At 48.9% G+C, this 139,860-nt stretch overlaps 7 protein-coding genes, 4 long non-coding RNA genes and 1 pseudogene across 16 annotated transcripts in view; 6 read left to right on the top strand and 6 right to left on the bottom strand.

Annotated features, from left to right (window-relative positions):
* DMKN (dermokine) overlaps positions 1–4,884 on the top strand; it is a 14,715-nt gene extending 9,831 nt beyond the window's left edge. The window contains exons 15-21 of the mRNA XM_030297325.1: positions 1–26; positions 1,899–1,946; positions 2,063–2,104; positions 2,432–2,500; positions 3,923–3,946; positions 4,059–4,106; positions 4,408–4,884. The exon at positions 1–26 is cut by the window's left edge and continues 22 nt beyond it. Of these exons, the coding sequence (XP_030153185.1) occupies positions 1–26; positions 1,899–1,946; positions 2,063–2,104; positions 2,432–2,500; positions 3,923–3,946; positions 4,059–4,106 (257 nt within the window). The 3' untranslated portion in view covers positions 4,408–4,884. The remainder of the gene's footprint in view (positions 27–1,898; positions 1,947–2,062; positions 2,105–2,431; positions 2,501–3,922; positions 3,947–4,058; positions 4,107–4,407) is intronic.
* Positions 4,885–14,962: 10,078 nt separating this feature from the next.
* On the top strand, positions 14,963–18,005 carry LOC115503020 (keratinocyte differentiation associated protein). The gene is made up of 7 exons (XM_032591281.1): positions 14,963–15,049; positions 16,208–16,300; positions 16,440–16,478; positions 16,579–16,620; positions 16,786–16,830; positions 17,513–17,560; positions 17,841–18,005. Exons 1-7 carry the CDS (start codon positions 14,963–14,965, stop codon positions 17,877–17,879), a joined length of 393 nt encoding a protein of 130 aa, XP_032447172.1. The 3' UTR covers positions 17,880–18,005.
* A 29,347-nt stretch (positions 18,006–47,352) lies between these two features.
* On the bottom strand, positions 47,353–50,220 carry LOC115503566 (free fatty acid receptor 2). Of its 2 annotated transcripts, none has more exons than XM_030299878.1 (2): positions 50,086–50,220; positions 47,353–49,092 (listed from the first exon to the last, which is right to left on the bottom strand). In XM_030299878.1, the coding sequence occupies exon 2, from the start codon at positions 49,083–49,085 to the stop codon at positions 48,096–48,098; it is 990 nt and encodes a 329-aa protein (XP_030155738.1). In that variant the 5' UTR covers positions 49,086–49,092; positions 50,086–50,220; the 3' UTR covers positions 47,353–48,095. The 2 variants fall into 2 exon arrangements, with proteins under 2 accessions (XP_030155738.1, XP_030155737.1); XM_030299877.1 differs by lacking the exon at positions 50,086–50,220 and adding an exon at positions 49,602–49,677.
* Positions 49,092–57,847, top strand: LOC118517780. Its single transcript, XR_004908364.1, has 3 exons — positions 49,092–49,573; positions 50,586–50,720; positions 56,607–57,847. It is a non-coding gene; the product is annotated as an uncharacterized LOC118517780 (long non-coding RNA).
* A 2-nt stretch (positions 57,848–57,849) lies between these two features.
* LOC115503568 lies at positions 57,850–58,836 on the top strand (annotated as a pseudogene).
* Positions 58,837–61,317: 2,481 nt separating this feature from the next.
* Positions 61,318–62,893, bottom strand: LOC115503570. Its single transcript, XR_003965415.2, has 2 exons — positions 62,426–62,893; positions 61,318–61,675 (listed from the first exon to the last, which is right to left on the bottom strand). It is a non-coding gene; the product is annotated as an uncharacterized LOC115503570 (long non-coding RNA).
* Positions 62,894–82,377: 19,484 nt separating this feature from the next.
* LOC115503567 (free fatty acid receptor 2-like) lies at positions 82,378–83,386 on the bottom strand. Its single transcript, XM_030299879.1, has one exon. It carries the CDS (start codon positions 83,362–83,364, stop codon positions 82,378–82,380), a length of 987 nt encoding a protein of 328 aa, XP_030155739.1. The 5' UTR covers positions 83,365–83,386.
* A 2,106-nt stretch (positions 83,387–85,492) lies between these two features.
* LOC115503569 lies at positions 85,493–97,415 on the top strand. The gene is made up of 3 exons (XR_004343005.1): positions 85,493–86,171; positions 95,788–95,841; positions 96,777–97,415. It is a non-coding gene; the product is annotated as an uncharacterized LOC115503569 (long non-coding RNA).
* A 9,394-nt stretch (positions 97,416–106,809) lies between these two features.
* On the bottom strand, positions 106,810–109,507 carry FFAR3 (free fatty acid receptor 3). Its single transcript, XM_032591469.1, is given in 3 exon segments — positions 106,810–107,347; positions 107,350–108,290; positions 108,533–109,507. Coding segments are annotated over 2 exon segments (1,032 nt in total). The 5' UTR covers positions 108,280–108,290; positions 108,533–109,507; the 3' UTR covers positions 106,810–107,245.
* A 963-nt stretch (positions 109,508–110,470) lies between these two features.
* FFAR1 (free fatty acid receptor 1) lies at positions 110,471–113,485 on the bottom strand. Its single transcript, XM_032591470.1, has one exon. The coding sequence runs from the start codon at positions 113,140–113,142 to the stop codon at positions 112,180–112,182; it is 963 nt and encodes a 320-aa protein (XP_032447361.1). The 5' UTR covers positions 113,143–113,485; the 3' UTR covers positions 110,471–112,179.
* A 3,086-nt stretch (positions 113,486–116,571) lies between these two features.
* LOC115502577 lies at positions 116,572–117,254 on the top strand. The gene is made up of 2 exons (XR_003965132.1): positions 116,572–116,671; positions 116,892–117,254. It is a non-coding gene; the product is annotated as an uncharacterized LOC115502577 (long non-coding RNA).
* Positions 116,950–128,256, bottom strand: CD22 (CD22 molecule). Of its 5 annotated transcripts, none has more exons than XM_030298078.1 (14): positions 128,196–128,256; positions 125,858–125,988; positions 125,336–125,713; positions 124,103–124,396; positions 122,738–123,004; positions 122,346–122,609; positions 121,235–121,492; positions 120,760–121,023; positions 120,419–120,682; positions 118,834–118,930; positions 118,614–118,689; positions 118,319–118,443; positions 118,053–118,140; positions 116,950–117,745 (listed from the first exon to the last, which is right to left on the bottom strand). In XM_030298078.1, the coding sequence occupies exons 2-14, from the start codon at positions 125,964–125,966 to the stop codon at positions 117,614–117,616; spliced, it is 2,616 nt and encodes an 871-aa protein (XP_030153938.1). In that variant the 5' UTR covers positions 125,967–125,988; positions 128,196–128,256; the 3' UTR covers positions 116,950–117,613. The 5 variants fall into 5 exon arrangements, with proteins under 5 accessions (XP_030153938.1, XP_030153939.1, XP_030153941.1 ...); XM_030298079.1 differs by having other exon boundaries at positions 125,933–125,988; XM_030298081.1 differs by lacking the exon at positions 122,738–123,004.
* Between the last annotated feature and the right edge of the window lie 11,604 nt (positions 128,257–139,860).

Genomic DNA, 139,860 nt, shown 5'->3' with positions numbered 1-139,860 from the left:
TCCTGAACTGGAAGGCAATTATCGAGGTAAGGGTGGCAGAACCTTTGGGGTCGGGTGCTCAGCTCTGGGGACGCGGGATCTAGGCCCTGGGCAGTGACGTGTAGACTCGGTCCCTGTTGTTCACCTTCCCTGCTGACGGAGGGTGCCTCCCTCCCTTCCCACTCTCCTCCCTTTCTGCAACGCTGAGTGGGGGTGGATTGGGAGGGAGAAGCTGTGAGTCACTGGAGAAGGAGTAGGGTGGGCGGTCCTCCCGCCGATAAAAGCTGAGGCCCAGGGCTGGGGCCTCCACAGGCCCAGGAACATGAAGCCAGCCACTGTCTCTGCTCTGCTGCTTTTCCTGCTGGGTGTGGCCTGGCTCAGGGGGAGCCACAGCTGGGTGGGTACTGCAGGGTGAGCAGGTGGCGGGGACACGAGGTGGGGAAGAGGCAGGGGCCTGGAGCTGGGGTCAACTCTCTTCACTGGAAAGGGGGCTTTAGGGAGGAAAGCTGAAAGAAAACAGGCGGCACAGGGGGAGAAGGTCAGGTCATGGTCAAGTGCAAGCAGGTGCAGTGGGTCTGAATATCTGGGTTCTGGGAAGGATGGGCAGGACCTCTGGGTCCTGCAGGAGGCCATACCTTGATTCTGTATGGCCGAGAGCCTTTGGGCACTGAGGCAAAGGTGCACTCACTCATGCATGTGGGCCAGGCAAGTGAGGCTGGGCAGACGGGGCCATGTGAGGGGGGAGGTCAAAGCCCTTCTGCTGTGTACAGCCATGCGCTCAGGGATGGCCAGTGTGCCATGCCATTTGATGGAAATCTGAATTTTATTTTAATTTATTTCTATTTTTTTTTTTTTTTTTTTATTTTAGAGAGAGAGAGAGTGAGAGCAGGGCAGAGGAAGAGAAGAGCATGAGCAGGGCAGAGGGGCAGAGAGAGAGAGAGAGAGATCCTTAGGCTCCATGCTCAACACAGAGCCCAACGAGGGGCTCAATCCCACGACCCTGGGATCATGACCTGAGCCACAATCAGGGGTCTGACACTCAACTGACTGAGCCACCCAGGCGTCCCGGAAATCTGATTGCTAGTTGTTCGCAATTAATTTAATTTAAAAATGCAGACCAAGCAAAAACTTACTGGAGGCCTGTGGTCAAGCAGTTTGTGACCTCAATGTTGGGGCTAAGAGTGGGGCTAAAAATCAAGGGGAGTCAGGTGAGAGGAGGAACATCCTAACCCTGTGTGGGGGCAGGTGAGAGTGGGGGCTCCAGGTGGAGAAGGGATGGTCACAGAAACCGATCTCCTCTCCTCCCGCTGAGAATTCTCCTCTCGCCTTGACTGTGGAGGGGAGACGGCCGCGCACCTGTGCCTCACCAGGCTTCACGGGCTTCCTTGTGTTTCTCCCCTTTCTCTCTGGCCCAGAGCTAATCTAATCACCCGCTTTGCCTCCATGTGCTGAGGGTAAGAGCCCGATCTTCCAGGAGCCCTGTGGGAACAGCATTTGTGAACAGGGATTGCGGGGCCCAAGGAAGGAGCAGGGCTTGGTTTTGGCAGAACGTGGGCTGGGCTGAGGTGCGCGCCTGCCCCAAGGAAGCCTGTGTGGGCACCGCTCGTTTGCCATCAGTCCCGCTCAGTCCCGGGCCAGTCTGCCTCAGCCCCAGCTGCGCGGTGGGGGTGGTGCTGCCTCGCTCCCCCACACTCAGTGTGGAAACCTGTCCTGTATCTATCGGGGCCATCAGTTTCCTCCGGGCTCCCTGCCTTCTCTGTAGGTAGCGCTGATCACGGACCATGGACAGGGGTGCGGTGGGGTGGGCGGGGGTGGGTGCTCCGGCACGAGGGCCGAGCCTGGGCAGCAGGCTCGACTCTGGCAGGGCCGGAAGGACCGTGGACGAGGACACCCTAACTGTGGCTCCCTCTCCCTTCCAGGGCGCAGATGCGTCATCGCTCCAGAAGAGGTCGGGCGGCGCCGGTCAGGTGAGTCCGCCCTTTTACCTGCCTTCGACGGCCCTTGGTCCCTCTCGGTCTTGTTCTCAGCGCTGGCCAATCTGAAACCCTCTCTCCTTCACACCCCCATTCTGTCGTTTTTTCAGTCTGGCACAGGATGGCAAGAGGTGGCGGCCGTAACTTCTAAGGTAAGACATCCGTCACTGGACCGCCGGGTTCAGGCCTTGGTGTCCTGCCCTCATCTCCTAAGCGACACTTGAGGAGCTGGGAGAGGTACCGGGAAGGAGGAGGCAGGGCCATTCAGGAGACCACCGCAAAGTGAGGTGAGGCTGCGGGCTCTGGCTGGCCCGAGGAGATTCTATAGGAAAGAACGCATGACACAAGGAGGCAGGGGCTCGGGGACAGCTCTGGCCCAGGCAGGGAGGTGGGGTGTTTATTCCACAGCAAAATGCCCTCCCCCCTCTCTTGCCCCCCGCCCCCGCCCTCCTCCCCACTCTCTGGTTTTCTTTCCGCAGCACAACTATAACCAGCAGGCACACCCTACTCCTTCTGGTGGGCAGTACTCAGCCAAGATCCCCTCTAAGGTAAGGCTCCCAAGTGCCCCGTTTCCTCACTGGGGTGGCTGCCAGGTTTAGCTGAGGCCGAATCCTGTTTGTTTTGAAAGTCTTGTCTGCGAGGAGACTCGGGCTCCCTGAGAGCACTTTGGAGGCCATGGGTGCGAAGAACGCGGAATCTTCCACGGAACATTCGGTGTTCTTCACACACACCCCCTTGGAAAAGGTTACAAGGTAGCAGTGGCTGCATTGCAGGCGGAGGAGAAAACTGGGAATGAATAGCCTCTCAAAGAGGGATATAAAAGTCACATGACACACAGGAAAAGGAGCAGCCTTTGCTTTTTTTTTTTTTAACGTTTGTTTATTTTTGAGACAGAGAGATAGAGTGTGAGTGGGGGAGGGGCAGAGAGGGAGGGAGACACAGAATCCAAAGCAGGCTCCAGGCTCCGAGCTGTCAGCACAGAGCCCGATGCGGGGCTCGAACCCACAGACCGTGAGATCATGACCTGAGCCGAAGTCGGAGGCTTAATTGACTGAGCCTCCCAGGCGCCCCAGCAGCCTTTGCTTTTAGTGTCTGTTTCCTCCACCTCTTTAACTGCTGATTTCGTGGAGGGTGGGGGGAGAGGAAGGCACACCAGCACTTGGGCGGGTTGGGGGCAGGGGGCTTGCCCAGAAACCTTTGGCTGGTGGGAAAATTAATGCTTCATTCCACAAAACAAGTAATAGGAAACAAACACACAAATAAACCCTGAGAAGGGGCCCCTGGGTGGCTCAGTCTGTTAAGCGCCTGACTTGGTTTCAGCTCAGGTCATGATCTCAGTTTGTGAGTTCAAGCCCCACCTCGGGCTCTGTGCTGACAGTGCGGAGCCTACTTGGGATTCTCTCGCGCACTCTCTCTCTCAAAATAGATAAATAAACTTAAAAAAATAACAAAAAAACAACCCTGAGAATTTTGTTTCATTCAGTTACAAGGAAAGCCATCTTACAGACTCGGTAAATGAATGTGCTAAGTACTAATTAGGCTGGTGAAAAAAAACAGGCCCTATTCCCCTCCATCTCTCAGAACGAGGAAGCCCCTGCCCTCAGGGCCGGGACTTCTACTGAGAGATCAGAAGTCACCTACTGACTGGAAGCAGGTGACAGAGCAGCCGGCCCTGCCCGTGGGTGCCCACTCGCCAATTTCTACCCGCCCAGCGGCAGGGGGCACCCACCTTTCAGTCTGCCTGGCCGGCGTGTGCTCATCTTGGGTCAGATGTGCGCAGGCTGATGAGTCCGCTTTGAAAAAAAAGTCCGTGGGCTGAACGTCCACAGTCAGACCCAAGGACCTTTTTGCCAAGATCTTGGTCTGAGCCCTCCCCTGCCCTGGGGTCCCTCCTGAGCCCTGAGGCCGAGGCCGAGGCCACGGAGGGCCCTGTGGCGCCCCCATCATCTCCTCTGATCTTCTCTTTACAGGGGGTAGCCACGCCTTCTTCCTCGGTGAGTACCAGGGGGGGGGGGGGAAACGTGGCTCTTGAGACAAAGGGTCTGAGGCCAGAGGGTGTGCAGGAGACAGGGTGACGTCCACTCAGACGTTCTCCTTGTCCCGCAGGCTTCCCGGGTGCAGCCTGGCCTGCTGCGGTGGGTGAAGTTCTGGTAGGTGAGTATCCGAGCGAGCCGCACAAGCCACGGTCACCCCGGGGGTGCACTGAGGTCCCGGCATCTGCTTTGTTTTGCGTGGAAGCTCCACGGGCACTGAGGAGGAGCCCCTCGTGTGGCCTGTGGAGGAAGACTCATAAGGAAACGACAGAGGACACTCGGGAGCACCCTCTGAGTGCCGAGTGCGGGCCTGACAGGAGGAGAGGTTGAGGAAGGGTCTGGGGTGACGGGTGCGGAGGAAGTGAGTCGCCAGGGCGGAGGTGGTACGAGATGATCTGGGCAGAACCACAAATCTGTTTCAGGGAGGAGCAAGAGCAAGGGGACCCGCAGGCGAGACAGGTGGGACGCCGTGAGATTTCGGGAGCACCGAGACTGGATGAAGGGACACCTGGTTTCAGCAGATTCCAGAGTAGCCACGGGCTACCGTTTGCTCTTTTCTTTTTTAGAAGATTATTTCCAGTCATGACCGAGGCCCCGAAAAACGTCAGTCTTCGAGGAGCCCGACCGGGCCGCGTCCCTAGCTCTCCCCTCCCTGTGTCAGGCTTGGTCTAGGTGCTGACACCTGTTTTTTCCAGGTTGGGGACCAAATCTGTCTGTCCCTTGTATCTTGCAACCGCACTGTGGGGTCTCCGTGACCAGCAACTTCATCAGATAAACCCGCCACTTTTCTTCACCTACTCCGTTTTGTGACCTTAAGTCGGTGTGACAGTTCTTCAGAAGAAGCTTCTTCTCCTCCTGAGTTTCTTTATGGAAATAAAACCCGAATCTTGTTTCCCTAAGATTTCTCACACTGTGTTCTTTAATGTTGTGCTGGTGGCCGGGACCAGGGAGGATGGAAGTGATTTAGGGGTAGATAACGTGGCTTCCCGCCGACAGTGGCATACCAAATGGAGGGGTGGGGTGGGGCAACTGACAAGCAGTAGCTAGCTGATACCACCGTGCCTCAGTTTCTCCATCTGTAAAAAATCATCTTTGCCCAGTCTGCGTCTGAATGCTGTGCCCCTGAAGGTGAGGAACTCACAGGTGTTTTGCTAGCCTGAAAAGGCAACACGGAAGCGATTCACATCAGGAGGTCGGGGTAAAGAGCCTTTCAAGAGAGGAGGCCAGTCCCAGAGGGTCAGGAACGGGGCAAGAATAGGGCCCAGGGGCGTAGCAGAGCATATGCCTCGTAAACACAAGGCCTTGTCTGCCTTGTAAACACACTGAGGTGTGGATGAGGTCGTGTGCTTAGGAAGTTGTGGGCAGGAGGCTCATACCCAGTGCTTTAGCTCTGTGTCTCTGGGAGGCAGAGGGGGTGGTGGAAACTTCTACTGCGTTAATGTACCAAGGAAACAGGCAGAGGTCCTTGGTGCAGGCGGAGGCCAGGCTTATCACAAGCCTACGAGCTCTGCAGACACGGCCGGAGAGTCTGTACTCAGAGTCTCTGAGCCAAAGTCTCATCCAGGCTGTAGAATGTGCCCCAATTAGGGAGTCCCCACCAATCATCTCCCACATTCCTGCAGGGACCCAGGAAGTAAAAGAAGGACAGGAAGCTCCCTGCCAGCCTCGGGGACACCCCCCCCCCCCCCCCCCCCCCCCCCGCCACCTCCAAGATCCCAAGTTCCCTGAGTGCATGGTCCGACTGCCTCGGTCATTGTTTCGCCCCCGCACTGACCACAGGGCCTGGCACAGGCGAGGCCTCAAATAGTTGATGAATAAATAAAAGAAACCTGGCCCCAAATGGACCTGGGGAACCTGTCTTGATCAAAGGCATCTGGCTGAGAGAAAGACGAGGACTATTCCTATTTTCACGTTTGTCCTGATTTGGGGGCTACTGCTTTATACAGACATACCTCATCTGATCGCGCTTGGTGGCTATTACATTTTTTACAACTTGAAGGTTCGTGGCAACCCCACCTCAAGCGAGTCTATTGGCGCCACTTTTTCCGATAGCATTTGCTCACTTTGTGTCTCTGCATTACATTTTGGTAATGCTCGAAATATTTCAAACTTCTTCATTATTCTTATTATATTTGTTTCGGCGGTCTGTGATCGCTATGTTTGACGTTACTGCTGTAATATTGTGGGGCAGGTACCATTGGCGTCACCCCTATAAGACGGCAAACTTAAGCCGTAAATGTCGTGCGTGTACCCCACTGACGGCCGTCCCCCTGTCTCTCTCCCCTCCTTGGGCCTCTCTCTTCCCTGAGACACAGTATTGAAATTAGGCCAGTTAATAACCCCACACGGGCCCCTGAGTGTCCGAGTGAAAGGAAGAGTCTCTCTCACTTGAAATCGAAAGCTGGAAATGATTCAGCCTAGCGAGGAAGGTAAAAGCCAAGACAGGCTCTTACGCCAGTTGGCCATTTGTGAACGCGAAACAAACGTTCTTGAAGGAAACGAAAAGTGCTACTTTAGTGAGGATGTGAACAAGAAAGCAGACAGCCTTGTTGCTGATGTGGAGAAAGCCGGAGTGGTCTGGGCAGAAGATCAAACCAGCCACGGCATTCCCTTAAGCCAAAGCCTCATTCAGAGCATTCTCTTCAATTCTCTTCAATTCTGTGAAGGCTGAGAGAGGTGGGGAAGATGCGGAATAGTTTGAAGCTGGCAGGGGTTGGCGCATGAGCTTTAAGGAAAGAAACCTTGACACACAAGGGCAAGGTGAAGCAGCACGTGCTGATGTAGAAGCTGCAGCACATTCTCCAGAAGGTCTAGCTAAGATCATTCATGAACGTGGGTACACTTAACACATTTTCAGGGTAGGTGAAACAGCCTTCTCTTGGAAGGAGATGCCGTCTAGGGCTTCCTGGGCTGGAGAGAGGTCAATGCCTGGCTTGAAAGCTTCAAAGGACAGGCTGACTCTCTTACTGGGGGCGAACGCAGCTGGCGACTTTAAGTCGAAGCCACTGCTCATTGACCATTCTGAAAATCCTGGGGCCCGTGAGAATTCTCCTCCATCTACTCTGCCTGTGCTCCGTAGAGGGAACGACAAGGCAGGATGGCAGCATGTCTGTTCACGACACGGTTTACTGAATACTTTAGGCCCAGTGCTGAGACCTACCGCTCAGAAAAAAAAAAAAGATTCCTTTCAAAGTATTACTGCTCACTGACAATTCACCTGATCACCCAGGAGCTCTGATGGGATGTGTAATGAGATTCATGAGGTTTTCATGTCTGCCAACACAATATCCCTTCTGCAGCCCATGGATCAAGGAGTAATTCTGACTTTCGAGTAATATTATTTAAGAAATACATTTTGTAAGACTATAGTTGCCATAGATCGTGGATCCTCTGATGGATCTGGGCAAAATACATTGAAAACCTTTTGGAAGAGATTCATCATTCCAGATGCCATTAAGAACATTCGTGATTTGGGGTGCCTGGGTGGCTCAGTCGGTTAAGTGTCCGACTTCAACTCAGGTCATGATCTCACAGTCTGTGGGTTTGAGCCCCGTGTCGGACTCTGTGCTGACAGCTCAGAGACTGGAGCCTGCTTCTGATTCTGTGTCTCCCTCCCTCTCTCTCTCTGCCCCTCCCCCACTCGCATGTGCGCTCTCTCTCTCTCTCTCTCAAAAATAAATAAACATTAAAAAAAAGACTTTTTTAAAATGCTAGTTCCTCGAGGGGTGCTTGGGTGGCTCCATCGGTTGAGCGTCTGACTTCAGCTCAGGCCATGATCTCACAGTCTGTGAGTTCGAGCCCCATGTCAGGCTCTGTGCTGACAGCTCAGAGACTGGAGCCTGCTTCAGTTTCTGTGTCTCCCTCTCTCTCTGACCCTCCCCTGTTCATGCTCTGTCTCTCTCTGTCTCAAAAATAAACATTAAAAAAAATTTTTTAAGAACATTCGTGATTCAAGGGGAGAGGTCAAAATAGCAACATGAACAGGGTTTTCGAATTCCAACCATCGTGGATGACTTTGAGGGGCTCAAGATTCCAGTGGAGGAAGTAATAATGGATGTGGTGGAAACAGCAAGGAGTGGAGGCTGGAGACAGGACCCCGTTGCTGCAATGTCATGACCACACCGAAGGGATGAGGAGGTGTTTCTTAGGAATAAGCAAAGACAGCAGATTCTTGGGGCACCTGGGTGGCTCGGTCAGTTAAGCATCCGACTCTTGATCTCGAGGTTTGTGGGATTGAGCCCCTGGTCGGGCTCTGTTCTTATAGTTCAGAGCCTGCTTGGGATTCTCTCTCCCCCTCTGCACGCTCTCTCTCAAAATAAATAAATAAACTCATAAAAAAAAAAAAGAAAGAAAGAAAGAAAGCAGTTTCTTGAGATGAAGTCTACTCTTGGTGAAGATGCTGTGAAGATGGTTGAAATGACAACAAAGGATTTAGAATATTCCATACTTAGCTGATAAAGCAGTGGCAGGGTTTGAGAAGACGGCCTCCAATTCTGAAAGAAGTCCTACTGTGGGTAAAATGCTAGCAAACAGCATCACGTGCTACAGAGAAATCGTTCATGAAAGGAAGGATCAATGAATGCAGAAAACTTGAGTGTTGTCTTAAGAAATTGCCACAAAAGGGGCACCTGGGTGGCTCAGTCAGTTAGGTATCCGACTTTGGCTCAGGTCACGATCTCGCGGTCCGTGAGTTCGAGCCCCGCATCGGGCTCTGTGCTGACAGCTCAGAGCCTGGAGCCTGTTTCGGATTCTGTGTCTCCCTCTCTCTCTGCCCCTCCCCCATTCATGCGGTCTCTCCCTGTCTCAAAAATAAATAAACGTTAAAAAAAAAAAAAGAAATTGCCACAATCATCCCAACCTTCAGCAACCACCCCCGTGGACATGGAGGCGACACCCTCCACCAGCAAAAAGATTATACCCTATCGAAAGCTCAGATGATGGTTAGCATTTTTAAACAATAAAGTATTTTTAAAAAGTTTTTAAAAACATTTTTAATTTATTTTTGAGAGAGAGATAGAGAGCGAGTGGGGGAGGGGGAGAGAGAGAGACGAAGAGAGAATCTGAAGCAGATTTAGGCTCTGAGCTGTTTTTAGCCCAGAGCCCGAGGCGGGGCTTGAACTCACAAACTGTGAGATCATAACCTGAGCCGAGGTCAGATGCTTAACTGACTGGGCCACCCAGGAGCCCCAGCATAAAGTTTTTTTTTTTTTTTAATTAAGACATGTACATTGTTTTTTAAAGGCATAATGCTATTGCACACCTAATAGACTATAGTATAGAGTAAACATAATGTTTACGTGCACCGGGAAACCAAACAATTCCTCGCACTCACTTTATCGCACTGTTTGCTTTAGTGCCTGATCTGGAACCCAACCTGCAATGTCTCCAAGGTGTGGATTTCAGCTCAGTAGGGAGGGACTTGCAGTACCTCGTGGAAGCCACAGGGAGGCGAACCCAGCTCTCCCAGCGCAGTCGCTCAATTCGGCTGACCGACAGGTGGCTTCCTGGAGTGAGGGTGATGGATGGAAAGAGCTGGAACTCCGGTCTCCTGGAGCCAGCCCCTGAGGGATTGAGGGAGAAGCCGAGGTGGTCAACATGGTTCTAGACTCTCGGGGTGTTCCTGGTCCAAGGCCTGCTGAGAACAGCCCTTTAAAGTGTCAGGGCGCCTGGGTGGCTCAGTTAAGCGTCCAACTCTTGATTTTAGCTCAGGTCATGATCTCACAGTTCGTGGGATTGAGCCAAACGTCGGGCTCTGTGTGGACAGTGTGGAACCTGCTTGGGATTCTCTGTGTCCCTCTTTCTCTCCCCTCCCCTGAGCTCTCTCTCAAAATAAATAAACTTTAAAAAAAAAGCATTTAAAGTGCCACTGGAAGGAGGCAAAGGCCCTCTAACGTAAAGGACTCTCTAAGGGGTGCGTGGGTGGCTCAGTCAGTTAAACGTATCTAATAAAAGGAGAGACCTTTCTCCTTCCTGGGTCTTTGCAGTAGCTCCGTTTTAAAATTAAAAAAAAATGTTTATTAAAAATTTTTTTTTAATGTTTTATTTATTTTTGAGAAAGATACACACAGTGAGAGCAGGGGAGGGGCAGAGAGAGAGGGAGACACAGAATCCGAAGCAGGCTCCAGGCTCTGTGCTGTCAGCATAGAGCTGGACGCGGGGCTTAAACTCACGAACCGAACCGGGAGATCATGACCTGAGCCAAAGTCAGACGCTTAACCGACTGAGCCACCCAGGCGCCCCAAATGTTTATTTATTTTTGAGAGAGAGAGAGAGAGAGAGACAGAGACAGAGACAGAGACAGAGCACATGCGGGGGAGGAACGGAGAGAGAGGAGACACAGAATCTGAAGCAGGCTCCAGGGCATCAGCACAGAGCCTGACGAGGGGCTCGAACTCACGAACCGTGACATCATGGCCTGAGCCAAAGTCAGACGCTTAACCGACTGAGCCACCCAGGCGCCCCTGAAAGTAACTTCTTGACATAGCCCTTGACTTTCATTTTTTTCCCCTAAAACCCATTCTCCCATGACAACCAGGAAGGATCCAGGCTCAGAATCTTCCACAAGTTTTTTTCAGTAGCCCTAGAATGAAATCCCAACTCCTCACCATGGCTCGGGGTGATCTGGCTCTGGCCTCCCTCTCACCTGTCAACCTGGACCGGCTGCGAGAAGCTGGCGGGGAATACCTGTCCCCGGAGCTCAAGATCTTCGGAAGACTGGAGCCTTAACTGCTTTCGGTCTACATTCAAACGCCCTCCCGTAGCCAGCTGAACCAAGGACACCTACCCCAAGCGCTATCACATCACCCCTGTTGTATTTTCCTCCCGGAACTTGTCACTCTCTGAAGTTATCTTATTTCCTAATTTTTTTTTTATTAGATTATGATCCATCCACAGATCATGATATGTTCCACAGGACAGGTATCTATCTATCTTATCCATCTTGAATTCCCAGCGCTGAGGCCCAAAGTGGCTGCTCAGTAAGTATTCACCAACTACAGAATGGAAGGAGGGATCAGAATTAAGTGGGATCAATCCAGGAAGTCTTCCTGGGAGAAGCTTAATAAGCAAAGGGTACATAGGGACAAAAGGTGGGCGGCAAAGGAAGAAACCAGACCTGCTGGGCAACGTGGCTGCTTCGTTGGGTGTGATAGTAACATTGGTAGAGGCACAGGAGAGGAAGGGACGGGATGTCCTGAATTCTGCCTCCCATTACCCCACACCCCGACCCCCTTTCTCTTCAAAGATTCTAGGCTTTTCACCTGGGTGTTCGCCAAGGTCCCAAGGGCCCAGTGTGCATCCCTTCAAATCCGGTATTCCCTCTCGGAACCCAGGAGGCTGGCTCCCAGCCCCTAGGTGTGTCTGTAATGTAGCAATCAGGGCTGGGCCTCGCCTCCTACCCACACTCAAGTTCTGGCAGATTCGGGGTGGGGTGGGGGAAGGCCTGTGGGAAAACAGGGGTTTACTGGTATTCTCAGAGAAGGAGCTAGAAGCTCAGCTGGACTTGGAGATGGGTTGACACACAGCCCATGTGACTGACTCTGCCTGACGCCATTAACCCTACGTGATGCATCCAAAGCGACGCTGAAATCCGGCGACTCTCCTGCCGCCCGTTACCCAAACCGCCAGGACGGTGAGGATCCCCTGTCCCTCCCTTCCCCCACTTGCCCAACCGTCGGACACTGGGCACTCGCGGGGAACACAGACCCACTGAGGCAGTATAGGGACACTAGATTCTAAAGCTAGCGCTTACAGCATAAATCACGTTAAGGTCAAAATTGTCCTTGAAGATCCAGCAGGAAGGTACCAGATGGAAGCAAAGCAGCCCAGCCAGCCAGGATTGTTCTGGCTGTGCACACTGTGCTCCGAGGCATGACACAAAAGCACCTGACTGTAAACACGGAACTGTAAAGCCACAACTGGAACTAACAGGTGGTCTGTAAATACACGCTCGGGGTCGCCTGGGGGGCTCAGTCGGTTGAACGTCTGACTTTGGCTCGGGTCATGATCTCGTGGTTCGTGAGTGTGAGCCCCACCTCAGGCTCTGTGCTGACGGCCTGCCAGTGCACAGCCCACTTAGGATCCTCTGTCCCCCTCTCTCCACCCCTCCCCCCCCTTGTATTCTCCCCAGTATTAGTCAATATTAGAAAAAAAAAAGGCACACTTGGTAAGGCAAAGTCTCCTACTACAAGAGGCACCTGGAGTCTTGAGAGAGAGAGAGAGAGCATTAACAGGGGAGGGGCAGAGAGAGGGAGACGAAGAATCCGAAGCAGGCTCCAGGCTCTGAGCTGTCAGCACAGAGCCCGAGCAGGGTTTGAACTCACGGACCACGAGATCATGACCTGAGCCGAAGTCAGACGCTTAACCGACTGAGCCACCGAGGCTCCCCAAGGGCCACTCATCTCTTAATTTTCTGTCTCCATTTTGTCAACGGTGTTGACAGGTTAACTCACTGAAATTAACGCACGTATGCTTGGAGCTGCTCTCTATGGCTGTGCCGGCTGCATGCCGCGAAAGGACACCTGGGGCACTGACGGGGGTTATGTGCAACCTGCCCCCCAACTTTCTAAACGGGTCTAATTCATGCCAGGTGCCACGTGGGCTGGCCGGGGCCCCCTGTAGGACACTACTCCACGGTCCAGCAAAGGGGCAGTACGGGGCAGGCCCTGGAATCCCGGGGTTCTCATGCTGGCCTCGCCAGGCACCGGCCGTGTGACCGGGGCTAAGTTACTTATCCTCTACGTGCTGCGGTGCCCCTGCCTGTAGAATGTGGATAATTATAGTACCTGCCTCACAGAATCACCGTGCTGTTTCAACGAGCTCATTCATTTGGAGCACTTAGCACCACCCGGCCTGCCGTCCCACAAGACATCCGCACGTTGGCTAACATTATTAGCAGCATTAGCATGAGGTGGGGAGGAGAACATCGGCAAGCCAACTTGTTACAAAAGAAGTCTAGAGCCAAACGGGTGATGTGTTTGGATCCTCTGCTGCTTTGGATCTGCGAGGCAGAAGCGTTCCTCCATTAGCTGGGCCTAACCGGGGGTGGGTTACACGGTATCAGTTCCCCTTTGTGCGCCCTTCATTCCCTCCGCCCCTGGAGTTCGTTCACCCTATGCTGACCCGTTGGTGGCTAATAAGCTCCTTCAGTCACTGTTAATTAATTAGTAGAATTCATTACACATAAAAACCTGTGTCCTCCAGAAAACCTTTTGGGAGGTGCTCCACCCACCCCAGTCACTTTCTCACTTGTCCCCTCCAGCAGCCACTGCCACCTGGTCACCCATGCTCAGTGAGCGTTCCTCAAGCTCTGTCTCTTCAGGCGGCTCTGCAAAGGGGGATGTGCTATTATAAAAACAGAGGAGGGGCATGTGGGTGGCTCAGCTCGTTGGGCATCCAACTTTGGCTCAGGTTACGATCTCACGGTCTGTGAGTTCGAGCCCCACGTCGGGCTCCGTGCTGATAGCTGGGAGCCTGGAGCCTGCTTCGGATTCTGTGTCTCCCTCTCTCGCTGCCCCCTCCCCCTCTCACACTCTGTCTCCCTCTCCCTCTCAAAAATAATCAAACATTAAAAGAAACAACAAACAGAGGAGGCTTCCTGAGGCTACAGAGGGGCCGAGATTGGGGTGTGGGGGCGCAGCATGGGAACTGAACCGAAGCGCCAGCTTCTGGGGTTCCTAAAGATCGTTTGTGAGTGCCATCTAGCCCCTCTACCCCAGGCCTGCCATCCATGCGCCCCGCACCAGGTTAGGGTGAAGAGGCTTGCTCTTAAATAAGGTCTTGCTACGGTCAGGCTATGTCCCGACACCTCCCCATTACACCAGGAACTGGCTGGGCCACCTGAACCTCACAGTAGAGAAGATGGCTTGATTAGGATATTTTGTCACTTAGAGGCGATGCAGCTGCCGAGCTGGGGAGCGGGGCAGGGGGGGTGGGGTGAGCCCACTGAAATGGAGAAGGCACTCAAAGTTCAGGATCTAGCTCTTATCTCCGAGTGGGTATCTTTAAGAACTGCTTTGTGTTTTTGTGTTGTTTTCTTTCCCCCTGTGTTCTCTATTCTTTGTTTTCTTAGCTCAAGACAGTCATGTCTCTGAAGACCCAAGAATTCGAGATGGGCAGCTGGATGACGGGTAAAGGAGGAAAGCGTACTTGGTGGAAGGATGCCTGATCCCTAACATATCCAATCTAACAGGTGCTGGCTCCGCCCGCACTCTGTGGAAGGCACGGCGGAGGGCCGTCTAAGGGTGATTGAGATAGAGTTCTCGGAACTCACGACCTGAGAGAGAAAGAGATGAATTGCCGTGGCAATCCCAAGAAGGGAAGGGCATGGGGAGGGTTGGGGAGGGCAGTGAGGGATGATGGGAAAAATCAGGGAAGCTTCACCCAAGATGGAGGTCAGGTTCTGAGAAGTAGAGACGACAGAAGGGCATTTTAGGATAAGCAAGAGCTTGGCAAGATGGTTGGAGGACAAAGAAGGGCAGATGTGGCAGGGAGTCCAGTCTGGCCAGAACGTGGGGTCATATGCAAAGTTGGAGAGGCAGGTTGAGGCCAGAGCGCGAAAGGACTTTGGTGCCATCTGAGGGGTTTATACAGAATTGGGTAGGGTGGGAAAAAGCCTGAATTATAAGAGCAGAATGAAGGATGTAAGGGAAAGAGACAAAGGCAAAAGGAGAGGCTGCTTGGGTGACACTGCCAATCCCTTGGAGGGACAGGTTCAACCTGTCTCCATCCCAGCTCCCTTTGCATGAAGCACCCATTGCCATCTCACCTTCCTAGTGCCTGGGGCAGAGTGTCAATTGAGAAATCCAAGATAAGTGGGGAACAGTCTACACCTCCCGCTCCCAGAGCCCCGGGGGCGGGCGACGGGATCTGGGGGTGAGTCAGTGGGGTGGGGACCCCATTTCTGCTCATATCCACCTTCCCGGGAATATAAAGGGCAAGCGGTGAGGCCCCGCCTCAGAGCACCCCAAACCTGACACCATGAAGGTCCCAGTCCTTCCTGCTGTGGTTCTTCTCTCGCTTGTGGCGCTCCACTCTGCTCAGGGTGCCTCCCTGGGTACTTCCGAGGTGAGCGCGGCGCCTGGATTCTCTTGTTCTTACCTATTACCTCCCCCAGTCCTCGATTTCTTTACCTGTACTCTCTACTGGACGCGTGGCTCTTATGTTGGACATGATCTTTGCTTTGAATGCAAAGCAGGGGCTCTGAGGAAGGGAAGACAGGAGGAAGGGAGACAAAGTATCCCCAGGAAGACATGTAGATGGATGTGCTTCATTTCTGGAAGGGGTGGGGAGAGGATGGGCGGAGGCTGGACAACTGAATCCTGGGAGGAGACAGGGGCTGATGTTGGTCGTCTGGGCTCAGCCTCACCTGCGTTCTGTTGGTCTCCCAGGGAATGTCTTCCGGGAAACTGGAAGCTTCCTCCTGTCTCTGGAGCCCAGGCCATAGCAAGGATCCCTAGGCTGCAGTCTCCAGCCAGGAGGAACTGGAGGCCCCTCTCTCCCCATCTTCTCCCAAGGTTGGGGGAGAGTGTGCTGAATTTAAAAGTCTAAGATGGGGTCACGGGCACAACTGCTTGGGACCCAAGCAAGTGAAGTCGGTGAGCAGGCAGGCTGGCGGGGCCCCAGGGGAGGTGGAGGGAACCCACCCAGTGGGAAAAGGGACAGTCCATCTGGCAGTGGCTAAGCAGGAAACTGCACCTGGTGTGGCCAGAGCTTTAAAATTTCCAGGGGGAAACCGGGAAGTTGATTTGGGTATTCTTACTAATTAAACATGTTTTATCCAAATTAAAAAACAAAAACAAAACGGGCCAACCTCCTGTAAGAGCTAAACATTTGGGTCTAGCCTGTAGGGTACCCGTTTGTGGCCTCTGTCACGGGAAGGAAGAAGTAAGGGACAATGAAGCCGGACAACTAAAGCAGGGCAAGTGGCAAGATGGGATGCTCTGAGGTCTGGGGGAGTGTCTGCACGGGGAAAGGAAATGGTGACTCCGACTTTGGTGGCAATAAAGTCACCAAGCAAACCAACCTCCATCAGTTAGAGGCAGGCAGGGCACCTGGGCGGCCTGGCTCCTACCTGTGTGCTAACCTCCCCCACCTGGCTCTACGGGCCGAGCAGAGGTGTCTCAAGAGCAGCCCAAGTCAACTGCACGGCAACACTAGCTCAGTCTTCCTGGGAGGAGTCGTCTCTTCTCCACCCTTTGCACCTGCTGCCTGCCACGGGTGTAGGCCTGGGCTTTAGCTCCTCGCCCCCGCCACTCTCCAATCCCTTCTCGCCGCCTTGCTCATCTGTCCACCATCTGTCTTACTGGAACAGAACAGGTTATCCGAGCCCCACGGAGGAGAACGGGCTGTCGGCTCGGGGACCCGCCTGTGGAGGAGGGCAGGGCTGGCAGAGAGGGTTTGGGGACGAGGACTTGCCCTTACGTGATCAGTAGGCTTTTCCCCCTTCACTTTCCAGGAAGAAACCACCATCGGTGATTATGCGGCAGGCCCTGAGGTAAACATCCTGCTTCCCCCCTCCCCGCCCCCAGCGTGAGTCTGTGCCCTCCTCCTCACGCTCCTTAGCCACCCTCACAATGCCCCGTCTCTCTGCCTAGAACTTTAACGCTCAGTTCTTGAACATCGACAAGTTGCGTGCTGTAAGTACCATTCTCCAGTGCTGCCCCCCAATACCCACAGCATAAAGATCAATGCCTTGGTAGAGGGCCTGTAAAGCCACCGTGGACCCCTCACCTTTCTTAGGGGGCCAGGGGCTGAGCTCTGTCCTCCCCTGAAACTGATCCTCTTCTGGTCTGTCTCCACAGGCTTTTAAGCCCGATGAATTCCTGAACTGGCATGCCCTCTTTGAGGTAAGAGCGTGGGCACCCCTTCCTCTCCTTGACCGTTCACAGGCTTTCTAGGGTGGGGTCGACACGTTCTAGTAATAGCCCTTTTGGGTCTTTCCTGAGTTCCAGGAGGGAGTAATTGCCCTGCTTGAATGTTGCCCGTCGGGAGAAAGTTTCTTCGGGAGGCTGACATGGCCACGCTTCTTTTCCGCACGAGGCGGGGGTGAGCAGGGCCATAAAGACAGTTCCAGAGAAGGCAGAACTTAATCAGCCAAGAGTTTCTTTGAACCCACATACCATCTACGAGGAAACTGAGATCCTAAGTTGGGGGGCCTTGCCCACACTTAGAAGGCAAAGTCCGCAACAGGGTGGGCTTTAGAGGCTGTGTCGTGAGACTCTGCTCACACTTGCTTCGTGCCCCCCCCCCCCCCGATACCTGGTCTCTGAGCCTCAGCTTCCTCACCTGTGATGAGGGTGTGACAGTGCCTCCCTCAAAAGGTAGTTGTGCAGCCCAAATGAACGCATGCCTGCAGAGCAGTCAGTATAAGGCAGACGCGGAACAAGGGCTCAGGGAATAGCAGCTCTTCCTAGAATTATAGAACGAGAACACCATGGCCACTACAGACAGCTCGTTCACTGAGCGTTTACGGATCCACGTTCCCCTGACCTGTAACACATCAGTCTCGTTCTTTCTTTTCTCTCTTAGTCTATCAAAAGGAAACTTCCTTTCCTCAACTGGGATGCCTTTCCAAAGGTAAGAGGTGGTGGGCAGTAGGAGGATAGAAGTTGGTGGTGAGGGAAGCAGCAGATGATCTGGGAGGAAGGGCGGACAGGTAACGAGATAAACCTTTCTGTCACTAAAGCTGAGGGAAATCTCAACTACTGTCTTTAGAGAATAAGACCTGAGGTCAGGGTGGAGATTCCCTTCCATCGCTGCCCCCCCCCCCCCGCCCTGCCCCGTCCTGGGCTTCAGGGGGACTCCAGCTCCCCGCACCCGAGGGTCCCCAGTCTGACCATACCCTCTCCCCCTCCAGCTGAAGGGTTTGAGGAGTGCAACTCCCGACGCCCAGTGACTGTTCCCCTCAAGACCCAGCACTGCTGACACCCGCTGGAGGAGGGGCTAAGAGTGGGATCTGATCACCATCTTCTAATCACTCTCTCCGGGCTCAGCGACACCAATAAAATGTTTTCCAACCTGACAGCTCCTGTATGTGCATCTGTCCTTATCCCACTGGGCTCTAGGAGGGAATCAGGGTGAAGTAGACTCCAAGACTGGGAGGCAGAAGTCTTGAATTCTGAGAGGGTAGCAGGCAGTGATGAAGGAGGAGGTGGGAAGGGCTTATCAGGATGGCAAGAGACACCGTGTGTCCTAGCTCCTCAGGACTGGCTGACATACTTGAGGAGCATGAGGCTGCCAGTCGCTTGCTAAGATCCCCAGAATCTTAGCAAGGAATCAAACCTGCTTCCGGAACCACTGGTGCCCTCCCCCAACTGCCTCCTGAGAACCTGATCCCTTTGGTGGTGGCAACTTGGTATAACAGAGACATCTGGAAGCCAAGGCTCAGGACACAGCGGAAATCATACGAGCTCATCTAAGATCCTTTTTTTTTTTTTTTTTAAGAATTAGGTAACTAGGTTATAACCTATAAATAAAGAAAACTAGTGATGTGACCCTGTGCCTTTCTAAATCACCACTTCTTTATCTGTGGAACGAGTGTGGACATAAACAAGGATGATAATAACTACCCTGTGGCGTTGTTATGAAAGTCAAAAGAGATAAGGTGTGTAAAGCCCCTTGCACAGGGCTGGGCATACAGTAGGTACTCAACAGTGACGTGTTCCCTCCATTCCCGTAAAGAGCTGCCGCAATGACCCAGAATCATTATTTACTCACTCCCCAATCATCCATCCAACCACTGACTGCAAAGGTCTTGAAACACGGAATGGCTTCCATTTCAGTTCTGCATACGTATTCTGCATGGAATCTCTGTCTGCTCTGTGTCCTTAAAATGTTGAATTAGTTGGGATTAATTCTGGTTTCTCTTGAAAACAGAAAATCAGAGAACAATGGCCTTGTGATGGGCTTAAGTCAAGGTTTAACAGCCGCCCTCTTTACAGGACGTGGTCTCCAGGTCAGTAAAATTCCACTTTGCGAGTTTCACTGACTTACATTGCCTTTTGGCCTATACAAGCTACTGAGCTTGCAAACTGTGGCCTGTAGCCTACTTGTGGAAGTGGACTACAAAGGGAAATTAAATGTGGGGGGAAGCTAAAACTTCCTTTTTCCCTCCGCAATTCTCTGGCTGGCCTAAGAACTAAACTGACGGAAGACAGATTAACAGGAGAAAAGCATACAAAGCTATTTGATGTATTTTTACACATATACAGGAGGCTTCAGAAGGAAAATGAAGACTCAAAGGAGCCATCAGGCCCAAAAGCTCATGTACCGTTTTGCACGAAGAATGACAAGTTGTGGGGATGTGACCAAAGGGGCTTGGACTATGGGTACTGTGCTGTGGGATAGTGATTAGGAAATAAATGGGGGAAACGAATGGAAGGTAAGGGTTATTTTAGTAGCTTTGTTTATACAGACTGGAGTTGACTCCAGGTCTCTGCTGATAAGAACGTTCTTCTCTTCCTGGTACGGGCAGGGCACCTTTCTCAAGGACAATTTTATGACCTGCTTTGAGGTAGAAAGGGCAAGAGAGTCCTTCCTGCATCTGCTGTTTCTCAATCGCCTTCAGCTTAAACAGCAGTGTTATTTCAGGGGGTGGCACGTTCTGAACCCCATCACTTGGTTCCTGTTTACAAAGAGCTTCCAGACAAGACAAGTGAGACATGTGAATGTTGCTTCTATCTTTCCTGTTGGCTAATGAACAATAATAGACACACACATAAATGAGATGCAACTTATAAATGGGATCATCAACAGAAAAGAAAAAAAAATGGAGGCTGCTCAAATGCCACAATCCTTTGAAATATTTAGCAAAGTCTGAATGCTCAGAATTCGGGTGATAGGAATGAGTAGAGGAGGGAGGAGGGGAGGTCCTTAAGATGCTTGTACTGAGTGGCTGGGTTTTAGGGGAGGCCAAGAGTCATCACACACAAGTCGAGAGCGTTTTTGAGCTAAAGCAGTTCTCCAGGTGTAGACCTGGGATCGGCAGCATCAGCATTACCTGGGAACTTTTGAGAAACGCAAACCTTGGGCCCACCCCATATCTGCTAGATCAGAAACTGGGGGGAGGGCACAGCGATCTGTGTTTTATCAAGCCCTCTAGATGATTCTGATGCACTGTAGCTTCAGGACCACTGAGAAAAGGAAAGCCAGAGAATGATTAATGTCAAATCAGCACATCTCCTTAGAGGGAGAGACCATCCTGTGGTAGGGGAGGGGCACCTGGAGGGGGGTGTGACACTATTCGTGTTTTTATTTTTTCCTTAAATATACTGTAGGGGAGGAGAAATACCTTTTCATTCTACCCTTCTAGGTCTTGACTAGGTCTCTGTAACAAAAGACGGATTAACAAGAGAAAGGCGTACACATTTAATATAAATTTTACATGACGCAGGAGTCTTCATAAGGAAATGAAGGCCTGAAGAAGTAGTTAACGCTGTTTTTGTGCCGGGTTTGATGAAGAGTGGAGTCATGGAAAAAATGCGATAGGATGAAGGGGTATAAAGTCAGCATGGCAAACGAGGAAAACTTAGCAAGGCGTGTTCATTCAGATTCCTCTTGTGGGGGACTCCATCTTGGAGATAAAGATGATCCTTTCCTCAGGGTATAGGGAAGGTGCTTGTCACGTGAGGGGTCTGCTTCAGGGGAAGGTCAGAGAGTCCTTCCTGCATCTATTTTCTCAAATTATTTCAGCTTGAAATGTTCAATATGCCAAGGCACCATATTTTGGGGTAACATGGCCTGAGGTCTGCCAATATACATTTTATACGCACTTACGTATACGGTATTTCACAGTAAGATGCTACTAAAACAAGAGATTATCTTTGAGTAACTTGTGAGTGCTAAGGGAATACAGAGTAAAGTGATAATTTAATTCTAAGAGGACTGGAATCCTAAGGGAAAAAAAAGAAGTGTATACATGTTTGTGTAAATGATTGATGGATGTATTCTAGATCAAATGAAACTGACAAAAATATACCACCCCTGGCCAGGTGATTCAGAGGATTCAAAGAATGGAAGACAAGACCCCCTACTTTCTATGGAATGTGTAGGATGAGGAAGAAGCCAGGACATAGTCGCACTTCACTGTATACGTCATCCAAACAACAGCATCTTGGGTAGAAACTATGCCACCCACTAAACACGATGCAGAGACATATGTTGAGATATGGAACAATTTCTAAGATAGAGTAAAAGGAAAAAAGAAAGCAACAGAGAAGTGTGAATAGTATGTTCATAAAAGACAGTACAAATACATGTTCCAACATGCATAAAATATCTCTAGAATAAAACTCAAGAAGTAACAGCGATCACCTCTGGGGACTGATGTACTTTCACTCTGAGTCCTTCTGGATTTTATGAAAAAACAAAAAACCAAAACCAAAACCAAACCCATTTTTAACTCTGTGCACTCTTAAACATATTTAAAATAATATGTTAAAGGGGCGCCTGGGTGGCTCAGTTGGTTGAGTGTCCGACTTCGGCTCAGGTCATGATCTCACAATCCGTGAGTTCGAGCCCCGTGTCGGGCTCTGTGCTGACAGCTCAGAGCCTGGAGCCCGTTTCGGATTCTGTGTGTCTCTCTCTCTCTGCCCCTCCCCTGTTCGTGCTCTGTCTCTGTCTCAAAAATAAATAAACGTTAAAAAAAATTAAAAAAAAAAATATGTTAAAGAACTAAAACTCTCTAAGAACCCTTTGCGTTTTCAGGAAACAGGGCCTGGCGTGCCTGGGTGGCTCAGTAGGTTAAGCGCCCGACTTCAGCTCAGGTTATGATTTCACGGTTCATGGGATTGAGCCTGCTGTGATAGCAATGACAACGCGGAGCCTGCTTAGGATTCTGTCTCCTTCTCTCTCTGCACCTCCCCCAGGCTCTCTCTCTCTCTCTCTCTCTCTCAAAATAAACATTTAAAAAAAATAGCATTAAGGTAACAGGGCCCGGCCCATGAACTAGCCCAGACTGTGCACTTCTTACCGAATCAATGAAATCAATTTCCCATACCTCTTTGTTACTCAGTGTGGTCCTTGGACCGGCAGCATCAGCATCACCTGGCTTGTGAGACATTCAGAATCTCAGCCCACCTCACAGCTGATGAAACAGAATGTGCATTTTAACAAGACCACCCCCCCCCCGCCGCCTCATGGTTCATATGTACAGTAAAGTTTGAGAAGCACTGCCTGATGCATCAGGTTAAGTGCTGTGTAGAAATGTCTTCAAGGAGCTTATGATCTGGCTGAAGATAAAGGAAGTACACATATAGAAAGTGCTGGAAACCACTAGAAAAGAGTGTTTAAATTCAGCAAAAGGGAGAAATTCCTTTTGAGTCAGGGTAAAAAAACTAGGGGAAGTTACGTTTGAGCTGGGCATTCACAATGGGACTAAGAAACTACAATTTGATTTCACCCATATGTAGAATTTAAGAAACAAATGATCATAGGGGGGAGAAAAAGAGAGAGGCAAACCAAGAAACAGACTCTTAGCTATGGAGCACAAACTGATGGTTGCCAGAGGAGAGGTGGGTTGGATGGGCGATGGGGATTCAGAAGTGCACTTGTGGGGCATCTATGGGGCTCAGGGGGTTCAGCGTCCGACTTCAGCTCAGGTCATGACCTCTCAGTTTGTGAGTTCGAGCCCCACATCTGTCAGCAGAGAACCCGCTTCAGATCCTCTGTCCCTCTCTCTGTCTGCCCCTTCCCTGTCTACACTCCATGCTCAGCATGGAGTCCAACGTGGGGCTCGATCCCACGACCCTGGGATTATGACCTGAGCCGAAATCAAGAGTTTGGACACTCAACCACCTGAGCCACCCAGACACCCCTTAAATATTTGATTATGAACTATTTCAAACATTCATCAAAATATGACAAACCACACTAACAAAAATAAATAAACATTAAAAAAATTTAAAAAAAAGTGCACTTGTGATAAGCACTGGGTGACGTATGTAAGTGATGAATCATTAAATTGTACACCTACAACTAATATAATACTGTAATGTTAACTAACTGGAATTTAAAAACTTAAAAAATAAAAAAATATAAACAACAACAACAACAACAATAAACTCTGTGGCTACCTTTAGAGGCTGCCAGGGACCAAATCATTATTTTGAGAACCGATAAACAAAGGGAATAGATAAAGCACTTATTCTCTGTCTTGTATAAATGTACCTCAGGGCAAACCAACAATTTTTCTTGCACAAAGATTTGCAGCTAATAAATGCAAATGGAATAATAATAATGGAATTATAACGTTACCATTTTTGCAAAACTTAATAGTGGATTGAAAGAAAAAAAATTAAAAAAAAAAAAAAAAAAAAAGAATAGTGGATTGAGGCTGATGTCAATGACTGCTAAAACCCACCAGGTGAAAGTCTGATGGGGCACTCTAAAGGGGTGAGGTCAGGCTGACAACCTGTGAACCGGTGGATTGATCCTACAAGACTATGGTAAAGGAGGCCGGCCCCTGCAGATCTGATAGAAGGGGCAGATCACCACCGGGAACTTCTTGCCAAAAGTCACCCCCCAAATCTGACGAAACCTCTGCAATCTAGATCTAACTACCAGTCTGCAGGGGGAAAAAAGGTACAGAGGAACCTAGTAAAGTGTTCTATGGAGAAGAAATTAACCAACCCCCTTCCCCCTGCCGCTTGCATTTCCCATGGGAAATTCCAAAGGCCTAGTAATAACTCAGTTTCTTCAGTTAAAAAAAAAGAGGGGGGAAAGAGGGGGAGAGGAGGGGGGGAAGGAACTTAAAGATAAAAACAAATTTGGGGCGCCTGGTTGGCTCAGTCGGTTAAGCGACTGACTTCGGCTCAGGTCATGATCTCGCAGTTTGTGAGTTCGAGCCCCGCATCGGGCTCTGGACCCTACTTCAGATTCTGTCTCCCCCTCTCTTTACCTCTCCCCTGCTTACACTCTGTTTCTCTGTCTCTCAATAATAAATAAGCGTTAAAAAAAAAGATAACAGATTTAAGGAGCACATCTGTAAATGCAATGTATAGATCTTACTGGTATCCTGATTTGAACAAATCAACCAAAAAAAAAAAGATCTATGAGATGATAAAAACTTAACAGTGACAGATTGATACTGAGAAATTATTCATCTCTTTCAAACATGAAATGGTATTGTAGTTATGTTTTTTATTATTATTTTTGAGAGAGAGAGAGAGAGAGAGAGAGAGAGAGAGAGAGAATGTGAGCAGGGGAGGAGTAGAGAGAGACAAAGACACAGAATCTGAAGCAGGCTCCAGGCTCTGAGCTGTCAGCACAGAGCCTGATGTGGGGCTCCAACTCACAAACCGTGAGATCATGACCTGAGCCGAAGTTGGGCGCTAAACTGACTGAGCCACCCAGGCGCCCCTGTAGTTATGTTTTTTAAAAAGCATCTTTCCGGGGCGCCTGGGTGGCGCAGTCGGTTAAGCGTCCGACTTCAGCCAGGTCACGATCTCGCGGTCCGGGAGTTCGAGCCCCGCGTCAGGCTCTGGGCTGACGGCTCGGAGCCTGGAGCCTGTTTCCGATTCTGTGTCTCCCTCTCTCTCTGCCCCTCCCCCGTTCATGCTCTGTCTCTCTCTGTCCCAAAAATAAATAAACGTTGAAAAAAAAAATTTTTAAAATAAAAAGCATCTTTCCCTTAGAGATACATAATGATGAATTTACAGGTGACACGATAAACTGCTTGGGATCTAATCTAGTGGGGCGAGGATGTTGGGGTGCATATAGGAAACAAGGTCGGTAACACCTGGAGCTGAGTGGTGACTATGTGAGGGTTCATTATACTAGCTTTTCTAACTTTTGTACATTCTGAAATTTTCCATGATAAAAGTTTTAAAAAGCATACGTTCATTCTTTTGGAGCCAGGGAGAGGACAGAGGATGGTCCCCCCAGCGGGCAGAGCATACGCCCAGACCCGGCAGTGCCGGATCCTAGACGGGACGTTGTAATTCAACTTGGCTGCAGTGTAGGTGTTGAAGACTAGAAATGCAGGTTGGGCCAGACGATGGAGGGCACCGATGCAAGGCTGGGAGATCTCCACTCCACCCTGTGGTCAGCGAAGGTGGTCACAGCCACAGCCACAACTGCGACAGCCACCCTTATTCGGTTCTTCTCACAAGCCAGGCTTTATGCCAAGTGCTTTGCATATATTATCTCAGTTGAGCCACATAACAACGCTATTAGCTTGGCATCATTTCCCCATCTTACAAATGAAGAAACTGAATCTCAGAGAGATAAAGTCATTTGTTTAGGCTCACACAGCCAGTACCCGGCAGAGCCAGGATTAAACCCGCACACACCTATGATATTATCCCCGCTTTAACTGTGGTAGTTCTAACTTCATTTGCTTTATATGCTGGAGTTCCATATAAGATGTTGCTGGACAAGAATAATACGGGTAGCTACTAGGAGTTCAGAAACAATACAGATTGGCCCAGTTTTATTCACAATAGGGAACGGCAGCTTTTATTATTCTGCTACACAACTCCAGTCCGATCACGACCCAGACAGATTCCTGTTTGGAGAACGGATACTCACAACTGCATTCATTTGCTTTCTTCTAACAGGTGAAGAAACGGAAGCTCAGAAGAGTGAGTTGCCTTTCCCACGGGCAGCCCGGGAAGTAACAGCAGAGCCGGCTTTCCCACCCAGTTGTTAAGACTCCAAAGATCTTTTAACCATTTGAATTTCCTGTCTCCGTAAAACAGAAAAAGCCCCCAGGTATTGACGCCCACCGCGTGTAAGACACTGTGTTGAGTGCTTTCCATTCATGTTCTTCTTTAATTCTTAGGACTTTATGCAGTACTCTTATCATGTCCATTTTACAGAAAGGAAAGTAAAACTCAAAGGGGCAAAGCATGGTTGGGTTTAACTTGCTGTTACTGAAGTTTCTCATCAAAGTCCTGAATGACAAAACCAACACTGAGGTCCAAAGTTGTGGATATGTGCGTGAAAGTCTTGTGTGTATCATGATTTTCACAGTAACAGCGTTTGCAGGAGCTCAAAGGTGGAAACTACCTAACCGTCCGTCAAGAAGAGAATGGAAAAACGAAAATGTGGTATATCCACCCAGTGGAACGGTAGGTATCTGGCAGTAAAAATCAGATAGAGCTACAGGTCTCAAGCAGGCTCAGTCTGAAAAACATAATGTTAAGTGAAAAAAAAAAACAAGTCATAAAATGATACCCACGGTGTGAAGCCATTTACGTAAAGCTTAAAAAACATGTTTGTGGGTATATCCATTTGCAGTAAAAGTGCAAAAAAAAATAGATGGGAAGGATCTTCATTAACTTGAGGATGGTGTTACCTCGGGGGAGGGAAGAAAATAGGATCAAGGAAGGTACAACCAGGGTTCTATCTCTGTCTGTAATGTTTTAGTTCTTTCCATCTTTTTAAATATTTTACTCTTCAGGCAATCTCTACATCCAACGTAGGGCTCAAACTCACAACCCTGAGATCAAGAGTCACATGCTCTACCAACCAGCCAGCCGGGTGCCCTATAAGGTTTTCGTTCTTGAAACAAGTCTGAAGCAGATAGGTTATGCAAAATGTTAAAATGGATAAAGCTAAGGGAAAAAAAAAAGCTAACACCAGGCTTTGTTAGTATGGTTTGTCATATTTTGATGAATGTTTGAAATAGTTCATAATCAAATATTTAAGGGGTGCCTGGGTGGCTCAGGTGGTTGAGTGTCCAACTCTTGATTTCGGCTCAAGTCATGATCTCAGGATCGTGGGATCGAGCCCTGCGTTGAACTCCATTCTAAGCATGGAGCCTGCTTAAGATTCTGTCTCTCTCTCTCTCTCTCTCTCCCTCTCCTTCAGCCCCTCTCCCCCACTCACGCACACACACTATCTCTCAAATAAACAGATAAATAAAATAAAATAAAATAAAATAAAATAAAATGTAAAAAAAAGGGGGGGGTGCCTGAGTGACTCATCAGTTAAGCATCCAACTTTTTAAATTTTTTTTAATGTTTACTTATTTCTGAGACAGAGACAGAGCATGAGTGGGGGAGGGGCAGAGAGAGAGGGAGACACAGAATCAGAAGCAGGCTCCAAGCTGTCAGCACAGAGCCCTTTGCAGGGCTCGAACTCACAAACCGTGAGATCATGACCTGAGCCAAAGTCGGCCGCTCAACCGACTGAGTCACCCAGGTGCCCCAAGCACCTAACTCTTGATTTTGGCTTAGTTGATGAGATTGAGCCCCACGTGGGGCTCTGTCCTGACGGCACAGATTCCCTCCCTCCCTCTCTCTCTGCCCCTCCCCTGCCCAATAAATGAACATTAAAAAAAATATTTTACAACTGCAACAGTAAAGCCACCTTATTTCCACCTGCCCAAAGCCATTTCAGCCATGAGGGAATTCTGTGGCTCACCAGCACTCCTCAGGCTACCTCCTCGGCGCAGTCCCTCCTGAGAGCCTGGCACACTTCATTACAAACCTCCACAACGATGCACTGAGGGGGCGGCCCCAGAACTTTGACAGATAAAAAAATGTCCTTAGATGCTCCTGAGAAGTGAACACAACAGAACACCCTTGACCATCCTCCTATTGAGACCTCCCACCGCATTTCCTGCTGCCCAACAGATGAACCTATTAGAACATTCCTGAATGCCCCTCCCCCAAACTAGTGACAACCCCAACAAAAGAGAAGCCCTCAGTCCTCTCCCACTGACAGACCCCTCACGCTCCTCATGTAAACCTGAGTCTCCCTTCCATCTGGTGACCTGAGTTAATGGTCCTCAGTGCCCTCTACCGCAGCTGATGGCTTTCACATCTACCCTCTTACCAGCCCCTCCATCACCTATGGGATACCTAGTCACTTCCCAGGAGTTCTGAAAGCCCCTTTTTAGAATGTTAAATCTAATTGAATGTTAAATCAGATCGGGCCACCTTTCCACTTTCGACCCTCCAATGGTTTCCCATGATTTCAGAATAAAACAATAAAACCCGATAGACTTTACCATGATACTCATCTCCTACCTCCCCCCACTCCCTTGCTTACTTTGGTCAGTCGTTCAGTCTCCCTGGAGCTCTTCGAATAGGCCAAGCTTGCTCACTGTGCCTGCACAACTCAATCTTTCCTTGCCCTGATGGCTCACTTCCCTCAGTCCTTGCTGAGGTCTTCCTAGCCTGACCCACCCTACCTAAAGCATCACTTGCCCTTTTGGTCTTTTTTTTTGCGATAGCATCTGTCATTACTAAGGACGTCTTCCACAACGTGTTCTATTTCTATTAGAGTTGCACTCTCCAATGCAGTAGCGACAGGCCACATGTGGCTACAGAGCACCTGAAATGTGATTAACCATAACTGAGATACGGGCCGCACAGCTCATATACATACACGGAAAACACATACACTGCATTGTAGACATTAGAAGAAAAAAAAGAATAGAAGTACCTCACTAATATTTTTTATATTACTTACTGAAGCAATATTTTGGATATATTGCATTGAATAAAATACATTAAAATCAATTTCACCTGTTTCTTCTTACTTTTTCAAAATTTGGCTACCGGGAAAAAATTTGCCTATGCCTACATCTGGGCATGTGCAATCAAGCCTCCTTGGAGACTGCCAAACAATAACTTCCTTCACCTGTTCTTGCTGACAGGCGCCCCCCCCCCCCCCCCCCCCCCAAGGTTCCACACGATCCACAATCCTGGCCCTGCCATAATGGCTCAAACACCTCCCACAGCAAGAACCTCCCTTCCCTGCATTCCTGACAGGATGTGTGGTCACAGTGTCCCCGTGACACACTGGGTCAGAGACCCTCCCCTACCATGGCACACTTCATTCCACATCACTCATTCCTAATGTAGCAGCAGGGATCAATGTCCCTCCAGCGCTGCTGACCTGATGAAAAGATCTTTCAGGGCCTCCAACGATCGGATTCCCAACCCCCTTACAACTTGTTCTCAGGACAGCCCTCCTCGCTAATTCCTAACAGAACATCTGGTGTCCCCCCCCCCCCCCGCCATGGAAGTAGGAGACAGGAAGACTAACTTTGGACTCCTTATATTATCTCCAAATGAGATTATTTGGAGAAGCAGCCTGACCAGATTGAGAAATCGAGGTCTCACTCACGTACAACTACAAAACTATGTCCCATTACCAGGCCACCTTGTTATTTCTTAGAACTAAAACCGTCTTCACGATCATACTGCCCGACGTAGACTTTTGCAGAATTCGTTCAAGGTAAATCTAAAACGTGGCACAATGTTTGTAACAAAGTTTCCTTTGGCATTGCTTCCTTTGTCGATATACTCCAAAGAAGCACCCCCACAAAGTCTTTCCTGATCTCAGAGAATCCCTGAGGTCCAGCGCCCTCCCCGCAAAGATCCTGCTCAGGGGTTCAACCCCCCGCTTAAGGCCCAAACTTAGAGTTCTTAAACCCGCAGCGGAGAAGTCAACCTCCGGTCTCACCTCAGCTGTAGACACCAACACGACCTCCTCCTCCGTTCCCCCTGCTGAAAGGCTTGAGCCTCGAGCTTTGCGATCTGCGCTTCTTGTCAGCGGGGACATCTCCGTGCCCCCGCCCGTGCACTTCCGGGTTGGTGCTAACCTGCGCATGCTCCGAGGCTGGCGTCCCTTCTTCGGCGCTTTCCTACTCATTTCCGGGTAGGATGGCTGCTGGCCCGGCAGCTCGTCCCTGGTGCCGAGTCACACCTGTTTGGGTTCTGCATCTGTGCAGGAAGGCATCTTCCTGCACACTCGAGGGCTGCCTCCCCTCCCACTCGACGGCTGCCTCCCCTCTTTCTCACAATACAGGTCCTGGAGGGCCCGTGCGCACCGAGAGGTACAGAAAAGGAGGGAAAGCTGAGACGCCATTTGGGGGGACACTGGGGATCCGTCCTGAAGTGGGAGCCTGCCAGCCCCTAAACTTTGAGGCAGGGCAGAGCTCCTCATGACCTAGAAGGCAGAGAGGAGGAGGGATGAAGGAGTACAAAAAATGTTTTCTCTCTTTTAAAATCCCTTGCAGGTTTTTGGGGCACCTGGGCGGCCTAGTCCGTTAAGCATCGGACTCCATCTCGGCTCGGGTCACGATCTCATCGTTCGTGGGTTCAAGTCCCGCGTCTGGCCCAGCACTGATAGTGCAGAGCCTGCTTGGGATCCTCCTTCTCTGCCTCTCTCTCTGTCCCTCCTCTGCTCATACGCTCTCTCTCAAAACAAAACAAAAAACCTGAAACCAAAAAACCAAAAAACAACTTAAAAAAATCTGTTAAAATCCCTTACATGTTGAGATGATAATACTTTAAACATGTTAGATTAAATATACATTCATGTTAATTCCATCTGTTTCTTTTCTCTTTTTTTTTTAATTTTTTTTTTCCAGCGTTTATTTATTTTTGGGACAGAGAGAGACAGAGCATGAACGGGGGAGGGGCAGAGAGAGAGGGAGACACAGAATCGGAAACAGGCTCCAGGCTCTGAGCCATCAGCCCAGAGCCCGACGCGGGGCTCGAACTCACGGACCGCGAGATCGTGACCTGGCTGAAGTCGGACGCTCAACCGACTGCGCCACCCAGGCGCCCTCTTTTCTCTTTTAATGTGGTTATTAGAAAATTGGAAATAGCTTACATTATATTTTCATTGGACAGTGCTGGGTGGATGGGACGCCTTGCAAAGCTCCGAGCCCAGTGACTGGCACCTAATAAAATATCTGATAAATTCTCTGAATGTATTTTTTGCAGATTGGTTTCCTGTGAAAAAGCTTTCCAGTGGTTATCGAGGATGCAGCCCTGAATAAAATAGAACTGCCCTGTGGCACTCAGCTCGAACTCGGGAGACACACATTAGGTAAGTGAATATAGAAAGAAGGCACTTTCAGACCAGGGGAAGTAACTGCTGTGAAAGAAAACAAGGGCAATGGAATAGCAAGGATTGTCATTGTCTCTAGGCTTCTTTGTGCTGGTAGCATTTGAGCCTGAGGCCTGAATGACTAACAGGGGGAGCTGGCCCTGGAAGGCCTGGGGCAGAAGCTCCAGGCAGTGGGAACAGACTGTGCAAAAGTCCTATAGCAGGAATGAGGCTTCTATAATTGAGAAATGGAGGAGAGCTCTTGTTCTCACGAAAAAAGGTAGTAGGAAATGAGCCTGCAGAGGTGGAAATGTGGTGTCCCATAGGTCACAAGGGCCTAGTGGGCGCTTGATACTTGAAATAGGACAAGAAGCTTTTGCAGCCTTCTCCACCCAGTTCTTGCAGAGAATCAAGCCCAAACACTCCCAAGGCATCCATTACATGCAATGAATTAGGTCATCTGTCTTATTAGAAAATGGTATTAGATAGTATCATCCTTAGCAAAATTGAGAAAACAATCCCACATACCATTCTCCGCACGGCTTATTTCTCTCCCAGGACCCTGAGAAAGACTGCACGAGAGGTTATTTAGGCAGAGATTTGAGAAAGACCATGTCGACCTCAGTGTAGAGAGTAAATGGGATAGGGGTCAAGAGGAAGGAAGGGCAGCATGGAGATCAGTGCGAAGTCCTTCGCAACGGCCCAGTTGAGAGTTTGATGGGGTTCTGGGGTGATGGTGGGGTTTGGAGCTGATGGCCGAGAAAGAATTCTGGAAGACGTCTTTGGTGCAAAAGTGATTTTATTAAAGCGCGGGGACAGGACCCGTGGGCAGGAAGAGCTGCAGTGGGGTTGTGCAGAGTGACTGCTTATATACTGTGGGGTTGGGGGAGGTAAAGGCAAGAGAAAGTTTCTTAAACGGATTTTCCTGTGCTAAAGAGGATTTACAGATTACTGGAGGCCTAGGTATTGTCAAGCTAAGGTGGTTTTTCCCTCTAGCAAGGCTTTCTTAAGATAGTAGGGAGTTCCTGGAGCTGAGGCAATTGATGAGATTACTGTAAACTCAGAGACTCTATCAGTTTAACCATTTGTTTTCTGTCCTTTTCTTTGTTCTTGGGCAGCCAGAAGGGCCAGAGGAATATCACGCACATCCCACCTTGGGGGGGGGGGGGGGGGGGGGGGGTTTGCGGCTATCAGCTTCCCTTAGGCTCCCTTATCCAGTTGGCCTCGGCTTCCACCTGGGCTGAGGTAGCTGGACAGGGAGAAGCGAGCTCCTGTCTTCCAGAAGCTAGAACCAAGCGAAACTAGACAGGGGGAGGGAAAGGAAAGAATAGAAGGAGTCAGGATAACTACTGAGTGTTTGGTTCGAGCGGCTGGGTGGATGCCAACGTCGTGTGTGATAGGTGCAATGAAACCCCTTATGTCAAGGGGTTTTAAAATGGAGCCGGGAGGCCATTAAGATGTGCCTTATGCCTGTCCTCACCTGTGAAACGGTGAGCATTTGAACTGGGCCAAACAACAAATATTCCAAGGACTCAGCCCGAACACCTGCAACAGTAAGAGACTTTGCTTCGTGACAGCCTTAGCAACCAATTATATGCAGTGAAGATTAGTTTTTTGTTACCAACACCAATCAAAATTCTTTGTAAACAATGTGTATAAGCATTCCCTCTTGTCTGTAGAAACCCTTGACTTTTGTTCCCAGAGGAGGGATGGAATCTGTGCTCCCTGAATTGCAAGTACTTACTTTTGTTTTATTTTTAGCTCTGCCTCTTTTCTGGGTGGACACATGTATGGTGATTTGGATTCCAGTCCCAATTCTGCTGGGTGACCCTGGACAAATAAGTGGCTTCAGTTTCCTCATCTGTAAAATTGGGGTTGCCTTGGAGATTTGATGACCTCATGCATGAAGAGCATGGGTCTGGCCCACGGCAAGCACTTAAATTGCTATTATCGTCGTCGTGATCATTCCTGTGTGACTAGCATACGGAGTAGGTAGAAACATGGGGTCTGAAACCAGTCAGACCTGAGCTGAGTCCCTGCATTGTTATGTGACCTTGATAAGGTCAGTTTACATCCCTGAGCCTCAGGTTCCTTTTCTGTAAAGGGGCTGAATGACAATGCCCTCCTTCTAGACCTGGTTGTGAGAATTCAGTGAAGTCATGAATGCGAAGACCTTAGGACATAGTCATTCAGCCTAGGACATAGTAATTGCTCAGTAAACAGGGCCTAAATGCTAGACTAACTTGAGTTTTCTTTTCTGTGGCTGTTTGGGGAGCAGAATTATTACTTAAAATAAGACTTTATATTTTTGTTATAAAATCATACATAGCCATTGAAAAAATGTAAACAGTACAGAATTGTTTAGTGGCAGAATGCAAGTTGACTTACTTCCCTTTCCCCTAATTCCTTAAGTAACCACTGTTGACTGTTGCATAGCTTTCAGAATTATACACACACACACACACACACACACACACACACACGCGCGCGCCTGTGTGCATGCGTGGACATGCTCTTCTTGAGGAGGCCGTATACGAGAACGGCTGAGAGTTCAGATTCCAGAGTCACACAGGCCCAGGTTCTAGTCCTACCCCTGCCACTTAGTTACTGTGAGGTGGCTGGCAAGTTCTTTAATGATCACTCTTGAGTCTCAGTTTCCCTTTCTATAAGGGGAAAAGTCATGGCGGTGCCGGTGATGAGCATAAGGCAGGCTGAAGGCAAAATATAAGCTAGCACCCCTGCCCCCCTCCGGTCAAGTGGGATGTTTGTGACATTCCTTAGGCACTTCTGCTGCCCAAGGACAAAGGAAAGGAAAGAAAGCAAATGGTTAATTGATAGAGATCACAGTCCTGCAGGACCTGAGTCTCCATCAGTTTGTAAATATCTTAGTAAATTACAAGAAAAAGGCAATCTTACCAACTGCCTAATCTCCAGAAACCTGTAGACTCAGTTTCCCGAAACCCCAACGTCACCCCTTCATAGTGATATGAGGAACAAAGGCAAGAAGGAAATGGCAGAAAATTAAATTTCCTCATAACCTGCTGCCCATTGACAAATACTTGAGGCAAATTCAGAGTAGAACATTTCTCCAGGAACCCCCTGCCGTCATAATGTTAATGCCTTACTAGAGGGAAAAGAACCTTAGCTTGACAACAGCAAGGCCTCAAGTATCTTAGGAGTCCTTCCCAACTTTATAGTATATTTCTGCCCGTGGGTCCTGTCCCCGTGCTTTAATAAAATCACATTTTTGCACCAAAGACATCTTCAAGAATTCTTTCTTGGCCTTCCGTTCTGGACCATCCCCACAAAAGCCTCCCCATCGCCCCCCAAAAACCTCATCACCGGTGTGCTTTGGTGAGGATCTGAATAGCGTGTGCTGAAAGATCAGTGCCGTCTGCGTGTGCGAAGGTCTCCGAACACTTAGCTGCTTTGCTACGTGCAGGCATGCTTCATTTGTGTGTTGTTTCATTGCACTTTGAAGATAACTGCGTTTATTTTTACAAATTGAAGGTTTGTGGCAACCCTGTGTCGAGCAAGTCCATCGGCGCCATTTTTCCAACAGCATGTGCAGACTTTGTGTCTCTGTGTCACATTTTGGTATTTCTTGCAATATTTCAAACGTTTTCTTTATTATTATATTTGTTATGGTGACCCGTGATCGGTGATGATGACTCACTAAAAGCTCAGATGACGGTTAGCGTTTTTTAGCAACACAGTAGGTTTTAATGAAGATATGTACGTTGCTTTTTTTTTTTTTAGACACAATGCTATTGCACACTTAATAAACTTACAGTATTCCTTTAAATAGACTGGGAAGCCAAAAAATTCATTTGACGTCCTTTATTGCGGTGGTCTGGAACTCAAGCCAAAGCATCTCTGAGGTATACCTGTATATTTATTTTAAAGATCATAGATAATGCCGTTTGCTGTGCACTCTCCTGCAACTGCTTTTGTAGCTTAATAAGGTGCCTTGCACCTCTTTCCACACCAAGACTTGATTAGTCACAGGCTTAGCAACTAACTCCTCGTCCCTAAACTTCTGCTTTTGAGAGATGCCTGCCTGCCTGTGAGTCATTAGCAAGGCCACAGCCTCTGTGGTGCCAGGGCTCTCCCGGGCTCTGGAGGTAGGTAGTAACCTTATGCACCCAGGAGATGGCAGGCACTTTCCAAAAGAGGACGACATCTAGCACAGGGGAAGTGAGGGGTTCTTTACAGCCTCTTACCTCTGTGCCCTGTGGCTTTGGGACATGGTGTGGCCTTCTGAGGTTGTGTCATGTTTCCCTCAAGGGGCCCTTGTACCTGCTTTCACTTTTCCCTGGGGTCCTCAGGCAGAGTTCAGATTCTTCAGAGTCCAAGCCAGTCTCGATCTCAAGATCTTGATGTCATTGTTTTATAAGACCTGCTGTCTGGAATATTTTCTAACTGGCTTTGTGATTATGTTATAGATTTTCATTACTTTTTTTTTTTTTAATGTTTGTTTATTTTTGAGAGAGACAGTGCATGAGCAGGAGAAGGCAGAGAGAGAGGGAGACAGAGAATCTGAAACAGGCTTCAGGCTCTGAGATGTCAGCACAGAGCCTGGCACAGGGCTCAAACTTGGGAATGGCGAGATGATGACCTGAGCCAAAGTTGGACGGTCAACCGACTGAGCCACCCAGGCTCCCCACTTTTTATTTTATTTTATTTTATTTTATTTTATTTTATTTTATTTTATTTTATTTTAATTATTTTATTTTAATTATTTTATTTTATTTTATTTAAACTTTATTTTAATTTTATGAGAGTCTGCTGGTTATGGTAGATGGTTATTTCCATCCCACTCTTTCCCCACCATACCTATACTGCTCTTTAATTCTGGGACTTCTTCCCTCTCCTTCTAGCATATAAGCACCCTCCCGGTACCAACCTCTTCTCTATGCTCTAGGAATTTGGAGAGTCCCACTTTTCTTTTCTTCTGCTCTAATGATGCCACAAAACTCAGACATCCTTTTTGCTCAGAAGCCCTTGAATTACTTACCCATGTGTGTACCTGTTTCCTTCTTTATGAGGGAACTGGTCCTGGTCTTTGAGGACCATTTCCTTGAGAGAAGACAGGCCTTAAGAGTTCCACTTGCAGAGGAAATTATGGAAAGGGCCAGACAAATGGCAGTGGGCACAAGGTGAAAGGTCAGGAACAAGGTTGGTGATTTCTTTGGCATAGGATAGTTCTTGGCAAGCGTCATAACTATATTAGGGCCAGTAATAATCCTATTTCTATCTGGCTTGGGCTATGGTCAAGATCAAGTGAGATAACATTCTGAAACCACCTTATAACATGTAAAGCACTTTATATAACCTGTTAGCTATCATTAGTTAGCAAAATGACTTACATCCCACACATGCTGTGGCAGGAAGGGCGCTGGATGGGAAACCAGGAGCCATGGGTCTGCTACCAACTTTTTGATAGAGAGTAGCAAGATTCCTTCTTTGGCAAATTGATTCAGTCATTTGTTGAACACCTACCTGTGTCAGTGGTTCTGGGGATGCATAGGTGAATGAAACAGACAAGTTCTCCTGGAACTTACATTCAAGAGGGGAGACAGACAACAAAAAAGTAAACAAACAAATAATAGTAAAGAAGAAGTACCTGAGGCTAATGATGGTGGATTGAGCACACACAGCCCCTTTGGCTCCCTCCTGAAATCACACTACAAAGACAGTAAGGGGATCTTTTAGAAAGGCTCTAAAGCCATAAGGGCAGGGAGAACAATAGAGGATGTAATGCCAACAAAGGTTTGGAAGCTGGAAAGCAGATAAATGAGTGGTAACTGGAAACGTAGTAGACTCGTGGAAGTTGAATCCTAAGCCACTAGTGGGAAAATCCAGGACTCGACCAAGTTTTTACTGCACAGTCCGCATAGAGCTCATGAATGAATAGCAACAGGTACCTCTGGAAATGAAGGTGAAAGCACACTAATGTCAGGGAGACTGGTTGAAAATTTATGAAAAAAAATCCCCAGATTTCCTCCTCAGTTCTCTGATATGAGGTAACTGCCCCTCACCCAGGAAAAGACCTACAGTTTATTCTCTGGAGAGGATAATACAGAGGATCTTTGGAACCTGGGACACCAGACATACTTGGAAGAGGTACCAGCATGTCAAAAGGAGATTAAAGGAATGATGGATGCCCTCTTCTCTATTTGGCTTCTAACTGACTGATAGTCCAACTTTCATCCTCCAGGAAGGAGATTAGAAGGCTTATTTGTTTTTCTGGGAAATTTGATCAGCCCAAGAAGAAAAACCCTAAGTTGACATTGGAAGTTCCCCAACTGGATGACCCAGCAGAATCATCCTACAGTGAAGCCTAATTCATGTGCTCACAACTTCCATTCATTATTTAGTATCTGTGGAAGGCAGCCTCCAAGATGGCCCCAGTGATCTCACCCTGTGGTATTCACTCTTGGGTAATTCTCTCTCCCTTTGAGAATGGGCTGAGTAGAAAATGGCAGAAGATCATGTTGATGATTAGGTTTATAAGAAGGCTGCTTTCTGTCTTGTCTTCTCTTGCTTTCTTGCTTGTTTGCTATGGTGGAAGCCAGCTGCTCTGTGGAGAGGCCCACATGGTAAGGAACTGAGGGAGACCTCCAGCCCATAGCTAGTGAGGAACAGAGGCCCTCAGTTTCACAGCCCTTAAGGAACCAAATCCCATCAACAACTACATTGGTACTTTGACTGTTTTCAAACATCATAAGTAGAGGGAAGAGTACAATAGAACCTAATTTATCCATCACCCAGATTCAACAGTTTTTGAGATTTTACCATAGTGGCTTCTTCCATTCCTCTTCTTTTCTTTTCTTTTCTTTTCTTTTCTTTTCTTTTCTTTTTTCTTTTCCTTTCCTTTCCTTTCCTTTCCTTTCCTTTCCTTTCCTTTCCTTTCTTTTCCTTCCCTTCCCTCCCCTCCTCTCCCTCTCCCCTTCTCTTCCCTCCCCTTCCCTTTTTTCTGTGTGTGTTTTTAGTAGGCTTCACACCTAGTGCAGAGCCCAATGCAGGGTATGAACTCACAACCCTGAGATCAAGACCTGAGCTTAGGTCAATAGTTGGACCTTGCTTAATTGACTGAGCCACCTAGGTGCTCCTTTCTTTTCTGTTTTTATTTATTTATTTATTTATTTATTTATTTTACATTTATTTATTTTTGAGAAACAGAGTGAGACACAGTGTGAGCAGGGGAGGGGCAGAGAGAGAAGGAGACACAGAATTGGAAGCAGGCTCCAGGCTCTGAGCAAGAGGTCAGCACACAGCCTGATGCGGGGCTCGAACCCACGAACTGTGAGATCATGACCTGAGCTGAAGTCGGACGCTCAACCGACTGAGCCACCCAGGCGCCCCTCTTTTCTGTTTTTAGATTTTTTTTTTTTTTCAACGTTTATTTATTTTTGGGACAGAGAGAGGCAGAGCATGAACGGGGGAGGGGCAGAGAGAGAGGGAGACACAGAATCGGAAACAGGCTTCAGGCTCTGAGCCATCAGCCCACAGCCCGACGCGGGGCTCAAACCCACGGACCGCGAGATCGTGACCTGGCTGAAGTTGGACGCTTAACCGACTGCGCCACCCAGGCGCCCCCCTCTTTTCTGTTTTTAAAGCAAACCCTGGAATCATGTCATATTAACTTTTTGTACTTTTCATATACCTCAAAAAAATTAGTTCCCTTCTTTCCCTTTAAGACAAGCAAGAATTACCAGATAGCTGATAAAAACTTGTAAGATAAAGGAATAGAGACCCATGCCAACAAGGCACCTTAGAGCAGGGAGACAAAAATTCCTCAAAAAGATCAGAGTGGATATTACAACCATGAAACAAGATCAAGAATAAAAGAGAATGCTTGGAAGTGAAAACGGATAGCAAAAAGGAAAGATTAAATAGAAGGACTGGAAGATAAACTTGAAGAAATCTCACTTAAGGTAGAGCAAAAAAGTGGAGAGATGGTAAATAGGAGAGAAGGGAAGATTAGTGGGCCAGTCTAGGAGGTCCAGTATGCCCCAAATAATAGGAGTGCCAGAAAGAGAGAAGAGAGAAAATGAAGGCAAGGAAATAATCACAAAATGTGTTAAGAGAAATTCCCCAAACGGAAGGATATTATTTTGCAGATGAAAAGAGCCCATTGAGTGCCTGCACAAAAGGATGAAATTTTAAAACACTTGTGAGAAGCATAAGGCCCTAGAGGTTTCCAATGAGACAAAGGCCACAAACAAGGGATCAAGGAATCAGGAATTTTCAATAAGACCAGAAGCTAGAAGGCAGTATCGTGATGCCTTGAAAATTCTGAACAAAAATTATTTCCAATCTAGAATTCCCACGTCATCCTTACCAATGAAGCACAAAGGTAGAATAATTTCTGACGTGCAGAGTCCCAAAACATTTACTTCCTTAAAAAAAAATTTTTTTAATGTTTTATTTATTTCTGAGAGGGACAGAGCACGAGCAGGGGAAGGGCAGCAAGAGAGGGAGACACAGAATCCGAAGCAGGGCTCCAGGCTCCGAGCTGTCAGCACTGAGCCCGACACGGGGCTCAAACTCATACATCGTGAGATCATGACCTGAGCCAAAGTTGGACGCTTAACCAACTGAGCCACCCAGGCTCCCCTCAAAACATTTACTTTCTAAGAAGCTGTTAGAGGACGTAAACCGAGGAAGAGAAACTAGAGCAGAGAAGCAAAAAGCCTCTCAAGAGCATCCAGGGGCCGGCCGTACACCTGGCAAAAATTGCCACCCATCCAGACGGGAGCAGGTCAGAAAGTTCTGGGAGAGATTTCTTCAAGAAAATGAAATCCATATCTGGCTAATACCACCGAAGGTCTCGGAAGGAGAGAAAGAAGACCATTGGCAAAGAGTTTGGGTATATAGAAAAGCAAGCAAATGAAAAATAAGGCAATTATTAATTCTACAGGATGGGAAAATGTGTTCAGAGTAGAAGAATAATGATCACGTACTATAGAACTCCACTATTTACATAGTCACAATAATGTGAGCGTTGAGTATTGTAACACAGTTATGATGTAATTGGGATACTGAGTGGGGAGGTGTGTGTGTGTTCATGTATTGGAGAGAGTTAAATCTTCATCTGCCATCGGGGGAAGTTAACAGATCAAACCTGATATTAAAAAAAGACGTATAGTGGGGCGCCTGGGTGGCGCAGTCGGTTAAGCGTCCGACTTCAGCCAGGTCACGATCTCGCGGTCTGTGAGTTCGAGCCCCATGTCGGGCTCTGGGCTGATGGCTCAGAGCCTGGAGCCTGTTTCCGACTCTGTGTCTCCCACTCTCTCTGCCCCTCCCCCGTTCATGCTCTGTCTCTCTCTGTCTCAAAAATAAATAAACGTTGAAAAAAAAAAAAAAATTTAAAAAAAAAAAAAAAAAAAAAAAAAAAGACGTATAGTAAAGTAAGCAAGTTCCTTAAAGATATGAGGGATTTGTGATTAGTTGAAAGGAGGTGAAAGCCATGGCCTCCAGGAAGAGGTAAATGTCCTGGGTGGGGCGAAAGGTGAGGGATGCTGTTTTTTTGCAGCAAACCATTTGACTCATTAAAGCACGTGCCTGTGTATCTTTCAAAAAACTAAGAAGTAAGACAACAATAGATGCGATCAGGTCGTGCCCAGTGCAGTAAAGTCAGTAACTCGGAGTAATGCGAGTGAGCGTATGAGAGGGAGGCAGGCACTTCTGGAGCGGGTCGAGGAAAAAGTCCTGTGAGCAAATGAAATTGAAGTCACAGACAGGCTGACAGATGAAGACTCAGCCACCGTGGGAACTGGGGGGAAGAGGGCTTCAGGAAGAGGGAACAGCGAGTGCAAAGGATCTGAGGCCAGAAAGATGAAGTGAGAGAAGGGGTGTGTGTGTGAGAGAGGGAGATGAGCTTGGGCAGGTGGATGACTGTTAGATCCCGCAGGACCTTGCTGGCCGTGGGGAGGGTTTGCGATTTATTCTGCCAGCCCCGAGAAGCACTTGGAGGCCTCTAAGCAGAAGAATGGAATCACCTTTTAGAAAGACGGCCTTGTGTAAACATGCATGAACATCCACAGGTGTGAGACGCCGTTTGAAGTGTTTGCATGTACAGTGTTGAACTCATTCAGTCCTCACAGTAGTGTGATGATTTAAGTGTGTTAGCCCCATTGTTTTTCAGTTAGAAAACTAAAGCCCGGAGGAGTCCAGATGCACAGCGGAAGCCTGGGTTCAAAACCAGTCACTGTGCCCTCCCTGCTGCCTTCCCGGAACCCCCTCTGACTGGCCCAGCAGAGGATCAGGACCAGACACCGCTTCTCAACCCTCCGAGCTTCTCAAGCACCTGGGGGGCTTTAATAAAATAAAATACTCAGATGCACTGGCATTTTTCGGAAGCTTCTCGGGTGGCTCAGAGTGCAGCCTGGGTTGAGAATCGTTGGACCTGAGGCTTTCTACGATGCCCCAAAGTGCCATGATTTTGTCCTCACGCCGTTTCTACTCTAGGTCAGTGGACACGGGGACAGCGTGGGACGGCTCATGGTTACCTCCACCTCCTGCTGGGCAGCCCACCTCTGCTCGGCCACGGCTCCCTCCTGGAAGCCTCCTCCACACCGGTCTGTGTTGTGCTGTCACTCTGGGGTGTCTTGTTCCACCTCTGGTTCCTTTCTTTCCGCAGCACCCTGCCAATCTCTCCCTCCCTCCCCAACTTTCTGTACCCCAAAGCTGCCCGCAGCACGAATCACGTTTCTGCCCACCTTTCTCTTCTGCAATGAGGTGTCAGGTTGAGAGAGTGAAGAAGAGCGTGTGCGGCTCCTTTTGAGAGGGAGTCTGGGGTCAGAAAACCATTCTGATGAGGGTTGGCACATGGCACTTTAAAAAGCTCTGGGCCTCGGCTTTTCTTGTTGTTAAGTAGGTGGAAGGTATCTGCTGTGCTTCTTATCCTAAACCTTCGAGAACGCCTATGATCTGACCCTTTCTCGATCTTCCAGCCACCACTGAGCTCCAGTCACCCTGGCCTTTTCTTTATTTAAAAAAAATTTTTTTTTAACGTTTTATTTATTTTTGAGACAGAGAGAGACAGAGCATGAATGGGGGAGGGGCAGAGAGAGAGGGAGACACAGAATCGGAAGCAGGCTGCAGGCTCTGAGCCATCAGCCCAGAGCCTGATGCGGAGCTCGAACTCACGGACCGTGAGATCATGACCTGAGCTGAAGTCGGCCGCTTAACCGACTGAGCCACCCAGGCACCCCAACCCTGGCCTTTTCTTTTGTGCAAGTTTGGCTTGTTCAAGCCTTGCACCTGCTTTGAACCCTTTGCTTGGAAGGTTCCCCCTCCCTTGCCCCCTCCCCGTTTCCCCTGCCAATTCTTGGTATGCATGATTCCTTCTTTCCATTCTGGTTACAACTCAAATGTCTCTCTCTTTTTTTTAATTTAACTTAATTTTACTTTATTTTGAGAGAGCATGCATGCTAGTGTGCGAGTGGGGTAGAGGCAGAGGGAGAGAGTGAGAGAGGGAGAAAGAGAATGAATCTTAAGCAGGCTCCATACCCAGCATGGAGCTTGATGTGGGGCTCGATCTCATAAACCGTGAGCCATGACCTGAACCAAAATCAAGAGTCAGACACTTAACCAGCTGAGCCACTCAGGTGTCCCTCAGATGTCACTTTCAAGAGGCCTTTCCAAGCCACTCATTCAAAAGTAGCCACCTAGTCCCCTAACTCTTAGTGTCTTCACAGATCTTAGCACTGCCCCCAAGTGTCTGTTTATTGGTTTTCCTGTCTGCTCTCCCACTGGAATATGAGCTGCATGAGGTCAAGGATCTCATCCTCATTCACTGCTGTGTTTTTAGCACCTGGAACAGGGCCCGAGCACATAGTAAGCCTCGGTAAACGCTTGTGGATCAACAAATGCCTACACCCACGGAAAGCCGAATGATGTAATGTCTGCTGTGGCACTTTAGAGACTCTAGACTACTGTACCTGCATATCGGCTTTTTCAAACATTTAGATTTGAAAGTAGTATATTTACTTTCCTAACACCGTCTCCTTGAGGCTGATTGTAGTTCGGCCTGCCGGATGCCAGGGGAGAGTGGCTGGAGAGAAGGAGCCTGAGACTATACCAGGGCTTGGGTAAGCTGCTGGTGGACGGCTCACCATGGCCCCTGGCCCCCCCCACCCCCACCCCCCACCGGACCTCCCGTCTCCTATCTCCGCAGACCTTCAAATTTTTGCCAAGTGGGTTACTGGGCAGGCACCGCGGCGGACTTAGAGATCTTTGGCCCAATTTCCTGGTTGAATGTGCAAATTGTAGATGAGAAATGTCCTCATTTCCTGTGACTAGAGAAAAATAATGAAAAGAAAAAAAATGGGGCAGAAGTACTTAACCACAGGAGGTAGAGAAAGCTGATAAAAAGGAGAACTGACAACAACCTGGAGCCAAGGGGCAGGCGAATTGAAGGCAGTTGTGGCATCTTGGCTGTGTTTTCCTTCAGACCCTCCCGGCCGCGCTCCCCTGCTCCCTTGGACCACGGTGATCACCACAAAATCCTACAGCTCTGGCTCTGGTCAGATGAGAATTTCTGAGGAAGGGGCACAACGGCGTCTTTTCCAGAAAGAGGAAGTGAAATAGTTGATGCCAGGTTCCCTTTTCCTGCTGGTCGGGCCCCCTGGTCAGGCTGAGCCAGCTCCCTCCACCCTGGTTTCCTGGTAGCGGCTCTAGGCTGCTGTCTGTGTTATTCATTAACCGGGCACTAATATTTCTGTTTACCCATCTGTCATCCTACAGGGGACTCGGGAGTCTCACAATCTAACCAGCCACCCGGATCCTCTTGGATCGGGCCCAGCCAGCCACATTCAGCTAGTGTTTATTATTGAGAAGTCCCTGTGCCAGAGCCCTGTACTATATGTAGCCAGGGAGAGAGATTGTTTTCTCAAATAGGACGTGATCTGTCTGCCAGTTGAGCATATGTGCCGGGAGGTATATCCAGTGATGTGCTTGCAAGAACTGCTCATTGACATCACTTGGCAGACCCGCGTTCGGCATCTCCATGTTGGTAGAAATCGGCCCAACAGAAGTTGGCAAGTGCTACAAATCAGGGCTTCACCGTCCTCCACCCTGCTCTTACCCACTCCACTGCCAACAAATCCCCCAACCTAGTTGTTTTAAACATTTTCTAGCACACATGAGGCGCACGCATTTGTCAGGTGGATGCGTGATAACTTATGGGGGCCTCCTCCTGGCTATTTGGTCCTTGGACAGTTCTAATGGTAGAAGGCACAGCCCCCACTTTCAGGGAGCTACCAGTCGGGTGAAAACCCCGCATGCTCGCTGTAGTATGTTACGGTTCTTAGATCTGTCCTGTGCGTTATCTCCTTGTTCCTAACAACCATCTCCCTTCAGTGGTAGGCACAGATATCAGAGTGATTGTCTTAAAATGGAAATCAGACCATTCTGCTTTTTTGCTTAGAACCTTTGAATGGTCTCCAAAGCTCTTAGAATAAATTCAGACTATTTGTGGCCTAAAAGATTGGCGTGGTCTGGTCCCTGCTGACCTCCTCGGCTTCATCTTGTATGGCTCTCTCCCCAGGTCGCTGTATGCCAGCCCAGTGGTTCTCAAAAAGTGGTCACTGACCACCAGCGTCAGTATCACCTGGGACTGTTCGAGGTAGATTCTTGGGTCCCATCCCAGACCTACTGATTCTCCAACTGTGGGGAGGGAGGACAGTAATCTGTGCTTTAGCAAACTCTCCATGCCTACGTTTGCAGAGCATTGCTCTAGCCCCACACTGGCCCTCTTTCAGCCTTTGAGAAGCTAAGGTTTTCTCCCTTCTCCCTCCCTTTGCATCAGCATTTCCTATTTCTAGAATGTTCTTCCCATGGGCCTTTGTATGGCAACTCCTTCTCATCATTCAGTTCTCAGCTGAATATCACTGACTCAGGAGAATCTTCGAAACTCCCTTAACCTCTCATTGTACTTTCCCCCACGTTTCTATTTTAGTCCAGTTGTAAAAACCAGTTGCACATTTTGAAATTTCCTTGCTTATGTGTTTACTTGCTTATTGACTGTTTTTCCCCACTGGAATGGAAGCCCCGAGAGGTCAGGTACCTTGTCTCTTATACAATCTGCATCTCCAGCCCTTGGAAAAGTATCTGGCTTCTAGTAGGTAACCCATACATATTTGTTGGACAAATGAGCTATTAATTTCCCAGGGAAGAAATGTGCTGTATATCATATGACTTCATGCAGATCAAAGACGTGTTAGTGAGCAGCAAAAGGTTCACCATGAAAATCTCAGACCAGAGATTTTCTTGCGCTTCTGTGATTGGCAAGAGCAGCCATGTGTCTGAAACCCTGGGAATCTCTGAGCAGGAAAGGGTTTGACAGTTAACTGGTTCAGCTCTTACCAGGTGTGTCCGTTTCCTCAATGTTCCAGGATAGGTATTTTCTGTTTTCCATTTCAGTATTTCTGGAACTGGGGGGTGACTACCTTGTTGAGTTAGCTCAGTTCCATTAAAAAAATTTTTTTTAAGTGTTTATTTTTGAGAGAGAGAGAGAGAGAGAGCACAAGCATATGAATGAGGAAGGAGCAGAGAGAGAGGAAGACACAGAATCCAAAGCAGGCTCCAGGCTCTGAGCTGTCAGCACAGAGCCTGACGTGGGGCTTGAACTTAATGAACTGTGAGATCATAGCCTGAGCCGAAGTCAGATGCTTAACCAACTGAGCCACCCAGGCACCCCTAGCTCAGTTCCATTTTAAACAGCCCTGACTGTTTGAGATGCAGCTCCCTGCTTCTTCTGCCTGTGATCCTTGTTCTTCCCCCATGAGCTACACAGAATGTGTCTTCCATGAGCTGGACCTCACCTTGGTTCAGCCACATATCCAACATTCTCTTACTTGCTTCTCTTGAGTCAACAAAAAAGCAGGTGCTTTGGAGAAAGGCAGACCTGGATTTAAACTCTCTTTCACTTGTTGACCTTTGAAAATTCCCTCCATCATCTTAGGCTACTTCTCTGGAATAGTGGCTGGCATTTATTCAATCATCACCGTCATAGGGTTTCAACTCTCCAAAACATTTTGGTTAATTCTTCTGGGCTTGATTCCCTGAGTTAGTGTCTTTTTTTTTTTTTTTTAAGATTTTATTTTTAAGTAATCTGTATACCCAACATGGGGCTCAAACTCACGACCCCAGGATCAAGAGTCTCATGCTCTACTGACTGAGCCAGCCAGGCACTCCTGAGTTAATGTCTTAAAAAAATAACGTGTAGCTCAGGTGCTGAACATGCTACTGATTAAGACCTCAGTGAAATGGGATTAGTCTTGGCTTGTTTAGACTCTATTTCTTTTAATGCCACCCCAAATCAAATAAGCTTTTTCGGAAGGTGTAATACATCCCAGATGTACAGTCAGCAGAAAAATCCCAGATTTTTTTTCTCACACATTACTGTTAAACCATCCTATATGGTTACCTATCTAATATACGATTTCCATCATTTCTAATTTTTACTTACCTTATTTCTTTTAAGTTGGGGCATATTGGTGTTTCATTTTGTTTGGTCCCTTAGAGCTAAGTGATACTGTAAAATTTCTCAGCAACTTTATATACACAGTCTCACTGGAATTTCAGAATAACCCTGGGAGGCATACATCATCCTCATGATTATGGTTTGGAAAGGGAGGCTAGAGGTCAGGACTTGCCCAAGGACAGCTTAGTAAGTAGAAGCGACCGTGAAGCTGGGGCTTTTACAGCAGTCCAGTGGTGTTTGAGGAAGGAAAACAGAAATGGAGCTCAGTTGGGTGGGAATTAGAAGGGAAGTCTTTCTGGAGAAAGTGTGAATTTTGAGTGGGGTTTTATAACAGTGGGAAAAGTAAGCAATCAGAAGATGAGGGAGTATGGAGTTGTGGCGAGAGGGACTTACAAATAGGAAGGGTCTCTCTGAAGAATATTTTCTTGGACAGATTGGGCCCCTGAGTGAGGCCAGGGATTCCTTTCCCGAGCTGCCTAGAGTAATCACTGGGGGGCTTTTAAAGGCTCATCCACTGCCCCACCCTCAAAGAGTCAGGAGATTGGCATGGGGTGGGGGACTGGGGGGGCGTGTACTATTTTTGTACCTCTTCGTACAGTTCTGATGTAGACCTCTGTTGCTGACCACCAGGCTGGGGCTGGATCAGTTAACCAGAGACAGTGGGCCAGGGCTCCTTCTTGGGGAGAGATGAGTTAGGAAGGTGGGATTGGGCAGGGAGAGAGGATACAAAGTAGGTAATGGAATGATAGGATAGGAGTTGCTGGAGGAGAACTCGTGACAGTAGGAAAACTCTGCAGGCTTCTAAGCCGGAGGGTTACGTGTTTTAGGCCCCTGAGATGCAGCTGATAACATGAAGTCAGGATTCACCTCACATTCTCTTTCTAGGTCCCGTCTCCATTCACCAAATCTAAAACGGGATCCCACCAGCCCCGACAGTCACTCTACTCATTACATCCTGACCTTCAGCCATTTCTGTGGTTTCCCATGCATCCCCTTCCCCCCGTGCTGCTGACTGTGCTTCTTCATCGCATTTTCGCCCACCCCAGCCTTGCAGAAAAGTACAAAAACTGTGGACACTCGCTGCAGAGTTTTACCGTCTTTATTTTCAGTCTGCCAGGCCAGGTTGTCTACTCCTGGGTTCGCCGGTGTTGACCCCTGACTGATGGGTGCCAGGCTGCGTCCTGACCCGTGTGGGGTGCCACGGACGGGGAAGACAAGACCCAGACCTCCGGCAGGTTTGACGCAGGGAGACAAGATACACACACGAAGGCGACTGGAGCATACTTACAAAGCAGCAAGTGGAAGCGATAGATACAGTGCAAACCTAGATCATCAGAGGCCTGAGTCTCCAGTCCTCCCTCTTAATCCCCGCCCCCCCTTGGCTTATAACCTCCCTGAGTCTTCTTTGACCTCATTTGGTATTCTCATCCACCTCTTTCCCGTTGGCTTCTTTCCAGTATCCACAGCTAGACCGGCGTCTAGGTGTTGTTCAAAGCTTATAGCAAGATTGCTTTAAGGACTCCGCTTGAGCCCGGTCATCCCCAGCCGCCGGCTACGTCACAGGGACTGGATTTGTATTAGCTACGTTGCTTCCGAAACCCCGGTCTGATGGTGCTTCTGTGCCTAACCGTTTCTTCTTTTTGTCACAGAGCTGTGCTCCTTTGGGCTGGAAACTTCAGTCAGGAGGGGACACCAAGCTGCTGAGAGAGGTTTTCACCGCCCCAGTAGTGGATCGGGGCTGAGGATTCCTGACCCGTGCTCCCACTCTCCCAGCCTGCTCAATTCTTAGGTAACCCAGAGTGCCTCCAAAGGTCCAGGATCCCCCTAGTCTGTAGTGAAGTCGGAACTCGGTGCTCCCTCGGCTTGACTCACACCCCTGTCCCCACTCGCCCCCTCCGCTGTCTCTCTGCCTTTGCGTCCCAACAGGGAGGAGCCCTGATGTCGCAGTATCTGCAGCCCTTTCCCAAAGGCTCTGCGCACAGCCGATGAAGAGAAGTAGAAGAGCAGGGGGTCCAGACTGGCATTGAGGGAACTGAACACCACGGCTTCGACCCGCCACGGGGGGCTTTTCTTCGTGTAATACCCCACCAGGTGGGATATGTTGTAAGGCCCGAAGCACACCAGGAAATTAAGGAGGGTCACAACAGCCAGCCCCACAGCTCTGCGCCGCCTCTGGGCCCCCACGTGGGGCTGGGTGAGCATGATCCACACAAAGCGCCAGTAGCAGAAGATGGTGATCACCATGGGGACGAAGAAGAGGAAGAGGCACAGCTCCAGCCGCACCGGAAGCACCACGTTCAGCTGCGTTTCGGTGAAGTTCTCATAGCAAGTGATTCCATTCGTGTTTGCGGTCTGCTGGGTTGAGTTCAAGTACTGACCAATGATCACGATGGTGCAGTGACCAAAGGACATGACCCAGGCGACCACGGCAGCAATCACTCCGTACACAGGCTTGCGGGACAGCTTGTACTGCACGGGGAAAGCCACTCCCAGGTAGCGCTCGATGCTGATGCCCGCCAGGAGCCACGTGCTGCAGTAGATGCTGCTGTAGAAGCCGAAACCCGTGAGGGCGCAGAGCAGCTCGGGCAGATGCCAGCGGAAGTTATAGGCGGCCTCAACCATCTTGAAGGGCAGCAGCAGCAGCAGCAGGAGGTCCGCCAGCGTCAGGCTGAGCAGGAGGATGTGGACGGGCGCAGGGTGAGGCTGGCGGACCCGCCCCATGAAGGCCCGCAGGGCCAGGAGGTTGGCAGGGAGACCGGTGAGGAAGATGACGATGTAGGCCGTGAGGATGATGGAGCTGCGCCAGTTTGTCATGGTTGCTCTGGAAGAGGACGGAAAAAGGCAGGGTCAGGAGGTGCCACTCACAGCCCACGGACCCTCGCCTGGTTCAGGCCGCGGACGTCCTCCCTGCCGCACTCTGCCTCCCAGGCCAGACCTTTCTGTCGCCACCACTGCTTTGCTTACACCACCTGCCAGAACAGCCCAGAGCAATTATTGACTTTGCCTGGGGCGGGATATTAAGCAGGAGTTATTACGTTCGCCATCATGTGTCTCTGGGGGGGGGGACCAACCCTTGGCTTTCTCCTCTCCTCGCAGATACAGGAAGTTACTGTTATCAGTTTGTAACTTTCCTTGGGTCCCTTAGTCAGAGACCTGCGGAGGGAAAGGCATCTCACAAAGGCATCTCACGGGGAGAGAGCTGTGAGCCGTCTGTCAGGAGCACCCATGCCAGGAAAACAAACCCAGGCCTTGAGACCCAGTGCCGGCTTGCCACAGGACCCTGCCACACGCCCAGGAAGCAGGTGCCCGGCCCCCAGCCCATCTCCCTACCTCATTTTCCTCTCCTTTTGCAGAACACAGATTCTCCTCCACCTTTTCCTCTCCTGACCTATACCGGACCCTGGGACTGCATTGGAAAAAGGAAGCTAGTGATATGTAGGGAGGGACAGAGGGGAGGAAGGGTGAGCCAGTACTGTCTTTTGGGGCTTGCCCCCTAAAAGACTCTAGAGAACATTCAGGAAAGCCCACAGGTAGCAACTGGCTTCAGAGCCCGGTGTTTTGACTATAAACAGAAGAACTCTTAATGGGGTCAACTCAGTTTCCATTTGGCTTGTAACCCTCGCTGCCCGTATGCAGCCCGGCCCCTCCATCCTCCCTCTCTGGGCTTGATGTCCCGGCCTGTTTCCTTGATCCCACCTACACTGGCTCCTGTCTCCAGTTCCTCACAGACTTGCGTCAGCCCCCCAGCATCTCCCCCTCCAATCCAGATCCTGGCATTACTGCCCATAGCACAAGCACTGGGTTAGCTGCTTGCCTTGTCTGCAGTCCAGATAGGTGGCTTCTTGGGATTAGTCCTGAAGGAAAGTCTGAAAGCTTCTGGGAAAGAGGAACAGGGCTTTAGCCACTGCTACTGCCCATTTCACACAGGAAAAAAAAATTGTAAGGAACCTGCTGGTAGAAAGCTTTTTATACTAGCGTGAGTCATGTGACTGGAGAGGGGAAGGTCAGTAATTGAGCACTGTCTCCTCTCAAACCTGAAGGATGGGCACCCGCCGCCAGCATCTTCGTTCCCCACCCCCCAGAGACCCTCACTCTGCCTGCCAAACCCAGATTCTCTGTCCCTAGGTCCTGAATTCTTTTTTCAATCCCAGGCATTTTTCCCATTTCTCGAGTCAGATGATCTTATCTTCTCTTTTCTAGGCAATTTCTTCTGTGATTCTTCTCATTTTCAGAAAAGAAGTTTCCTACGTTCTTTCATTCTTCAATTTTTTTTTTTTTTCCCCTGTATGGTCTCCTGTCCTCTGCCCACAACAGGTCTCTTTTGCCCTCTTGATTGAGACAGATTGGTTTTGCCTAGCCTGCGTCTTATTCTGGTGGAAATAGTGTGGGATTTAGAGTCATGCAGATGTGGGCTCAAACCCAAGTCCCTCCACTGTGACCTTGGGGCAGGTAAGTTTTTTTTTTTTTTTAATAATTAATTTGTTTTTTAATTTACATCCGAGTTAGTTAGCATATAGTGCAACGATGATTTCAGGAGTAGATTCCTCAGTGCCCCTTACCCATTTAGCCCATCCCCCCTCCCTCAACCCCTCCAGCAATGCTGTTTGTTCTCTGTATTTAAGAGTCTGTTATGTTTTGTCTCCCTCCCTGTTTTTATATTATTTTTGCTTCCCTTCCCTGATGTTCATCTGTTTTGTATCTTAAAGTCCTCATATGAGTGAAGTCATACGACATTTGTCTTTCTGACTAATTTCGCTTAGCATAATACCCTCTAGTTCCATCCACGTAGTTGCAAATGCAAGATTTCGTTCTTTTGGATTGCTCAGTAATACTCCATTGTGTGTATATGTATACACACACACACACACACACACACACACACACACACCACATCTTCTTTATCCATTCATGCATCGATGGACAGTTGGGCTCTTTCCATACTTTGGCTATTGTTGATAGTGCTGCTATAAACATCAGGGTGCCGGTGGGGCAGATAGATTTCTGAACTTTAACTTCCTTTTCAGTCAAGTGTGGATGGGAATACTTCCATCTCAGGATTTCTGTGAGGCGTGGATGAGCTAGCATATATAAAGCATAGGGGCCAGTGCTTACCACTTAGTGGGTACCCATGAGTGGAAGCCTGCTGGCAGCGTCCAAGCGACTGACCCACTTGGTAAAATATCCGGAGGCTGAGGTCACCGACATGCCGTCTGACTTGGGGGAGTGTCAGGGATTCAGGAGGCCTGATGTCCCTTTTACAGGGAAGCTGTGCCCAGGCTCGGTGTCTTTCCCCCCACGTGTTCCCTCTCCCTGTGGGCTGCTCCTGACCTCTGCGCCACCCTTGTCCTTTCCTCATCCCCTACCCCCCTGTCTGTGTAGCCCCTCTAGAAGCTCTTCAAAGCCCTGTCCAGATACACACACGGAGGAAACCAAGCCAGAACTTATTTTCCTCTTGTGGTAGGGAAGGGGCCTCTGTTTTGCCATCTGTGCTTGCTCCCAAATTTATTTGTATCATTTTGCTTTTATGATTTTCTATAAATATTCATGAGGATCTGGATTTAATGGCAAAGCAGAGACTTCCTGAACACAGATGTTGAGTAGGACTGCCGCTTTACCTTGGCCCGTCCGTCCCCTGCCTGTGCCTGTTCTCATGTCACTGCACCCTGTCACCTGTGTTGGCGAGGCCCCACTGAACCCCCTCCTCCATGTTTGGGGTAGTTATGAAGGTAACAAAATAAAGGAAACTTGGGGCTCATGACTCACAACACCCACCTATGTCACATGAAAAGGAAATGCAACCTCTGAGGCCGAATTCAAGGACTGTGCTTTCACAAAAACCATGTCTTTCACAATCTCTCCCAAGTTCAGCTTTCTTTCATCATTATTACAGCCCAGCTTGTCAGAATAGGAAGTTGGGCCCGTTATCTAAAATTTATGTATAATCACTTTCTCTACTTCCTTATTCCTCAATCAGTGCCCTCCCCCATCCCCTTGAATCTGGGTTATACCTCTGTTGTTCCATAGGACCTGCTCATCCTACGATTGGCAGTGACGTCCATGCAACTAAATTCAGTGGACATTTTCTTCCTATTTTATTAGCCTTCCACACAGTTTCCATAGCCTTCTTGAAACATTCTCTTTCCGTGAATTCTCATATATTATGCTCTTCTGGTTTCCCTGACTTTGCTCAGGTCACTTCTTAGTTTCCTTCACCGGCCCACCATTCCCTGATCGTCCTCTAAATGTTCGAGTCCCTTAAGACTTGGCTTCAGGCGCTCTCTTGTCCTGGTCCTGTGTAGCTCTTCGGCCTGTTGCATGCATTTCTGTAGTGTCGGTTACCATCTTCACAAAAGCCAGTTTTGAATCTCTATCCAGGGCTTCTGTGAGCCTTCACATCCACATGTCCAAATGCCTGAGAGACACTGTCATTCAAATGTCTCCCAGGCATCTCAAATTGAGTGTGTCCAGAGCTGACCTTCCCGAACAAGTTAGGCCTTCTTCCAGCATTCTCCCTGTTGGGGCATGGAATCTCTTCCCATTCCATCCCCTGAGCCATAATCTTGGAGTCCGTCTCAACACCGTCTTCTTCCTTATCCCCTGAATGTAGTCCCACACTTCTCAGAGCCCATTGAAGGCGTCCGTCTCTCTCCGTCTCCATCGTCCCATGTCAGCGTAAGCCGGAGTCTATTACCAGGAGGTTGGCAGGGGCCATGACCAGCTCCTTCCCAGCCACTCACATCCTGACAGTCAGTTCTCCATACTGTAGTTAGTGGGATATTTTAAAAATATCAAGCCACTTATATCACCCTCTTGTTTAAAATCCTTTCTGAGGTTTCTTATTGCCTTGAGGATAAACATCAAAACTCTTTAAAACAAATTTCTTTAATGTTTGTTTGTTTGTTTTTGAGAGAGAGAAAGAGACAAAGCACAAATAGGGAAGGGCAGAGAGAGAGAGAGAGAGGGAGACACAGAATCCTAAGCAGCCTCCAGGCTCTGAGCTGTCAGCACAGAGCCTGACCTGGGGCTCAAACTCACGAACCGCAAGACCATGACCTAAGCTGAAGTCTGGCACTCAACCAGCTGAGCCACTTAGGCGCCCCAACGTCAAAACTCTTAACAAGGCCTATAAGGCCTGCTCGGCATGGCCCTTGCCAACTTCCAGCCTAAATTCATACGTCTCTTCTCTCTCCTTGCTGTCTCTGCAAGACCATCTCTCGCTTCCATAAACGTGCCACCTTCCCTCTGCCGGGGGCTCATGACCCAGCCTTTGCCTGCAGCGCTCTATTTCTTATGACCCAGTCCTCCTCCCCAGTCAGTCCCCAGCCTTCTTTCAGATGCCCGCTTCCTTCTTAAGAAAGCCCTCCCTGACCTCCTAGGTGCAGTTAGATTCTCTTAGTACATGTTCTCGGAGCACTGTTGCTGAATAGTATTCTGTTTCATGGATATTTCATATTTTATTTGTCCGTTCACCTGTTGCTAGACATTTGAGTATTTTTTTGTTTTTCAGTGTTTGGCTAGTGTGAATAAAGCTGCTATATGTACATTGTTGTTTAGATCTTGGTGCAAATATGTACTTTCAGTTCTCTTGGGCAGATACCTAGAAGTATATTGGCTAGGCTGTATGGTCAACTTCTTGTTCAACTTCTTAAGAAACTGCCAGTTTTCCAAAGTGGCTGTACCATTGCTATTCCTGCCAGCAATGTACCGGCATTCCAGCTGTTCCACAGCATCACCAGCCCCTTGATAGGTGTTAGTCTTAAGTTTTAGGCATTCTGATTACAGGCCCTGGTATCTCGTTGTGGTTTTAATTCGCTTTTCCCTGATGACTGTTGACGTTGTGCCTCTTTTTTATGTTCCGGGTACTGGTCATCTGTTAGATTATGGGTATTATATTTTTTCCCACTGTATGCCTTGTGTTTCCATTTTCTTAATGGTCTCTTGAAGAACAAAACAATTTTGAATTTTGACAAAGTCTAGCTTATTTTGTTTTCCTCTTATGTTTTGTGCTCTCATGTTCTAAGAAATCCTTACCTACCTATCCAGCCCCACATCCTGTTGAATTTCCTCGGTATCTTTACTGAGAACGAATTGATTGTATCTGAGTGGGTCTGTTTCTTATCAATCCTTAACGTCTGTTCTAGCAATCCTTAATGTCTTTCCTTTTACCATCTCCCACCGTCTCGATGACTGTAGTTTTATAAGAAGCCTTGGAATCAGGAAGTGTAAGTCCTCTAACTTCATGTTGTTTTCTAAGATTGCTTGGGCTCTTCCAGGTCATTTGCATTTCCAGAGAAATCAGTTTCTACGAAAAAGCCTGCTGGAGTTCTGACTGGGACTGTGTTGAAGGCATAGATCAATTTGGAACTGTCGACATTGGAATCACACTGGGCCTGCCAATCAAGGAAACATGACATATCTCCATTTCTTTAGGTGTCGAATTTCTCTCAGCAGTGTTTCCTCGTATTCAGCAGAGAGGTTTTACACGTCATTTCTTGCATTGATTCTTAGCTATTTTTGGTGCTCTTACAAGTTGAATTTTTAAGACTTTATTTTCTAATTATTTGTTGCCCTCGTAGCATCTTTTACAATTCCTTCACAGCACATGTGTATCTCAGTTTGTTATAATACCTTTATCATGTGAGGATTTGTTTAGTGTCCATCTCCCTTGTGAAACTATCCGTGAAGGCAGGGAACATGGCTGTTTTTCTCACCATTGTATCCCCAGGGTCTGGCATGGAGCCTGGCACATATTGGACACTTGATAATTATTTCTTGGATGATGTGTGGATGGATAAGCGGAAGAATTGGAATGGAGAGAAATCCATTTTCACAAGCTCTGAGTTACTTGTTTGCAGTTGCCTCATTTTAGCTTCTTCTGGGACCGTCATAAGAAATCCCAGCCGGGAATCACTTGCGAGCTCTTTTGTAGATTAAGGCACTCCTGTTACTTTTGCGGGAAGCTGCCTGGATCTTTCCTCATCACCAGTATTGATAATTCAAGCTAATGTGTCTTTATGACATAGATCCTGCTTAGCAAATATGAGGGAGGTATGGGTATAAAATATTCAAAAGGGAAGGGGAAGGCACTAACGGTAAATGAAGAGCTGTTGTTTCATTCATTCATTCAACGAAAATGTGCCCGCTCTCTAGGATGTGGTGGGATCTGTGCCAAGCGCAGGGTCAAAAAGATAAACACGGTCTCACACTCCCGGAGGGTGGTTACATGCTAGAGCATAGAGATTGTGAGCATATGTGCCACGGGAGTCTTTATGCAGAGAGAGACACTGTGAAGGAAGTGAAACGGGGCGGTGGCAGTGGTCACCGCGTGGCAGGGACTTCCTTGGCCAGAGGCTTCGGAGAGGCCATCTCTGCAGTTACTGTTAGCCGACACCTGAGAGGTTGAGCCGGATTGTGGGGCTGGCCACTGTGAGACTCCGGCAGAGGAGGGGTCTGGGCGGGGGAGCTGGCAGATGGTGCAGGAAGGCAGAAAGCACGTGTGTGTGTGTGTGTGTGTGTGTGTGTGTGTGCGCGCGTGCATGCGCATGTACGCGCACGTTCATGGGCAGTGGAGGAGGGAGGCAGAGAGGTTGGTGTGACTGGAGCATGGTAAGCTAGAGCCGTGACCGTGGAAGACCAGACGGGTGTTAGTAAGGACTTGGGATTCCATCCGTAAGCAGTAGGAAGTCGCTTGTGGGCCGTAAGAGGAGAGTGACGTGATGAGATGTAGGGTGTGTGCGCTGCTGTGTGAGGAATGATCTGCATGGTCTCCAGAGGGATGACGTCGGAAGTGGAGAGAGAATAGAAGTGGTCGGGGCCACCCAGGGGAGGACCGGTGATGGTAGGCATTCAGGAGAATGTGGCAGTGCAGGCAGAGATCAGTGGATTTGGGGTCTGCAACTTTAGATAAAATCACACTGTGGGAAGAGCTACAGGACACCAGAGAGAAATGGAGCTCTCCGGGGGAGTGAGAAAGAAGATGATTCTAGACCGGTATATCCAAGTAGACTTTGAGATCTCATTGCTGTCCTGTGCTGGCACATTTCGCCCCCCCCATTGGTTTGCGTATTGCCCTTCCCCGCTTGCACCCTCTTTTAAATATGTTTTTTTTAATGTTTATTTATTTATTTTGAGAGAGAGAGAGAGAGAGAGAGAGAGCGTGAGTGGGGGAGGGGCAGAGAGAGGGAGGGAGAGAGAATCCCAAGCAGGCTCCTCACTGTCAGCACAGAACCTGACGTGGGGCTCAAACTCATGTACCATGAGATCATGACCTGAACTGAGATCAAGAGTCAGATGTTTGACTGACTCAGCCGCCCAGGTGCCCCTATCATCTTTTAGATGCTGCTTGTCCGGCCTTTCCCGTGATTCAAGTCAAGAGCAGTGTCCTCCACCCCGCGCCGGCACGGAGCCCCCTGCAGCCGCCGTTGCCACCGTGCCCCGGGAAGGCACCGAGCCGCCCCGACGCCCCTCGCTTGCACGGCTGCCTGCGGAGCCGACGTGCGGCAGGAGGCAGCCGCTCTGGCGGCCCTCGCGGGCTCGGTGTTCCTGGCCCAGTTGATGATCTTCCTGATTAGCGTCGTCAGTTCCATCTTCTGTGGGCATCTGGGCAAAGTCGAGCTGGATGCCGTTACTCTTGCGGTATCGGTGGTGAATGTTATTGGGATTTCAGTTGGAACTGACTTGGCCTCCGCTTGTGACAGGCTGATGTCTCAGTCCTTCAGAGGCAAGAACCTAAAACGCGTGGGGAATCACACTCCAAAGAGGAATCCTCATCTTGATGCTGTGTTGCTTTCCTTGCTGGGCCATCTTCATCAATACGGACCGTATCCTCCTGCTCTTAAAACAAGAACCCGAAGTGTCCAGGATAGCCCAGATTTATGTGATGATTTTCATTCGTGCTCTTCCTGCAGCGTTCCTGTTTCAGCTGCAGACAAGATATTTACAAAGTCAGGGCATCATCATGCCTCAGGTGATCACTGGGATTGCAGCAAATGTGATCAGTGTAGGCATGAATGCCCTCCTGCTCTATGCCCTGGACCTTGGAGTGGTAGGATCTGCCTGGGCAGACAGCACTTCCCAGTTCCTCCTGTGTGCTCTCCTTCTCCTGTACATGTGGTGGGAAAAAATCCACATCAATACCTGGAGAGGGTGGACTTGGGACTGTTTCCAAGAATGGGGCTCCTACATCCAGCTGGCTGTCCCCAGTATGTTCATGGTGTGCACCGAATAGTGGACCTTTGAGATCGGAACTTTCTTGCAGGACTGATTAGCGTGACAGAGCTCGGGGCCCAGACCATCATTTACGAACTGGCCTCTGTAGCCTACAGGGTGCTCCTTGGCTTTGGTGTGGTGGCCAGTGTCCGAGTGGGCAAGGCTCTGGGGGCAGGGAATGCCGAGCAGGCTCGGGACGCTAGCATCACCGTTCTCCTGTGTGCGGGTGTCTGTACTCTCGTCGTGGGCGTTTTACTTTCGGCGATGAAGGATGTGATTGCCTATATATTTACCAGAGACAGAGCTATTATTTTACCTTGTGAGCCAAGTGATGCCTATTTTTGCTCCCTTTCATCTATTTGATGCCCTTGCAGGCACCTGTGGTGGAATCCTACGAGGTATAGGAAAACAGAAGATTGGTGCTATTGTGAACGCCATCGGTTATCATGTGTTTGGTTTTCCCATCGGAGTGTCTCTGGTGTTTGCCGCAAAACTTGGGATAATAGGTCTCTGGTCTGGATTGATAGTCTCTGTCTTCTTTCAAGCCCTTTTCTGTCTGGTGCTCGTCTGGAGGACAAACTGGAAGAGAGTCGCAGAGCAGGCACAGGTTCGAGCTGGGGTGAAAGGGATCAAAGAGACCACGCCACACCAACAGATCTGCCTGTGTTGGAAAAAGAAGTCACCGATGGAGCGATTTTACCTGATATCATATCGTCAGATCAGAGAGCCAGACCCAGCTAAGGGTAATAGAAGAAAACAACCGGTATGCGGTGGCCACCGTTGGGGATGTTTTGACAGTGAAGCAACTGATTTTCTATCGTGGAATGGCTCTAGCTGTTGATGTCGCTGCTCTTTTAGCAGGAAGTTTAATAAGAGTTTTTCAGTGAGCGGGGCTAAAACAGAAGAATTAGCGGCAGCCCACACACTAGACACGATAATTCTTGTGATACATGAAGCCTGGGAGGTGACCCTGTCGTGCGCACAGTGGTTTCTCTCCCGATTGTGAATGGAAAGGATATCAGTGATGCTTTCTTAGTTATCCTGAGAATCTGCACTATCCTGTTGGAGATCACGAAAGGAGTTGTAATTCTAAGTTTCTCCCAAACGTTAACTCTACCACGGGTTTTAAGGCCGTAGATTTGATTTTCCCTGCCCTAAGTGTTCTGTACTCTTACACTGAATGTCTTCCTTCTTTCGGGAGAGTTCATTGCTGATCCAGTTTTGTTTGTATTTCTCTGTTAACGTATTTAATCTTGTCGGTGAGTGTGTATTAAGTGCCTGTTCTGGTGCTGTCTCAGGTATTGCCACATAAACTTTTATAAAATAAACACCTTAAAATTGAAAATGTGTGCCTACGAGGGAGTGCCTGGGTGGCTCAGTTGGTTAAGCGTCCGACTTCGGCTCAGGTCGGGATCTATGGGTCATGAGTTCAAGACCCACATCGGCCTCTGTGCTGACAGCTGGGAGCCCGGAGCCTGCTTCAGATTCTGTGTTTCCCCCTCTCTCTGTCCCTCCCCCACTTATGATCTGCCTCTCTCTCAAAGTAAATTTTAAAAAAGTTAGAAAAGCAGTGTCCTCCAGTTCTGCAGCCTTGCCCCCCACATCCCCAGTGCCGGTGCTCCACTGAAGGGGAGGAACAAGAAGGTGCAGCCCAGAACTAGCATCTCAGGAGTATTCTTCAGTCCTGCCCCTTTTGGATTCCTTAGTGGGCATCGTGGGTTTTGCCACCCACTGCTGGTAACCATACCCTGACCTCCCTCTGCAGAGACCTCTCCTTCCTTTACTCGGCCCACCTGCTTGCTATTAATCAGACTCCAGGCCTCTGGCCAATAATACCAGCTGTGGTGGCTGAATAACGGTCCCCCTAAAAGATATGCGTGTCTTGGGGCGCCTGGGTGGCGCAGTCGGTTAAGCGTCCGACTTCAGCCAGGTCACGATCTCGCGGTCCGTGAGTTCGAGCCCCGCGTCAGGCTCTGGGCTGATGGCTCAGAGCCTGGAGCCTGCTTCTGATTCTGTGTCTCCCTCTCTCTCTGCCCCTCCCCCGTTCATGCTCTGTCTCTCTCTGTCCCAAAAATAAATAAACGTTGAAAAAAAAAAATTTAAAAAAAAAAAAAAAAAAGATATGCGTGTCTTAATCCCTGGAACCTATGAATGTCACCTTACATGGGGAGAAAGAACTTTGCGGATATGACGAAGAATCTTATGGTGGGGAGGTTATCCTGCATAATCTGTGTGGTCCTCAAAGGTCATCAGGGATACTCTTTTTTCTTTTTAATGTTTATTTATTTTTTTAGAGAGAGAGAGAGAGAGCGAGCGAGCGCACGAGCAGGGGAGGGGCAGAGAGAGAGAGGGAGACACAGAATCCGAAGCAGGCTCCAGGCTCCACGCTGTCAGCACAGAGCCTGACGCAGGGCTCAAACTCATGAACCACGGGATCATGACCTGAGCCGAAGTCAGACATTTAATCAACTAAGCCTCTCAGGCGCCCCAATCACAGATATTCTTATGAGAAGGAGGCAGAGGGAGATTTCAGACAGACAGAAGAGGGGAAGATGACAGGATCACCAAGGCAGAGACTGGAGTGATGAGACCACAAGCCAAGGAATGCCAGTGCCACCAGGTGATGGAAGAGGCAGGGAATAGGTTTTCCTTAGACCACCATACTGGTTTTGGATTTCTGACCTCCAGAACTATCAGAGACTAAATTTCTGTGGTGTTAAGCCACGGTGTTTGTGACAATTTGTTATAGCAGACACAGGAAATGAGTACACCAGCCCCAGCATTTACTGCCCATTCTGATACTGTGTGTCAGGCACTATGCGAAGAGCTTTGTAAAGATGAACTCATTAATCCTGAAAACGTTCTGTGAAACAGACTCATAAACAGAATAAACTGGTGGTTGCCAGAGAGGAGAGGAAGTGTGGGGACGGACGAAATAGGTTGAAGGGGATTAAGAGGTACAGCATCCAGTTATAAAATAAATAAGCCATGGGGGTGAAAAGTACAGCATAGGGAATATAGGCAATAAAAAAATTCTATGAGTTTGGCACACTCATCCCCATTTTATAGATGAGAAAACTGAGGTATGGGGGTGGGGGTTAAAAAATTTGCCTAAAGTCAGACAGCTGGTAAATGGAAGAGCTGAACTCTGAGCTAGGGAGCCGGACGGTCTGGCTCAGGAGTCCATGGTCTTCACTGCTGGACTCTGCTCCCCCTGTGCTAGGAGGATCCAGGTTAGAACCATCTCTCCCAGCAGCCTGTAGAAGTCTCCAGGTAGCGGGAAGCAGCCAGATCAGATCCATCACCCATTATCACCAAGAAGAGGTTGGAATGTTAGGATGTCCTTGGAACCACAGTAGAGGGGATGGCCATCTTGCCAGCGCAACCCAACGAAAAGCACCTAGTAGCCTGCCAGAACAAATTGTAGGTCAACCAATCACCGAGCAACAGCATGACCTGACATCCCACACAGGAGGGTACAAGGGCATAGGCAAGGGTATAAGATCATGTCATCTGCTTCCCTTAAAGTGTCTGCATGGTCACCAGGCTTCCTGCCATTGGGCCTTCACTCTTTCCCTGAACCCATGACGGAATGACCTTCCACCCTAGTTCCCTGGGATCCCTTCCACGTGTTCTGGTTCATGCTCTAACCCCAGATCCCAGGGGCTGTCATGTTTAACCCCTCCCTCCCTACCTGTATTTAACCACTTTGGATACACAGAGAATAGGGGGGAACTATCGTCTACTGTTGCTCTCTATGGAATTCACTGGCATTTAGTATTTATGAGCATGCATGTTTATAAGGATCTGGATTTGATAGTGAAACAGGACTAAGAACTTGGGAGGAGACTGTTCCTTTATTTATAGAATCTTGAAGAGGCTGTCCGACCTTTCTTCCCCACCCCACTTCTCTGTCTGCTGTCCCTGTAAAACTGACCTTCAGACCAAGAACAGGACTAATAATGTCCCCACCCTCGGTCCCCTTGGCCACACACAACTTCCAGCCCAGACCTCCAGGTAGCTTTCAGCGGCTTAGGCCTCCTTTGAAACAGCAGAAGGCAGCTGGCTGTTAGCTTGGACTGCCTTTCAGTGTTGACCATGAGCCAAGGAGGAAGGGCAGAGAGTCTTTAGCGGTGGAAGTGTCACAGGTTTCCTCAGTGAAGCTGTGATGTGTTGCAGTCAGGTGCTGGCTGATCCTGCAGAAGTCAAGCCAGCTCAGGGTGAAACCGGTGCTCTGTTCCTTTTCCAGCCCAGCCTTTCCTCTGCTTTCCTCCCCTTTACCTGCTTCTGTCCCGTATGCACCTCGTCCCCCCACCCCCTGGCCCCACCAGGTGTGGCATCATGGGAACTGCCAGGGTTTCTGTCCAGTTTGCAGAATCTTAGGAAACTCAGATTTCACCAGAGAATCTCAAGAGGCATGGGGGAAAGTGTCAGAAATTCCTGGGTGGGGAAAACGGTAGTACATGTGGTTCGAGAATTGTAGTTTTCCAGAAGGGAAAGCCCTGATTTTCTTAACACAGACTATAGAAAGTACAGTTTGTGTTTATCAGAAACGGAAATTGGTTAAAAATAGATTGAGAAACAGCAGTGCAATTGACGTAATACTTTACTACCAGCTCTCCGAAAAGTTTATATGAACTAAAATCTACATGTTGAGTCACCCCCCCCCCCCCCCCCCCCCGCCAGCTCCTTCGTGGCCAGAGGAATTCAGATCCCTCAGTGAGCAGTGAGGCTTTTGTGAAGAGAGGTAGGGCGAGGAGCACACAGACCGGGTCTTCCGTGTTCAGGGCTTCCCTCTTTCCCCCCTGGGCCCTTGCTCTGCCGGAATAGGAAGCCACGGCGAATCAGCACCTGAGACTCCCCTGTGTCCTTGCCACGGACAAAGCTAAAAGCCTTAGATCTCTAATGAACCTGGAAACCCAAACCACAGAGGCTTAAACACATACATTTTCTCCTTCTCCTGTCGCATGAAGGAAACGGGTGCACGAAGGCCACGAGGCTGGTGCAGCTTCTCAGATGCGGTCCTCAACAACCCGGGCTTTAGCTTTCTGCTTCACCATCCCTAGATTTGACTTTTTGCTTCATGACCTTAAGAAAAGCATCTACATTTTGAGCAAATAGGAGGTGGAGAGTATAAGGAGTAAAGGACATGTGAGCTGAATGACTGAGTGACTTTATTCTGTAAAACAGGTCGACAGCAAGACTGAGCAGAAGCCATGGAGAGTCCCCGTATCCCCGACACATGCACAGCCTCCCCCATTATCCACACCCCCGACCTGTGTTCCATTTGTTACAGTGATGAACCTACGTTGACATAGCATCATCGCCCAAATCTATCCCTTTTTGGTTTTTTTTTTTTTATTTTTTATAAATTTTTTTTTCAACGTTTATTTATTTTTGGGACAGAGAGAGACAGAGCATGAACGGGCGAGGGGCAGAGAGAGAGAGGGAGACACAGAATTGGAAACAGGCTCCAGGCTCTGAGCCATCAGCCCAGAGCCTGACGCGGGGCTCAAACTCCCGGACCGCGAGATCGTGACCTGGCTGAAGTCGGACGCTTAACCGACTGCGCCACCCAGGTGCCCCAATCTATCCCTTTTTGTAACCAAGAAAATGATAGCTTCTCCAGAAGCCCTCCTTAGCAGACTTCTTACTTCTCATTGGCTAGCGCTGTATCTCATGACAACCCCTGGCTGCAAGGGTTTCTGGGAAAGTGAATATTAACTGGGCCTTTTCCCGATCTGACAAAACTGGGTAAAGAGGAAGGGGAGAATGTCAAAATTATAGAAATCTTGAATAGGACATAATAGGGAGGAAAAATACTTCTAAGACTAAAATATCTGTGATGACATACAGAGGCATATGATTTTACAGATTCAATGCAATCTCTATCAAAATACCAATAGTATTTTTCACAGAACTAGAACAAATGATCCTAAAATCTGTATGGAACCACAAAAGACCCCGAAGAGCCAAAGCAACCTTGAGAAAGAACAAAGCTGGAGGTACCACGATCCCATGTTTCACAACATACTACAAAGCTATACTAATCAAAACAGCATGACACTGCCACAAAAATAGCCACATAGGTCGGTGCAACAGGATAGAGTGTCCAGAAATATATCTATACTTATATGGTCAATCCCCCTACAGCAGAGGAGGCAAAAATATACAATGAGTAAAAGATGGTTTCTTCAACGAGAGGTGCTGGGAAGACTGGACAGCTACATGCAAAAGAATGAGACTGGACCACTTTTGTACAGCATACACAAAAATAAACTCAAAATGGATTAAAGATCTCAGTGTGAGACCTGGAACCATAAAAATCCTAAAGTAAAACCTAGGCAGTAATCTCTTGGACATCACTCTTAGCAACATATTTATGGCTATGTCTCTTCAGGCGAGGGAGAGAAAAGCAAAAATAAACTATTAGAATATTAGAACTACACCAAAATAAAAAGCTTTTGCACAACAAAGGAAACCATCAACAAAACAAAAAGGCAGCTTACTGCATGGGTGAAGATATTTGCAAATGATGTATTTGATAAAAGATTAATATCCACGATACATAAATAACTCAGACAACTCACCACGAACCAACCAACCAACCAACCAACCAACCAACAATCTAATTAAAAAATGGGCAGATACCTTAATAGACACTTTTCCAAAGAAGGCATACAGAAGACCAACAGGTACATAAAAAGGTGCTCAATATCACTATTCATCAGGGAGATTCAAAACAAAACCACAATGAGATATCACTTCACACCAGTTAGAACGGCTGGTGTTAAAAAGACAAGGAAGTGTTGGGGGAGGATGTGGAGAAATAGGATCCCCCGTGCACGTTGGTGGGAGTGCACATTGGTGCCACCGCTGTGGAAAACTGTGGAGATTCCTCAAGAAATTATAAATAGAAATATCCTATGATCTAGTATTTCCACTACTGGGTATTTACCCGAAGAAAATGAAAACATTAGTTCAAACAGATATATGCATCTCCTGTGTTTACTGCAGCATTATTTATAATAGCCAAGATAGGGAAGCAACCCAAGTATCCAATGATAGATGAATGGATAAAGACGTGGTATACATGTGCAATGAAATGTTATCAGGCATAGAAGAGAATGGACCTAGAGGGTGTTATGCCAAGTGAAATAAGTCAGACAGAGAAAAGGAAATGCCACATGATGTCACTTATACGTAGAATCTAAAACAACCGACCAAACAGAAACAGACTCGTGCAGAGGACAAACGGGGGTTGCCAGAGGGGAGTGAGGTGTGGGGGTGGGTCGGTGAAATAGATAAAAGGATTAAGAGGTACAAACTTCCCCTCATAAACAAGTCACGGAGATGAAAAGTACAGCACAGGGAATATAGTTAATAATATGGTAAAAATGTTGTGCAGTGACGGGTGGTAACTACCCTTACCGTGGGGAGCACTGAGTAGCGTTTAGTTATCAAGTCGCTATGTTGTACACCTGCGACTAATATAACACTGTATGTCAACTATATCTCAATAGTAAATATTTTTTAAAAGCTCCAAAAAAGGTGTGGGAGTTGAGAAAGGACTTTTATAAATTGCTTTTATGGAAGTGTAATTTATATACAATAAAGCCTACTAATCTTAGAGATGCAACTGATAACCGTCAACTTACATATGTGTTTGTATAACTATCACGTAGGTCAAGATACAGAACATTTTCAATGTCCTATAAGACCCCGTTGTGCCCCTGCTCAGAGAGCAAGCCTCCCGCCTCTGAGATAACCACTACTCCAATTTCTACCGCTAAGAGAGGGATGTTAACCGTCATAAATCTTGGAAGGAAAACATGATGGATACAGAGGAACAAAAGGGAGGGAGAAGAAGGCCAAATTAATGGTTGCTTTTGTAATATTACTGCTCTCCTTTGCCTCTTAAATTGTTCTGATTCCATTTTGAAAACCTTCCTCTTAAAACGTCATCCAAAACTGAACACAGAATTTTTAGTTTGTGTGAAGTTGATATAAGCTGAAACTCCAGTCAGTTGGGACTGGATTCTACTGTGTGTAATAGAATAACTCTAAGTAATAGCTGTGTAAATAGGACAGAATTATATTCCTCTGTCATATAAAAGCAGCCTGGAGATTTGTAGTCCAGGGCACCCAGGATTGTCTTTGACAGCCTCAGGAAGACTTCAAAAAGACCCATTCTCTTCCAGCTGTCTGCCCTACCAATCCTAGAGTAGTAGCCTTTGTCTTCATGGTCCATAATGGAAGCTGAAGCCCCAGCCATCACATCTGTGTTCCTGGAAGCAGAATAAGAGGAAAGGAAGAAGAAACATTGACTTGTTCTCAATTTCTTAGACTTCTTAGAAGTTCCACACAACACTTCTGCTAATAACTCACTGGCAAGCACTTAGTCTAATGACCAACACTGACCGTAAAGAAGGCTGGGAAGCAGCCTTTCAGCTGGGCTGAGCGCACTGGTAAAAATCAGACTTTTTTACTAAATGAAGAAACCAGTAATCTTTTCCAAATTGGAGTTGTACAGCTTTTGCGGACGAGCCCTCTCTCCCCCAATTCTGCAGCCTTTGCATCACGTCCCCAAAGGCCTGACAGATGCCTAAAGAAGAGCACATCTCCGCTTACGCCATCCCGTCGGGCCTTGTTCTCAGGGAAGACCTCAGCACATGGGAAAGAATGTACCATGCAGAGAATTGCCACCAGCCACACTACTGTCTCGCTCCACGGTCCCTGGGGTTGGCTCGATATAATTCAGACCAGTTGCAGAGGTCAGTTTTGTCCTGGGAGCACAAAATCAGATGCGGGCATTCTATTAGCATCCCAGGCAGCTATCTGTGGGCAAGTCTTACGTTATCTATATTTGCATTTGCTTTGACACGAGTGCCATTCATCTCCCAGTGAAAGAACTCAGCCACAGCACTGGGAGACAGGAGCCGGGAGCCCAGCTGCCCACGTGGGGGACAGAGGGAGACCAGTTGGCCGGGAAAGCTGCCCTGCCATATCCTTCCGTGTCAGTCCAGCCAAGATCCGTGGGCCACAGAGCATGCTGCTCTGGAAACAGAGGCAAGACCAGGCAAAGGCAAAGCTTTCCTTTGTCAGAGGCATCTGAACTGGGCCAGGAGGCAAGGCCTCAGCTGCCTTGAAAGGGTGGAAGCGGCAGGTCCGGCAGCATTCGGCCAGGGATGTGAATGAAGTTGCCAGACTCATCATAGATGAAGAGAATTGTGGAACCAGGTGAGGCTCTCTGAGAAAGTCCTGCTTGAGTTAAAAAAAAAAAAAAATTAGGCTAAGTCACCTCCCTGATTTTGTGTTCCCTTTCCTCACACTTAACCGACTGAACTTGAACCATTTGCCTTGTTTGTTTGTTTGTTTATAATTGAAGTATTGTTGACACACAGCGTTACATTAGTTTTGGGTGTAGAGCATAGTGATCGGACAAGTCTAGATGTTCTGCTGTGCTCACCACAGATGCAGCTACCTTCTGTCACCACACAGCGCTGTTACAAGCCCACTGACTGTATTCTCTCTGCAGCACCTTTCATCCCCATGACTTACTCATCCCGCGTCCGGAAGCCTGTATCTCCCACTCCCTTTCACCCATTTTGCCCGTCCCCCCCGCCCCCCTTCCCTCTGGCAGCCGTCAGTTTGTTCTCCGGATTCATGGATCCGCTTCTGCTTTTTGTTTATTAGTCTCCCATTTGCTTTTTTGAAACATCCGTTGGTGCCTCCTCTCCCACTCCCTAGTAGAACCATTAGTGGAGTTCCTTGATGGGGTAAAGATTCTACTTGTCCGATTCCCCATCCTGTGTCTCAGGAGGGACTGACTCTTTACTCTCCCTGATTCCTCTCCTCGACGCTTCAGACTTTCCACTTCTACTCTTGCTGGATAAGACGTGTTCTTGCAGGATTTTGAAGTTTCAGAAGTGCCCTCCCGCCACGTGAAGTCGGGAGCTAACGGGCACAACTATCTGTGAGTTGCACCTGCGCCCCGTTCTGTCTTTCTCTCCCAGAGGCCTCTCGGGCTCCCCTGAGAAGGGCGAACTCGGGAAGAGAGGAGGTGGGTGACTCTTGCCTCAGTGGGACCGTTCTGCACAGTGGCCTTTGGCAGCATAGGGTTACAGCCTGTGCGGAGAGCGTCTCTCGTCCAGAGGCCCCGGCCGAGATCTCTCGGCCGGGCCTGCAGGCTCAGAGCGGTTTGGCCGGCCGCACACGCCTGCCGCTGTAGCCGAGGGCTTGGGTCAGCCCTGCTCAACCCCAGGAAGTGAGGTGGGAAAGGCACGTTCCCAGAGCCCCGAAGGAAGGAGTTCTGTGTCAGGACCGCTGTGCTCAGGTCCAGTGCAATTTCCAGCCTGCACCGTGATGTTCCCCCTTCTTGCTTACTCCAGAAAGTGATGGAGCACTTGTAACTGGCAGTGACATTAGAGTGGCTTACCTTGTATCCGCTCATTTCTTTGTTTACTTAAACTCACCAACCCTGGTGCTTTCAATATTACTATGAACCGTTGACCTGCATTTCTTGCCCCTGGTTGCCACACACCAGTGTGTCTCAACACTTTTTTGAGAACCGCTGAGTTAGAGGACCGGATGGGCCAAGATGCTCCTGGCCCGGCTGGGGACAGACCAACCCACCTGGGGCTCCTGTGTGGCCTGGCCCCTGTGTAAGCATCTGCCCGCGTTCACCTCCAGACCCCGTTTGCTTTTCTGCCCTGCTGACGCTCATCACACTGGTCCCAAGAGAGGCACCCTCCACGGAGTCCTCCAGCAGTCTCGGTGCTTCTGTGGCGTGTGCTCCAGCACCCCCCTCCCCTCCCCAGACGCAAACAGTGGGGTAGCTCCCACGGTGCCCCCCCCCCCCCCAGGAAGGTGTCGGGGCTTCGGGCGGAGGGCGCAGGCCTGCAAACACCTCCATGGCTGTTCTCTCCTGGGCCGCAGAGCCCTCCCATCCAAGGCGTCAGGTGTCAGAGGAGAAGAGCCCTTGCGGGGCCCTGCTGAGGCGGTGGGGCCCTCTTTGCTTCTCTCCACATCTCTGCCCCTGCGAATCTGATTGATCTCTCCGAATCTACGTTCTGACTGTTCTCCCAGGCCCCTTTTTACATCCAGGATCCACGCAGCCCATACTTTCTCTTTTGGAGGCCTCTTTCAGGTCGCCAGCTGACCTTTTCCTCCTGGTCTTTCTTCACCTCCCTTCCTCTCCACCCCCACCCTGGACAATGTCAAGTTTGTCAAGTTCCTGTTCCCTTCCTGGCACGGTCCAGCCAGAGCAGTTTCCTCTCTGGTTTTGCATCACTCGGCATTCCCTGGTCAGCAGAGCACATTTTGTAGAAATTGGGAACCGCTGGTTTTCAGGTCCAAGGGCCCCCAGCCTGCCCAGAAAAGTGTTCCGCGGCCACGTGGCCTCACAGAGCCCACCGCTGTTTGGGGGAATCCAGCTCCGCTCTTGCTCCCACACATGTTCTCTGCCACCTCCTCTCCTCTCCAGTCATCTCCCTCTGAACTTTGCGGGCCCAGGACAGCCCTAGGCTCCTCGGAAAATCCCCAAAGTCTCTTGGATTAGGCAAGTGAGGGCAGGGTGACGACCAGGTCATGCATCCCATCTCCCCACGAACGGACGGGGATAGAGGAGCAAACAAGACAGACATGGCCCTTGCCTTCGTGGACTTTACCTGGTAGTGGGGGCAAGGAGGACAGAAGGGTATATCCATAAACATCGAAGGTATTTATTGTCATGGCACTTTCCTTGAAGGAGATAAAACAGGATGATGTAATAGAATTACCTGGGATGAGAGGGAGGTGCTGGGAGTGGCAAGGAAGTGCTCCCTGAAGGAGTGGCATTGAGGAGAGGCCTGAAGGAGCTCTCCAGGTGAAGAGCCAGAGGAAGAGCACTCTGGGCAGACAAGACAGTTTGTGCAAAGGCCCAGGGGCAGCGCAGAGCACGGTGTGGTGGAGGAACTGAAAGGAGGCCAGCATGGCTGGGGCAGGACAAGCCCATCGTGCAAGGGTCTGTAGTCCCAACGGGCAGAGTCAGACTTTATGTTCAAAGTAATAGGAAACCATGGAAGGGTTTTGGGCAGAGAAGTGAAATCTGATTTATGGTTTTTGAAGACCCCCTCTGGTTATCTGTTGGGAGTCCAAAAGTGTCTTGCTCCTGTCTGTCAAAGCTTCACTCTTCCCCTGGCTTTCGGGGAGGTCGGGGAGGTCTCCTGATGCAGGATCCTCTGTAGGGACCTCACATCTCTCTCTTACCCCTCCGTTCTCTCTGTGCAGGCTTCACTGTCCTCCCACATGGGCCCACTTTCCAGATAGTAGGAGCAGAAGGGAAGAGACTGCTCGCTGTGTCTCTTGCCTCACTTCCTTTGCATCATTTTACTTTTAGAATTTTTTTAATGTTTATTTATTTATTTTGAGAGAGAGAGTGGGGGGAGGGGCAGGGGGAGAGAGAGAGAGAGAGAGAGAGAGAGAGAGAGAGAGAGAGAATCCTAAGCAGACTCAGCAATGTCAGCACAGAGCCAGATGTGGGGCTTGACCCCATGAACCATGGGATCATGACCTGAGCTGAAATCAAGTCAGATGCTTAACTGACTGAACCACCCAGATGCCCACTTTTAGAGTTTTCTATAGCTATTCGTGACTTTTCTAGATTTGTGTGAATGACACAAACTTCCCCTGCAAGAAAGTGTTGGGAAGGGAGAGTGCTGCTCTTCCCCCTGAGTCTTTTTTCTTTAACTTTTTCTTAATGTTTATTTATTTATTTTGAGAGAGAGAGCACACATGAGCAGGGGAGGGGCAGAGAGAGATGGAAAGAGAGAGAATCCCAAGCAGGCTCCACACTGTCCGTGCAGAGCCTGATGCGGGGCTTGAACTCATGAAGTGTGAGATCATGACCTGAGCCAAAATCAAGAGTCGGATGTTCAGCTGACTGAGCCACAACCAGATGCCCCTCCCTGAGTTGTCTTGCCTTCATTCCTGCCCGCCCTGGCCCACGCAGAACAGGCCACAGCCTCTGAATGTTACCGAGGAATCTCAATTCTGGAGCAGAAGTCAAGTATCAGGCCACAGTGGTTCCCATGATCCTCAGATCCCTGCTGGTACCTCCTTGCTGTCTGTGGTTGTGTGTATGTGTGTGTGTGTCGGGGGGGGGGGAGGGTTGAGTGGGGATGGGGAGCTTCCTAGACCATTCCTCTCCAGGTGTTAAGCCTGGATAAGCAGGAAGAGGAGGGAGAGTTTCTGGTGTGGGAGGAACCAAGTGGGGCAAAGCTGAGTTTCCCTGCTTTCCACCCGCTGGCCTCACTTCCTTCCTCTGTCCCAGCCATCCGTCTGATACCGTGTGGCTGACCTGCCCCCTCAGTCTCTCTGAAGAGCAAAGGTTTTGGTTGGGGGCTGTTTGGGGAGACAGGGTGCGGGATGGGATGGAGTAAGTACTTTGAAAAAGTGTATTTCATACCCTTTTGCATTTGAAAGACAAAATCAGAAACAGTTGTTTTCATGATACCAGTGAAAGTCAGCTTTGGGGTTATTTTTACTAAGGGCTGAGGGGTACGGAGAAGACAGGATGGGCATCTCACGCCCAACTCGCAGCAGGGGTCGTCTCCAGGATTCATCCAGGCTAATTCCAGTTTCCTCTCCCTGGTGCCATCCCAGCCTAGCACCCCCTGGTGACCGTCACCAGCCACAGCCCACGTGTGCCAGTGTTTAACACTCGGGTGTGAGAGTCGTATTCATAGTCGTGTGTCGGTGTCCATCCCATTGCTCGCCCTGTGTCCTTTGGCAAGTTACCTAGCCTTTAGTTACACCCCTGAAGCCCTCATTTCAGGGGTTAGGAGCGTGGACTGTGGACCCAGCCACGCGGGTTGGCATCCCGGCCCCGCTGTGCGTCGTGTGTGTAACATTGGGCAGGGTTACCTTATCCAGGCCTCAGTTTCTTCATTTGTAGAATGGGGATAATGATATATTGACCTTTTAGGGATGTCGTGAGGATTGGAAGGGCTGTGTATGTGTATGCGTGCACATGCGTGTGTGCACGTGTATAAACGTATGCGTGTATGAGCACGTTTGGCACGTGGCAAGCACTTGTAAGTGTTGGCTGCTGTTACTATCATTATTTTATTTTTGGTTAGGGTTAGGCTAAATGATATGTGAGAAAAATGTCAATTTTTTAAAAGAGTTTTTTAAAATATTTATTTTTGAAAGAGAGAGAGAGAGAGAGAGAGAGAGAGCAAGTAGGGGAGGTGCAGAGAGAGAGGAAGGCAGAATCCCCAGCAGGCTCCACACTTTGAGCACAGAGCCCAACGCAGGGCTAGAACTCACGAACTGCAAGATCGTGACCTGAGCCGAAACCAAGAGTTAGATGTTTCACTGACTGAGCCACCCAGGTGCGCCCTGAAAAATGTTGATTTTTTCTTTTAATTTTTTTTTTAACGTTTATTTATTTTTGAGACAGAGAGAGACAGAGCATGAACGGGGGAGGGGCAGAGAGAGAGGGAGACACAGAATCAGAAGCAGGCTCCAGGCTCTGAGCCATCAGCCCAGAGCCCGACGCGGGGCTCGAACTCACGGACCGCGAGATCGTGACCTGAGCTGAAGTCGGACGTTTAACCGACTGAGCCACCCAGGCGCCCCAATTTTTTAAAAATCCCGTAAGTAAGTCCTACTGCAGGACGGTTGTGATAGTGCTCTTTGGTAACTAAAGTGAACGTTAGTCTGGTCCCAGCCTTCTGTCCTCTGCTCCGTGTCTCACAAGCTCCTCCTGACTTGCTTTGACCTCATCTTGCTGCTTCCCTCTTCACTGGGTTTCCTATCGTGTGCCTCTTGGCAAAGCAGCTCCTTAGGTCTCTGCTGAGGTCTCCACCTCGCCCTCTCATCCTTTCTTCTTCTCTACCTGAAGAAGTCTCCTTGTAAGGATTCCAGAGTCTCATAACCTCTCTCCACCTCCAGGAGGGGAAGATGCCCATTACATCCCAGATCAGTGGTCCTCAAAGTGTGGCCCCTATGCCAGCAGGAACTTGTTAGAAATGCACCTGGGAACTTGTTAGAAATGCACGTTCTTGACCACCTACCCCAGACCTGCTCTGTCAGAGACTGTGGGGATGGGACCCTGTGATCTGTGTTTTAACCAGTCCGTCAGGAGATTTTGGTGCATGCCAGGGTTTGAGAGCTGCTATCACACAGGAGGAGTGGGTCCAGTGGCCGTTTTGGGGTTGTTCAAGTTCACAGTTCTGTTCTGGACAGCTGGTGTTCACATGGAACTATAAGGCTCCGTTGTGGAGACAGGGACCACAGGCAGGAGGGGAGCTGGCTGACCACTCTGAATGCCTTCTGGCCTCATCCCCTCCAAAACCTCCCAAAAGGGGATGTCAGCCAGGCAGCTGGGAAGGCAGCCTGGATTCCCACGAGGGCTGTGTCCTGATCAGCTGCATGGCTCTGGGGAGTCATGTCACCTCTCTGGGCTTTGTTGTGAGTCGTAGCCCTCCGTGAATAGAGCAGGATTGTTTGGGGGAAGAAACGAGGTTACTTAGGTGAAGACACTTTGCAGAACTGCAGCTATTTCTCTACTGTAAATTGTCACCAGACAACTAAACTCTTTATGGGAGCAATTCTCAACTTTTTTCCAGTGGCCACACATGGGACTGATTATGCTGACATGCTAAACAGACTCCCCAAAACATTCCAGCCGTGACTGCTGCCAATCCCTCTCTTGCCCATGAGAGAGAATGTCAGACAGCATCTGAGTCAGAAGTTCCAGCGGGCAGTATTGTGGCCGTGACCTGATCTGTTCCGGCCGCCCTGCCCCCATTCCAGCCCAGTTCAGCATGCTGCTGTCTCTCTACCCCTGCACTCTCTCTGTGATCTCTCCCTTCCCTGTCTGTCTGTGCCCTGGAGGGGAAGCTCTCGCCCTGTCCCCAGCAGTGTGGCGCTGTCCTGATTCCTTCCGTCCCATGCCACCTACAGTCCTTTCCCAGAGCACATTCAGCCACCTGGGGACCTTGCCTTATTCTGATTTTTTGTTGGGCAGGGGACTGACAGCCTCCAAAAGGGAGCCTTCAGGCTCCTTAATGAAGGGGCAGGATTGGAGCTGCCTCGGCCTCCTCTGGTTCTGCTCCGGGGTCAGGCTGTCACCAAGATGGGCCTTGTCAACAGCAGAGAATCAATGACTGATCACTTCCTTCCTCCTCACAGGTTCCTTGCATGGCAACTCCACCTACAGAAGGCCCCTCTCCTCCTTATTACGGTAGTCTGTCTTCACTGTGCTTTACCCAGACGGGAAGGTCTTTATTTACCCTTTGTTCATCAATAGTTCCTGGTGCACAGGTCACAGGCTTGGTTTTACATTGTTCCAGTAAGAACTTCTCGTTTGCTTAATAATTAGACACACTTTCAGGTTAAACAAACAACTGTTTTTTTATTTGCTACCTCTTACCACTGCTTGGCCCAGAAACAGGGAGGAGGAAGCCACACTTGTCAAAATGACATTGTTAGCTGCCTCAGGTCTTTTATTAGTTTGGTCACAGAGTAATCAGTCTGAAGTACCGTGTTGTTTCCGGGGAGCCCAAATGCCTGGCCCGAGGGGGCATACCAGTGTTCCTCAACTCAAGTGCCTTCCGGAAGATGCCCTTCGTGAGAGCCGGTAGCTTCTCTGTCTTGTTCACCGTCGTGTTTTCTAAAATATCGTAAAAGATATAACTCGGAAGCACCTATTCTTTATTGTTAACGACAAATCGTGTATCAACTGTTTGTCCTAATGTCTTGCTTCTAGGGGACAGAATGTTGTCCCAGCTGATGAAGCAAAAAAGAGAATTTATTTGCTATGTAATTAAAGAGTCCGGGGCACAGTGGCTTTGGGAATGGCCAGATCCAGCTGCGTAAATGAAGCCGTCGTCATCTGTCTCCGTGTCTCAGTTCTGGATTCCTACACCAGCTTCTTTCTCAGGCAGGCCTTCTCCGGCCTGAGAGCGCTGGCGAAGATGGCTCCCACAAGCTCCAGGATTACATTTTACCAGCCTAACCACCCCGTGGAAACAGTATGCTTCTTTCCAAATCATTCTAGATTTGACACTCTAGAAGAGACTAGAAATGACTGACTCTGGACGGACTGATCTGCACACGGACCTGTCTGGGTAATGTGTCCTCCCCCTTGCGGTTGGGTCGGGGCTGGCCTTTTGCCTCTTGCCCCGTGCCACATGGACTGACAGTGGAAAAGAAGTGGTCGACTAAGGGAAAATTGGAATACTGCTACCAGAAGAAGGAAGAATGGATGCTGGCAAAACCCCAGGTCACCACCCAGGAAGTGGGGCCAGCACAGAGGGGAGGCCTGGTACAGCCTAGGCCGATCGAATACAGGCCTTTTTCTAGTCTGAAGAGGAAGACCGGTTCTGCTTGGTGTCCACACCCCCCCCCCGCCCCCCACCTCAACTTACATGATCCCTCTGCCACCTTACCTCGAGTCCCTGCTCAGTTTTCTTGGTCTCTTACCATTCTGGCCTCACCCCTACTTTGGGAATGAACTCCTCACCTTACTCCCTGGCTGTGACCCTGTGGTCACTTGGGCCTCTATACATTTCCTTTTCTGGGTCAGATTTCAGGGTGCCTTCTCCTAGGATTGCTAGGTACTTTGAACTAACCTGAGCCCGTTCCCAGGCAGACTGATCTTGGAGATCAGGCTGCCACGGACGTTTACCAACTCGTGGGAGAAGGTGCAGAGGCAGGTACTTCTGTCATCTCAGGGTCCCCTAGGAACCAAGAGCATTTGAACTTGAACTTGCTGTGGGTCAGGAAGAGGAAGGTCAGGAGTTGAGCTATCAGGCCACTCAGCCCTCATTGTTTTCCCCAAAACTCTCGTTGGCCATCTCTAGATCTCAAGCGGTGATTATTCTTTCAGATTTTGTTCTGCTTTCATAGTTCAGGAAACCCGTTTTACATCCCTGTCTCTGGGCTGCTTATGCCAAATGAACTTGCGTGTGGCCAGCTTTCTCACGTACTCCCATCCCTGCCCCTGGCTGTGTTCCTTGTTTGGTCAGTTGCCCCTAGTGAGGATCTTGTTGAATCGGTTAGTATTCAGCCCTGCCTCACAAAACCTCTCTAGAGTCCCCGGACACATGAGCACCCAAGAAGAAAGTGGGGCCTTACACAGCCCATCACGTCTGCAGGCAGCACCTCTGATCGTGTCTCCCCGTGTCCCCGTGCCCTTCCTCTGCACCACCTCTGCCTTCTCACCTCTCGTCTGCATGAGCCATATAGATCCGGGGCAGCCCCGGTTTGCTTGGAAGCCATTGGACACAGACACGTGAATGAGTGGCAGGCTGTGCTTTCCCACTCCACAGGAGCTGCATCTGGTCTTGGCCCAGGGCCCAGGGCCGGCAGGGGCTGCATTCTCATCCTCAGGATTCCAGCGTCTTATCTATCTTCCCTTCGCTCCATTGTCCATCTGTGCTCGCCTCCAGCCCCCTTTTCTCCGCAGGCCGGGTGCGTTTTCTGCATAAACTACACAGTGGGGGAAACCCCTCTCGGCTGCATTAGTTGTGTCGTTTTACCTTTATGCTTTTGTTGAATGGTCACGAGAGTCCGGATTGGGTTAGGAAAGGTGAGGAATGGGGAGACGGGCCACTCTTTTATCCCTAGAGTCCTGGAGAGGCTGTCTGCCCCACAGGGCCCCACAGGGTCCATGTGTATGTCCACGAGGTTACTTTGCAGGTCTCAGGCCTCACCTGAACCCCTTTCTTTGTTGACAGGTAGCACGTGCCTAGCCCTTTCCCTCCCACTCATCACCTTGTGTCCACTCCAGGGCCAGACTCGCTGCAGGGCTGGTCTTGGTGGCTTCTGCTAAAACTGAAAATGCACATTCCATGCCACCCAGTGGTTCTCTGCTTCGAGGAGTTTTCCCACATGTGTACGAGGAGGCATGCACAGGGATGTCCAAAGCAGCATTGTTATGTTGGTGAAAAATAGATTGTCCAAATGTTTATAACTAGTGGAATGGAAAACATGAAACCGCTTTTAAACAGGATGGCATTTTACTCAGCAGACAAAGAAATGAATGAGAGCCCTAAGCTTCAGTGATGAATGTCAGAGGCGTGGGTATCAAAGACATGATTTGGAAGGAAAATAGCAAGTCACAGGATGACCATGTGGTATTTGTGGACATAAAAAAAACACACACACACACAGAAGAGAATACTAAACTGTGTTTGTGGGCTCAGGTACATTTCATGGACATGTCCATGGACCAGAAAGATACACTTAAATTCCAAAATAATATTGCTTCTGGCGAAGAAGAGAGGAAATTCAGTGAGAGAGAAACATAATGGGAACATCAACTTAAAAAATCTGAAGAAATGTGGGGTGCCTGGGTGTTGCAGTCAGTTGAACGTCCAACTTTGGCTCAGGTTATAATCTCATGGGTCATAATCTCATGGTTTGTGGGTTTGAGCCCTGCGTCTGGCTCTGTGCCGAGAGATCAGAGTCTGGAGCCTGCTCTCTCTCTGCCCCTTCCCCATGCATGCACACTCTCATTCTCTCTCTCTCTCTCTCTCTCTCTCTCTCTCTCTCTCTCTCTGTCTCTCACTCTCTCCAAAATAAATAAACATTAAAAAAAAATCTGAAGAAATATTGGCGCACCTGGCTGGCTCAGTCAGAACATGGGACTGTTGATCTTGGGGTTGTAAGTTCGAGCCCCACATTGGGCATAGAGATTGCTTGAAAACAAAATGTTTTAAAATATGAAGAAATATGATTGTTAACAAGCATTTACTCTGCATGATGGGTATATGCATATTTGTTATGTTTTTAAGTCTTCACACTTAAACTTTTGATTTGAATTTTTAAAATAATTGAAGAAAGACTGATCGCCACTGTGAGCAATTGAGGAATGATATATCTTTTGGTTGCGAGCGACTGACAACCCAGTTCAAACTGGCTTAAGCTCTTAAAGAGGGAGAATTTTTGGTTTTCAGATCTGAATAACCCCAGAGTATGTCTTGCTTTGGGATTTCAAATGCGTGGACTGCTTTCTTTCTAGTTGACCTCAGCATCTCTCCTCAAAGTGGTCCCAAGGTGAGTTCAGTAGAAGAAGGGGTTCTTTCTCCTAAATGGTTAAAAGAGAAGGGCCCGGCTAGCTTTCCTTGGCCTGGGTTGAGTCACATGCTCGGGTGTGAACCATCACTGTGGTCAGATGGGCTCTGCTGATGGCTCGCTCTGGCCCTGGGTCACACCTCTACCCCAGAGTATGAAGGAGGGGGTGAAACCAGCTGCACCAGACATCACAGTTGGGGGTGGTGTGGGAGCGGCGCTGTCGCCACTGAAGGGGGACGCCAAGGAGGCCAGAGCAACAAATGTCCACCTTGAATTGCCAGCTCACTTTTGAAAAGGGATTGCAGAGCGTGTTGTGATAAAGCTGGAATCTTCGAGTCCAACAAACAGTTTGCCCTTCGACACTTGCCTCTTATCACTGTGCACCCTTTCCCGGGTAATGGGGCTTCCTCATGGGAGTGATACTGGAAATGCCTGAGTAGGGCTCTCAGTAGACGTCCCGTAAGCCATCAGCTCCCCACCCAAGTCTGGGTGGGGGCGTAGACGCTGCCAAGTGAGCTGGGAGCATCGCAGGTGTTTTGCAAATAGGATGGAGTAGATGGATTGAAAGCACGTTTAATATCATTTTGTCTTTGCCAAATAATACTTACTTAATGTAACGTAAACTACAAACAGTGTGCAGTTTATTGTTGTTACTGTCAAAAAGTCATGCCTTCAGCGATTGTGAGGTGCTCACTAGGGGTGTGGTTTCTTGAGCCCAGCTCGAAGAGAAAGCTGTCCCCTACGTTTACATAAACCAAGTGACCTGACTTCATGCCAAAGTCCCTTTCCAGTGGAAGTTTGCCCTCACCACCCTCAACTTGCAAACCAGAGAGGGCTGAGGAGACTCTGCTTGGTATCTTCGAACCTTTGTTTTTCCTCCTTAACACCACGCTCCAGGAACCGTGGATCTCCCAGGAGGTGCAACGGGAGTAGCCCTGAACTTAGACTGTATGAACTACTTATTACCGAGGACCCCGGCGGCCAAACTGGGGCTGTTACTGGGGCTTTGTGAAGCACCACCCCCCCCCCCGCCAAAAATAAAGCACACTCAGTATGTTCATAACTTTTGTCCCGACAAGCTGTCTTTGATCTCTGCTGATGAAAATCAAATGTGCAGGTTTTTTCAGGATGCCGTAGGCCAAATATAATTAGTATGGAGATTTCCGGTTTGTCCCAACTTTCAAGAGAAGGAACCCTACCTGTATTTTGGATCAGCATACCACCACCTAAGTGCAGATGAAGTGATCCTCATCCACGGAACAAGAAGAAAAACGCCAGTTCAAAGGACCTTTGGAACAAGACTCTTGACTAGCATAAAGTGGTGAGCGCACAGTTCTGTGCAGGGCAGCTGTATCCGACCCATCTAGGCCGGTCTGTTACTCTTTTAGCTCATGACGGGGTGGTTCTGGTTTTTGCATCTCCCATTTAAAACATCAAAAAGCTTTGCATTTGGCCAGGCAGACTTTAAACTCACATCTCCAAAAGTTTAAGTGGCATGAAACTTTATGAAGTTGTGAATCATTCAGTGCCGATACACCAGGAAGCACACTGTTTTTCTAGACGTGCAGTGGCATGCAGCAGAACCTGCGGAGGCCCCCTTGGCACACTAGATCAGCAGTTCTCAAACTTGCTCATCGCAGGACCCCTTTATACTCTTTAAAATTACTAGGGACCCCAAAGAGCTTTTTAAAGTGTTATGTTCCAGCCATTGACATGTACCACATTAGAAGTTAAAGCAGAGGACATTTTACTTTTTTAATGTCTGTTTATTTTTGAGAGAGAGTGTGAGCAGGGGAGGGGCAGAGAGAGAGGGAGACACAGAATTTGAAGCAGTCTTCAGGCTCTCAGCTGTCAGCACAGAGCCCGATATGGAGCTCAAACTCACAAACCGCGAGATCATGACCTGAGCTGGTCAGACGCTTCAGTGACTGAGCCACCTGGGTGCCCCAAAACACAACATTTTAAATATGTATTAATTTATTTAAAAATAATCAGAAAACCGGGGCGCCTGGGTGGCGCAGTCGGTTAAGCGTCCGACTTCAGCCAGGTCACGATCTCGCGGTCCGTGAGTTCGAGCCCCGCATCGGGCTCTGGGCTGATGGCTCGGAGCCTGGAGCCTGTTTCCGATTCTGTGTCTCCCTCTCTCTCTGCCCCTCCCCCGTTCATGCTCTGTCTCTCTCTGTCCCAAAAATAAATAAAAACGTTGAAAAAAAAATTAAAAAAAAAATAATCAGAAAACCATTACATGTTAATATAAAGACATACTTTCATGAAAATAACTAAATTTTCAAAAGAAAAAATCCTAGGGAGAAGAGTGGCACTGTTTTACATTTTTGCAGACCTCTTTAGACCTCAAGCTTCACAGAAGGCAGCTCTATTCGCAAAGCTGTTATCCTATCACGTCAGGTAGCTGCTGAAAAACTCCACTGTGCATTCATTCATGGAAGGATGGGGGCGAAAAAGGCAATTAGCATCTTAATATAATTATGAAAGTAGTTTGGACTCCTCAGATCCCAGAGAAGTTCTGGGACCCCAGGGGTCTATAGACCACACTTTGAAAACTGCTGTATAGGAGTCACATAGTTGAATGCTGTCTAGAACACCAAGGGAAGAAGGAAGAAGGGGAGAGAGGAACCAACTAAGGAACGCTTAACATGTTAAAACATCTAAAATAACCACTAAAATACTAAACACAGAGTATATGATTTCCAATTCAGTGATATGAGAAACAAATATGAGAATGATATGAGAAATGAAAAGAAATAAAAAAAACTTAATCCCAAAGGAAGGCAAGAAGAGAGAAAAAAAGAAATATAAGAAGGTGAAGAAAATAGCACAAAATAAGATGGTAGGCGTTTCATTTTTTTTTTTTTCTTAAATGTGTTCACTGTGATAATTCATCTGACTGTTACAATTACTATCAGGCCATTCGCAGTGTGAGTGTATATTTCAGTATGTGGGTACACTTCCATGGAAGTGATTAAAAATAAGATGGGGCAGGGACACCTGGGATGGTCAGTCAGTTAAGCATCCGACTTTGGCTCAGGCCATGATCTCACAGCTGGTGGGTTTGAGCCCCGCATTGGGCTCTGTGCTGACAGCTCAGAGCCTGGATCTTACTTCCGATTCTGTGTCTCCTTCTCTCTCTGCCCCTTCCCTGCTTGCACTCTTATCTCTCTCTCAAAAATAAATAAACATTAAAATTTTTTTAATTAAAAAAAAATAAGATGGAGCAGAAATAAATCCAAGCATATTGGAAATTATTTTTATATAAGTATAAATGAATAAAACAATACAGGTAAAAGACCAATATGGTTGAATTGTCAGACCATATTACATACAAAACATCCAGCCACTGTATATATTGCTTGTAAAAGATGCACCTGACCTAAGGATATAGAAAGTTGGAAAGTAAAAGGATGGACAGTGATGTACTGGGAAAATACTAACCACGAAAACAAGTTGGTGTGGCTATATTTATATCAGACCAAATAAATTTTAAGGCAAAAGGAATGACCAACATTTCATTTTAGCAGGAAGACAGAACTACGAGGAGAAGAAGACAAGTTCACCATCACGGAGGAGCAGGTAACACACCTCTCCATGTAACTGGTAGATCAAATAGAGCAAAAGTAAATAATGGTTATAAGGATTCGAACATCACAGATGAACAAATTTGATCTAAGGTGTACAGAGACAACATGCGCCTGACGATTGCAGGATCTATGTTCTTGTCACACCTGGAACGTTAGATTGACAATATTCCAGGCCCAAAAGCAGTTCTTAACAAATTTCAAAGATTTGGAACCATTCAAACCATATTCTCTGGCCACAGTGCCATTTGGGTAGGAACAAATAACGAAAGGATCAAGAAGAATTTGTATGCTTGAAAATAAAGAAAATGTCTAAACTTGAGTCAAAGGAAAAAAATCCTGTGGAAATTAGGGCCTATAAGAACTTAAAATAGTGAAAATTATGCAAATGCAGGCTTGTAGCATCCCACTGACACTGTACTTCATAGTCTTACATGCTTGTGATAGCAAAGAACAGAGGTTAAAGATGAACGAATGTCAACTTGAAATACGTTAGAAAGTGAACAACTGAAAAGACTCCATAAAGTAGGAGGAAGGGAACAACCCAACACTGATGAAATAGAAAGCGTAGATAAATACCAGAGAAGGCCTTGGGCTTTTGAAAAGATGAGTTTCAACAGACTTCTGGCAAGATAGATGACGCAAAAAAGAAGACACACATACAAAGTGTTGGAGACTGAAAATAGGGCAGAACTACTGACGAGTATCCTGACCCGAGTTTCTTCCCACCAGAGCTGACTCTTCCCTCAAGGACTGTTTTTTTCTTGCCCGTTTCATAGACTTGAGCCAACAACCGCTTTGGCTGGGGGGCTAGACCTCCGGGCTCCCATGGCAGGATCCTGTCTGACTCTCCAGACTCCTGCCTGTGCTAGACGTTCAGACCTGGAGCGTGGAGCCCCCCCCCCCCCCCCCGCCCCGCCGAGTCAGGGCCAAGGATCGAGCAAAAAGCTTTGCACCGGCTGAAGGAATGCTACCATCATATAGCTACTGAATGGGGAGAGAATTCCAAGGGTAAGAGGGCTGTGGCTGACCAGGAGGCAGTGCCGGCCACAAATAAGGAAATGTCATAACTGCCAGGAAACAAAACAAAAGCACCGACCCAGTGGATGAGTTGGATTTGAGAGGTCTACTGCTCTTCTGTGCCTCTTAAGCTAGGCACAGGTGAACTCACCCCAGTTCTGTTTCACTGTTCCCCATTTGGAGCCCTCCCCGCAAAATGTTTCCCCGAGCTGGCAGAGTTAGTCTCCTGTGAAGCCGACATTGGCCATATCCAAACTCTCATCTCCTCTCTCTGCGGCGGCTTCTCCAGCTTTTCTCCTGCAGCGCCCTGCCAGCGAGGCAGCCCAGCTCTGCAGACTCCGTAGCCTCCTATCCAAGGCTTTGCGCATAACTGAGGAGGAGAAATAGAAAACCAAGGGGTCGATGCAAGCATTGAGAGCACTGAGCAACACAGCGTACACCCGCCATTTTTCACTTTTTCCCTCTAAGAACCCCACCACGTGAGACACATTGTAGGGCCCAAAGCAGACCAGGAAGTTGAAGAGGGTCACGGCGGCCAGCGCCACCGCTCTCCAGCGCTTCCGCGTCCCCACTTGGGGTCTGGAGAGCATGATACGCACAAAGCGCCAGTAGCAGAAGATGGTGACCAGCATGGGGATGAGGAAGAGGGTGAGACACAGCTCTAGCCGCACAGGAAGCAATATGGCCAGTTGCTCTTGGGTGAAGTTGTCATAGCAGAGAGGGAGGCTGTTGGCCTCACCCCCGACCTTGTTGGCTGGTAAGTAATGGACGATGACCACAATGCTGCAGCGTCCGAAGGACAAGAGGCAGGAGATCAGAGAGGCGATCACTCCGTACACAGGTTGACGGGACTGCTTGTACTGCACGGGGAAAGCCACGCTGCGGTAGCGCTCGATGCTGATGCCCGCCAGGAGCCACGTGCTGTAGTAGATGCTGCTGTAGAAGCCGTAAGCAGTGAGGGCGCAGAGGACATCCCCCAAGGGCCAGAAATCGTAGGCGGCCTCAACCATCTTGAAGGGCAGCAGCAGCAGCAGCAGGAGGTCCGCCAGCGTCAGGCTGAGCAGGAGGATGTGGACGGGCGCAGGGTGAGGCTGGTGGACCCGCCCCATGAAGGCCCGCAGGGCCAGGAGGTTGGCAGGGAGACCAATGAGAAAATACATTATGTAGACAAAGAGAAGTCCCAGGCTGTGGGGACTCGGGGCCATCCTTCCTGAAGAGACAGAAAATGAGGTCAGAATCCTCTCTGACCATGGGCTTCCCAGCCCCTAACCAAGGTGACTCCATTGTCAGCCTCAGTGCGTCTCCTCTCCCTGCCTTGCCGAGTGGTTGTGGCTGACCCTTCAAAACTGAACACTGCTCTGCTTCCTGTGCTTCAGGGAGAAAGAAGGCCTCCTTGCTCCCTTGCACAATTACTTCTGGAAGGAAGAAGAGGAAAAGAAAGGAGAGGAGAGGTGGGGAGGGGAGGGAGGGAGGACAGGATGGAAGAAAGGAAGGATGATTAGCCTCCTAAACGTTGTGATGTCTTAGAAGTTCCCACAGGAAAAGTTCTGAGGTCTCCAAGTCCCCACTAGAAAGGCCCTTTTGTGAGGGCAGTGAGCTCATCTGTCTTGTTCACCACTGTGTCCTAGGACCTGGGACTGTGCCTGGTGCATAGTAGGTGCTCAACACTATCTGTTGACAAATGAATGGCTGTATGAACAGAGGGGAAGGAAATAGCTGCTTCATTACCTAGAGGGACTAAGCCTGAGGCTGTCGCCGAGTTTCTCCAAATTTTGCTCAGCCTGGTTGTGGTTTCTTTCTTTATATTTGCCTCTTTTCTCTTTCTTTTCCCTCCACAAGTCTTTGGGCTTGAACAGAAGACTTTCAGCTTCACCCCTGCAAATGAGAATTTGGTCAGGCCTGAGGGATGGGCATGTTGAGCCCGAGGTGAGTCCCAGACACCCAGCTTCTTGATTCTACGCTGAGCCCTTCAAAGAAAGCCTGTAGGTTTTGGGGCGGGGTGGGGGGAAGGGCTAGGGATGGGAGGGATCTGAGCTGGGCCAGGTCGGCAGGATCCCAGCCCCGGCCATGCCTCCTGTCAGTCACATGACTGGGAAAATCACTTAGGTCCTCATATCACAGATAACCATGATTTCTCTAGAAGTACCACAATTCCCAGCCTGCTACCTGCAAATGCACCCTTTCTCGCTGCCTGAAGAAAGCACATGTATGTGAGTTTTATGTCGATCGAGTATAACGTTTAATCTCTTATTTACCGCTAGAAGGGAGACATTTAAAATAAAACTTGAGTCCTCAACCTGTTACTGCTAGCATGTTACTGGTGTCCCATCTAGGTATCACGTTCCCAGAGCAGAGCATCTGAGGTAGAGGGCCAGGTGAACAGGGTCATTCCCATCTAGTTGGGGCTGAGCTCACTTTTCATTTTCCCACCCCTCTCACCTGCACTCAGCCCCCACCAGCACCACCAGCTCGCCATTTGACTTGTCCTGGCCCCTTTCCCATCTCTCTGACCTCTCGTCCTATCTCCTCGGAGAGTAAACTCCATACTCTGCCCCCCCTTCATAAGTTTATCTACACTCACTCCTTCCTTCTGTCCCATCCCTTTGTGGGCTTGTGATCCCAATGAACTCTTCCCTGAGCACAAGCAAAGTTGGGTGTCTTGCCTTTTCCTGGAGACAGTCAGATGGCTTTTCAAATTCGTTGGGTCTCAGGAGCAGGAAGAACTTTGTCTAACTGGACCACCTTTTTCTCTTCCACAAACACGAGACTTTTATACCTGGATGAGTCACGTGGTCAAAGAGAGGAAGGTCAGTAGCTGAGCTCTTCCCAAGGCAGTTTGACCCTCTGGATCCCCCACCAAATTCTGTCCCCACCAAACTTATTTCTCCCAGAATCCAGATCACAACTCTTCTTTTGGGCTTCCTCCTCTTTCCCCGTTTCAAGTAATCAATTCTGTTTTCCTTTGCATGGGAAATTATTTCAGTTTTGAACATGTGGCCTCTTCCTGCTCCTTCCACTCTTTCTGCACCCTTTCCTTCCCCATCTTTTCTCTCAAGGCCCCTGACATAATCAGTTTCCTGTTCTCTTTCTAGGAGGCTCTTCTGAAACTCATTAGTGTCCTAAGCATTGTCTGACTTCCTCTGGCCCATCAGGTCCCTTCCTTTTTTTATTTTTTTAATTTTTTAAAATATTTATTTATTTTTGAGAGAGAGAGGCAGACTGCAAGTGGGGGAGGGGCGGAGAGAGAGAGAGAGGGAGACACAGAATCCAAAGAAGGCTCTAGGCTCCAAGCTGTCAGCACAGAGCCCAACGCAGGGCTAGAACTCACAAACTGTGAGATCATGACCTGAGCCGAAGTTGGATGCTTAAACGACTGAGCCACCCAGTCGCCCCCCAGAAAGCATCTCTTATTGCCTATCACTCCCCACGTTGGTCCCCAAGTGATCTCTCTATGTTCCTGTAGGCTGGCCTTCCCTAACCTACACTGTACCTGTCCTAAAATGGGCATTCAGGAATTGGTTTTGATGCTTGATACACATGGGCAAAGGGAACATAATTATCTTTCACTCTCTACCAAATTAATTTGTACCATGTTGCTGTCTGCATTTGATTGAGCGACAGAAACTTACTGGAAAGGTGAAGAGTGCTGCCACATAAGGCTGCTCTCATCCTAAAATGCCAGGGGAGGGTCCTCCTTTCTCCACCCCTGTCCCCAAGGAGCTGATTCCCCAGTCAGAACAGAGCTGAAGAATCTATTAGCAGGTGCTAGGACCACGGGAGACCACGGGAGTCTGTTAGCCCACCCTTGGGATGTTGGCCTTCCCATGGGATGTTGGGGTGGCATCTAGGTAAGATTGGCTCTTCCGCAAGGGACTGTTTTGAAGTTTGTCCATAGAAAAAAACCAATGTACAATTCCTTGCATGTCACAGGCACTTGCATAACTGGAGTGAAAGGACAAGAGCTGGGGGTGCCCATAAGAGCTTGCCAGCTGCCGACACAAGCGACAAGGAGGTCAGAACCTGCACTTTTTGTCTTCCCTTTTATCTCCGTTCTGTCACCCAAGCCAGCAGTGTTGGGATGTCCTTGGTGCTCAGGTCCCAGGGTCACCAGGGTAGAAAGGGGAGTGCAGACTAAACTGTTTGAGAGAACCAGCAGGCTCCGTGGACCTCGCACACAGCCGCGTCACGGGGGCGGGCCACGCAGCATCCCTGCTTTCCTTCAGTGAAGCGTTGCCCAGGCTGCTCACGGCTGATTGGCACGTGGGCTTCCTCCATGTGCCTCACCTTTCACATCACCGCACCCCCCAGTTGTCAGACGCCTTGAGCCCTTGCTCCGTGCAGACCCTGCTCTAGGCGCCGCGGACATGGGCGAATGGGACAGACAGTAATCAGGGAAACCATCCAGGGAATTTCAAGTGAAGGAAGGAAGCAGAAAGGGAAATCAAGAGGGAGGCTGGTGTGGGGCTTTTGGGGGAGAGAGCTGTCAGGAAAGGCCTGGGCTAAGCAGGGATGTTCGCACGGAGGAGAGGAGCCAGCCATGGGTAGAGCGTTGCAGGTAGAGGGGACAGCGGGAACAGACTTGCTGCGTCAGAGGAACCGAAAGGAGGCCAGGGTGGCTGGGTGCAGAAGCCAGGTCAGGCCGCTCAGCCTGTGGGCGGCGGTGAGAGGGCCCAGGAGGGAGTTAGAGAGTGCTGACTGTCATCTGGAGTTGTTCGACCTCAGAGGACAGACAGCTGTCACATCTGCATCCGTTGATCTTATCTCCCTCTCTTGGTCTTTGGTGTGTCCCGATAAGCTGCCCTAGCCAGGCAGAAGCTGACAGCCCCCTTCTTGTTCCTCCTAACACACATCACTGTGTCTTCATCACTGTCCTCTTCAGCATCAGCACCAACAGATTGGGGAAAGGCCAGAGGGGGGTGCTGAACATGAAGTCTCTGGGAAACATTTTAAGAGGCTAAGGAACAGTGGTGTCCAGTCACACGCTCAGTGGCATGCGCCACCAGGGGAAGGGAAGGACACGGGCCCATCCAGGGAGCAGGGTTCAAGGTAGTCACTGCCGTACTTGCTCTTGAGCCAGCCCCCTGGACAGCTCAGCCCACTGCGGTTCAGCTGCACCCCTTGGAGGTCGACTGCGTGCAGTCGAAGATGGAGAAACCTCACCTGTTAGGAAATTAAGGTTTTCTGGCCACCACTCCCTCCGCCGGCTGCTGCCTCTGTGTGCCCTGGCTTCCCACGTCTCGGGAGTGGGGCCCCAGGGTACACAGGTTTGCCACCCCCTCCTTCCAGTTACTCAGACCAAAACCCCAAGACAGAGCTGTGATTCTTCTCTTCCTCTGCCATTTATTCCATGAGCAGACGTCTTCCGCTGTCTCTTCACAATATATCCCCAATCTCACCACTGACCACACCCTCCGCTGCCACCCTGGTTCAAGCTGTCATCCCCATCGCTCGCCTGTGTCCCTGAACGATCTCCTCCTGTCTGATCTCCCTGCTACTCCTGTTGCCCCTTCAGTCTGTTCTCCACACGGCGGCCAGAATGGTCCTGTTAGAACCTAAGTAGTCACATCCCTCCTCTACTCAAAACCCCGTGACCTCCCCATCTCTTGTCGATGCCACAGTCCTTACTGTGGCCTGCAGGCTCTACTGTGTTGGCTTCCTGTCCCTGTCACTCTCTGACCTCATGTCCTGCTCCTCTCTCTCCCCTCATTACTTGGGACACTTCTCTGGAGGGTGCGATTTGCTGATGCCTTTCAGAATGAAAAACCCCATACCATCTGGTCCAACACGCTGACATCTATGAGTTTATTATATGGATGTACTTTCCCGTGTGCATGAAGTACATCCTCACAGTGTTCTTTGTCTGTTTGTTCTGTGATAATAAAAGACTGGGAACAACTTCTATCCGTCAGTAGGGATCTGATGGAGTAAAAGCCATGGGGCACCCAGTCGGTAGACCCGCCATGCACCTGCTACAGGTAACCAGGCAGATCTGCAAATGCCAGCGTAGATCAAACTGCGAGATGTATTGTTAAAAGGAAAAAGCATGTCGTAGGAATGGCGCGTTGCGTGAGAGAAGGGGACACACGCCCACACATTGACTCAGTGAGGGTTTCCTGAGCAGCCCCCATGCTACCACCCTCGCCAGTGCTGGGGAATCAGCAGCGAACAGGCCTTGCTTCGCGGAGCTGACATTCCGTTGGTGCAAGGCAGTCTGCGGATGGATCGTAGCATAAGCCGGGGGTTGGACTGGGGCTAAGAAGGAAGACAGACTCGAGTCTGTCGAGAAGGAAGACAAGAGGGCGAGTCTGCGAAGGCCTCTCAGAGGAGGTCATGTTTGAGCAGAGACCCGCAAGGAAGAAGAGAATGAGGTGTGAGACTGTCGTGGTGTTCCGGACGCAGGGACGGCAAGCCCCGAGGGAAGCCGGTGTGTTGGGAGAGGCCAGGCAGGCCGGAGCGGCAGCAAGGGGACCAGGAGAGGGCAGAGTTGTGCTAATGAAGTCAGGTGCTCAGCAGGCCCGGGACCACGTGGGGCCTCCTGGCTGTGGAGTGACACCTGGAATATGGTGGGCAAAGGTGTGAGGTAAGCTGTTTCACGTTTCCAAAGGATCCTTCTGGATGCCGGGTGAGTGTAGATTGGGGACGGGACACGCATGAGCCGTGGTTTGTCTCTGGAAAGGAGAACTGGGTGTTGGGATGGGAGGGAGACTTTTCTGTGTAGATCCTTTTGTGCTGTTAGATCATGAGATCGAGCCCCATATTGGGCTCTGCACAGACAGCGTGGAGCCTACTTGGGATTCTCACTCTCCCCCTCTCTCCGCCCCTTCCCCGCTCGCGTGCGCGCGTGTGTGTATGTGTGTGTGTGTGCATGCATGCACACACTCTCTGTCTCTCTCAAAATAAAAACATTTAAAAAAACCAAAAAACTTTTTTCTGGGTGTGTGTGATCTTAAAAAAAAAAAAATTAAAAGCAAGAGAAAACATCCACAGCTAACATTTACTGAGCATTCTTCACGAGCTGTGCTGTGTGTCACACAAACACCTGTGATTAAGCAGAGACGGTCCTGTACGTGATAGAGTACATCCCACACCACCCAGCCAGAGCCTTCTCTTCTGTTGGGCTGCCCCAGGTGGGAGAGTGGATAGGACCAAGGTAGACATAAAAAAGGAAGAGGACAGAGCTACGGGCCTCCTGGCCATTGGATCCCCACCCATTCCCACCCATACTTGGCATTATCCAGCTTCTGGATTTTTGCCAGTTCAATGGCTATCAAGCAGTGTCTGTTTGCTGTTTTAATGCATCCCCATTTTACTGATTACTAATGGGTTTCACATCACTCAATAGGATGCAGGCTCTCTTAGCCCATAATCACCGTTCTGGACAGCGTCTCAGTGATGGCTCTTAATTGCAGCAACAGAAGCCAACTCTGCTAATTTAGAGATGATATGATAACATGTTGGGTAGCTCAGAGATCTGCCAGGAAGGCTGGAGAACGAAGCTTGGAGAATAAAGGGAGCTGTGCAGTCAGGACCACGTTAAAAGCTATGCCACCCAACCCAGTCCAGTGAGGGCACAGGAGCCCCTCCCCTTCAAACCCACACACGCTGCGGCCCTAGAGTCACATTCTATTTGCCACCACTGCTGCCACCGCCGGGAGCAATTCCCTGCTGCCTTCCTTCTTTGTACCACTTTGTAGCCTCAGATTTGAGTTTGGGCAGCTGAACCTGATTAGCTAAACACAGGAGAGATGCCCAGAAAACAAGGTCCCAGCGTTATCAGCTTCTCTGGTGGGAGCCAGGCTCTGCTTCCCACCAAGACTAAAGATTCAGACATGGGCAGTTCCCTAAACACGGGAAGGGAGTCAGGTGCTGGGGAACTGAAGGATGCTCAGTGTTCTTACAGCAGGGCCCCTCAGCGGTCAGGACAGCCTAGACCACTTCCATTTTTTGAAGTTCCCAGTCTATGAAGAAAAAAAAAAGGTGACGATATTCTCAAATGGGGTTGTAATGGTAGAACAGCCTCTTACCATGAAATAAGAAATGGGACTGTACCATTCACAAAATAGTTGTAGGATTTTCTCTGCCTGCTTTTTGACAGTGTGCGGTGAAGTGTAGAACCAGAAATGAGCCATGGGTTTAAAAACTAGGTCCTGTCAAGATATTTGTGTGACTGTGTGTTTAACCTCACCTGGGGATCACGTCCTAAGAGTAAATGGGCCCGGGGCCAGATGCCCTGCAGACAGGCACCGGGGCGAGCCTGGTATCAGCGGATGGGCCGGGCCTGCCTGGCTCAGAGCACGGGTGCTGCCCTACCTGTTGTGCTGATGCAGAATTCCGAGGAGGTGAATTCTGCACCCTGAGGCCATCTCAAATGGGATATAGCCGCGTTATGGAAAGAGCGGGACTTGACAGATGCCAGTAAACCCTAACTTCGTTTCTTCCCCCACAACCCTTCGTCCTGTGGTAGCACGACTTCTCGAGGGCCCTGGCTCCTGTGGGTACTCTTAGACGGTAAGAGTCCGGTCTGTGGAATAATCACGTAGCTCCAGCCCGGTGTAATATCAAAGTTCCCAATTCTGTTCCGGGGAGCACTTCTCCCTCCCGGCTCTGCGATGTCGCCGACTGACAGCCTGCAGAGGAAGGGCCTGGCGCGGTGGGATTTCTCTTTCTTGGCTCCGTCTGGTCTCCTATGCTCTCCTACTCGTTAGCTACAGCTTCCGGCCCCTCCCCGTGGGCAGAGAGGATGCAGGAGGGGCCGGGAATGTCTAGCTGGCCTGGTACGGTTATGACCTGGGGCTGATGCCCTCTGGGCGGGACATGTCTAGTGCTGACTCGGTCTCCAGTGGAGGCCCTTTGCAGGTTCTTGGACCTCCCAGCTGGAACCTTTCTCTGCGTTTCCTTTGGATGTGAGTGCCTCCTCCACCCGGTCACTCAGTCCGGTCTCTGCTCCTGGGCCTCCTCTCTGTGGGACCTCACTGGGCCTCCGGGCTGACTCTTGGGTGGGGTCATTCATGAAATGACTAGACTGGCTCGCCAGCAGAGGGTCCCCCTTTGGTCCAAGGGGACCGTGGACCGTACCATTGTCAGTAGGACAGCAGCTCACCGCCAGTGTGGCCGCTTGTCCTGGTTTGATTTTTCCCAGCAAGCTTCTGGCACCAGCCTTCGCGTCCTCTAAACTTCAGGGACATGTCAAGCCCTGCCGGTGGCTGTCTTCAAGCCCATCTGTTGTGCATTATGTGCGAGCAGGAAGCTCCCCGTCGTCCTCCCACTGGAGTCAGAACACGGTACACTCGCAGCGTTCCAGAAAGTTTTCAGTGTCTCCTCTTCCACGTCCCAGTTCCTTGTATCTGGCCTAGACGTGGGCCTTGAACCAGGGCTGATAAAACCGGTTTCCAGAGTCCGTGTGGATGGTCTAACGCCTTCCATTGGATGGGGATGTGGTGGCACTTGGCGTCTGTTGATCTTTTTTCTAAGTTACCACGTTAATTTTCATTTTACAATGTATTTTAGTTGCATATGGTTGACACACAACGTTACATTACTTTCGGATGTACAACGTAGCGATTCCCAAGTTTGTATATTATTCTGTGTTCAACACAAGTATAGCTACGGTCTATCCCAATGCATCGCTATTATGATATCATTGACTCTGTTCCTTGTGCTGTGGCTTTTATCCCCACGACTTATTGATTCCTTAGCTGGAATCCTGTCCCTCCCATTCCCCTTCACCCATTTTGCCCATCCCCCCACCCCTAAGCTAACTTTTTTTAAAGTAATTCATTGAATATATTGAGCATATACCAGGACTAACTAGGGTAGGGGGTCAGATACTTTGAGTACAGGCCCCTCCATTCTGGATTTTATTTTTTTTTTATTTTTTAATTAATTAATTAATTTTAAATTTACATCCAAGTTAGCATATAGTGTAACAATGGTTTCAGGAGTAGATTCCTTAATGCCCCTCACCCATTTAGCCTTCCCCTGCTCCCACAACCCCTCCAGTAACCCTCTGTTTGCTCTCTATATTTAAGAGTCTCCTGTATTTTCTCCTGCTCCCTGTTTTTATCTTATTTTTCCTTCCCTTCCCCTATGTTCATCTGTTTTATTTCTTAAGTTCCACTTAAGAGTGAAATCATATGATATTTATCTTTCTCTGGCTGTCTGACTTTGCGTAGAATAATACACTCTAGCTCCATCCACATTGTTGCAAATGGCAAGATTTCATTCTTTTTGATGACTATATATGTGTGTGTGTGTGTATGTATGTATGTATATATATATGTGTATATCTATCAAATATATATGTCAAATATATATATATCTTTCAAATAAATATATATATACACATACACACACACATATATACATATATATATGTGTGTATATATATATATATATATATATATATATATACACACACATACACACACAATGCACACACACACACACCACATCTTCTGTATCCATTCATCAGGTGATGGACATTTGGGCTTTTTCCATAATTTGGCTATTGTTGATAACGCTGCTGTGAACATTTGGGCGCATGTGCCCCTTCAAATCAACATTTTCATATCCTATGCATAAATACCTAGTCATGCCATTGCTGGGTTGTAAGGTAACTATTTTTAATACTTTGAGGAACCCCTACACTGCTTTCCAGAACAGCTGCGCCAGTTTGCATTCCCACCAGCAGTGCAAAAGTGTTCCCCTTTCTCCACATCCTCACCAACATCTGTTGTTTCCTGAGTTGTTAATTTTAGCCATTCTGACAAGTGAGAGGTGGTAACTCATTTTGGTTTTGATTTGTATTTCCCTGATGATGAATGATGTTGAACATCTTTTCATGTGTCTGTTAGCTATCTGGATGTCTTCTTTGGAAACATGTCTGTTCATGTCTTCTGGCCATTTCTTCACTGGATTATTTGTTTTTTGGGTGTTGAGTTTGATAAGTTCTTTATAGATTTTGGCTACTAGCCTTTTATTTATTTAATATGTCATTTGCAAATATCTTCTCCCATTCCATCAGTTGCCTTTTAGTTTTGTTGATTGTTTCCTTTGCTGTGCAGAAGGTTTTGATCTTGATGAGGTCCCAATAGTTCATTTTTGCTTTTGTTTCCCTTGCCTCTGGAGACCTGTCTAGTAAGAAGTTGCTGTACCCGAGGTCAAAGAGGTTTTTGCCTGCTTTCTCCTCTAGGGTTTTGATGGTTTCCTGTCTCACATTTAGGTCTTTCATCCATTTTGAGTTTATTTTTTGTGCATGGTGTAAGCCTAATTAAAATTAAAAGTTTATTTTTTGTGTAAGTAAGAAAGTGGTCCAGGTTCATTCTTCTGCATGTCACTGTCCAGTTTCTCCAACACCATTTGCTGAAGAGACTGTCTTTTTTCCACTGGATATTCTTTCCTCCTTTGTTGAAGATTAGTTGGCCATACATTTGCAGGTCCATTTCTGGGTTTTCTATTCTGTTCCATTGATCTATGTGTCTGTTTTTGCAAGCACCTGAAACTTCTGTGCCCTATTCTGTGTTCCAGCTTGGTCAGAATCAAGGTGGTGAATGTTCCTCCACTATTTTTTTTTTTTAATTTTAAAAGCTTACATAATCATGCAAGAATATATCCTTCTTGTCAAAGGATTCAACAATACAGAAGTGAAATGTGAAATGCTACTTCACTTCCCCAATGCACTTCTTCCTTTCTAGGGGTAATCTGTTTATTTATATCCATATATGTACATATAGAAATGTAAAGTTTTAAAAATTGCATAGATGGAGTAATACTATGCATATTGCTTTCAAACTTCATTTTTCACTATTTAATATGTCTGATGAACTGTCACATTATTGAAGTTTTCAGGTCTTTTGTAATGACAAACAGTGCTTCAGTAAATGTCTGTCTGTCTATCTATCTAAATACATGTATTTTTGTTACATGTATTAAAAATTTTTTTAATGTTTATTTACTTTTGAGAGAGAGAAAGAGAGAGAGACAGAGAGACAGAGTGCAAGCGGGGGAGGGGCATAGAGAGAGGGAGACAGATTTTGAACCAGGCTTGAAACACGAGATCATGACCTGCACCAAAGTCGGACACTTAATCAACTGAGCTACCCAGGCGCCACTGGTTAGATGGATTTTTAGATATATAATTGATAGAACTCCTGGGTCAAAGAGATGTTCTTTAAAATTTTTGATAGCTATTTATGTATTACCTTCCTGAAAATGTTCAGTAATTTATGTTCCTACCAACCATGTATGAGGGTACCCATTTCTGTGCACCTTCTGCAATAGTGGATATTTTGAATCTTTAATATTTTTTGCTAATAGGTTGGGTAAAAATGATGATGTCTTATTGTTTACGATGTATTGCAGTTGATTACAATGTGATGTATTGTATTGATTACATGTGAAGGATTCTTTCTAATTAAGTGATCCAAACCCATTTCGCATCAGTGGGAGGGAATGGGCTATTCAGTAAATTATGTTGGGATAGCTGAGTATACGTTTGAAAGAGTTACAACTTGACAATAAAAGTAAAATCCAGCTATGCTAAATATCAGATATATCTTTTAAAAGTATAGAAGTTGTGTAGGTATTATATAAGATCGTTTTTAAGCCTTGCAATTGAGAAGGCTTTTTTTCTAGCATGACATAAATGTAGAAGTCATGGAAGTAATGATAAACTTTAGTACATAAAAATATAAAGCTATGGGAAAAGTTACTAACAAAGTAAAAGACCCCATCTTTCTGCATATAAAACTGAAAAAGCATTTGTAAATGCAAACATTGATAGATATGCAAATACCCTGCAAACTAATAAGAAAAAGGCAACTATAGGAAAAAAGATAAATGACTATATTCAATATGCAAATATTTGCTACCTCATTTTTTTTTAAGTTTATTTACTTATTTTGAGAGAGAGAGCATGCATGCATGCACACGCGCAAGCCAGAATGGAGCAGAGAGAGAGAATCCCAAACAGGTCAGCATGGAGCCTGACATGGGGCTCAAAATCATTAACTGTGAGATCATGACCTGAGCCCAAATCAAAAGTCAGATGCTTAACCAACTGAGCCACCCAGGCACCCTGCTACCTCACTTTTTATAAGAGAAATTAAAAGTAAAATAGTACTGAGGGGATGCTTAATTTTATGTATGAGCGTGGCTGGGCCACAGTGCCCATGTATTTGGTCAAATGTTATTCTAGATGTTTCTGTGAAGATACTTTTGGATGAGACTTACATTTAAATTGGTAGACTTTGAGTGAAGCAGATTTCCCTCCAATCAGTTGAAGACCTGAATAGAAGGCTGGCCTTCCCTGAGCAGGAGGGAGTTCTCCAGCGGACTGCCTTCATATTTCATTTGCCACATTGACTCCTCCTTGTCTCCCAGCCCCAGACTACCTTTGGACTTGAACTGCAACTTTTTGGACCTGAGTCTCCAGCCTACCAGCCTCCTCCATCAGATTTTGGGCTCCCAAACCACCACAGTCACATGAGCCAATTTCTTAGATAAATCTCTTTCCATGCATACACACATCCTATGGGCTCTTTCTCTGGAGGACCCTAATACACCGAGTTACTGAATTTTAAATGCCAACTTAAAAAAAAGCTACAATGTGATATTTCCCCTTGTTGCAGAGGTATGGAGCCTCCTACAGACGGTTGGTGACAGAGTTGATTCATCTGGGGAAGGTAATTTGTCAATATTTAAAATATCAAATGCATGTACCATATAATACAGCGGCACCTCTTACAAAATGTATAAATGCACTGACATTTATGGAAAAGGATGTTTTTTGTAGCATTATTTATGACAGTGGAAAATTAGAGATACTTTTTCTTATTCGTTCATTTATTTATCAAGTACCAAATGCCTATTCTGTGCTAGATACTGTTTTAGGCACCTGGGTATACAGAACAAATGAAACAGACATGGTGACTGCTGGCAAGGGCTTCCCAGCGTACAGGGAGGAACTACATACTAAAAAAAATGAACAGCCAAATATGCAAATCAAACTGTCATAGCGCAGTGTGGGATAATGTCAAGTGGTGAGGGTTACTTGAGATGGGGTGATCAGGGAAGGCCTCTCTAAAGTGACGCTGGCAAGAAAACCTGAAAGAAGAGGTGACCCGGCCAGGTCAAGCAGAGGAGAAACTGTGTGCAGAGACTGAGAACTTGGCTGCTCGAGGCCAGGCCAGCAGAGTGATGTCGATGAAAGTAGGATGAGCCCCCAAGGGCTTAGAGACAGGGAGAGGCAGGGACAGATGGCACAGGGCCTGGAAGCCAGGAAGAGAGGATAGGAATGGACAGTAGACAATGACACGATCCAATTATGTTCTTCAAAGGCCCCCCCTGGCTGTGATATGAACCAACGAGAATGAGGACAAGTAGAAAAGCCAGGTTGGAAGCTTTTGGAGTCCAGGTGAGAGATCCTAGTAGCTATGCACTGGAGAGAAGCAGGTTTGTGCCAGACACATTCTGGAGATAGACGCAGTAGGACTCGATGATGAATTGCGTGTGGGCAGTAAGGGAGTGGGCGTCAAGAATGGCTGTTGTGCGTTGGTGGGATAGTTGCCTTCTAAGAATGGCTTTCTGACCACTGTACACCTGTCCAAACGGCCGCCAGGGCCACCAGGTGCCACAAGGAGGCGGAGCGCTGAGTCTCTTCTATGGCTGGAAGGAATGCAGAGTGGTACAACCGACAGCAAACAGGTGGAAGGTATCTTTAAAAGTGAAACATTCAACTACCAGATGACTCAGCCATCCCTCTCCTGGATATTTGACCCAGAGAAGTGAAAACTCGAGTCCACACAAAAAACCAGTGCGTGAATGTTTCGAGCAGCTCTATCCATGACTGTCCTGAACTGAAAGAACCCAAGTGTCCTTCAGTGGGTGCACGGATAAGCAAATGGTGGTGTAGCCAGACAGTGGAACGAACCACTTAGCACTAAAAGGAAATAAACCGTGATGCTCACAGTAACCGGGGCGAATTTCAGAGACCTTTTGCTGAGTGGAAGAAGAAAGTGTCAAAAGGTTAAAGACTGGATGCTTCCATTTAGGTGTCGTTTTTGAAGAGATAAATACGATAGACCTGTGGTTGTCGGTGGTTAGGAGCCAGGGGAAGAAGTGACTATAACTGTTGTTTATCTTGATCGTGGTGGTGGTTACAGGAATCCATGAGTGTTAAAATTCACAGAACTGTTTAGTCCTCCCTGAAAAAGTTCCTTTTTATTGTATGATCGTTTTAAAAATAAAAAAAAATGAAACCTTTAAAAAAAAAAAAGATTCCTGGGTTTCTGGCAGGGGCAGGTAGGTGGATGGTTGTTGGGGTGGGGGTTCAGATGTGGGGAAGGGAATGAAGAGCTCAGTTCGGACGTGTGAAGTTGAGATGTTCAGAGTTGGGCGCACAAGAGTCTGGGGCTGGAGATGGAAATTTGGGAGTCATCAATGGTGAAAGCCGTGGTCATGGATTAGAACACCTGGGGAGAGAGGGTGGAGAGCAAGAGCAAAAGGGGACGGCCTTCCAGAACAATGCCTACCAGAGCATGGGAGCGGGAGGAGGAGCCAGGGTTGAGATAGAGGCCCCCAGGGATTGTGGGAGCTCCTCCGTGGGCACCTCTGCTCTGCCCTGCCTGTGTCCGCCAGAGACCTCCCTTGAGAGGGCGGGGTGGCGGGTAGCTTTAGAGCAGGGCTGCTGGCCGGGGCAGGGACTTGGAAATGCTAAGAACGATTTTAGAAAGTCAGCAGATCTCTGCAGCTGTTTGCCATCGGATCCGGGCAAAGTTATCTCTGAGCTGCACTTGTGGCAAAATGACACTTCCTCCTGCTTCTTCCGTCACCCATTCCCAGTATCTGAACCCTCCTCGGTGTCCACCGCTGCAGGGGCCACACTGGAAGCCTGAGAACCAGATCACAGCCCTCAGGCCTGCCTCTTTTTCACCGCACACAACACTTTAACGTTTCATCGGCTTTAAAAAAAAAAAGGAGGGGGGTAAGATTTCAAAAAACATTGGTAACAGCTGGGTTTTCAGCTGGGAGAAGCGGAAGGTATGGCAGCCCTGAGCCCACAGCCTTTCTTGGTGACAAGACAGGAGTTGAGTTCTGACGAGCTGTGCATTCCCCAGTTGGCCATAGACCGTGTGGGTCTCTGGCACCCAGATAAGAGCTGGTTGCCACCGATCACATGCTTGCACCATGGTTTCTGCCCTTTCCTGTAACCTGGGTGCCCGTATTACAGCAGTCACGTCTGCAGAAGGGCACAGCAAAAGCAGAGACCTGCGTGGCTTTTTGAAATGTGGGAAGGTTTATCGCCGACGTTATGTACACATATAATATGAGGTGACACAGAGAGGCGAGGTGGCATGACTTTTTTTAATCAACTATTTTTAGAAAGGCTAAATTTACACGCAATAAAAATGCAGCCATTTTAAGCACACAGTTCGAGAGGTTTTGACAAACGTAGAAATCTCTGTAACCCCCTACCCCAGTCAAATTCTAGAACACTTTCATCACTCTCAAATGTCCCTCTGGCATCTTCCCCATTCATCCTTCCCCCTTCTCCTCCATGGCTCCTGGCAACCACTGATCTGCTTTCTCTCAGTACAGGGGTTCTGGGACCAATTCTGAACGGGGTGGGGGGGGGATGGCTTCCCCCACACCACCAAGCAATTCTCTAGATACCAGCTGGGTGTCTTGCAATGCAACTTAACTCTCCCTAGAGATAGTGTCACATTCCACAGCTCAAGGGGCTCAGTCCTACAAGACTACCCTACCCCCACGCACTCCGCCGCCATGTCAGACACCAGTTGCTGGTCCAAGCTGTCACCTGTGCTTCCGACACACTGGCTACAGTTCGAGGTAACCATGACCCCCTTTTTGGGTTCAGTGAATTTGCTAGAGCGGTTCACAGAACTCACAGATACATTTTACATATGAGATCGCCCATCAGTTCTAAAAGGCCATGACCCAGGGACAGCCAGATGGAAGAGACACATAGAGCAAAGCATGAGATGGGGGAGGCGTGTGAAGCTTCCATACCCTCTCTTAGTGCTCCGCTCTCCCCAAATCTCCACATGTTCACCAAGTGGAAGCATTCTGAGCCCCACTCGTTTGAGTTCATATGGAGGCTTCATTACACGGGCGCGATTGATTCATTGATTACATAGGCCATTGGGACTGATTCAACCTCCAGCGCCTCCCCCTGTCTCCAGAAGTCAGAAGGTCAGGACTGAAAATACCAACCCTCTAATCCCTCAGTTGGTTCCTCTGGCACCTCGCCCCCACTTTTAGGTGGGGGTCCAAGAGTCATCGCCGCATAACAAAAGACAGCTTCGTTGCTCTCATCACTTAGGAAATCCCAAAGCTTTTAGGAGCTCTGTGGCAGGAATGGGCCACCGCTGGACAACTATAATCCTTGGCTGAAGACCAAATACATTTTTTATGATAAATCACAGTGTCAGAGTCAGAGGCTGTATGGTCACCTTTGCCAGCAGTGTGTTACTTTTATTGCCTAGGGGTATGCCGTTGCATGGCTACATCACAGTTTTTACATCCATTCTCTTTTTAAAACAAATTTTTTTTTAATGTTTATTTTTGAGAGAGAGAGAGAGACAGAACGCGAGCAGGGGAGGGGCAGAGAGAGACGGAGGCACAGAATCGGAAGCAGGCTCCAGGCTCTGAGCTGTCGGCACAGAGCCCGATGCGGGGCTTGAACCCGTGAACCACAAGATCATGACCTGAGCCGAAGTCAGACGCTTAACCGACTGAGCCACCCAGGTGGCCCCACATCCTTTCGCTTTCGATGGCCACCTGCACCATTTCCCGAATGGGGCTATTATGATCAAAGCTGCCGTGAATATCTCTGTACAGTCTGCGTTCACGGGGTTGCTCTCATCCTCCTGAGTGACGCCTAGGAAGACATCGCCGGGTTGTGAGGTCAGAAGTGATGCCTCCAAAGCCCTTGTGCGTCTCTCTGGTCCCGGAGCCTGGCCGGATGCCTCACCAGGCTGGCTGGGGTCTGGTTGGCGTGCAACAACAGCAGTGAGCGCTGCCACTACCCCCACCCGGGGCCCAAGCTTGCTGGCCTGTTTGTTCAGTTCGCTCTGCAGTGAACTTTCCTGTTTACATCTTTTCCAGCTGACCTTTTGATTCACAGCATCTAATTTGATTGTTTTCCAAAGGATAAACAAACAATGAGTTATTTTGAAGGCGGTTTCTAGGGTGTTGGGAAGAGGAGGTTTGTGCTCTAAGCACCAAGAACCACTAGGAAACAATTACCAGAAAGGGGAGGGGGGTGCAGGGACACGGTAAGCAGCAAGCCCCTAATTGTGGGCATAAATTGTTAAGTGGTGAATTAGACATCCAGGAAATCATCTCCTCATCTTCATGTAGCCATTACCTGTGGTACAGTGACTCCACAAGCAGGAAGACTGGGTAGCTCTCCTGTTTCTAAGAACACCGATTGGGGCCAAGTGTCCTTCCACAGGACATCGCTCACGATCCCCATCCCCATTTATTCAACACTCTCTTGTTTCCATGGCAATCTATGTCCCATAATAAGCACGGGAATTTTTTTCTTAGTTATTTTATTTATTTATTTTTATATAATTTATTGTCAAGTTAGCGAATATAGAGTGTGCACAGTGTGCTCTTGGCTTCGGGAGTAGATTCCCGTGATTCATCGCTTACATACAACACCCAGTGCTCATCCCAAGACGTGCCCTCCTTAATGCCCATCACCCATTTTCCCCTCTGCCCCGCACTCCCCCCCCATCAACCTTCAGTTTGTTCTCTGTATTTAAGAGTCTCTTATGGTTTGCCTCCCTCTCTGTTTGAAACTATTTTTTCCCCTTCCCTTCCCCCATGGTCTTCTGTTAAGTTTCTCAAATTCCACATATGAGTGAAAACATAGGATATCTTTTTCTCTCACTGACTTATGTCACTTAGCACAATACCCTCCAGTTCCATCCATGTTGTTGCAAATGGCAGAATTACATTCTTTCTCATTGCCAAGTAGTATTCCATTGTATATATAAACCACATCTTCTTTATCCATTCATCAGGTGATGGACATTTGGGCTCTTTCCATAATTTGGCTGTTGTTGAAAGTGCTGCTATAAACATTGGAGTACACGTGCCCCTATGAGTCAGCACTCCTGTATCCTTTGGATAAATTCCTAGTAGTGCTATTGCTGGGTCATAGGGTAGTTCCATTTTTAATTTTTTGAGGAACCTCCACACTGTTTTCCAGAGCAGCTGCACCAGTTTGCGTTCCCACCAACAGTGCAAAAGTGTTCCCCTTTCTCCATATCCTTGCCAACATCTGTTGTTTCCTGAGTTGTTAATTTTAGCCATTCTGACAAGTGAGAGGTGGTAACTCATTTTGGTTTTGATTTGTATTTCCCTGATGATGAGTGATGTTGAACATCTTTTCATGTGTCTGTTAGCTATCTGGATGTCTTCTTTGGAAACGTGTCTGTTCATGTCTTTTGGCCATTTCTTCACTGGATTATTTGTTTTTTGGGTGTTGAGTTTGATAAGTTCTTTATGGATTTTGGCTACTAGCCTTTTATTTATTTAATATGTCATTTGCAAATATCTTCTCCCATTCCATCAGTTGCCTTTTAGTTTTGTTGATTGTTTCCTTTGCTGTGCAGAAGGTTTTGATCCTGATGAGGTCCCAATAGTTCATTTTTGCTTTTGTTTCCCTTGCCTCTGGAGACCTGTCTAGTAAGAAGTTGCTGCACCTGATGTCAAAGAGGTTGTTGCCTGTTTTCTCCTCTAGGGTTTTCATGGTTTTCTGTCTCACATTTAGGTCTTACATCCAAGCATGGGAATTTTTATCAATAAAAGGAGAGGAGCTTACAGCCCAGACCATCAGTCAGATGCTCCTCAACCTCAAAAAGGGTCCCATCCAGTAGGTGTGTTTTTCATTTTGTAATATGTCCATACAGCCCCAGCCTGTTAGCTGTTTAGAGCCTTCGAGTGAGGGGAGTCCTGACATCTTGGTGCCAGAGCTACTGACTGGAGAAATCTCCTTTGAGCCCAGCTAGAATAGGTAAGATAAACACTAGGATTTCATAGCTCCTTCAAAGCAAATAGAATTTAGAGATTCCAGCATCATAAAATAATTTGGAGGAAGAGAAGATGTCACCAAGTGGTGACAGGATATAGGATATAGGATGCTTAGACAGAGGCTTATCCATTACAGTTAAGATGCATTTGGCTGCAAGTTAGCGGCTATCTGGCTAATGGTGAGTCAGCTATAGGAATGTTTATTAACAGTGAGTGTGGAGGTGGGGGTCCCAATTCAGCAAGGCCTTTTTGTCCTTCTCCTCCACCACCTTTAGCTTGTTAGCATTCTTCCTCAAGTTTGTGGCACGATGGCCCCCAAATGGCTGCTGCAATTCCAAGTATCACATCCTCACATAAAAGTTTCCAAACCAGGAAGCGAGAGGGTAGCTCTTCACACATCTCTCTCTTTCAGTATGGTTTCCCGGAGACCCCCCCAGCAGACCTCTTACTGGCTAAAATCGGGTCATTGTGTGTTCTTCCTGAGAGCTAGAATTTTTCTGGCTAGAATTGGGTCATTGTGTGTTCTGCCTGAGAGCAGTCACCAATAAATGGGAACAAGAATGGTGTGGTCAGTGCCATTTACAAATTGACCCTGGGGCTGGGGGATCTGCAACAGGAGATTCTTGATTTGGTTGTCCAAATTCAGTGAAATGAGTCTAAATTCAGTTAAAATCACCTCCCTTCCAAAAATACCCCATTCCGTCTTCTGCAATATTTACTCTTCCCTCACTCCACGCTTCCATGGGGGGTGAACTCTGTGCACCATCCCACCACCACCAGGTTTCTCAGACTTCATTTCTTCTATCCCATTCTTTTTCTGGAGTGTGATCTCAGTATCCTCTTCCGAGATCACAGGCTGCCATCTTGGTGCCGTGATCTCCCTCCATCTGGATGGTTTTTCAGAACTGACTTTAAAAGGAAGTCAGAAGACTTTGCAGAGTTTTAGGGGCCACAGATGCCTGTAATAACTTGGTTTTTTTTTTTTTTTTTTTAAACCAGAGAGGTCATATCAGAGAGAGGAAGGTAAAGAGTTGAGCGCTTTCTCACACTATTTCACTTTACTTGTTTCCTCCATTGCAAACTCTGCGTCCCACTTCTAATTCTCCTCTCCCAGAATTTACAGCCTGGCTTCTTTCACATTCTTTCTTTTATTGCCACTCTGCTTCCTGCTTTTGGATGATTGTTGCAACTAATTTTGCAGAATCCCAGGATTCTTGCTCACCCCATCTATTCCTCCCTCCCAGCCCGGACCTGGCCTACTTTTTGCACCCCCTCCCAGCATCCACATGAAGCAGATTTACCTCTCCTGCTTTGTATTACAGCTTCCCTTGCCCTGCTGGGCGCATTCACAGGCTGAGAGGTCACTTGCTAAAATACCCAAAGACTCTGGTCACCGGTGATGTATTTAACTCAGGAAAAGGCATCAAGTCAGCCTGCCTTCCCGTATACCCAGCCTCCTCTCTGCTTCCTGCTTGCCCCTCTGCCCTCCTCTGACGGGGAATTGGTTTATAAATAGTTTGACTTGTTGTGGCACAAGCCTGTAGCAGGTAAACTACTCACTGCTTTGTATTGAACTGTCCTGCCTGTATTGAACTGTCCCTGCCAGTTTCTTAATGATTTTGTGAGTAGGTTTCTGGCCACACTTGGAGATTTAAAACTTCTGGCCTCCTCTCTCTGTCCTATAAGCTAAGCCTTAACCTATGGCCCTGGGAACCTGTGGCAGGGATGAGGCAAGTCTACCCTTCCTCCTACCCTTCTGGGTTGTGCTGCCCTAGGGCTTGCTGAAGGGGGAACCCTTCCTTCTAAAAGGGAAAATCTCCTCCTCCATCATGGCCATCAATGAGTTCCTTTTGTAAACCTTTAAAAACCTGTTTGTTTGTTTTTTAAGTTTATTTATTTATTGTGAGAGAGAGAGCACAAGCAAGGGAGGGGCAGAGAGAGAGAGAGAGGGAGAAAAAGAGAGTCCCAAACAGGCTTTGCACTGTCAGCACAGAGCCCAATGTAGGACTCGAACTCATAAGCCGTAAGATCGTGACCTGAGCTGAAATCAAGAGTCAGACAGACACTTAACTGACTGAGCTACCAGAAGCCCCTAAAAATTTGTTTTGTTAACTAGCCAAGTTATATTGCTGAGAAACCTTGTTCTCTAAAATCACAGACTGTCAGAAACTTGGCTGTTTGAAATCCTTTCAGTAAGAATGGAGTATCCCTCTGCTGCTAGGAGGATCTGAGCAGCAAAAGCTTTTCAACCCCCAGAGCTTCAGACAACGAGTTTTCAGACAAAAATCCTACCTTTATCGTTTATTCGTATTTTCCAAAGGAACAGGACCCTGAGTCCACTTCTCAGCCCAGGCCTGAAATTGACCTCTTTGCATACAGGCCTGCTTAGCTCAGAGCCTGGCAAGCACTACTTCACTGAAACTTCACCTAAACAGTCCCCTTACCCCAAATTCTACACTAGCCCTGTCTCTTGTGAGACGCCCATGCTTCCTCTGGAATGGGGTCTCCTTTGCTCCAGAAGGATAATAAACTTCACCTCGTGGGGCTACGGCGCTACGGTTGAGTGAGACAGGCTTTATCACTCTGTGGGATGGGTTCTCTAGCTCATGGATTCTCAGCAGGGCCAACATTGCCCCCCAGAGAGGCGAAAATTAGTTCCAAGGAAGCAATGGTTTGTGGCTTTCCAAAGGGCCACGCACACACAGGAGTAGGTATAGAGTGTGTCTGTTGTATTAAAGTTTCACAGGCAGGGAAGAGTAAGGTGCTGAATAGGAAAAAATATCCAAAAAGGCTCCTTGAGAGGACAGAGATACAAAGAAGTTTGAGAAACAGTGCCGTAGCTAAATATTGAGTAGCTTTTGGTGTCCATTGTGAGTCAGGTGCCCAATTACTGGCTCTCTTTTGCAGCTAGAACTGTGTTCTTCTGACCGCTGTCTTGGGAGATCCAAGCTGGCTTGACCTCTTCTGGCATCCCCAGAATTTCCACCTCCCCCGGGGGCCCCCCACATGCTTGCTCTGCCAACCGGTGAGAGGGCACGATGCTCGTCACTCACACACGTGCTCCCACGCCCTCTGTCTGCCAGTCTCGTTTCTCTGCTTTAGTCCCAGGATACACCTTCCATTCTTCCCTGAACAGCCCTTTCCCTTGGCTTCTGCAAAATCTGGAAAATACTACCGCAGTCCCCTCACCACCACTCAGACAATGGCCCCAGCGTCTGATGACTTTTCACCCTCCCCACCCCTAGCCTTTTGCTTATACAGACTGGGGAGGGGGTAGTGCTGGGTGATGGTTGGAAGCAGCAAAGCCCTCTAAGCTGCCTCTTATTCTTCATGATAAACCCTGAGAAAAAGGTCAGGCTCCTATTGTTCATGGCTCTCTCTAGAATGTGGAGTTTCCAACTCCTTTTTGTCCCCAGTTGGGTCCTTGTTACCAGTTTTGGAGTCGCAGGACTCCCTGTCACCCTTGTTCCCTTTCTGAACCACATAGACTCATATTTATATTAACTTCTTAGCTTCCACCAGGGACTGAGTTCCTTGGGACAGAAGATGAGTCACAGGTCAGAGAGACAGCTCAGGCCTTCATCTCAGCACCGAGATGATGGCTCTCTCCTTCCACCCGAAACCCAATCCCTCACCCACAGCCAGCCCTCATTCTCCAGCGACCTTAACCCCAGCAAGAAAGCAGACGCTAATATTAAAAGTCCTTGCCGTTCTCAGCCCAGCCACCTGCACACGGTTCTCAGCCCAGCCACCTGCACACTGTGGGTGCACAACAAATGTTTTTGAACTAAGGCCAAGTGAGTGCCAACACGTGCCCACGTGTCTCTGGTTGCCTTGCTGGGCGGGGAGGCTCTAACCGACTGTTTCTCATGCACCACTCCTCAGGGAGAAAGGCAAACTTACTAAATGGTCACATCTCGCTAAAAATAGCTAAGAGTATGCATCTATCTTTGAAGTCAACTGTGCTGACTAATTTATTTTTTCAAGTGGGTTTCTAATAAAGAATAGGGGAAGAGGACTTAGCAACGCAGAGAGCTGAGCTGCTTTGCATGTAGTTCCAGTTTTCCTCGTGGCCTGTTTACATTTGTCCCAGCCACACTGGCTCACTGGCTCTGGAAGCCAGACTAGGCATGATCCATATGGCATCATACGGATGATACGCAGCTGGAGTCGGGAGAGCAGAGTGGGTGAGGGGCACGGGACTCCGAGTCGGCTAATTCCAGCCTCCAGTCCTGCTTCACTCACTTACTGGCTGTAGGATCTCAGGTAGAAGGCTTCACCTGCCTGGGCCCATTCCCTCGTGTGTAAAGTGAGTTATTCTCACTTGCTCATTTAATAACAGTACCTGCCACAGGGTTATCGAAGAAGATAATGGGTCAGGCCAAGTCCTTCCCCTAAGTGAGCTGGTATTTTTATGCCTCCAACCTGGATCCTCTCCCGACATCTAGGCATCCTATGGTTTAGCCCTTTCCCTCCGGAGTCTGGGTGTTTTATCCTTCCATCCATCAATCCCACCTGATGCAGATACATCATAAGCAAAAAAAAAAAAAAAAAAGAATAAGGAAAGACCGTTCTCTTTTGCTTGCTACCAAATTTATTGGTAATTTTTCTACTGTAATTTTTCATAAATGTCCCTAAAAGTCTGAATTTACTGAACAATGGGAACCTTCTGTGAGAGCAGGATGCTCCCTGAAGCCTGGCCTGTGTCCCCACTCTCACCCTGCTGGGTAGGAACAGCTCTGAAGGGTGGCTTCTTCCACTGCCTGGCACGTCTCTCAGGCCTTCGTCACTGCTGTCGATTCCTCCTCCGTCACCTTAAGGAAAGCCCAGGAGCTGGCCGTGGGGGCTCCCGCTTCTCTGGTGCCCGCCCTCCTCCTGTTTCCCAGGGCTGAATCCCTAGGGGGCAGGGGGTGGGAAGCGAGGGCGGTTGGGTGAGACCGAGAGCCGGGCTTGGGTGAGCACAGCCTGGTGCTCAGTCACGTCAGTCCCCAGCCCCCTCTCCCCGGTCCTGCCCGACTTGAGCTACGAGAGCCCCCGCCAGGCCCCTCGGCAGCCCAGCCTGCTCCACAGCCCTCCAGGAGTCTCCCTCCTGTTCTCTACGTTGGACAGCTCCCCCGGCTGCCCCCCTCGTCATTCTTGTCCTTCAGTTGCATGCTGTCCTCCTGCCTCCAAGGGCCCCAGGCCCCCGTCAGCCTCCTCAGCAGCCCCTGAAAGTCAGCCTGAAACCCAGAGGATGAAAAGTAGTAGACAAGCGGGTCGACGCAGGAGTTCAAGGTGCTGAGGAGCAGCACGTAACTTCTCCACGCCGGGCTTTCACCCTGGATGTAGCCCACGACGTGGGACACGTTGTAGGGCCCAAAGCAGACGAGGAAGTTGAGCAGCGTGGCCACCACGAGCCCAACCACCCGCCTCCGCCGCCGGTGGTTGGTGCCTCTGCTGAGCACCCACACCAGGTGGCTGTAGCAGTAGATGGTGATGAGCAGGGGCACCCCAAAAAGGACCACAGCCATCTCCAGCCTGACGGGCAGGAGAATCGCCAGCTGGTCCTTCTGGAACTCCAGGTAGCAGGTGCCGTTGGTGGCCTCCCCAGAGAATTCTATCACGTAGACCACGCTGCAGTGAGCGGCAGCCAGGAGCCAGCAGGCCCCGCTGACCAGGCCGGCCTGTCCCGGCCTCGGCCGGGCCTTGTACCACAGCGGGTAGGCCACGCTGAGGAAGCGTTCGACGCTCACAGCTGCCAGGAAGAGGGAGGTGAGGTAGAGGGTGGTGAAGAAGAGGGATCCGGAGAGGGGGCAGAAGATGAAGGGCAGGGGCCAGCGCATGCCGTTGGCCGCCTCCACCATGCGGAAGGGCAGGAAGAGCAGCAGGAGCAGGTCTGAGAGCGTCAGGTTGAGCAAGAGCACGTCCACAGCCACCGGGCGGCGCCGCAGCTTGCCCACGAAGATCACCAGGGCCGCCAGGTTGAGGGGGAGCCCCACGAGGAAGGTGAAGAGGTACACGGAGAAGTAGAGCCAGTGGTTGCCGGGGGAGAAGGACCGGTCCGGGCTGGTGTCCATGGTGATGGCCACTGGAGAAAGAGGCGGACGGAGGTGGCAGTCTGGGTGGGGACCTTGGTGCCCCATGCCGACGGCATCTCGACCGTTGGCAGGGAACACTGTCACCGCCCCGACTCCCTCATTGCCCCCCTGATGCTTTCCTCAGCAGCGTCACCCTGCCTGTCTTCCTGGTCATACCCTGTCGCCTGTCCCTTCCCCGAGAAAAGCAAGCGCCGAGGCTCCCCCTCCAGACCCCCCAGAGCCCCGTGCTCACCTGCTTATTTGAGAACCCAACTGCTTTTCCCCCAGCACCTCGCCGGCTCCTCTAGAGAAATATAGTTAGCTATTTATCTGGCAGAACTGATAAAGACAGATGACCTCATTCACCGTTGGGCAATCACACAAAAGATGCCTTTTGCTCCATCACCAGCACCGCGTGAGTATGCAAAATGAGGAGCAAATTCCACCGCGGCGTGCTCTCCGGCTGCCTCGGAGGGGATGCTCTACCCAGCCCCGAGCCGACCTCATCTTCCCCTCCCTGATCCTCCACTTGAATTGTATCTGCTTCTCTGGAATGGCGGTCGTCCAACTTGCCTTGTAAGGGCAGGAAGCACGACGCAGTGATGGAGGGCCCGTGCTCCAGAGCCAGAGCCCGGGTGCGATGCCGGCTCTGTCACTAACTCTGGGATTTGGGGCAAGTGACCCAAACTGTCGATCTCTGCTTTCTCGTCTGCAAAGCAGGGATAATCACGGTACCAATTTCGTAGGGTTTTGTTAGATTAAGGCATTGCTACTGCCTGTCGAGTGCTGAGAAGGGAAGCAGGCATGTTATGGTAAGTACTAACAGATGTTAGCCGCCAACATCGCAGTCATGGGTGTGGGCTTGTCTCTGGGGTGATGGGAATAACAAAAGCACTAATAATGATAATGATGATCGAGGGGGCACGTAATGCGTGGCAGGCACTCTGCTTCTGAGGGCATCGCCAACCTGCCCTTCGCCTCACAGTGGGGAGGTGACTCACTGCTACAGCCTGTTAAGCATCACCAGCAGGGTTCAAACTGAAGCTCTGTCCAGCTTCAGAGACTTCTTCTTTATGTATTCATTCAAATATTTATGGAACATAATGAGATACCATTCTGTACCCGCTGGGATGGCCATAAGCAAAAAATTAGATAATACCAAGTGGTGGGGAGGATGTGGAGGAATGAGAGTCCTCATACTTTGCTGCTAAAAATATAAAATTGTAGGGTGCCTTTGGGAAGCAGTTTCTTGAAACAGTTCACGTAAATCTACCAAGTGACCCAGCTCCACTAATAGGTATCTACTTAAGCAGTGTTCATAATGGCCCCAAAGTAGAAACATCCCCTGGGGGCCCATCAGCTGGCGAACGGATCCACCACGTGGCATATCCACGTGATGGAATACTCTTTGGCAATAGGAAGGAATGAAACACCCAGAGTATGGGTGAAGCTCAAAAACATTATGCCACGTGAAACAAGCCAGACATAAAAGACCATGTATCGTATGTTTCCGTTTATATGAATTGTCCAAGATAGGCGACTTTATGGAGACAGAAAGTAGAAAGTCGATTGCCGGTTGCCTGGGGACGTAGGGGGAAATGGAATCAGCTGTAAACGAGCAGGAGGGCTCTTACTGGGGTGACGACCGTGTTCTAACCTGGATTATAGTGATGGTTGCAAGCCTTAGTCAGTGTACTAAAAACCCTTGACGTGTGCACTTGAAATGGGTGAATTTTATGACACGTAAATTTTATCTCAAGTAAGTTGTTAAAAATGGTGAGCAGGGGCGCCTGGGTGGCTCAGTCGGTTAAGCATCCGACTTCGGCTCAGGTCATGATCTCGCGGTCCGTGAGTTTGAGCCCCGCGTCAGGCTCTGTGCTGACAGCTCAGAGCCTGGAGCCTGTTTCAGATTCTGTGTCTCCCTCTCTCTCTGACCCTCCCCCATTCATGCTGTCTCTCCCTGTCTCAAAAATAAATAAACGTTAAAAGAATTTAAAAAAAAATGGTGAGCAAAACAAAGATGTTGCTGCCGTGGGTCTGGTGGTGGTGAGGTCTAAGGGGACTGAGTGGTAGGAGGGTAGGACAGACTAACAGAGGCAGAGAACCACTGGGGAGGCCCTTCAGGCAAACAGAAAGGCGGGTGCACAGGCTAATCTGCTGGGGGGGCCTCTAGAAGGCTTAGGGCTGACGGGGTGGGGGTCACGAGGGTGCTGGGGGGCGGATCACGGGCATCGTGGACCCTCGGTAGGAACTAAATTCCACCGCCAAATGGAGGAGGTGCAATTCTCCGGAACAAGTGGCCCAGCACCAGCTGGAGCACCAGAGTGGTGGGAGAGAGCGTCCCTGGCTTTATGGGAAGGGGCAGTGAGTCCGCTTGTGCTCAGGAGTTCGGGCTTTTACTGAAATTCTCTGCTGTCACCGCCGTGCAGGGAATAAACTTGTTTCTTGCTTCTGCGGAGCCCCGGGCAAGTTATGTAACTTCTCTGGTCTGTTTTCATGTAAAACAGAACATGAAATTTTCTTTGGAAGGCTCTTGCGAGCATTCATTCGTTCGGCAGACACTTCCTGAGAACCTGCTGCTACGTGCCAAGCTCCCTTCTAAGGTGCTGGGGGCAGATGAGCAAATGAAATCCCTTGCCCTTGTAGACACTGAAGCATAAGAAGAGGTAGCTTGTATAAACCAGCGCGTGCACGCCAGGCATGCAGCTACCCGTTCTGTGGCATAGGCTATGCTCGCGGCGTGATCGCCTTTAGAGGAACAAGTCTGCTTCCCGCATCTTGCCTCATCAGAGCAGGTGCCCAGATGTTTGTCTCCTCCATGACCACTCTCCTCTCCCTGCTCTCACGGGTTCAGGGTGCCACTGTTTGCCTTTGCAAAGTGGACCACAAGGACGGGCGTTCACACCGATACCTCAAGTTCTTTCACATGTCCCCTGACCCTCGGGGGTCCTGCCTTGAAGGATCGCATCACGCGTCCACCCCTTCCTTGCTGTAGAGCCTCAGGAAAATTCCTTAATCCTGCAAAATGAAGATGATAATAATACTTGGCTCCGGGACCATAGCCAACTTAAGGGGCACCTTTGTACAAATTAGGAAAAGGCACCCCACTCCAGGCGGTAGCGCCCTCCACCGAGGCGCCCTGCTTGAGGAGTGGGTGATATCTTTGTTCAAGTTAGAATAACGTGCTCCTTTCTCTGGATGGAAGTAGTCCCATGCCGGGCACATGGATCGGTGAGCACAGCACAGGCTAGACTTTAGTCAATGTTTGTCCATCTGCCTGGCACTCTCGTGCAGTGAACAACCTGCCCATCTGTACGGCAGCTGCGTAGCCAAACCAAAGGATTGTGTGAGTATGAAATGGGACAACACTTGTAAAGCACTCGCTGTGGTGACTGTCCCATATCAGAGACTCTATTTGTTAGGGACTCTTCGTGGTGTATATTTTCTCTAGTATTTTCTCTCCCTGCGGAGGCGTCTTTTCCTACCAACTTCCTGTTCACAGTTCCAGTGCTGCCCTCTTGTGAGTGCCAAACGGCATAACAGCGTCAGTATCTTGCCTCCTGCCTCTTCTCTTGTTCAGAAATTAAAATATTCTTTCCTAGGAGATGTTTGGGGAACAGCATCCCCCCGAACGTATCATCAGTGTGGCATTTCCTCTAGACTGGAAGAGAATTTCTACAGCATTGGCAGGTGGGCGCGAGGAGAAGAGGGACAGGCAGAGGTGGGGAGTCACGCTGATGTATGCGGAGGCAAGCTTACCTTCCTCCTGTGACCTGGCCCCTGGCCTCCGTCTTCCCTCCCCTGGGATGCGGTCTTCGGCCAGGCTCAGTTCTTCCCATAAGCGGTTCCAAGGGTGCTTCCAGGCAAGGCCACCCTGCAGTTCCTTCGGCGCAGTCCCCGTCAGGGGCCTGCGAGAGCAGCCGGCCTCCCCTGCTCCATGCCCCTTCTCTCCAGCGGCGGCTGCTGCTTCTGGGATGTCCCTCCTTTCGTTCTCGCCACACTTGTCGCCCGGCCGGCACCCCCTCCCAGGTAGCCAGTCACCAACGGGTTGAGCACCACACTCCAGGCACCCGTGATGAGCCCCAGTTTCCGCCAGCGGCCCCCCGTGTCGGGGTGCAGGAAGGCAGCCACGTTGGAGGCGTTGTAAGGCCCTAAGCAGAGCAGCAGTGTGAGCAGAGCCCCGCCGGCCACCCAGGCTGCCCTCAGCTTCCGTCTGTGGCTCAGGCCTGACCGGGCCAGTGCCCGGAGGCAGCCCACGTAACAGAAGGCTGTGATGGTCAGGGGGAGGAAGAAGAGCAGGAGAGAAAGGCTGAGGCGAGCAGGGCCCGCTGAGGCCGGGTCCCAGGCCTCCAGGCAGACCGGAGAGCCGTTCACTGGCGTGTTGATGCCCAGGGAGCTGTTGGTATTGTCCATCCAGCCTCCTGGAGCCTCCAACCCAAAGACCAGCCCCAGGTGACAGAGGACAAGGGCCCATATGGCCACACACACACCCCAGGAATAACGCGGCCTCCGGGCAGCTTGGTACCCCAAGGGGAAGGCAGCCCCCAGGTAGCGGCCGACACTCAAGGCAGCCAGGAAGCCCCCGCCAGCATAGAGCGGAGCAAAGTGGGCCAGGGCAAAGGCAGGACAGAGCGAGGCCGGCAGAGGCCAGGCGCCCAAGGCCAGGGCCTCCACCGCCTTCAGGGGCAGAGAGGCTGCCAGCAGGAGGTCAGAGCAGCCTAGGTGGAGGGCATAGACAAGGCTGGGGGTGAGGCGGAGCCGGGCATGGGACACGGCGCCCCCAATGGCCAGGGCGTTGAGTGGGAAGCCCAGTGCAAAGGCGGCCACGTAGAGGGCGAAGGAGAGCTGCGGGGGCAGGTCCATGGGGCCAGGGCTGGCCTCCACGCTCCTGACCTCCACTCGCTCCCCGGCCTCGGCTAGGCCCGTGGAGGGGTGGGGGGATCGGGGGCTCCTGGGATCACAGACTGCTAGGGTATTAGAAGCCGTCCTGTGAGATATCAACTGTCTCAATGAGGGAGGCCCACGGAGAGAAGCGGCTCCAGTTAGCAGGTGAGCCCGAGTGAGGAGCGAGGCCCGCTAGCCCTCAGTCCTCTGCTTTCTTCCCACCGTATCCTCTCTTAAAACACCATGGAAGCGTGCAGGTCCCATCGGAGGGAGAGCCTCCTGATTTCTGAGACTGGGGAGAGAAAGGGTAGAAAATTAGAGCCGGGTCCCACCGTGTGTGTGTTTTTCCTAGGACTAAGTCTCCTGAGTCCACCCCTCTCCCCTAATTCTCTGGGAAGAGAAGCAGCTGCCCCCCACACCCCCCAGGACCGTGGAGAGCCTGCCCCGCAGACAGTGGAGTTGGGGGGGGGGTTGTCAGGAAGGTGAAGCCTGTGGTAAAGGGCAGGCGAGGCTGGGCGCCAGGGCAGAGCCAGGGCAAGTCGGGTCCCATCAGTGCCACAGAGAATGACCTTGACCAACCTCAGGGAGCATCCTAAGCAGGTAAACTGGGGGGTCTGGGGAATAACCGCCATGGGGAGAGGAGCCACAGAGAGAGGGACTCACCTCTTGGTGCTGCCAGATGTCTCTGAGGCTCAGGAGTCCCCCTCGATGGCCTGAGGGAGGGTGTCCAGGATGGGCAGTGAGCCGGAAGGGAGAGGAGGGCGGGGTGGCAGGGCCATTAGCCTGAGGCACCAGCAGCCTGGCTGAGCAGCTAATGGGGCATCTCAGGCAGGAGCAGAGGCCAGGAGGTGAGGGTCCAAACAGCTGATGCAGACACAGGAAGGGGACAGCAATGAGGGCTTTTTCTAGGCAGTGTGAGGAGTGTGTAGCTAGTCCCTTGAAGGAGCAGGGTTGTTGGGGTACGACCAGACCACGGCTTGTTCAGACCCGCTGTGGGCGCTGGCTTCTCTCCTCCTGGGTGAGCCCGTGGGCAGGCCCCAGCCTTTTGGGCTCACTCGTAGATAAAAACTTTGGTGGCCCACACCGTGTCTGGGGACTGATATGTGGGAAAATGAAGTAATCAATTCAAGGTGTTTCCTCTGCCCTCCCTGGATCCACACAGGCTGTGGGCACATTTTGGGAGGAGAGGGCTTCTCTGTTTTCCCTCTCCTTTCCCTTCTGGCTTGATGACTGTAGTTTCTGACCCTTTCTTCTGACGTTGGCAGGAGCGGGGAGGAGGACGGGCAACGGACGAGCCTCATTTGGTGGCGCTGAAGTGCTGGGCTGCGGTCCCCACACTGCCTGTCTCTGGGGCACTGGGAGGGACCCTGGGCGGCACTCACTAAGGCCTGGATGGCGTGAGCCTCCCCCTGGCAATCGCCTCCAAAGAAATGATCGAATTCCCTTTCCGGACTTCAGTCACTAACGCCTCCCGTCCACGTCCTACATATGTGGTCCAGCACCTCCCTGGGGGTGTAGAAGAATTTGCCACCTGTTGTTTGTTATTTTGTCTTTGGGAAGCTGACAGAACCAAGGAAAAATCAGAAGGAGGGCCATTTCCTCTCCCGTGACAAGCCTTTGGAGAGGAGGAAAGCAGGGCGTGAAGGGAGACGTGGGATTATCAAGAGCTCTACTTCGGCCCTGCCCACCTGGCGGTTCAGGTCTCTGCCCGCATCGCCTCTGAGGAGGGCATTCCTCGGACCCTCTCCACATGGGCCCCTCCCCTGCTTCAGGCTCTCTGCCTTCATCTTGTGTTAATTCTAGCACTCAAGACCCTGCAACATGAGATTCGCTAGCTCCTCTGCTGGCACGTCGGTCAGTGAGGGTGAAGATGTCTGTCTGCCTCGTCCACTGCTTGTCGCGTACATAGTAGGGGCTCGGTAACTGAACGAGTGACCAGTTGTCTGGGCCCTGGGAGGACAGTGAGGCCGGGGGCTGGGTGGAGGGCCGCCTGGATCCTGGAGTCCCGGCTTCAGAGCTTCCTGGTCACCTGCCATGCACACCTCAGCACCGCCTGGTGACAGCCACGTCTCTCAGTCAGCTGGCCACGAAGTAGGTTTCCGTCAGCCGCCGGACTCGGACGGAATGAGGAGACACCCGCTGGTTGCCAGGGAGCCTGTACAGGCCTCCTCAGGTTCAGGGCCACCTTTAGTCCTTTGAGGGGACCCTGCCCTAAAACCTTTTGGGCACCCTAGATTAGAGATCCCAAGATTAGGGTGATGTCGTATCTTTTTTGTCCCCCAATAACTGGTCTGTGTTGGATGCATTGACAGGTGCTCAGTAAATATTTGCTGAATAAATGGTTGAATGGTTGAATGATACTGGACCTCATGCTTGATACAGAAACCCTCTCACTTAAATAGTTCTTGCAGTCTCTCCTTCCTCCAGAAATGCTTACGGGGCTCACGAGAAATCACACTGGGGACAAAGTGAGTTGATGGGGGAAATCAATGCCTCATTGTGCCGCAACTTCAAGGATGACCAGAACGTGGTCTTTCTCAGGGGCACCTGGGTGGCTCAGTTAAGCATCTGACTCTTGATTTCCCCTCAGGTCATGATCTCAAGGTCGTGAGATTGATCCTGCTTGGGATTCTCTCTCTCTCTCTCTCTCTCTCTCTGTGCCCCTTCCCCCCATTCACACTTTCTCTCTTGCTCGCTCTCTTTCAAAATAAATAAACATTAAAAAAAAAAAAAGAACATCTCCTCAGAGAACATTCTGGTATTGAGCGGATGGGAAGCCAGGGCAGGGAAGGAAGGTGGAACTTTTGGAGCACCCACCACAGGCCAGGAGTTTGCATCTTCTTGCTGACTGATTAGACACCTGGTTCTGCTTCTAAAAGAACAGGCAGAGAAAGGTCAGAACTGAGAAGCGGAGGGGAAGCTGGAAGGACCTAACTGGAAAAGTCAGAATTCGTGAACATAATAGGGAACTGGCGGCAGTGACGATAGGTGAAAGAAACGTCGTGAGGTTTCTCAAGGCGACTGGCCTTCGAGAAGTTCTTGGGCAACTGTGGCTGTTGACCGAACTTGGCAGGGTCACTTTTGAGAACAGCTGTGAGTGATGAATTGGCTTCCCCTTCTTACATTCTTCAAGAGATGCAAACAAGATGGGAATTTGGTTTTTTAGGGACTTTTGGCTATTGTGTTAAGTTTCTTATAATGTGACTCCAGCATATGTATGATTGTACCTCACTTCCTCTCTCTCTCTTTTTTTTAAGTTTGTTTGTTTTGGAGAGAGAGAGACAGAGAGAGAGAGAGAGAGAGAGCGTGCGCATGACTGGGGGAGGGGCAGAGAGAGAGGGAGACACAGAATCTGAAGCAGGCTCCAGGGTCCAATCCAGCAGCACGGAGCCCTATGCGGGGCTTGGACCCACGAACCGAGAGATCATGACCTGAGCCGAAGTTGGACCCTTAACCGACCGAGCCACCCAGGTGCCCCTTTCACTTCCTCCCTTGAACCGCCTGCACGGTAGGTAGTGGCACCTCCATTTTACAGATGAGGAAACTGAGACTCAGATAAACTTGGTGAACTTGCCCAAGATCACTCAGCTGGGCAAGCAGAAGAGTCAAGACTCAGACTCGCACTTGTCTGCCGGCCGGGCCAGTGTACCGTTTGCAACAAGACAACAGACTCCCCAGTCCGCTGATTCGGTCCTGAGGTTACCTTGACTCCTTTGCCTTCTCCCCAGGCCCCGCGATGCCCTCTTCATCTCCCGGTCCTCACCCTGACTCCACAGGCATGGGTTCTTTGAAGTGCTATCCGAGCTGTTTTTATTGTGCAGCTCTGTGTTTGTGACACGTCTGTCCACACCAGCGTGTGTCTCAGACCACAAGACCCCTGAGGCGTGGGGCTCAGCAGCGTAATCCTCTCCACGTGGAATGCCTCGCCGACACGTGGAGGAGCAACCAGCGGGCCAGCAAGTCTTTCTCCCTCATTTCTGTCCCTCCTTCCCTGGGCTTTGCCCCAGAGGCAGACATTAGGCATAGAATTAGTGAGGGGACTTTCAGAGCAGGGGTAAGGGGGCCAAAGGGATGGAGAGGGGAAGAAAAAAGTATAGTAACAAGCCAACCCCAGCAGGGACACGGCCAGCTGGGGATGGGTGGTGGCAGATGGCGGGGGAGGGGTGTGGGGGGGGCGCTGTACGGTGCAGGCTAGGTGTTTAGATGACTTTCTGGGTGGAAAGGAGAGCGGGCCAGGAGCAGGCCTTTGGGAGGGCCAGGGCCCCCGGCGTTGAGAAGGAAGGCTGTCTCTGGGCGACGCACGAGGTTCTGTGCGCTGGCTGGGGTTTCAGTAACCGTGCGAGTGTGCCTGCGCGTGTGTGTGGAGGGGAGGCTGGGGCCTGCTGAGCAGCAGGGGCGGGGCCTGGCCCCTTCGGTCCCCTGGCGCCTCTGCTTCGGCGGGTTTGGCTCCTCAGTGCTTGAGGGTCACGTATTCCACCATTTCCTGGGCCAGAGGCCGCTCTCCAATCCCAAGATGAACCAGCTCGGAGTAATGTATCCCCTCGTCTTCCGGACTCTCTGGAACCACGTTCTCATAGTCTCCCTGTAAAAGCCACGGGGTGTAAGGTTGGCTTCCCGGTCGCCAGCCCACCCCCCCCCCCCCCGGTCTGCATTCCCTGCCTGTCCTCTCCTTGGCTCCACCCGGGGGTCCTCCTGTCCACACGCCGGCCACGGTCTGCGTCTCCGACTGGGAGGCGCTGCCCTGGCTCTGACACCTGTGCCTGAGCACCCCTTCCACCAGCAGCCCTGGCCCCCACTGAGGCCACCGAGTCCCTCCCTCCTGGGAGTCACAGCTAAGGCCGGGTCCCCCACCTCTCCCACCCTCACCTCCCACAGCCCCGCCCTCTTACCACTCGATGCTGCTTCTGCACCACGGAGTAAGTGACCGTGTCGTCCCTGTTTGGGGAAGGTCCCTCTGTCTCAGGGGTCCCTGCATCTCTGAGAGGGAGGGCAGGTGGATGGCCGCAGATGAAGTATTTCGCACGAACTCCCCTCCTACTTCCAGCTCCCTTAGACCCTGAGAGCACCCCGGAGCAGGGCCTGGCTCCCGTGCCGGGCACAAAGAGGGCAGAAAGGACACGAGCCATTCCTCCCTCCCAGGACCCTCACTCAGTACCCAGTTATTGGTGCGTCGGCGTCACCGACAGGAAAGCGCAAAGTCGCGTAACTGATGGCATCTTCCATCACCGGATTGTAGCACCCCAGGGAGTGAGGGTCTTCGGAGAGCGGGGCCCTTCGAACCTGGGAGAGAGACGGGGTCTCGGCTCTCACCACTCCATTCTCAGTCAAGACCCCCTCCCCTGGCCTCTGACCCCCACACCTCCCCACGGTGCTCCTTGCATCCCGTCTTCACTTTGTCTCCGCTTGGCTTTACGGTCTGCCCTCCATTTCATCTTTCTCCCATGTCCTACCTTTTTATTCCTCACAAAGAAGCTCTGCCCACTGGAATTTTCCTGGAGCCCCTGCTGGCTCCGTATCTTCTTCCAGCTAAGAAACAAAATCCCGCTCGGTGAGGCTCAGGGGGATGGGAACAGGACTCCGTGGAGTCGGGCATGCGGGGTCGACAGGATGGCTAACGGGAGTCACTCCAGGGAAGGAATCAGGGAGAGACGGGCCTTGGGAGTTGCTCACCTTTTCTGAAGCTTGACTCCCCAGAAGGCCAGGAGGAGGGCGGCCAGGCAGAACCCCACTCCCACGGCCACTCGCCTGCCGATGGTCTCTGGGCTGTCTGGTGGGGGGAAGAGCGACCATGAGTTGGTGACACTGCATCTCTCCGATAACCTCTGGCCTGCAGCATCCGCCTGGAAGGAATCCTCAACCTCTCTGCATGGCCGCTGTCCTTGCCTTCCAGACTCCCCTTCCACACGCAGGGGACGTGATGCAGAGGAAGGGAGAAGCCAGTCCCTGCCTTCGGGGCCCCATGAGGAGGAAAGGGCTGACTCTCCTGGGAAACACCTGTCTTGTGACAGACACAGGTGCACACACAGAGTACGCAGTAAAGGCTACCGCTTGGCCTTACTTATCAGAACGTGAAATCACTTGTTCTTTGACGTAGCAACGCCACGTAGAAATCTATCCTGCCACTGTCCTTCCTGGGGGCCCAGAGCCGGAGACGACACAAGGCCGTAGGGAAGGCACTGAGCGCTTCCGTGCATGGGAATGCACCGACAAGGCAGCCCTGAAGGAAAGAGGCAGGTCTCCGGGGTGTCTGCAAAGTGGAGACCCCAGAAACAGGTTTTTATACAGTACGCTGCATTTCCAAATAACACTGCTCGGGCTGTCTCCCTTCAGCATCCAGCTTTGCAGGGCATGATCCTCTAAATTTAAAACCATGGCTCCAAGTTTAATCTGCAAAAGCACAATAAACAAATTAAATATCTTCCCTGTTGTTTCCAGACCCTTCAGACACGCTGTACATGCGCGGATAGAGGACAGTCTCCAAGTGGTATTGTTATGTGGGGAAACAAAAGAACATCCAGGGCAATGTGTGGGCTCTCTCACGATTTGTGTGACGAAGGGTGTATAGGCCTAGATCTACTTAAGCGTCTTGCGCGTGTAGAACAGCTCTGTGAAGAGAAGCAACCCGCCGCCGGGAGTGAGGGCCTTCAGGGAGAGGGTCGAGTTCTCAGGGAGAAAGAAGGGAGAGGGGTCTTGCTACCATTTACCCCCTCATGCTGTTTTAGCTTTACCTTGTCTTAAAAAAAAAAAAAGCTAGGGGCGCCTGGGTGGCGCAGTCGGTTAAGCGTCCGACTTCAGCCAGGTCACGATCTCGCGGTCCGTGAGTTCGAGCCCCGCGTCGGGCTCTGGGCTGATGGCTCAGAGCCTGGAGCCTGTTTCCGAGTCTGTGTCTCCCTCTCTCTCTGCCCCTCCCCCGTTCATGCTCTGTCTCTCTCTGTCCCCAAAATAAATAAACGTTGAGAAAAAAAAAAAAAAAGCTAAAATCCCAAAAGATAAAAAGAAGCAGCCTATCAAGGGTGAGACAGGTAGAGACAGAGAGGGACCCAGTAAGAGCTCAGGGTGTCTGGAAGGCGGGGGGCAGCCTGAGAGGGAGCCCTCCTAGACAGAGTCAGGAGTGACGGGGAGAACGGGGAAGACAGGTGAGTGTGGGGGGCCAAGGGGGGGTGCCTGGGAGTGACGCACCAGGCTGCCCCCCAGGACTGGGGCGGGGGAAGGAAGGAGAAAGAGGGGTCAGAGAAGAAGAGGGAAGGAGCCTTACAGTAGACAGTGAGGGTGCTGGGGGTCGACTGGCCCATGCCCAGCCGGTTGATGGCCTGGCACCGATAGGCTCCTGAGTGCTGGACCTTCACAGGATCCAGTCTCAGCATCTGATCATAATGCTGGAGGTTTTGGTTTTTCCAGTCAAACCAGCTATACTGGAAGATGGGAGGGTTGGCGTCGCCCTCACATGTCAGGACTGCCTTCTTCCCCTCCATCACTTCGTCCTTTGGGCCGATGGACACACGCAGCCTCCTCGGTGCATCTGTAAGGAGAAGCGAAATCAGGATCCAGGTAGCCGGCCACCTGCTCTTCTGTCTGTCGCCAGCTCCAGCCACTCACACAGCACTTGGAGGATCCTGGCCTCAGACATGGTCTGTCCTACGGAGTTGTTGACCAAGCAGTTGTAATTGCCAGCGTCTTCTGGAGAGATGGCGTCAAAGGTCAGTTCTCTTCCCTCCTTCAGAAAGATTCCATTTTTCTTCCAGAAGAAGCGGACGTCTCTGGGGCGGCTACTTGAGAAGTTACATCCAAGGAGGACTCGGTGCCCGGAGTGAATGTCAGAAGGGGGGCTGACCTGCTGGACCCTGACATCTCTTGGGGCATCTGGAGAGCAAGGGCCTCAAGGGGTCAGGCTGACCTCTTGGGCCCCTTTCCCTCTTCTTGTCCCCAGGACTTCCTCTCCCCTGGGCCCTGAGGCCAGACGTTCAGCCCTCAGTTCTCTGTGAAGGTTCTGGCCCAGGCCCCAGTCCCCTCCCCCTTAGAGCCCATACCCCAGCTGGCCCACCTCTCCCATCCCCTTGCCCGCTCAACTCACACAGGACATCCAGGCTGACAGAGGGAGCCCACGAACACCACTGGTTGCAGGCTGCACAGGAGATTGGTCTGGCGTCCCAGGAAACTTTCTCAATTATCAGCACCTCGCGTAATGGTTTTTTCCCGGAGCCTTGGAAGTTCCATTCGTATCGGGTAACTTCGGGATTACTGGAATTGTAGTTACAGGACAGGGTCACATTGTCTCCTTCTCGAATCGGTGTGGGGTTTTGAATCACTGTGGTTACCTCCTTGGGAGGATCTGGGAGAAAACCAGAGAGATGGGCGAGGGAAAGTCAGCTGTCCGTCACTACCTTTCCCGGCGCCCCCCTCTCCCCCACCCCTCCCCCGCATTCACACAGTTCCTAAATTAGCCAAAGGAAGCCCTGTGCTTCCCTCTTGCATCTGTGTGAGGACAGAAACCCCGGCCATTTGGCCTGGCAGACGCCGTGACTTAGAGCTGAGTGATCGTGGGCCGCGGGACTCAGTTTACTTACCCATCAGGTGGGGTCCCAAGAGTACCTAACCTTGTAGGATCATTGCGAGGACGAAATGAGCTGAAGCAGCCAGGGCAGAGCAAATGCTTAGTAAACGCCGCTGCCGCTGGGTCACGCGCTGTCTAGGTGTTTGGGATTGGAGCGTCCCCATCAGAGTATCTGGCTCAGACTCTGACATCCCAGGGTCCGAGGATCAAACCTATGGATCCTCTCTGTCCCGGGCTCAACTCACTGACACGATTCGCCGTGTTAAACAGGGTCTGACCTCCGATGGGGAGGTAACGAGACATTTTGCTCCAGTTCTCCTCTGACACATCAGGCCCCCTCCTGGGGCTCAGCCACTGCCTCGTGATGCCGAGTCTCCGTGTCCCTCATGGGGCCCTGGCATCTTGCTTTCGTTCATTCGACAAACATCTACCGAGCACCTACCACGAGCCAGACCCTGTTCTGGTGCTGGGTGTACAACCGGGGACGACAGCGAGGCACCCACCCCAGGGGCTTACACGTTGAGAGACCCCGGCCTCTGCTTGCCGCCCGCTCGAGGACCCAGGAATCCCCTGTGCTCCATTTCCCTTCCTCCTTCTCCCTCTAGAACCCAGAAGCCCTGTGACTACTCACACTGGACATCTAACTCAGCTTCCCCGCCAACTTGTCCAGTACCAAGGCTGTTTTCAGCCAAGCAGGAATAATACCCAGCGTGCCCGAGGAAGACCGCTGGGATCTGGAAGGTCTTGCTTGTCCTTCCGGGTACTTGTTTCTTATCGTGATACCAGGTGTAATTTGTTGGAGGAGGATTGGCCGGTGACACACAAGTCATCTGTACTTTACTTCCCTCCTTAGCTGGTGAGGGGAGGATCTCAACCCTGGAAGATTCCGGAGCATCTGGAAAAAGCCCGCAGGGGCAGAGGAAGGAGGTGAGCCAGGGCCTCCCTTGCTCACCTCTCAAGGGCCTTCGTTCCACCCCCTGCTAACTCCCTGCCTGCCCCCCTCCCAGCTCCCAGGAGGCTCACAATATACTTGAAGGTCCACTTCTTCCGACTGTCCTAAGCCTATTTCATTGGAGGCCTCACACTGGTACTTCCCACTCATCTCCTTGGTCACAGTGGACAGAGTCAGCGTGAGTGTCTCCTGCTCCCTCAGCAGGGTCCCATCCTTGAGCCAGGCTATATTCTGGTAGCCGGGGTTGCTGCTGAGGACCTGGCACGTCATGGTCACAGACTCTCCCTCTGTTACGATGGCTTCTCTGGGGGTGGCCTCAATCTTCAACTTTGGGGCATCTAGAGGAGCAGGGGGCGCAGTGGGAGAGGGGGTGGGACCTCTCAGAGGGTGTATCGTGGTGGGAAGTTGCAGGGCTTTGATTCTGATAAAGCGGCAGTTAAACGTAGTGTGTGCATGTGTGCGGCCACTCGCGTGACCCTCGTCCACCGGGGGTGGGCTGGCCCCAGCATCCAGGTGACTCTCACAGACTCCTAACTTGTCTCTGCTCTACGCACGCCCCCGGCTCTCCAAAGTTCTAGTCACCGGCAACCAGCAGCCTTCCTAACACTGTCGCTCGGACTTTGTTACTCCCCTGCTTGAAACCATTGCGTGGATTCCACGCTCAGAATACAACCCCAAACCCTGCTGCAGCCCGTGAGATCTGCCCTTGGCCCTCCTTTCCTCCCGCTGGGCCCCCTGCTCTGTCGCAGGCACACCGAGCTCCTACCTCGAGGCCCTCGTCCTCGCTCTTTCCTCTTTCTGGAATCTTCTCGCAAATGAACATCTGCGTGCCCCAGTCTTTCCCTTCCCTCAGGTTCACCTTCCTCAGAGAAGCCTCTATCCCTCCCTCCCTCTGCCCTTGCCCGGCTTTATTGGCCCCCACTACACTTATCCCTGCCTACAGTTAAGTTCTCTGTTTCCTTGTTACTCTGTTTCCTGTTTGTCTTCCCCACTGCCATGCCAGCTCCAAGTGGGCAAGAAGTTTGCTCACCGCCAGAACAGGGCCTGACACCTGGGAGGCACCCAGTAAATATTTATTGGATGAATGAATGAATGAGGCACGAACAATGATGTGAAACCGCCTCTTACCCCGCCCACCACCTCCCCCTCCCGTGTAACCACGTGATCTCAACTTCGTGTCATGGCTCGAGGATATTCAAGTATTTTATTCTGTTAGATAGACCAAAGCAGATGCTAAGATGAATCCGTTCCCTGAAACACTGGGGCTTGATAACGGGGGTGGGGTGGGGGTGGGGGTGTCGGGGCCTGGGGGGTGGTGGAGAGCATGATGCCCGTTTCCTTCTATGTAGGTGCCTGGCACCCTTGGTGCCCTCGAGGGCCGGAAGAGAAGAGACAAGACCCTCGTCCTTCCCCGGGGGGCCCTGGGGGACACTCACGCTTCACATCCAGCCCCACGCTTTCCTCGGAGAGTATCCGCTCTGCTCGGGGGTCCCAGAGCTGGCAGGAAAGATTCTTGCCGTGGTGAGTCCACTGCGGCTGGAAGGTGAGCTTGCTCTGTGTGGACACGGTCTTGGTGGTCAGGAGGGTGGAGGTGACAGCAGGCTCCTCCAGGGACCACTTCAGCTGGATCTGGTACCCAGGACAGGAGAAATTCAGCGAGCAGGTCAGAGTGACTTCCTGGAACTCCTGGATTTCTGGAGGGAGCTGGATGTGAGGTGAGAGAGGCGTCTCTGCAAAAGAGTAGGGGGCCGTGCTGGGGGCCTGGGAGAGCGAGGGCCCGTGTGCCAACCTCTCACACCTGCCTTTACACACCCCCAGCCCCAGGTAACCCCTCAGGAGCCCCTCGCCGGTCCCTTCCGCCTCTGCACCTCTCTCCCGGCCGCCTTTCTCTGCTTTGAATCACTTTTGCTCGGCGGAAGCACTCTCTCTTGTGAATGCCGCCGCTCCTGAGGAATCCTGTATTCTATTTCATACGTACCTCGTGCCCCCTCCCTGATGTTTGCTCTCTAAACATTTTTGACATGGCTCCTCCATCCCAAATGAATGTTACCGGTTTAGGTCCCCACGCCTTTCGTGGCTTTGCCGACAAGCCTGCGTTTGTAATGGCCTCCACACTGGAGACCTCCAGCGTGGCGCTCCTTCAGTGGATGCCGTTAGTGGGCCTGTGTGTCTCCGGCTCTCCCCGGGGCTGGGCCACCCTGAGACGACAGGTCTGAAACCACAGCTCTCACCCCCGTGTAGCTGCTTAGACCCCCCCCCCCACCTCCCCCATCACCACGGAAGACACAGGCTGTGGGGTGGAGGCCCCGGGCCCGTGCTTGATTCATCCCCTACATGTGTCTCATTTAGCCACGAAGGCCTAATTAGAATTAATCACCAACATGAAGGCATTGGGAGATTTTGCTTGAAAATCCACATTTCCATCTTCTCGTCAAAAATCAGGCCACCTGGAACCCGGATTCCGGAATGGGCGGGCATTGAGTGGCAGGTGGGAGGCCCGAGGGGAGACCAGAGGTCTGGCCCCAGCCCCAGCCCCATTATCTTGTGCTGCCCGCTCACTCACTGGCACCTCCGGCCTGGCTTGCCACCCCTGTCCCAGGGGCTGGGTGTTTTCCACCTCCCTTCTTGCCCGAAACCGAGGCAGAGAACCCCATCCCCCAGGGCCTTACCAGAGACGTTGAGGTCTATTTTCTCCATCCATTTGTCATTCTTCGTTGTCACTCTCAGCCCAAGCCAGCCACTGTCATTGACGGACACAGGGTGGATGTGTATGGTGCAGTTGGACTTTTTGTCTCCCAGGAATTGAACCCTCTCCCGGTGAGGCAGAGTCTTCCCAGCCTTCGTGGTATCGTACAGGATGGTCCCACTGAAGTCCTTGCGGGTCTCGTCATAGTGATAGTTGTGGTACAGGGTCAGGTTTTCCAGCATTTGTCTACTCCCTGGAATTTTGTAGTCACAGGGAATCCAGACGCAGGCCCCATCCCAGGTGTAGAGGGTGTGGGGGTGCTCAAACTTCCATTGAGATGAGTCAGAGAAGGCCAAGTATTCTGGAACCCACCACAGTGATCAAATAACATTATTGAGGGGCATAAAGAGCTTTCAAATGAATAAAGAATCCCCTCTAAAGACACAGGGAGAGAGGAAGGTACACACACACATACCCTGCCTGTCCCCTCCTCCCCAATACTTACTCTTTGCTCCAGAGCTTTCCTCCTCCTCTAGCTCCCACAGACTCCCAGAACCCAAGCCTAGGCCACAGTCCTTACCAAGGAGCAGGAACGAGGGGCCGAGGAGATGCATGGTGCTGTGTCTGAGCAGGAGCCTGGGCCGGGAAGAGTTGTCTTTGAGCCATCTGGTCACTTGCTTCTTTCAGATGGCTTTTCTTGCTCACCCACCAAACTCCAACCCCTCTTCCCTGATCCCAGTAGAACCATGTCTGCTTGCCTTGCAGGATGTGAATTCTGGATGTTCGTGGGGCCTTTTGTAGGTATGTCATGTCTATTCTCTCAGCCTAAGAACTCTGTAAGACTAGCCTGTCTCTCTTTCTAGCCCTCCTTCCTTTCTTCCATCCATCCTTCCATCCATCCTTCTATCCATCCATCCATCCATCCATCCGTTCATCCATCCATCCATCCATCCATCCATAATTTTACAAACTTCCTGCCCAGCTCTCAGGCTTTGAGTGGCACCAGACTCCTGAGTGCCTTGAATTCCAGGCCTGGGGTAACTTGAAGCTCACCTTGAGGCAACTAGTGAAGGTTCTTATATGGGGGAGAGCCATGATCAAAACTTGATTTTTAAAGACCAGGAGCAAAATAACTCTAAAACTAATAAGTGTGATGCCAGGAGAGCATTTAGAGGGGTCTGGAAGGACTTTGGAGAATGTGGTCCAAGGGTCCCACTCAGATACCCTTGGGGGCTGGGTAGAAAACATAAATCAACCAGGTGGGAACAAAGGTCATGCCTTGGGTAAAGACAATGACTGTCCCAGTCCCAACCAATTGTTGCCAAGTGGGAATGTGAGCTCAGCACTGCCTGATCTTCCAGTGCTTTAAGAGAAATAAGCTGGATTTTCCTGTGAAATGTCCTGCTTTCATCAACAAACAAACAAACAAGCAAACACGGTGCTGGCCAGTCTGCGGGCTGAAGGCAGTCCAAGGGCCCCCAGTTTGCGCATCTGTCCCTCTCTGATCAGTGAGTTTGTGTGCCACCTTATTAGACTTTTACATAGAGTTACATTTACATAGAGTTAAATTTAAGCCCCAATTTGCATGACTGGGCCCCTCCGTGCGGGTCCCTCTGGAGTTAGCAGGATGTGTGACAGAGTGTGTCTCCGGTCTCAGGGCAGACCTGCACCCCTCCCACCTGCCCTGCCAACATTTCCCACGCATCAAACACCCCTCACCCCCTGGGGCTGTTTATCTCCTCAGGCTGCATGGCTCATGCCAAATGCTGTTGGGTGTCTGGTACCCGGAGGCGTGGGGGAAGCTAGGCTGCTTGCTGAGCAGGAAGGAGGGGTCTGTCCCCAGGCATTAGTGTCTGTGCTGGCCTGGCCGGGGCTCGGGCTCGGGTTAGGGGTGAGGGGTCTGAACTGGGACAGACTCTCCAGGTAGAAGTGACACCAGCTCTGCAGGTGCTAACAGAGCTACACGCAAAAACACCTTCAAGGCCACGTCCACTTGAGAAAAGCTGGGTGAAGAAGGTAAACAGAATTCTTTACCGTGGGTCTTTCTGGTCCCTTATAATCAGCTGTGTGTGCATCACACATCTGCCGACACGGGGGCCAGAGCACAGTACGGTGCAGTACGTTGCCCACGCTTTTTTAGCCATGGAACCGATTTTACGTTTCCCGTGAGAAACTTGGCAGGGCTGCAGGGTCAGCGTTTTGAGGGATGCGCTGCGGGTTCCCTTTGGGTTTCTGCAAGAGCTGTGGCAGGGGCTAGATTCCATTCTCTGGGACAAAGACCAGCCTCCAGTAGCCGGACCATTGTGCCCCTTCTGCCGCCAGCCGCCAGTCACACCTTCATGGGGGAATGCCTTGAGAGCACCAGGATGAGGGGGAGAGGGCACTTCTCAGAGCAGAGCTACGTGCTCGCCCCCGGCAGCTCCAGGCAGTCGCTGGGACATAAGAAGTGGGACCTTAGACCTGGAATCGGAAGGCTGCTGAGACAGGGTGGGGCGTGGAGGCTGGGGACAATAGGCATTAGGCACAAAGGCTCAGGATAAGGCCATGCTACCCAGACCCATGGTGGCCTGCTCGACATAGGCCTGCTGAGGGCCTTGCAGGATCTCAGAGCCGGCCTCCCTGAGTCCATTCTTCCCTCCTGGGCATCTGGTGACCCATCCTATTCTCAGAAGACTCCACAAGCCCATCAGAGGGCATGCTCAAAGATGGGGGTCTACATCCTGTTGATACATGGGTAAGGGGAGGGTCCCCGCTGTGCTCCCAGCCCCAAGAACTGTGCCTGGCACACAGCAGCTGCTCCGTGCCGGCATGCTGAATGCAAAAGAGAGCAAAATAATTTTTACCTGTTTCCTCGTGTCTTCCCTCTTCAGGGACCTTGGCAGCATCTGAGAGTGAAAGGGGAAGCACAGCGAAGGATTTTCACCCTCCTTGGCCCCACCCCCTGCCCCTGTGTGACTCTCAGGGCAACCAAGAGGCATGGTGAAGTGGGGAGGGGGGAAAAGAGGCCATGAGGGCAACTTGGGCTTGGAATCAGCTTGAAAGGAACACTCAAGTACCTACGGTCAGTTTTTAGGTTCGGTGTATGGAGTTTCTACATCAGATAGTTTCAGAGCTAGTCCCTCCACAACTTCCTCTCTATCCAGCTCTCAGGAAATGCTGATAATTTAGGCCAAGCAGATTAGAACCACCAGCCTGCTGAAAAAGGCACAAGGCAATATGAAAGTGTTGGTAGTTTAGTGACACCATCCAGTTATTCTCATTCCTATTACTTTCTCTCCAAAGGCCAGAATGGTCGGGAAATCTGATCACTTACACCGATGCTCCAGCAGCTCCTGAGGGTTGAGGGAAGAGCTCACAGTATCAAAAGGAAAAAAGATAACTTTCATGGAGTGTTCTTGAATGGGCAAGTCTTGAGACTAGAAACTTACCACTTTCATCAGGCTTCTAGTCTGTGAGTGTCTTGAGACCAGACCCAGACATCAGGCAAAGCCATTCAAATCCTGCAGATGGTCAGGGAAGTCTCTGAGAAATCTTCACCCTGGTATCATCAAACTCTACTGACTACCAGCCACTGAGAAAGGAACAGAAAAGGGGAGGGGCTTCTGGGTGGCTCAGTCGGTTAAGCATCTGACTTTGGCTCAGGTCATGATCTCACGGTTCATGAATTTGAGCCCCGCATTGGGCTCTGTGCTGACAGCTCAGAGCCTGGAATCTGCTTTGGATTCTGTCTCCCTCTCTCTCCCCAAAATAAATAAACATTTAAAAAACAAACAAAAAAAGAAACAGAAAAGGAACAACTTATTCAAAAGACAGTAATGTTATGGGAAGGTATATTCTTCCCTATTTCTTCTGCTAAGAACAATTAAAAACTCTGGATGTTATAAAATAAGCATAAGAAGACACTGAAAGATTGAGAGAAGGCACACTGGTTAGGGACCTTGGGACCTGAGGAATGATATGACCATGAATTCTCTGGGTTTTCTCTTCGCTTCATCTATCCCAGACTGAATACTGAAGAAGCAAGCAACTGGAAATGACAATGAGCACAGACAAAAAAAAAAAAAAAAAAAAAAGTTGCAGCAAAACTCTGCTCTTCTAGCTAAAGAACCAAGAAAGGGGCAGCCCAGAAAGACAGAAATCTTTCATTCAGTAACTGCTCTACTCCAGCGAAATGTCACAGAAAAACCTGCTGCTTCACTTCTACCCCTGACAGCAAAGGCTGAGTGGGACCCTAAACTTTCACCCTTGCCAGGCCACGCCCCCATACCACATCTGAGTGGTGCCAGAGGAGGCTGAGTGTGGGGCTGGGCCCTCCAGCCCCTCTGGGCTCTTTCTCCCCACAGTGTCAGTAGAAACCCTGTGATGAGACATCATACTCCTCATTGGAGTGGTGTAAAAGGAGGTCTAGGGGAGAATCAGGACTTTCATCATCACTCAGTGATCATAAGCCCAACTTCTGTGGAATCTGCATGAAAGCCATGTGGAGAGCAATAATGATGTACTCCCTCCCTCTCCTAGTCAAGATGGTATTAATAGATGCATAATGGGGAACCTGATCTTTCACCCCTGCCCAGCAATGAGAAAACTTCACACACACACACACACACACACACACACACACCAGCTGTCAAGAGAGGCTGAGTGGAGAACCTGAACTTCTACCCCCATTTGGCAATAATGAGGCAGTGCCCCTGTTCATTTCACTGGAACAGTGTCAGGGGAAGTTTGCTAAAACACTGATTTAAATAAGATCCAGTCCCATAAATAATACCCAAAATGTCCTGGTTTCATTTGAAAATCACTCAGCCTACAAAGAACCAGGAAGTTCTCAAACTGAATGCAAAAAGATAATCAACAGACACAAACACCAAGATGACACAGATGTTGGAATTATCTAACAAGGATTTTAAAACAGCCATCATAAAAATGCTTCAGTGAGCAATTACAAACATGTTTGAAACCTATTGAAAAAAATAGAGTGTCAGCAAAGAAATAATAAAGAATCAAAAGGAAATTTTAGAACTAAAAGATACAATAACGGAAATTAAAAGCCCTAATGAATGAGCTCAAAAACAGAATGGAATATGGAACATTAGAAATTACCCAATTTGAAAACCAGAACAAACTGAAGAAAAAAAAAAAAGAAGAAGAAGAACAGAGCCTCAAGGACATGTGTGGCTAGTATAACAAAAGATCTAACATTCATGTCGTAGTCTCAGGAGAGGAGAAAGAGGGTGAGCCTGAGAAAATATTTGAAGAAATAATGGCTGAAATGTTCCTAATTTGACAAAACAAACAAAAACCATATTATCTACAGATTCAAGAAGCTGAGTGAATCCCAAACAAGATTAACCCAAAGGAATCCATGTCAAGACACATACTAGTCAAACTTATAGAAATTAGACAAAGAAAAAATCTTGAAAGCAACCACAGAGAAATGATGCATTACCTACAGGGAGAAAACCCATTCAAATGACAGTAGATTTTGTATCAAAAAGGTGATAAGGTGATAAGAAAGGTGTTATGAAAGTGAAACAGCATCTCTTAGATACTGAAAGAAAAGAACTATCAACCCAGAAATGTATATCTATCCTTCAGGAATGAAGGGGAAATCAAGACATTCTCAGATGAAGGAAAACTAACAGAATTTTTAACCAACAGAGACCCTAGAAGAGTGGCTATAAGGGAATCTTCTAAACAGAAAGAAAATTATTTAAACATTAAAAAAAAATTTTTTTTTGAGAGAGAGAGAGAGACAGAGCGCGAACAGGGAAGAAGCAGAGATGGGGAGACACAGAATCTGAAGCAGGTTCCAGAGACCAACGTGGGGCTCAAACTCATGAACCATGAGATCATGACCTGAGCCAAAGTTGGACGCTCAACCGACTGAGCCACCCGGGAGCCCTTGAAAGAAAATGAATTTTTTTTAAAAGAAATTTTGGAACATCAGAAAGGAGGAAAGAAAATGGAAAGAGCAAACCTATGGGTAAATACAAAGGACTTTCCTTCTCTTCTTGAGTTTTCCAAATTATGTCTGGCAAAGCAAAATCTATAACACTGTGTAATGCCGTTCTCAGTGTCTGTAGAAGAAATATTTAAGATAATTATAAATGGGAGAGGGTAAAAGGATGTAAAGGAGGTAAGGTTTCTATACTTCACTTGAGCTGGTAAAATTTTGAAACCAGTAGACTTTGATAAGTTCTATATAATGTAATGCTTAGATCAACCACTAAAACACTATACAAAGTGATATATTAAAAAACACTATAGATAAATCAAAATGGAATTTTAAAAATTGTTCAAGAGACCTACATGAAGGTAGGAAAAAAGAAAACAAAGAAATTAAAAATTGAGAGAACAAAAATAAAATAAAAATAAAATGACAGGCTTAGGCCTTACCATGTAAGTAATTACATTAAATGTAAGTGGTGTAAATACACAAATGAAGACAGAGATTGACAGAGTGAGTTAAAAAAATGACCCAACTATATGCTGTCATAAGAAAATAACTTCAAATGTAATTAGACAGGCAAGTTGAAAATAAAATGATGTAAATTAATCAAAAGAAAGTAGAGTTCTTCAAAACAATTAAAAATAGAACTACCATTATGTATGAGCAATTCCACTTCTGGGGTATTTATCTGAAGGAAATGAAAACACTAATTCAAAAAGATATGGCACCTCCAAGTTCACTGCAGTATTATTTACAATACCTAAGACATAGAAGCCTCCTAAGTGTGCATCAGTGAATGAATGGATAAGGAAAATGTGATGTGTGTATATACAATGGAATATTACTCGGCCATAAGAAAGAAGGAAATTTTGCCATTTGTGACAACATGGATGGACCTTAAGGGCACTATGCTAAGTGAAATAAGTCAAACAGAAAGACAAACACTGCCTTAACTCCCTTATATGTGGAATCTAAAAAACAAACAAAATGAACTTGTAGATACAGAGAACAGATTGGTGGTTGCCAGAGGCAGAGGATGGGGAGGTGGTCAAAAAGGGTGAAGGTGGTCAAAAGGTACCAACTTCCAGTTATAAAATAAGTCTTGGGGTGTAATATACGGCATAGTGACTATAGTTAATAATACTGCTATATTTGAAAAATTCTAAGAGAGTAGATCTTAAAAGAAAAAAATTATAACTGTGTGTGGTGATGATGGATGTTAACTAGACTTATTGTGGTGATCATTTCACAATATATATAAATATTAAATAATGTTGTACACTTGAAACTAATGTTGTATGTCAGTTATATCTTAATTTAAGAAAAGTAGACTTCAGAACAAAGAAAATGACCAAAGCTAGGGAGGGATGTTATAAGGAAAGGGTCAATCCACCAAGAAGACATAGCAATGCTAAATGTGTGTGTACCAAACAACACAGCTAAAAAATACATGAAACAAAAACCAATAGAAATGAAAGGAGAAATAGACAAAGCCACAGTTATAGTTAGAAACTTTAGCATCCCTCCCTCAACAAATGATAGAGCAACTAGACATTAGAATCAGCAAGGATATATAAGAACTCAAGAACACCATCAACCAACAGGATCTAGTTGACGCTCAAATGATGTAATACACATTCTTTTCAAGAATCCATGGAACGTATACCAAGATAAACTAAATTTAGGGCTATACAACAAGACTTAGAAACTTTGAAATAATTGAAATCTTGTAGAGTACATTCTCTAACCATAATAGAATCAAACTAGAAATGAATAACAGAAAAATCTCTGAAGACTTGGAAACTAAACAGCACACTTCTAAATAATATATGTGTCAAGGAGGAAATCTCAAGGGAAATATAAAAAATACATTGAACTGAAAGAAAACGAAAATAAAACTTATCAAATTTTGTGGTACACAGCTAAGCACAGGAGGTAAATTTATAGAACTAAAGGGTTACATTAAAAGAAGAAAAGTCTCAAATCAGTAATAAAAGTCTCCATCTCCAGAAGCTAGAAAATAAGAGAAAAATAAACCCAAAGCAAGCATAAGGAAGGAAATAATATACATAAAGGCAGAAATCAATGAGACTGAAAACACAGAAATAATAGAGAAAATTAAATATCTGTTTCACTGAAAAGACCAATAAAATGGACAAATCTCTAGAAAGGCTGACAAAAAAAGAGAGAGATGACAAATTGCTAACATTAAGAATGAATGGGGCATGGGGGCACCTGGGTGGCTCAGTCGGTTAAGTGGCTGAATCTTGATTTTGGCTCAAGTCATGATCTCATGGTTTGTGGGATCAAGCCCTGGGTTGCTTGGGATTCTCTCTTCTTCTCTGTGTCCCTACCTTGCTTAAGTGCTCACACAAGCTCTCTCTCTCTCTCTTGCTCTCTCTCTCTCTCTCTCTCTCAAAATAAAGAAATAAACTTAAAAAAAATAATGAAATGGGATACCACTACAGGTCCTGCAGACATCAAAAAGGTAATAAGAGAATGCTATGAACAACTCTATGCACATAAATTTCAAAACTTAGATTAAGTGGATCAATTCCTCAAAAAGTAAAAACTACCCCTCCAGATGTCAGTTAGGTAATTTGTAGAGCCCTATAACTACTGAGATAATTTAAAACATGAAAAAGAAATCTCCAGGCACATATGGCTTTACTGGAGAATCCTACCCAATGTGTAAAGAAGTAACACCAATTCTACATAATATCATTCAGAAAACAGTAGAGGGAACACTTCTCAGCTCATTCTGAGAAGCCAGTATTACCCCGAAACAAACAAACAAACAAAAAGACAAAGACATGCAAAGAAAAACTACAGACCAATATTCCTCATGAATATAGAGGCAAAAAATTTTATCAGAATATTAGCAGATAGAATTCAGCAATATGTAAAAAGAACTGTATACTATGACCAAATGGAGATTATCTGAGGGATGCAAGGCTGGTTCAGTATTTGAGAATCAAACAATGTAATCTTATATTAATAGGATAAAGAAGAAAAATCACATGATCATATAAATTGTTGCAGAAAATTTTAACAAAATCCACACCCATTCACAATAAAAACTCTCTGAGAACTAGGAATAGACAGGAAATTCCTCCACTTGATAATCTGCAACTAACTTAAAAAAACTAAAATTGGCCTACCAACACTATAAGACTGAATATTTTCACCCTAAGGTGTCTACAATCACCACTCTACTGAATACAGTACTGGAAATTCAGCAAGGTTGCAGAATACAAAATTAACACAAATATTAGTCATTTACTCACTTTTTTAATACTGACAATAATCATGTGGAAACTGAAATGTAAAATACAATTCCATTTATAATGGCTTTTTAAAAAGACATAACTAGATGTAATAAATCTAACAAGACATATATAAGACTTGTATACTGAAAATGACAAAACACTGCTGAAAAAAATAAAAGAAGACCGAAGTAAATACTATATTCATGAATCAGAAGATTAAACATGATAAAGATGTCAATTCTCCTCACATTGATTAAACAGATTCAATGCAATTACTTTCAAAATCCCAGAAAAAATTTTTGTAGCTATAGACAAAATTATTCTTTTTTCTAATGTTTATTTATTTTGAGAGAGAGAGAGAAAGCATGAGCAGGGTAGGGGAACAGAGAGAGAGGGAGAGAATCCCAAGCAGGCTCCGTGCTGTCAGTGCAGAGCCCAATGCAGGGTTCGATCTCACAAACCGTGAGATCATGACCTGAGCCAAAATCAAGAGTTGGACACTTAACCGACTGAGCCACCCAGGTGCTCCTAGACAAGATTATTCTAAAGTTTATGTAGAAAGACAGAGAACTAGAATAGGAAACGTTTCTGAAAAAGAAGAATAAAGGGGTGGTCACTCTACCCCGATTTCAAAGCTTATTATAAAGTAATGTGCAGTAATCAAAACTGTGTGGTATTGGTGGGGGGAATAAATACATAGATAAATGGACTAAAGAACCCGGAAATGACCCCAAACAAGGATGGCCAACTAATTTTTTTTATAAAGGAGCAAAAGCAATCCAACGGAAGAAACATAGTCTTTCAACAAATGTTGGTGGAGAGATTGGTTACATCCATAAGCAAAACATGAACCTCAACCCAAACTTCACACTTTGTACAAAAATTAAAGTGGATTATAGATCTGTATGTGAAACATAAAACTAAAACACTTTTAGAAGGTAACATGGAGGGGCACCTGAGTGGCTCATTTGGTTAAGCATCTGACTTTTCTTTTGTTTAATGTTTACTTTTTAAAAAAATTTTTTTCAACGTTTTATTTATTTATTTATTTATTTATTGGGACAGAGAGAGACAGAGCATGAACGGGGGAGGGGCAGAGAGAGAGGGAGACGCAGAATCGGAAACAGGCTCCAGGCTCTGAGCCATCAGCCCAGGGCCTGACGCGGGGCTCGAACTCACGGACCGCGAGATCGTGACCTGGCTGAAGTCGGACGCTTAACCGACTGCGCCACCCAGGCGCCCCTATTTAATGTTTATTTTTGAGTGAGAGAGAGAGAGAGAGAGAGAGCAAGCATGCAGGGGAGGGGCTGATAGAGGGAGACACAGAATCCAAAGCAGGCTCCAGGCTCTGAGCTGTCAGCACAGAGCCCAACCCGGGGCTCAAACACAAGAGCCATGACATCATGACCTGTGCCAAAGTTGAACGCTTAACCAACTGAACCGCCCAGGTATCTGACTCTCGATTTCAGCTCAGGTCATGATCTATAAATTGGATTTCATCAAAATTAAAAATTTGTGTTTGTTTTTGCTTTTGTTTTGCTCTGTGAAAGACCTTGTTAAGACAAGGAAAAGACCAACTACAGACTAGAAGAAAATATTTACATATCTAGAATATATATATGTATGTATATAATTACACACATACACACATACATACACACACACACACACACACACACATATAAAAGCTCAACATTAAAAAACTCAATCAAAAAAAAACTCAATCAAATTAGAAGATGGTGTTAAAAATAAACCAGGAAGTTATTTTACCAGCAAAAATTAGTTTATTCAGGAATAACAGAAAATTGCAATTTGGGACATGCAATTGTATAGGCAAGTCCAACAAAGGAAAGGAACATTATTTTATGGACAAGGAGGAAGTTAAAAGGTGTTGTTTGGAATGAAAGTCCATTGGAGAAAAGCCCAAGTCCAGGGTGATGACAGTTTCTCACTGGCTGAGTTGCAGGGGTGATTGATTTCTTGTAGGAGATGCAATGTGCTTCTTTCCCCTGTTGGGCCCTGTAATTGAGGATTCTTTCCTGTTGATGATTCTTCTTTTGGGGTCTGTAATTGACAGTTCTTCCTGTAATTGGCATTGAGTGGTATGGCTCCCGTTTCTAGCCTGCTCCATTTTAGTGAGGCTTCCTTCTATTAATTTTCACAACAGGCAAAAGACATGAGGAGACATTTCACCAAAGACAATCATATAAAAAATGGTCAGCAATCACTGACCTTTAGAGAAATGCAAATTAAGATCACAATGAGGTAATACTACCACACATCTCTTAGCTGAAATTAAACATAGTGGCAATATCAAATGCTAGAAAGGATGTGCAGTAACTGAATCTTTTATATATTTCTAGTAGGAGTATAAAATTGTCCAGCCACTTTGGAAAACAATCTCAAAACAGTTCCTCAGGTTAAACATAGAATTACCATAGCTCTCTGCACTTCTACTCCTTGGTGTATACCCAAGAGTAAAACATATCCGTCCAGAAATTTGAACACAAATATTTGTAGTGACATTATTCATCAGAGCCAAAAAGTAGGAACAACCCAGGTGTCCATCAAGTGATGAATGGATAAAGAAAATATGGTACATCCATATAATGAAATATTTGGCAATAAAAAGAAATAAAGTACTGATAGATGCTACCACATGGGTGAAGATGGAAACATTAAGTGAAAAAAAGCTGATCACAAAAGACCACATATTGTATGATTCCATTTATATGGAGTGTCTAGAAAAGGAAAATCTATAGAGACGTAAAGTATTTAATGATTGCCTAGGGCTGAGAGGAAATGGGGGGTGACTGCTAATAGACATGGGTTTATTTGGGGGTTGATGAAATGTTCTAATATTGATTGTGGTTGGGGGTGCCTGGTTGGCTCAGTTGGTAGAGCATACAACTCTTGATATCTCGGTCATGAGTTTGAGCCCCACATGTGGTGTGGAGTTTACTTAAAATAAAACATTTTAAAATTGATTGTGGTGAAGGTTGCACACCTCTGTGAATATGCATAAAACCACTGAAGTATACACTTTAAGTAAGTGGATCGAACAGGCAACTAGAAAACAGGCAAAAGTCATGAAGAGATGTTTCACTGAAGGGAAACGTTTCACAGATGGCAAATAAGTGCATAAAAAGATGTTCGACATCACTGGCCATCAGTGAAATGTAAATCAAGACCCTGGTAAGATATCACTACATACCTATTAGAACAGTCAAAATAAAAAATAATAACAATACCATGTGCGGGTGATGATACAGTGAAACTGGATCATTCACACATTGCTGGTGGGAATGTAAAATGGTGAAGCCACTCTGGGAAACAGATGGTGAGTTTCTTGGAAAAATGAACAAAACGCACCACCACATGACTTAGCAATTGCATTCCTAGGTGTTAATCCCCAAGAAATGAAAACTTACGTCCACACAAAAACCTTAACACAGTTGTTCATGGCAGCTTTATTTGTAATAGCCAAAAACTGCCAAGAATGAGCATGTCATGTAGGTGAATGCTTAAATTGTGATCCATCCATACCATGGAGTAGTAATAGCAGAGAACAAGGTATTGACACACACAGCTTGGATGATTCTGAAGGACATCGTACTAAGAAAAAAAGGAAACATCAACCTCAACAGGTCATGTACCATATGATTCCTTTTATGTAACAGACCAAATAAAATGACAAAATGATAGAGATGGAAAACAGATTACTGGTTGCCAGGGGCAAAGGGAAGTGGGCATGACTACAAGGGAAAGCCTTGTGGTAAGGGAGTAATTCTGGATCTTGATTGCAGCGATAGCCACATATATCTAGACATGTGATAAAAGGACTCGGAACTGTATACACACACTCTACTAATGTCACACTCTTGGTTTTGATACTGTACCATAATTGTGTAAAATATGGGCACACAAGACCTCTGTTTTATCTGTGCAACTTCCTGTGAATCTATAATTATTTCAAAATAAAAAGTTCTATTTTTGCAACTTCCTGTGATTCTATAATTATTTCAGAATAAAAATTAAAGTCCCCAGCAATCTCAATGGGGGCTCCAGCTGGGGAACAGGGTCCCAAAGGTCTCTGGCAGGGGACCCACTGGGGACTTAAATCCCTAATCATCACCTAGAAGGAGTGCCTGAGACCTCTGCTGGCCTAACTCCAGGCATCGCTCACAGTCTTGTAACAGGAGGAAACTGGGCAGTAGACTCACAGATGTGCCTCGGTTTCTGGAGACCAAAGGCTTATGGAGAAGGCCAGGGTGGAAGCAGAACTCTATGACTTTGGTGCCTTTACTCTTCTTTCCAACTTTCCTTCCAAAGAGGTAGATAGTCTCCATTTTGGGTGGCCAAGTGTTCTAAATACTTTCTGTATTTATCAGTGATTCCTTCCTGTTGATGATTCTTCCAGTGGGGCTTGTAATTGACAATTCTTCCTGTAATTGACATTGGGTGATGTGCCTCTCCTTTTATGGTGGATGGCCAGCACTTTGGGTCACATCCCCTCTGGGAAAGCAGTGGAGCCAGGCAACTAGGTGCTACCGTGAGCCCTGGGCTACCACTCCCCACCTGGCCATGTGCCCCCTCGGAGCCCCCTCCCCAGGACCATAAGATGAGGATAGTGATCGCGCCTTCCTCACAGGTTTAGTGAGGTCACCCGTGTGATGGACTCAGCTGTGTGAGTGCCTTATGACAAGCATGTGGTAAACAGACCTGGTTTCAAATCCAAGTGCTGTCAATTATCAGTTGTGACATCCCTCAGTTTCCCTTCTAAGGGAGATGATGATATTGGCAGAACTGACCTCATGGGTGTGCTGTGAGAAATCACAGGCACATATAGTGCTTCACACAGTGGCTGTCACGAAATGAATGTGCTGTAAAAGTGAGCTGTTATTATTATGGATATTGTCACTCGCTCTGCTTGACCAACACTCCATGGGTGACCTGGAGTTGGGGCTTGACAGAGAGACCCTTTGAGACCAAACTATTTTTTTCCTCCCATTCCCCAGGGGAGCTACTCCAGGCAGACCAGACTCTGGGGGTGGGTCTTCTGCTTGCCTGCTGCCCTGCCCGGGAGGCCTGTGAGGCTGAGGTTGTCTCCTTCTGTCCGGGGAACAGGCTGGAGTTGACAGCGAGGAGGGTGGGGAAGAAAACCCAGGAAGGAGGCTCTGGCCTGGAGCCCTTTCACTGATGAGGATGACAAGCTGCCTGCCGCAGGCACTGTCCTCAGGATAGGACTGGGGGCTGCCAGGGATGGGTTGTTCTCAGCCAGGAGGA

Source organism: Lynx canadensis, chromosome E2 (genome assembly GCF_007474595.2).
Source record: "Lynx canadensis isolate LIC74 chromosome E2, mLynCan4.pri.v2, whole genome shotgun sequence".
Taxonomy (NCBI): domain Eukaryota; kingdom Metazoa; phylum Chordata; class Mammalia; order Carnivora; family Felidae; genus Lynx; species Lynx canadensis.
The sequence above is the reverse complement of the archived record's forward strand: the minus strand, read 5'-3'. Positions and strand labels throughout refer to the sequence as shown.

Coding starts and splice junctions, on each gene's coding strand:
- LOC115503020 (XM_032591281.1), top strand. CDS start 14,963: ATGAAGGTCCCAGTCCTTCCTGCTGTGGTTCTTCTCTCGCTTGTGGCG. Junction 16,621..16,785: donor ACATCGACAAGTTGCGTGCT/GTAAGTACCATT, acceptor CTGTCTCCACAG/GCTTTTAAGCCCGATGAATT. Junction 16,831..17,512: donor ACTGGCATGCCCTCTTTGAG/GTAAGAGCGTGG, acceptor TTTCTCTCTTAG/TCTATCAAAAGGAAACTTCC.
- FFAR1 (XM_032591470.1), bottom strand. CDS start 113,142: ATGGACCTGCCCCCGCAGCTCTCCTTCGCCCTCTACGTGGCCGCCTTT.
- CD22 (XM_030298078.1), bottom strand. CDS start 125,966: ATGCATCTCCTCGGCCCCTCGTTCCTGCTCCTTGGTAAGGACTGTGGC. Junction 122,610..122,737: donor AGTGGACCTTCAAGTATATT/GTGAGCCTCCTG, acceptor GGCTTTTTCCAG/ATGCTCCGGAATCTTCCAGG. Junction 120,683..120,759: donor CAGGATCCTCCAAGTGCTGT/GTGAGTGGCTGG, acceptor TTCTCCTTACAG/ATGCACCGAGGAGGCTGCGT.
- LOC115503567 (XM_030299879.1), bottom strand. CDS start 83,364: ATGGCCCCGAGTCCCCACAGCCTGGGACTTCTCTTTGTCTACATAATG.